A 144,179-nucleotide genomic window follows, 5' to 3' on the forward strand; every position below is an offset into this window, starting at 1 on the left:
GACCCGACTGATAGGGAAATGGAGAGGGGAATGTACCCTTGCCAATGCCATAATGCCATTGCACATCCTCTCAGATCCATTACTTAAGGGGCCGCCCAACCCCCCCCCATGCAACCAAGCACAAACGAAGTGCCCCACAAGGGAGTTTTGACCCCCATGTCTATATAGATGCGATAGGAGTCCCAAGGGGGGTACCCGATGAATTCAAGGCCAGAGACCAGGTGGCCGCGGGATTTGAATCCCTATTCCTCTTCATCACTGAGAACAAGAATGTAGATTGGATAAACTACATCTACTATAATCAACAACGGTTTGTAAACTACACACGAGATGCCCTAAAGGGGATAGCAGAGCAGTTGGAGGCTACTTCTAACATGGTCTTTCAAAATCGTATGACACTCGATATGTTATTAGCTGAAAAAGGGGGGGTCTGTAAAATGATACCAAAGACCATGACCTGCTGTACGTATATCCCAGACAACACAGGCCCAAATGGGAAGGTGACACTGGCCATCAAGAGGTTGGAGGACCTGTCAAATGAACTTAAGGAAAACTCTGGTGTTACACATCCCTGGGATCAGTGCTTTGGATGGCTGAGTGGCTGGCAGAGGGCCCTCGCCCAAGCAGGGGTGGTTATCCTGGGTATTATCATTCTAATGGCAGTCGTCGCCTGCTGTGTGATCCCTTGCATTAAGAGGCTAATGGGGAAAGCTGTGAACGAGATCTCCCCTACATTCCTGAACTATAACAATGTTGAGCTCCCCCGTGAAGAAAGGGAATCCTATACTCCCTTACAGACCATGGCCCCTGATCATCATATTTCAGACTTATAAAAAAAAAGGGAATGCTACAAATTTCCCCCCCCCAACAGACAACTATAAGCAGGGAAAGACAGTGCCTGACTGTGGCCTTCTCAGGACGTATCGAGACTCTAGGGATGGATTAGCCACTCAGTGGCTCTATATGCGTCTTAAAAGAGTTCCAGAGGGAGGGCCACCAGGCAGTTTAAGGGGGGATTGTAGTGGATTGTGATTGACAGTCCACGTTTTATTAGATGATCAGTAAAATGACAATTTTATAGTCTTGCTACTTTGTGTTTCTTGCTCTTTAAATTCCTTACTCTCTTAAGTAAACAATCAGATATAGGTTGACAGAACAATGATGATAATTAAGATGGCGCCTTCATCCGGAGTCTCGCCCTTGGCGACTCATTAGGAGAAAAGTATCTTTTAATGTAAACAACCCCCATAAAAGGGAATGAGTCTCTTTGGGGACAATGATTGGAAGATATCAACACGGATGGACGAACACGCAGAAACCCCGTGGACTTTTCACCCAATCAATGTATATGCTTTGCCTGCATCATAAGTCCTATAAATGATACTGTTAGTTGCTCAAAAAAAAAGAATTTTAGGAAGTTGACAAACTGCGAAGTGTCAGTGTCTTACTTCCACGTGCACGTATTCTCATATTAATTTGGCTCACTGGTAGATCACGGTAAATGGTCTGTAAGTGACCGAGTCCAAGACAAGATCACCTACCTACCCCATATACACCCAGATCCCACAGATCACCTACCTACCCCATATACACCCAGATCCCACAGATCACCTACCTACCCCATATACACCCAGATCCCACAGATCACCTACCTACCCCATATACACCCAGATCCCACAGATCACCTACCTACCCCATATACACCCAGATCCCACAGATCACCTACCTACCCCATATACACCCAGATCACCTATCTCCCCATATACACCCAGATCCCACAGATCACCTATCTCCCCATATACACCCAGATCACCTACCTCTCCCATATACACACAGATCACCTACCTCCCCCATATACACCCAGATCACCTACCTCCCCCATATACACCCAGATCACCTACCTCCCCCATATACACCCAGATCCCACAGATCACCTACCTCCCCCATATACACCAAGATCACCTACCTCCCCCATATACACCCAGATCCCACAGATCACCTACCTCCCCCATATACACCCAGATCACCTACCTCCCCCATATACACCCAGATCCCACAGATCACCTACCTCCCCCATATACACCCAGATCACCTACCTCCCCCATATACACCCAGATCCCACAGATCACCTACCTCCCCCATATACACCCAGATCTCACAGATCACCTACCTCCCCCATATACACCCAGATCTTAGAGATCACCTACCTCCCCCATATCCACCCAGATCTCACAGATCACCTACCTCCCCCATATATACACCCAGATCTCACAGATCACCTACCTCCCCCATATATACACCCAGATCTCACAGATCACCTACCTCCCCCATATATACACCCAGATCTCACAGATCACCTACCTCCCCCATATATACACCCAGATCTCACAGATCACCTACCTCCCCCATATATACACCCAGATCTCACAGATCACCTACCTCCCCCATATACACCCAGATCTCACAGATCACCTACCTCCCCCATATATACACCCAGATCCCACAGATCACCTACCTCCCCCATATATACACCCAGATCCCACAGATCACCTACCTCCCCCATATACACCCAGATCCCACAGATCACCTACCTCCCCCATATATACACCCAGATCCCACAGATTCCTCTGGGTACATTAGGAGAAAAGTATCTTTTAATGTAAACAACCCCCATAAAAGGGAATGAGTCTCTTTGGGGACAATGATTGGAAGATATCAACACGGATGGAAGAACACGCAGAAACCCCGTGGACTTTTCACCCAATCAATGTATATGCTTTGCCTGCATCATAAGCCCTATAAATGATACTGTTAGTTCCTCAATAAAACAGAATTTTAGGAAGTTGGCAAACTGCGAAGTGTCAGTGTCTTACTTCCACGTGCACGTATTCTCACATTAATTTGGCTCACTGGTAGATCACGGTAAATGGTCTGTAAGTGACCGAGTCCAAGACAAGATCACCTACCTACCCCATATACACCCAGATCCCACAGATCACCTACCTACCCCATATACACCCAGATCCCACAGATCACCTACCTACCCCATATACACCCAGATCCCACAGATCACCTACCTACCCCATATACACCCAGATCCCACAGATCACCTACCTACCCCATATACACCCAGATCCCACAGATCACCTACCTACCCCATATACACCCAGATCACCTATCTCCCCATATACACCCAGATCCCACAGATCACCTATCTCCCCATATACACCCAGATCACCTACCTCTCCCATATACACACAGATCACCTACCTCCCCCATATACACCCAGATCACCTACCTCCCCCATATACACCCAGATCACCTACCTCCCCCATATACACCCAGATCCCACAGATCACCTACCTCCCCCATATACACCAAGATCACCTACCTCCCCCATATACACCCAGATCCCACAGATCACCTACCTCCCCCATATACACCCAGATCACCTACCTCCCCCATATACACCCAGATCCCACAGATCACCTACCTCCCCCATATACACCCAGATCACCTACCTCCCCCATATACACCCAGATCCCACAGATCACCTACCTCCCCCATATACACCCAGATCTCACAGATCACCTACCTCCCCCATATACACCCAGATCTTAGAGATCACCTACCTCCCCCATATCCACCCAGATCTCACAGATCACCTACCTCCCCCATATATACACCCAGATCTCACAGATCACCTACCTCCCCCATATATACACCCAGATCTCACAGATCACCTACCTCCCCCATATATACACCCAGATCTCACAGATCACCTACCTCCCCCATATATACACCCAGATCTCACAGATCACCTACCTCCCCCATATATACACCCAGATCTCACAGATCACCTACCTCCCCCATATACACCCAGATCTCACAGATCACCTACCTCCCCCATATATACACCCAGATCCCACAGATCACCTACCTCCCCCATATATACACCCAGATCCCACAGATCACCTACCTCCCCCATATACACCCAGATCCCACAGATCACCTACCTCCCCCATATATACACCCAGATCCCACAGATTCCTCTGGGTACATTAGGAGAAAAGTATCTTTTAATGTAAACAACCCCCATAAAAGGGAATGAGTCTCTTTGGGGACAATGATTGGAAGATATCAACACGGATGGAAGAACACGCAGAAACCCCGTGGACTTTTCACCCAATCAATGTATATGCTTTGCCTGCATCATAAGCCCTATAAATGATACTGTTAGTTCCTCAATAAAACAGAATTTTAGGAAGTTGGCAAACTGCGAAGTGTCAGTGTCTTACTTCCACGTGCACGTATTCTCACATTAATTTGGCTCACTGGTAGATCACGGTAAATGGTCTGTAAGTGACCGAGTCCAAGACAAGATCACCTACCTACCCCATATACACCCAGATCCCACAAATCACCTATCTCCCCATATACACCCAGATCCCACAGATCACCTATCTCCCCATATACACCCAGATCACCTACCTCCCCCATATACACCCAGATCACCTACCTCCCCCATATACACCCAGATCACCTACCTCCCCCATATACACCCAGATCACCTACCTCCTCATATACACCCAGATCACCTACCTCCCCCATACACACCCAGATCACCTACCTCCTCATATACACCCAGATCACCTACCTCCCCCATACACACCCAGATCACCTACCTCCTCATATACACCCAGATCACCTACCTCCCCATATACACCCAGATCACCTACCTCCCCATATACACCCAGATCACCTACCTCCCCATATACACCCAGATCACCTACCTCCCCATATACACCCAGATCCCACAGATCACCTACCTCCCCCATATACACCCAGATCACCTACCTCCCCCATATACACCCAGATCCCACAGATCACCTACCTCCCCATATACACCCAGATCACCTACCTCCCCCATATACACCCAGATCCCACAGATCACCTACCTCCCCCATATACACCCAGATCACCTACCTCCCCCATATACACCCAGATCACCTACCTCCCCCATATACACCCAGATCCCACAGATCACCTACCTCCCCCATATACACCCAGATCACCTACCTCCCCCATATACACCCAGATCCCACAGATCACCTACCTCCCCCATATACACCCAGATCCTACAGATCACCTACCTCCCCCATATACACCCAGATCTCACAGATCACCTACCTCCCCCATATACACCCAGATCTCACAGATCACCTACCTCCCCCATATACACCCAGATCTCACAGATCACCTACCTCCCCCATATATACACCCAGATCTCACAGATCACCTACCTCCCCCATATATACACCCAGATCACCTACCTCCCCCATATATACACCCAGATCTCACAGATCACCTACCTCCCCCATATATACACCCAGATCCCACAGATCACCTACCTCCCCCATATACACCCAGATCACCTACCTCCCCCATATATACACCCAGATCCCACAGATTCCTCTGGGTACTCCGGTTTCCTCCTACACTACAAAGACATGCTGGGAGGTGAATTGTCTCCTAAGTTGTCCCTAGTATGTGTATGTATGAATGTGAGTTAGGGCCCTTAGATTGTACGCTCCTCGGGGGCGGGGACTGATGGGAATGTACACTATAGATGTAAACTGACGGCGCTATATAATTACCTGGAATAAATAATAATAATACACCCAGATCATCGATGACGAGGAGGAAGGTTCGGTCACAGATGATTGGTCCGTCTATAGCAGGGACAGGAGCCGGGACCAGGAATAGGAGATCCACCTGACTTACCCGTGTGCTCTGACATGGAGAAGATCCCATGCTGGCCCTATGGTGGCCGTGTGTTCAGGATAGAGTCCGACAATCACAGGATCTAAAATGGCTGAGAGGAGGAAAGTGTTCCCGGGACAGGAAGTGACACAGACAGGAAGTGACACAGGAAAGGAAGTGACACAGGACAGGAAGTGACATGTACAGGAAGTGACACAGGACAGGAAGTGACACAGGACAGGAAGTGACTCCAGACTGATAATACAGAGGGGGCAGTATGAAGAGCAGACACTAGATGGTGCTGGTCCAATTAGATAAACAAAATATAAAAACAAAAATTGATAAAAGAAGAGAAAAAAGGGGAAATGTGTGAAAAGAACACAGAAAAAGGACAAAGCACAACCCCAGCTGGGACTCCATGCTGTCCGCACTGAACTGTTGGGGAACCAAAACAGTAAAACGATGAAAATGAAAATAACAAAGAAAAATCAATGAGACGACAGAGCGGTGAGCGGGTTGTTGCTTTAGTGACGAGGTGAGCTACGCTGTGTCCCGGATACAACACACGCCCACGGCGACTAGCTATCTCTGAGTGATCCTAAAGGGTCTGGATCAGAACTGGCCAGCAGATCGCCCTGCAGATCCACTTCATCCACTGGCCACCGACTACCTACTGGAAGGGTACAGGCAAACCTGTCATTGTGTGAGGTCATCATCTTCATCCACTGGCCATGGTCACCTGGTGGTTCTCTATTAGTTACCGCACCCAGATGTTTGAGCCTGGCATAAGGTCGTTCCTGGGTGATCGGTCAATGTTCCCCCATCATCCTGCAGACCTTCCTCTGCTGTGCACAGCAATGAATCCTCAATCATGATACTCATAGCTGTGAGGACAAAGGATAAATCCACAGAAGACTTTATTCCACCAGAAGTCATCCTCTGACCCGTCCCACACCCTTCTACTCTGTCCTCCTCAGCAGGATGTCTGTCAACACCACACCTGAGCTCCTCCGGGCCAACATCAAACCTACCAGCCTGGAAGTCCTCAGTGATGTCAGCTGCAGCTCCTGAGGTGGAAGACACTGATTGGGCTGAATTTGCCCCAACATCCTGCAGACACAGAAATGAGTCTGCGATGGCAGCACCCGTGACTGTGGTGACAGAGGGGAAAGAGACAGGAGAAAGGATTCCACCAAGGGTTGCCCTCCGACCCACGTCACACACCAGGGCTTGTCCTCTGACCCACGTCACACACCAGGGGTTGTCCTCTGACCCAGTCAAACACCAGGGGTTGTCCTCTGACCCACGTCACACACCAGGGGTTGTCCTCCGACCCACGTCACACACCAGGGGTTGTCCTCCGACCCACGTCACACACCAGGGGTTGCCCTCCGACCCACGTCACACCCCAGGGGTTGTCCTCCGACCCACGTTGCACACCAGCGGTTGTCCTTCGACCCACGTCACACACCAGGGGTTGTCCTCTGACCCACGTCACACACCAGGGGTTGTCCTCAGACCCAGTCACACACCAGGGGTTGTCCTCTGACCCACGTCACACACCAGGGGTTGTCCTCCGACCCACGTCACACACCAGGGGTTGTCCTCCGACCCACGTCACACACCAGGGGTTGTCCTCTGACCCAGTCACACACCAGGGGTTGTCCTCTGACCCACATCACACACCAGGGGTTGTCCTCCGACCCACGTCACACACCAGGGGTTGTCCTCCGACCCACGTCACACACCAGGGGTTGCCCTCCGACCCACGTCGCACACCAGGGGTTGTCCTCCGACCCACGTCACACACCAGGGGTTGTCCTCCGACCCACGTCACACACCAGGGGTTGTCCTCCGACCCACGTCACACACCAGGGGTTGCCCTCCGACCCACGTCGCACACCAGGGGTTGCCCTCCGACCCACATTGCACACCAGCGGTTGTCCTCCGACCCACGTCACACACCAGGGGTTGTCCTCTGACCCACGTCACACACCAGGGGTTGTCCTCTGACCCAGTCACACACCAGGGGTTGTCCTCTGACCCAGTCACACACCAGGGGTTGTCCTCTGACCCACGTCACACACCAGGGGTTGTCCTCTGACCCACGTCACACACCAGGGGTTGTCCTCCGACCCACGTCACACACCAGGGGTTGTCCTCTGACCCACGTCACACACCAGGGGTTGTCCTCTGACCCAGTCACACACCAGGGGTTGTCCTCTGACCCACGTCACACACCAGGGGTTGTCCTCCGACCCACGTCACACACCAGGGGTTGTCCTCCGACCCACGTCACACACCAGGGGTTGCCCTCCGACCCACGTCGCACACCAGGGGTTGCCCTCCGACCCACGTCACACACCAGGGGTTGCCCTCCGACCCACGTCACACACCAGGGGTTGTCCTCCGACCCACGTCACACACCAGGGGTTGCCCTCCGACCCACGTCACACACCAGGGGTTGTCCTCCGACCCACGTCACACACCAGGGGTTGTCCTCTGACGCACGTCAAGCACCAGGGGTTGTCCTCTGACCCACGTCACACACCAGGGGTTGTCCTCTGACCCACATCACACACCAGGGGTTGTGTTCCGACCCACGTCACACACCAGGGGTTGTCCTCTGACCCAGTCACACACCAGGGGTTGTCCTCTGACCCACGTCACACACCAGGGGTTGTCCTCCGACCCACGTCACACACCAGGGGTTGTCCTCCGACCCACGTCACACCCCAGGGGTTGCCCTCCGACCCACGTCACACCCCAGGGGTTGTCCTCCGACCCACGTTGCACACCAGCGGTTGTCCTCCGACCCACGTCACACACCAGGGGTTGTCCTCTGACCCACGTCACACACCAGGGGTTGTCCTCTGACCCAGTCAAACACCAGGGGTTGTCCTCTGACCCACGTCACACACCAGGGGTTGTCCTCCGACCCACGTCACACACCAGGGGTTGTCCTCCGACCCACGTCACACACCAGGGGTTGCCCTCCGACCCACGTCGCATACCAGGGGTTGCCCTCCGACCCACGTCACACACCAGGGGTTGCCCTCCGACCCACGTCACACACCAGGGGTTGTCCTCCGACCCACGTCACACACCAGGGGTTGTCCTCCGACCCACGTCACACACCAGGGGTTGTCCTCCGACCCACGTCACACACCAGGGGTTGTCCTCCGACCCACGTCACACACCAGGGGTTGTCCTCTGACGCACGTCAAGCACCAGGGGTTGTCCTCTGACCCACGTCACACACCAGGGGTTGTCCTCTGACCCACATCACACACCAGGGGTTGTGTTCCGACCCACGTCACACACCAGGGGTTGTCCTCTGACCCACGTCACACACCAGGGGTTGTCCTCTGACCCACGTCACACACTTCTACCCCGTCCTTAGCCGACCTTCTGTTGGCACAACACCTGAGCTCCTCTGGGCTGGCATCAAATATATCCACCTCTGGAAACTCAGTGCCGTCAGCCGCAGTTGCTGAGGGAGTAGAGTCAGATTTAAACCCTCACCGTGTGGTCCCTCCTCTGTGCTCCTTATCCAGGATCCAAAATGGCAGTACTGGTATCTGTGGTGACAGGGGAGCAGACAAAAGAAAACTTCCTCCCACAAGGAGATAGAGGCACACAATACGGGTCTATACCAGGACTTACTGAAACACAATGTGCCTCTTCACCAGGTACTTCAGAAGAACATTCTATTTCTTTACAAATGGGTAAAAACCAAATTCCTGTTGCCTGTACACCCTCATCCTGCCATCCACTGCTGGTGGTCCTTCAGCCAGAACCCCGAGATCCTTCTCTCCTGCCATCAATTTTTACAGCTTCAAGGAACTCAGAGCTATCTGCCACAGGTGCCAGGTGGACAACATTCTGAGGAGACCTCAGGCTGTCTGGGCCAGGTTCAGAGGGGTCTGACCTGAACTGATCAGCTCCCTCTTCAGACAGTTCCTCTGTAGCAGTGGGCAGGGGCCAGGGTGAGGATGACTGGTGGGCGCTGAGGGTCCTCACTACCAGAGGGAGGGTTTGCACTGCACAGGTCATGATATTTTACATCACACAAACATTGTCAGTTTAAGAGTCTGTTGTGGTTTTAAGTTCTTCCCCAGGCCTTAACTCCAGAGAGCCACTAGGGCCAGGACCTGGTACATGGTCATTCACCCCATGACCCTCCCCAGAATTTTCAATGTGCACTGAATCACTCAACAGTACGTTGCATGAATCCGGGGCCTCAGGTGGAGATGTAGACCTCAGAGGGGCTGACTTTGGCTTGTTTTGGGCTACCAACTCCCCCAGGTCAGTACCCGATAGTATGTTAGTGGCATCTGCTCCACCCACTTCTCTCACTTTGTTTTTGGATCCTAGGGGCAAAGCAACAGAAGCTGTAGGTAGCACAGAAGTGACTCCTCCAACCCCACCCCTGTCATAACTGTGGCTTCCTTTGTGACCACATCCTCACATCTCCCCAATCCTGGAAGAGCTAGGACATCCTCAGGTCCCGTATCTCAGAGTCCAGCTGAAACATTGTTACCTGCTGTAACTGGCTGCATACTATCCACACGGCCTCCTTCATTGGTGGGATCTGCTCCGCCCACTTCTGTCACTTGACTTTCAGATTTTTGGATCAAAGAAACACAAGTCATAGACACAGGAGGGATGGCTCCTCCAACCCGTGTGACAACCATGGCTTCCACTGGGATCACAGCTCAACTACCCTACTCCTACATTTATGTTACACCCCTCCCCCTCTCTGAGCTACAAGAATATGGAGGACACCCCTCCCCCTCTCTGAGCTACAAGAACATGGAGGACACCCCTCCTGCTCTCTGAGCTACAAGAAAATGGAGGACACCCCCTCCCCCTCTCTGAGCTACAAGAACATGGAGGACACCCCTCCCCCTCTCTGAGCTACAAGAAAATAAAGGACACCCCTCCCCCTCTCTGAGCTACAAGAACATGAAGGAAACCCCTCCCCCTCACTGAGCTGCAAGAACATGGAGGACACCCCTCCCCCTCTCTGAGCTACAAGAACAGGAAGCACACCCCCTCCCCCTCCCTGAGCTATAAGAATATGGAGGACACCCCTCCCCCTCTCTGAGCTACAAGAATATGGAGGACACCCCTCCCCCTCTCTGAGCTACAAGAACATGGAGGACACCCCTCCTGCTCTCTGAGCTACAAGAAAATGGAGGACACCCCCTCCCCCTCTCTGAGCTACAAAAACATGGAGGACACCCCTCCCCCTCTCTGAGCTACAAGAAAATAAAGGGCACCCCTCCCCCTCTCTGAGCTACAAGAACGGACACACACAAGAAGCTGAAGGAGAAACTTCTGGAGAGATCAGGAAAGAAGGGGGGCCATGGAGGGGGGGACACTGGGGTGGGAGGAAAGGAACCATGGGGGGCAATGTGGTGTTACTATGGGGGGAGGGGCAGTATAGGGAAGATCAAAAACAATCAGCTGATGGAGAACTTTTCACACAGGACGTCCTAAGAGAGAAACATTATAATCCCCCATACAGTGCAGGAAATGCGTATTTGCTCCCCGGCTGATGCTGAATGTTCGCCCCTCACACAGAAATGATCGTTCTAACAATGGAATGTTCGCCCCTCACACAGAAATGATCGGTCTAACAATGGAATGTTCGCCCCTCACACAGAAATGATCGGTCTAACAATGGAATGTTCGCCCCTCACACAGAAATGATCGGTCTAACAATGGAATGTTCGCCCCTCACACAGAAATGATCGGTCTAACAATGGAATGTTCGGTGTAACACTGAGAGACAGAATACAACAACAAATTCAGCAGAAATGCGTCTAACAAATGATGACGGATCTGCATGTTCATGAGGGAAAGAAGGATTTGATCCCCTATCATTCAGCAGGATTTCTGGCTCCCAGGTGTCTTTCATACAGGTAACAAGCTGAGATTAGAAGCAGTCTCTTAAAGGGAGTGCTGCTAATCTCATTGTGTTACCTGTATAAAAGACACCTGTCCACAGGAGCCATCAAACCATCAGATTCCAAACTCTCCACCATGGCAAAGACCAAAGAGCTGTCCAAGGATGTCAGGGACAAGATGGTAGACCTACACAAGGCTGGACTGGGCTACCAAACTATGGCCAAGCAGCTTGGTGAGAAGGTGACAACAGTTGGTGCAATCATTCACAAATGGAAGAAACACAGAACAAGTGTCAGTCTCCCTAGGTCTGGTGCACCATGCAAGATCTCACCTCGTGGAGTGTCAATGATCATGAGAACAGCGAGGAATCATCCCAGAACTACACGTGAGGATCTTGTCAATGATCTCCAGGCAGCTGGGACCACAGTCACCAAGAAAACAATTGGTAACACACTACGCCGACAAGGACTGAAATCCTGCAGTGCCCGCAAGGTCCCTCTGCTCAAGAAAGCCCATGTCCAGGCCCGTCTGAAGTCTGCCACTGAACATCTGAATGATACAGAGGAGGACTGGTGGGAAGTGTTGTGGTCAGATGAGACCAAAATCCAGCTATTTGGCATCAACTCAACTTGGAGTTTGGAGGAACAGGAATGCTGCCTATGACCCCAAGAACACCATCCCAACTGTGAAACATGGTGGTGGAAACATTCTGCTTTGGGGGTGTTTTTCTGCTAAGGGGACAGGACAACTGCACCGCATCAAAGGGCGATAGACGGGGCAATGTACCATCAAATCTTGGGTGAGAACCTTCTTCCCTCAGCTGGGGCATTGAAAATGGGTGGTGGATGGGTGTGGGGAAGGCAACAAAGGAGCGGCTCAAGAAGAAGCACACTAAGGTCCTGGAGTGGCCTAGCCAGTTTCAAGACCTTTATCCAATTGAAAATCTGTGGAGGGAGATGAAAGTTCGAGTTGCCAAACGTCAGCCACCAAACCCTAATGAATTGGAGAGGATCTGCCAAGAGGAGTGGGCCAAAATCCCTCCTGAGATGTGTGCGAACCTGGGGGCCAACTCCAGGAAACGTCTGACCTCTGTGATGGCCAACAAGGGATTTGCCACCAAATACTAAGTCATGTTTTGTGAAGGGGATCAAATCCTTCTTTCCCTCATGAACATGCAGATCCGTCATCATTTGTTAGACGCATTTCTGCTGAATTTGTTGTTGTGTTCTGTCTCTCAGTGTTACACCGAACATTCCATTGTTAGACCGATTGTTTCTGTGTGAGGGGCGAACATTCAGCATCAGCAGGGGAGCAAATACGCATTTCCTTTACTGTACATTGTATTATCCCTCCAACTGTACTGTATTACTCAGGAGGAGGGAGGGCTGCTGGAGGAACCCCCCACCAAGCCAATACACAAACACATACATCCCATAATAGTTTGCTGCCAAGCCAGACACACTATAGAACAATGGGATGCAATCACATGGCATTAAACAATCAAAAAACCCCCCACCCCAATATTAGGACAGATCACCCTGCACCCCTAACAGGCACAGGGTGACTTACACATAAAAGGGATATGGGGAGCTGAGACAGGGGTCTCCCCACCTCTCCGTGGGCCCCCCACCCAAAGTGACTCCCATCACAAATTGTTTTGTTTCTTTTAATTTCATAACTGTTTTTGTTTATAGCACCAAAAATAAGAAGCGCACAGGAGATCAATACCAAAAAAAAGCTTTATTTGTGTGAAAAAAGTGCATAAATTTCATTTATGTATCGTATTGCACGACCGCGCAATTGTCAGTTAAACTAGTGCAGTGCTGTATAGCAAAAAAAAAGTCATAAATTCCATGATCTCCCCATAGTCTGCAGACGATATAACGGTCACACACAGCAATCAATATCCACTTATTGGGGTCCTTTTCCCATAAACATGGAGCGGGAGACATTTTGGTGAAATTTATAACTAACTTTGAGGTTACTTTATATATTTTATAGCTGAAAGTACAAAATATTGTTTTTCTTAAAAATTTTGGTCTTTTTTTGTTTATGGTGTGAAAAATAAAAAGCGCGCAGGTGATGACATCCCACCGACAGAAAGCTCTATTTGTGTGAAGAAAGGACGGATATTTAGTTTGGGTGCAGCGTTGCACGACCGCACAATTGTCAGTTACATAAAGAGGTGTGGCTATGAAGGGGTGTACATCCTGCGTAGGGGGAGGGGATAAGGACACAAATTGGCGCTTTATTCTCATGGAGATCACATGGTTATTACTAGGAGGAGACGGAAACATTTGCTGGGTATTGGAGCTTTTGTGAGATGGATGGATTGGATGGCGACTGATTTGTATGGAGACATAATATAGAGCGGGAGGAATCCATGGTGTATTGTCACATGTATGAATGCAGGATTGGGGTACTATCCGTGTATTAGGGGGACCAATGACACCTTGGCTAGTATTGTAGATGAATCTGGGGGCGTCGGGGGGCAATCTTCTTATGTTTATGGCCCTTTAGGGCAGATGTGATTTCTATGTATTTTATGGGAGATTTTCTCTGTATATTGGGAGTTTCCATCTTGTTGTATCATGAATGTAGTATGGAAGATGAGTCCTATGTACTAGGAATGGTCATTGGAAGGACAGAATAGGAGCCACATGATTGGCTGGCCAACCCCGTGACAGTATAGACTAGTGGGTGACATTGATTGAGATCTGCCCGCTGTGTGTATACAATCACCCGGCTAATGTCTAATATCAGGGGACAAAATGTGCCAGCATTCATATCAGACTAAGGCAAAATGGCTGCCGGAGGAGGGACAGGCGGGCTACAACAAAATGGAGGAGGGAGATCTAATCCACTGCACTGTAATGTGATAACTGTGCGAACATTGATATCAGACTAAGGGAAAATGGCCACCGGAGGAGGGACAGGCGGGCTACAGCAAAATGAAGGATGATCTAATCCACTGTAATGTGATAACTGTGATAATAGAAGTTTACGAGCCGCCATCATCTTTTGTTTTTCAGTTTTTTTTCTCTGTTGTTTTATGCTATTCAGCTTTTTTTGGACCAGAACCATCTAGTGTCTGCTCTCCATACTGCAGCCTCTGTATAAATCTGTCTAGAGTCACTTCCTATTTGTGTCACTTCCTGTTTGTGTCACTTCCAGTCCCGGGAACACTTTCCTCCTCTCAGCCATTTTAGATCGGCTTCCAGACGATCCTGTGATTGTCGGTCTCCATCCTGAACACACGGCCACCATAGGGCCAGCATGGGATCTTCTCCATGTCAGAGCACACGGGTAAGTCAGGTGGATCTCCTATTCCTGGTCCCGGCTCCTGTCCCTGCTATAGACGGACCAATCATCTGTGACCGAACCTTCCTCCTCGTCATCGATGATCTGGGTGTATTATTATTATTTATTCCAGGTACTTATATAGCGCCGTCAGTTTACATCTATATTGTACATTCCCATCAGTCCCCGCCCCCAAGGAGCGTACAATCTAAGGGCCCTAACTCACATTCATACATACACATACTAGGGACAACTTAGACCGGAGACAATTCACCTCTCAGCATGTCTTTGTAGTGTAGGAGGAAACCTGAGTACCCAGAGGAAACCCACACAGGGAGAACATGCAAACTCCAGGCAGGTGGTGCCATGGTTGGGATTTGAACCAACATCCCGAGTACTGCCAGGTGGAAGTGCTAACCACTCAGCCACTGTGCTGCCCCGTGCTGTATATATCTCAGCATCTACCTCTCAGTGTTGGTTTCCTCCTCATTGCCGGCCATTAAATGGGCCTCAGAATGGCTCCGGTATTCCCTCCTAGGAAGGACATTCAGGCCGATCTCCCACCATGTTCCTCTGATGTGTCCGAGACAGAATAACAGGAGAGACACCAGGAGAACCCGCTGGGACCTGACACTCCGAGAACCAGAGTTATGGTGGAGTATAGACCCTTCCTGAGATACTCCTCCCTGGGAACGGTCATACCTCCGTACTCCTCTCCTGTACATACCCATCATGGTCATACCTCCGTACTCCTCCCCTGTACATACCCATCACTGTCATACCTCCACACTCCTCTCCTGTACATACCCATCACTGTCATACCTCCGTACTCCTCTCCTGTACGTACCCATCACTGTCATACCTCCGTACTCCTCTCCTGTACATACCCATCACTGTCATACCTCCGTACTCCTCTCCTGTACATACCCATCACTGTCATACCTCCGTACTCCTCTCCTGTACATACCCATCACTGTCATACCTCCGTACTCCTCTCCTGTACATACCCATCACTGTCATACCTCCGTACTCCTCTCCTGTACATACCCATCACTGTCATACCTCCGTACTCCTCTCCTGTACATACCCATCACTGTCATACCTCCGTACTCCTCTCCTGTACATACCCATCACTGTCATACCTCCGTACTCCTCTCCTGTACATACCCATCACTGTCATACCTCCGTACTCCTCTCCTGTACATACCCATCACTGTCATACCTCCGTACTCCTCTCCTGTACATACCGATTACTGTCATACCTCCGTACTCCTCTCCTGTACATACCCATCACTGTCATACCTCCGTACTCCTCTCCTGTACATACCCATCACTGTCATACCTCCCACACTCCTCTCCTGTACATACCCATCACTGTCATACCTCCGTACTCCTCTCCTGTACATACCCATCACTGTCATACCTCCGTACTCCTCTCCTGTACATACCCATCACTGTCATACCTCCGCACTCCTCTCCTGTACATACCCATCACTGTCATACCTCCGTACTCCTCTCCTGTACATACCCATCACTGTCATACCTCCGCACTCCTCTCCTGTACATACCGATCACTGTCATATCTCCCCACTCCTCTCCTGTACATACCCATCACTGTCATACCTCCCACACTCCTCTCCTGTACATACCCATCACTGTCATACCTCCGTACTCCTCTCCTGTACATACCCATCACTGTCATACCTCCGTACTCCTCTCCTGTACATACCCATCACTGTCATACCTCCGTAGTCCTCTCCTGTACATACCGATTACTGTCATACCTCCGTACTCCTCTCCTGTACATACCGATCACTGTCATACCTCCACACTCCTCTCCTGTACATACCCATCACTGTCATACCTCCGTACTCCTCTCCTGTACATACCCATCACTGTCATACCTCCCACACTCCTCTCCTGTACATACCCATCACTGTCATACCTCCGCACTCCTCTCCTGTACATACCGATCACTGTCATATCTCCCCACTCCTCTCCTGTACATACCCATCACTGTCATACCTCCCACACTCCTCTCCTGTACATACCCATCACTGTCATTCCTCCCACAAATCCTCTCCTGTACATACCGATCACTGTCATACCTCCCACACTCCTCTCCTGTACATACCCATCACTGTCATACCCCCCACACTCCTCTCCTGTACATACTGCCCACCATCGTATCATCTGCAACTCCTCTCTTACATTTACTACCTGCAGTTATGCTCTTCTTCTTAAATTGGGGAATAACTCGATGACTTACATACTTTTCAGACCTTGTGAAATATTCTTGGTTGTTTTGAAAATAATACACTTTAATTTGTATTTCATGATAAATCCTGCCTCATCTCTGCCTCTCTACCTGCAGCCTAACAATGAGGTGTGCATGCAGCCACTGATCTATTTCTGGCTTTTGTCTCTCAGACACTCTAATGTTCATTTCTCCAAACGTCCTCCAGGACATCCTTCCTGAGACAGAGCTCCTCCCTCTGGGACAGGAAACACATAAGCACAGTACTATAAATGGTGGACCACCAGGCCTCCCTCCTGAGTTTTTAGTGTTTCCTCTGCAAGGATGGGTGCAGTCATCTAGGAACTGATTGTCTGGAAGTCCTGGGCCCTAGAGGTTTCTGTTGGCTCCTGGTCTGGCTTACTTCCTCCTGCCCAACGCAATCCCTTCAGGAAAAGTGGGGCTGCGCTCCTGATGTCCTTCCATGCCTCAGTGGATGATGACCATCGGGGATGTCCTGGGGGGTCCAGGACCTTTGATGCCTGTCGTTCTCCTTCCCGTGCGGGGGGGGGGGGCTCCAGCATCCGATGCACAGTGAGGCCGTGACTGCCAAGCGGGCGTGCGCTTAGCCGCAACTTCTGGGTGCTGTCCAGGTACCGGAAGTTCTGGCTGCAGTGACATGGGCGCCGAAGACTCGTGGTCCCAGTCTCCATAGCGACACTAGCATCTGGGTAGGCAGCCAGTCTGGTGTACAGATCCAGCAGAGCCTGTGGCTCTACACCAAGAGGGATGGATGGAAGGCGCTGGCACTTCTCAGGCAGACCCTGGTCCTTCAGGCACTGGCTCCTCTAAGGTAAGCTTGGGGACTCTGATCCCTCTTGCTGACCCTGGTGGGCACACTTCCTTTTCTTGCTCCCCCAGCATAGTGGTTTTGTATGAGGGGCCCTGGGCTGATTATTTTCTGTATTGTGTTTTTTCTTGCTTATTGTATGTTAAAGTCCAGGACAAGGTGCAGAGTCAGACCCCCAAGAAGAAGTGTGCAGTTTGTGCAGCTAAATTGGGTTCAGCTTGGGAAAAACCCTTATGCTGCAATTGTGTGGCTAGCCTAATTAAGGATAAGTCATTTACAGCCTGCCATGAAGTGCTCACCTCCATTAAGGATGACATATTGTCTACATTTCACTCCTTTAGATCCCTGTTGAAAAATGCAGTTGCCACTGGATCCTTGGACCCAATCGGCGGTTTTGGAGGTAGCAGATGCATTAAGAGGGAGGGAGGACCCGGAGGAGGATCCTAGGTCCCTTGCTTCCTCACGGGTAGATTCAGGCTCATAAGAGGAGGATGGTGAAGTTTGCTCCTCCAGAGGTTCCAGGAACAAATTGCCCCTGGAAGATGTGGACGACCTCCTTAAAGCTATCTACGAAACCTTAGAGATCGAGGAGGAGGATGTTTGCCTATCTAAGCATGACCTCATGTATCAAGGTTTGTATGCTAGAAAGACTAGTGTCTTTCCAGTCCATAGTTCCCTGGTTGATACCATTAAGCAGGAATGGGAAAGCCCTGAGAGGAAACCCTTTTTCTCAAGTAACCTTAAAAGGAGGTTTCCTTTTTAGGATAACAGGTCCCAGCAATGGAACAAGGTTCAGAAATTAGACACCCCCTTATCTAAAGTCTCTAAAAGGACAGACAGCATTTGAAGATATGGGGGCTCTGAAAGACCCTATGGATAAGAGGGATGAAGTCTTACTCCGCAGGGCCTGGGATTCCACTTCCATTAGCCTTAGGCCACCTTTATCGGCTACCTGTGTCACCAGAAATCTGGAATGCTGGCTTACCCAGTTAGTCACATCTCTCGGCAGAAACCTTCAGGCAGCAAATCCTGAAATAATTTCCTTTGCTGTTTAAAGCAGTTGGTTTCCTTGTGGATGCCTCGGCCAAATCAGTTAAGCTAGCGGCTTGAACCTCTGCCCTAGTGAATTCAGCTAAAAGGGCATTTTGGTTAAAAACCTGGACAGGGAACTCAGCATTCAAACTGCACCTTTGTGCCTTACCCTTTATTGGTGATAATCTTTTTGGTCCAGGTCTAGAGGAGGCTCTGGAATGTACAGCCCATAACAAGAGGACATTCCCAGAGAGTAAGAAAAGGTTTTACTCTAGTTGGGTTTTTTGTTGAAAAACACATGCCCAGCAGGCTAAGGAGGTTCAGCCTAAGAAACATTGGACAGGGCACAGGAATAGGGGAAGAGGAGGAATCTTATTCAATCCTCCTCAAGGCCCACCAAGTCTCATCTCAATGAATTGAACGTCCCAATGGAAAGAAGACTGGGGACCTTTCTCCCTCAGTAGGCTTCAATCTTCTCTAAACTGTACATCCTGGACTTGATCAAGAAGGGGTACAGGTTGGAGTTCAACTTCAGTACCCCCACCAGGTATCTGGTAACTCACCTTCCCAAGGATCGGGAAAGGGTGCAGGCCCTGCATGTCCTAATTGGGGACCTGGTAGATCAGCAGATGCTTACCAGTGTTCCCCCGGGACGAGCAGGGCACGGGATGTTATTCCCATGTGTTTGTAGTAAAAAAACCCTCGGGCACGTGACCCTGAGAGCAGATTTATCATTTTTAAAGTCACCCCCTCGGGTCGTGAACTCACGATCACTAATGTCTATGCACCAAATTCTGCACAAGCATCCTTCTTTTCCCGTTTATTTCAAAATTCTTGATAGGTTTCTATCCCCTCGTTTATTGGTGGGAGGTGATTTTATTTGGTGGCTAACCCCCGTTTAGACCAAAGCTCATCCTCACTATCCTCCCAGGCCTTCCCAAAATCCCTTACCAAAAAATTAGACACCCTTCAACTGGTAGACTCCTGGAGGGCACATAATGTAGGAGCTAGAGATTATTCATTTTACTCCCACCCACATGACTCTTATGCTAGACTAGATTATATCTATTGCTCCCCCATTCTGCTGGCTAACTCTAGGAAAGCTTGCATTCATTTAAGCCCCTGGTCAGATCATAATATTATCGTGCTGTCTATCACTTTTATAGGTCTAGCCCCTACTCCCTACTCCTGGAGACTTAACGACTCTATGCTTACGGGTACTAACACCCGCCATGAAGTAGTTACTTCCATTCAAGAATACTTTCAGTCAAACACAACTCCTGATATCTCCCCGGCCATCTTGTGGGTAGCCCATAAGGCAGTCCTGCGAGGCCACCTTATTTCTATGGCTTCTTCTAGAAAAAGAGAGCGATGGAAACAAATTCAGAAACTTACCCGAGAATTAGAATCACATTATAGGGCTCATGATGGCAATCCATCTCTCCTTAACAAACCATGATATCACAAAAGCGTCTAGAACTGAATATTTTACTATCCCAGAAAACTAAAAAAGCTCTACGCTGGTCAAAGGCCTCCTTTTTATTACATAGTAATTCAGGGTCTACTATGTTGGCACAGAAATTAAACCTTTAAATATGACCCCCACATATCTACAAGTTACGTACTAAATCCGGCAGTATCTCCTCTCTTCCTCGTGAAGTCCTGGGTATTTTTGAAAATTTTTATTCCACCCTATAAGTTCCCCCGCAACCAACTTCTGCTTCCTCAAACGGCTCATGGCTTGATTCTATACCCCCCCCCCCCACTCTCACACCCTCTCAGATATCCTCCCTCAATGCCCCATGCACTTTGAAGGAAATATCCTGTGTGATTAGCGCACTCAGAACTTCCACAGCACCGGCCCTGATGGGTTCACGGCCAGTTATTATAAACATTTTGCTCCTACATTGGCTCCCTCTTTGATGTCATTATTCAATGATGTTTTGCAGGACGGTAGGTTTCCTGAGGAGATACTCTTGGCTAACCTGTCTCTATTACCTAAACCCCTGAAAGACCATCATTTACCTCAAAACTATAGACCAATCTCAGTCATGAACAACGATCTGAAAATATTTAGCCGCATTCTGGCGATAGGTTGGCCTCTATTATCTCCTCTTTGGTCTCACTGGACCAATCAGGATTTATCCCAGGCAGAAGTATCACGGACAATATTCCTCTCACATTAAATGTTATTCAGGACGCCAATTTGCATTCTAAAGAAGTTTTGTTGCTGAGCCGGGACATTAACAAGGCCTTTGATGGTGTCCTCTGGCCATACTTGTTTTCATTACTGCAGAAGATGGGCTTTAGTGATGAATTTCTGTCTGGTGTACATGCTTTGTATGACTCCCCCCAAAACAAGAATAAGACATCCAGGCTGCAATTCTGTATTTTGTACACTAGGCGGAGGTACCCGTCAGGGTTGTCCTCTTTCACCCTTATTATTGGCGCTTGTTTTGGAACCCTTGGCAATTGCAATAATCACACTCAGACATTTCTGGTTCCCCATTATTGGTTCACATTTCACAATTTGTATGTATGCAGATGATGTTATGCTTTTCCTTACTAAACTGTTGGTGTCATTGCCTGACTTCTGCTCATTATTGAATGACTTTGTAACAGTATCAGGTCTTACTGTAAATTTTACTAAATCAGTAGTTCTGCCTATTAATGTTCCTGATTCCCTGGGTGCATCTCTCCGCAATTCTTTTCCATTTCGTTGGGCCACAGATCAGATTTCATACCTCGGTATAAACCTCACCCCCAGTTACTCAAAATGATTTGCTGCTAATTGGCCACCATGTGTGTCACGCCTCTCACCTCTATTGAAGATCTGGCATGGATCCCCTATCTCATTCTTGGGCAGAGTCACGGCAGTAACAATGAATGTCTTCCCTAAATTACTTTATTTAGATCACTCCCAATCCCTGTCTCAAAAACGTTCTTAGATCACTTTCAACGGATTATTAATCATTTTATTTGGTGTAACAAACACCCTCGTTTTACTTCATTGGTCCTCTACCGGTCACAATGGGCGGGAGGCCTAGGTCTCCCCAATTTCTGGCTTTACTACCTGTCAGCCCTTTTCGCACAGCTATCACAATGGGTGACTATTACTTCCCAGGTCCCATGGATCAGATTTGAATCTCAGTCTATACATCCATTCTATTTACCAGGTGTATTATGGTCCAAAATTTCCTCCCCCCTCGTTATTGCTCTATAATTCCATTGTTGCCCAATCATTGATGTTTTGGTCCCGTTATAAACTTAAATTGAATCTTGTCTCCTCTGTCTCACCAGGTTCATCATTTTTTGGTGACCCAAATTTTATTACAGCATTCTCATCTTCACAGGTATTCCGTTGGTGGTATGATAGGTCCTTTATTAGGTCATCTGACTTTCAGAGAGGAGGATCTTGTATCACTTTTGAGATGCTACGCATACTTTTTGATATTCCGCTTCGTGAATATTATCATTATCGACAGATTAGACATTTTTTTAATTCACATTTTGGTTTTACACCTTCATCTCCGATTTCATTTTTTTAATGTATTAGCCGTGACTCTCCTAGGGGCTGGGGTCTTATTTCAGATTTGTATCGCCAATTTTTGGTTACTTTCTTTCCCTCACCCCCTCTTTATAGACAGAAATGGGAGGCTGATAGTGATGTCACTTTTTCTGATGAGGATTGGTATTCCATGGTGGATAATGTGTGTAAGAGCTCTAGATCTTTCTGTCTGTGAGACGGCCCTCAAAGTAATAACCAGATGATATCATACCCCATCTAAACTACACGCCATGTATCCAGGGACGTCCCACCTTTGTTTCCGGGGCTGTGGCTTTGCTGGTACTCTAATGCATATATTTTGGGCCTGCCCAAGCCTCTCATTGGTGTGGCACAAAATTTCTGAAGTTGCCTCTGCAGTGGCAGGTGCTCCGGTGCATCTGTCTATGCAGTCCTGCCTACTGGGAGCCCCTATCTCGGGAGTTCAGACTGAGGTTATGAGGCTAATCCATAGCATTTGTATATCCACCCTATGGGCTATTGCCCTACATTGGAAATCCCTCACAGTACCATTGACCACAGTTCTGCAGAGTTGATGCGGTGATGCTCATGGAGAGAATTCATTATACTCTATTGGATAAGATGCATTTATTTGAGTTACTTTGTTGGTCGTTTTATAACTCTGCCTACCTCTCTACCTATATTGCTCATGTACTAAATTTCTTTTCTCTTTTTTTTTCTTTTCTCTTTTTCCCTTTATTCTACATACTTTCACCTTTGAAATGAATACTGCAGTTGTTCCTTGTTTCTCTTGTATATTCTATTTGAAGCTGTAATACCATTTTGAAGTCTATTTCTTAGAAAATAAAAACATTTGTAAACAAAAAAATATATACTTAGTATAATTCTACAATTTTTGCAACTAACAGCTCAATGCTGTTAGCTAAACCTTCTACCAATAGCTGGACAACAAAATAACAAACGGATCACCCTTTCATCCAGCTGTGGTCTAATGCTGTTTAATGCCCATGATACCCAGCCAAGCATAGCCTCTTTGAACAATGCATACACTTACCAACTGCTTATATCTGCAGGCTGACATCTTATTCCCAATAGTCTATCCTTGGCCTGACTCCTCTATACAACAGATGTTTAATATCCTGTTTTTGGCCTCTGTGGCTTCTGAAGATGTTCACTGCTCCCCCACATTTTCCTTGGTAGCCCTGAGTTGGGCCTGCCAAGGACTTTTGTTTTCCATCCATTTATATTCCAGTGACATAGACAGATGGACAACCTACCTGTTTTCACATCATGGCCTTTTGGCCTCCTGACCTGTTTTGTCAGACATTTCTCTCTTTACTAACCTTGCTTCCCCCACTTCTCTCCTCCTTTCTTTCTCTTATTCCTGTCCCAGGGGTGATGATGTCGCCATGATGCAACACCTACAATCAGCTTTGCATCTGTCCTTTATCATGGCTCCAATAAATATACTTACCCTGAATGTTCGGGGAATAAAAAAATTAAGGCCTTCAAATCCTTTGCCCATGCCAAAGCACATGTGGTGTGCCTGCAGGAGACTCATTTCACTGCCAGCCATATGCAGAAATATCTCAGCTCTTCCTACCCACAGGTTTATATGGCTTCTGCCGCAACTAAACACACAGGTGTACTCAAAGCTTTCCACTGCTCTACTCCATTTACACCCAAGGCAGGGATCTGGGACCCAGAGGGCCGTTATATTTTCTAGTGGGTCACCTTGACTCAGAGGTCACTGTAGCTTCATACTATGTCCCAATTGCAGTCTTAACTCCCATTTGCTACAAGTAATAGATTCCCTATGTGGCAATTTCAGCCAGCTAGTTTATCCCTTTCTATACAAATCCCCCATAACCTCTTATCCATCCACATCCTCCTTCCAGCGACAACTCCAACAACACTCTCTCATAGACACATGGCAAGAAGCTAACCCAGCTAGAAGACACTATACATACTACTCATATCCACATAAAACTTTCTCCCACATTGACCATATATTTCTGACTAGAGGTATGTCCCCAGCCCTCCTATCCTGAACCATCATACCTTACCCCTTAACTGGTCACAAAGCTGTCCTCTTCACCCTCTCCTCCTTAGTACCCCAACAAACTAGCACTACATGGAGTCTAAATGGCCCACCCATCCCACAGACTGGACATTGAACTAGCCATCAAAGAATACCTGACACATAACACAACTGATGACCTCTCTCTCCTGACCTTTTGGGAAGCCCATAAGTCTGTAATTAGAGGAGCCTGTATCAGCCAAGCCTCACATCTCAAGAAAGGACAGCGAGCAATCCATCACCGCTTAGAAACCTCATTTCATCAGGCCAACAAAGCCTTCCAATCAGACCCCTCACCTTCTCATAGATTGTCCTGGACAAGACAAGGCTAGAAATAGATGTTTTCTTGACAGAATCAGATGAAAAAGTTCTACGCCAATCCAGACATAAACATTATATGAACGCAAACAAACCTGACACTTTTCTAGCCCTGGGACTGTGAACCTCAGACCACACACACAGATTGTCCATTTAAAGATTACAAAAACTTCACACACCAGCCATCCTAATAAAATATTACAGGTCTTCCACAAACATCTAGCAGAATTATACTCTGAGACCGGCTCCTATGATGAATCGCAGGCCACTGGACTTTTCTCAAGCCTATCTCTACCAACACTCTCAGCTTCTCAATGTTCTTCCCTGGAAACACCTATTACAGAACTTGAGGTCCCGAACTCCATCAAGTCCCTAAAGTCTAATAAGCGGCCTGGCCCAGACAGCTTACAGTCCTATATTCCAAAATATTTACTAACCTCCTTCCACCTTTATTGGTTAATGCATTTAATGCCTTACTCAAAGGTTATTCTTTCTGCTCAGACTCCCTAACTGCAGTCATTTCTATGCTACCTGAACCCCAATCAGATCACACCACATGGCTTCATTACACACCAATCTCCCTTCTTAACTTGGATGATAAAATCCTAGAAAAATCCTATCTGCATGGCTGAACTCCATCATAGGCACCTTGATACACAAGGATCAGATGGGTTTTAACCCCCCTCTGCCAAGCCGAGACCACAGAGTGATTTTGCTAGAACATGCAGCTTGCATACGCCGCATACCCGGCTGTTTCCTTTCCTTAGACATAAAAAAAGCCTTTGACTCCAATGGATATCACCCCTTTACACCTCCCCAAGGGCTTACTTGAGGTACGTGGGTTACAAGTCAGACTTTTTTTCTATACAAAGTGGAATGAGGCAAGGCTGCCCCTCCCCCCCCCCCCCCCTCCTTTTCTAGCGAATGAACCTTTAGCACAGCTGATAAGAACTAACACAAATATTAAAGGATTAGAACTTGGTGGTCATCATCATAAGTTATGCTTTTTCTCTGATGACAATCTCCTCTTCAAATCTTCTCCTTTGATCTCAGCACCCAACCTTCTCCAATGCCTGGACCAATTTGCAGTGATTTTGGACCTGGTTGCGAATCCCAAAAAGTCTACAGCTCTTAATATCTCTTTACCCTCCTTAACTGTGTCACAACTACAACGTCCTCCACCCTTCTCTTGGTCCAGTCAATATATTCCTGATTTAGGACCCAAGCTGATGGCAGACCTCAATATTCTATATTCTGCTAACTACCCTCCTATGTTAACACACCTTACCAATCTTATGACATCCTGGTCCAGACTACCCCTCTCATGGATGGGTTGTATCATGATTGTAAAAAATGACAATTCTGCCCAAAATATTATACTTTTTTTGGGTCCTACCCATATATATACCTTTTTGTTTCCTCTGCATATTAGTGTTGCGGTACCACTTATGTATGGGGCACTATTAAACTGCATCTGCCCAGGTCCATCCGTACCTTACCGAAACTTTGAGTGGTCTGGGGCTTCCGAACTTTGCAAAATATTTCCAAGCTGCACACCTTGCTCAACTCCCTAAATATCACGCAGTAAAAGTGACCCCCCCCCATGGGTTGCTATAGAGTCATTAGATTGTGACCCCTTATCAGTTGCCAATTTACTATGGCTACACTCCAGAGACCATCGCTCACTGCAAGACCTAATTACTCAACACTACCTGTCACAGCTGCCCCCCCTCTCAGCCCCTTCTCTGTCCCTTCTCTCTCTCTGCCATCTCTCATCCATGCCCCTCATCCCCCCCTCCTGCAAATATGAAACTAATTCCTAAGGCAAGCTTGAGCCACCCTAGCTCTGGCCCCCCCCGGTTGCCTAGGTGACTAGGGGGGTCCGACCAGTTTTAATAAGCTCATGCAGCGCTCCCAAGGTATTCACTGCTGGGTAGCTGACGGAAGGAGCCCAAGAGCTGTGGCCGGGACCTTTTGTGGCCAGGCTTGGCAGAGACCCAAGACTGCCTAGGACCCCCCTTCTCCCAGAGCTGGGGGAGACTTTACTTGCTACAGAGACTCTTCCTTGGCTCTCGGTGCTGGACTTTAAGTGTGTTGGTCCTTCCGTGTCATCCTGGACTGGCGTATTCACCCTCCCTGCGAACTCCCCTATTCGGTGACTGCCGTCTGTTTGTCTCAATAAAGCTTTGTGCGTTTGCCATCTACTCTGTGTGTTCTGTCCTGCCTACGCTCCGTCACACTACCCATCTATCTGGGACAGTCTAAAGTTCTGATACACCTTACAGTCACCCCATAACCCACTCATGGCATACCTCCTCAATCCAGGCTTTTATCCGGCATGGTTGCCTCCATCTTCTTTTCATGCTTGTCCTAGAGCTAGTCTAGTTCAAACTTACAATTTCACAGCACCAGACTCCTTTATACCCTTCCAAACCCTATGTGACGCCCACAAAATATCTAGACCTGAACTTTTTAGATATCTTCAGATCAATCACTTTTGTTCCTCCCACTTACACACCAACCCCCTCCCTCCTAGACATGACAAGGTTTGAACACTGTAACGGGGTTCGCTCGGCAGCGGGTGTGTGTGACCCCCTGGATGGGTGCACAACACAAAACACAGGCACAGCACAATAATGGAGGTGAAAAAAACAAAAAGGTGCAGTTTATTTACAATATTTACAGAAAAACGTAAAAAAAAAAAAAAAGAAACATCAAATCCTGGCCAACTTTGATACTTAATGTACAACATAGCTTCCCTAGCTATCCACCAGGTATAGCCTGATGCTATACCTAGCCCCTGTTAGTTGGAGGCTTAGCCACACAGGCTTTTGTCTCACTGCACACAGATAGGATGTTGTCCCCAGTCAGTTCAGGCACAGATCTGGTTCCAGGTTGGAGCAACTCCCTAAGCAGGCTGGGGAGTTTTATAAAGGCCTTAATGAGCCCACTATCTTCAGCTGGGCTCATTACCTCAGTGCTGAAGGACTCAGCACCTCCCCCCTAGTGGAACAAATCCCCATATAGTCTAAACCTTGGACAAATGTATCGTCCATCCAGGACACAACCAGGTGATTTCACCTGCCTACTGTCACATAACATATGTAAATGTGACCCCCATGTCAGAGGTTTGATTTCCACCTTTATATACACAGCTACCAGCTCCACCACCTTACACTTCATACCATATACAATTGTGTTCAAAATAATAGCAGTGTGTTGGAAAAAGTGACTAAAGCTGAAAATCCTTCTAATAGCTTTTATTTCCATCCACACAAATGAATTGGGAACACGACACATTCTATTCCAAATCACAACATGAAGAAAAATACATCAAATTTGTGTTGTTCCTCTAAAAAAATATATAGACTGAGAAATGTTTGAAGATTTTGCTTTCCTTTGAATGACTTCATGAATATTTGGTTGTAGTCGCACTGTTTCTGAGAACTGCTGTACATCTGTGTTGCATGGAGTCACCCAACTTCTGGCCCCTGTGATCAGGTATTCCAGCCCAGGATGATTGGACCACATTCCACAGTTCTTCTCTATTTCTTGGTTTGGCCTCAGAAACTGCATTTTTGATGTCACCCCACAAGTTTTCTATTGGATGAAGATCCGGGGATTGGGCTGACCACTCCATAACGTCCATCTTGTTGGTCTGGAACCAAGAGGTTGCACGTTTACTGGTGTGTTTGGGGTCGTTGTCTTGTTGGAACACCCATTTCAAGGGCATTTCCTCTTCAGCATAAGGCAGCATGACCTCTTCAAGTATTCTGATGTCATCAAACTGATCCATGATCCCTGGTATGCGATAAATAGGCCCAACACTGTAGTAACCGAAATTGACAGGTATCCGCTCCCACTTCTGCTGCAATCACCTAGGTGATCAGAAGTGAAAGTTGTCCTCCCCCCTCCCTCCCTGTAGTCTTCTGGGACACATGAAAGGTCCTAGAAGACTACGGGACCATTCACAAAGCACAGAGATACTCGCACATGCTCAGTGGGCACCCGGATGTGAAGCCGCAAGCTGTCACAGCTGGGTGCCCACACTGAAGATGCCACACTGGAAACACAGGGTGGCCGGTGAAACGGGCTTTTGGGAGGACACCACGAGATCGAGGGACAGGTAAGTGCCCGTCTTTTAAAAGTAAGCAGCTACAGTTTTTGTAGCCGCTGACTTTTATTTTTTTTTTATTTTCACTGGAACTCCACTTTAATGTATGAAGATTTTATTTGTACTGTACAAATTACAACCTGTACGTTACCTCTAAGGGTTGTACCCCTTCTGACTTACTGTTGGTGAGTCCAGCAATCACATTGTTATGAGCTCCTTGTAAAACTATTATCTCTTTCCAATAAAATCTATGAACAAGAGAAGATATGGACCCCACAATTCCTCTATATACTCCACAATTCTCCCATGTGGACACCTCGTAAGTGGTTCTCCAGTATTGACTCCCAGTTTGGGGAGCTCATTTTGTCTTGGAAATTCACTTTGAACAAATTTTTCCTTACCGTGAGTACCCACGGTTGGATGCGCAGAAATCCCCCATAAAGCTGTGCGAACTTCGCTTACTGTGACTGCAGCTTAGCTCCACGATTCCTGCGCCTCCAACTGGGTTAGCTATCTTGAGATGTGGGGAAATGGAGCTCCAGGTACCTAGGAATGATCACACGACACTCTCAGGTTGCTGTTGGAATTCACATAGAGGCTGGCTTCAGACTCAGCCCCTGGTTTTATTACACACACACACAACACACACGCCCCCCACATGAGTCAGGTCAATCCCCTCCCACAGAACAATGCATGGGGAGTGCCTATACACAGGATGTACATTCCAATTGGAGCGTAGCCTTTCCTCTTATCTATCACCAGTCCTCCCCTCCCTCCATGAGCTCTCTGAGGGAAGCAACCTTCCCCCTTTACACCAATCCTCCCCTCCCCCCCATGAACTCTCTGAGGAGAGCAAACTTCCCATCCTATTAGCTCCTAGTGGTATGTAAATTCTCTGTACAAGCATCCCCTAGATTAAACAGTGCCAGTCTGTATCTGAATGGGCCGATACGATCTTTATTAAAACACATCCATCCAGATACAGTTTCAGGTCGGTAATGGCTTGTAAGATTTACATGAGCCTACACACGGAGTTTGCACTGCTTGGCGCCTTGCGGTACGGAGTCCATGTGGTACTATTCTGCTGATATGTGGATACAGGCCCGCAGCCTACCGCCGGCGGCATTCGCATCGAATGCCGTGGTGGTATACACGCCGGTCTATAAGCGCAGATCTGCCATCTCATCCGTTACCGAGCTGAGTACTGTAATACATACATTGTACATGTGCATGGCCCAATTGCAGCCTTCAGAGCTTTAATTAAGCCACACGAGAGACATATGAATAACACGAATATATGACACATTTAAAGTTCAACCTGTAAATACAAAATTTCCATGACAATTTAGAAGAAGCAGCTAGAATCAAACTCACTACTCTACAGTATGGTGAAGACCAAGGAGGCCTAGCAATACCAAATGTTAGACTTTATATTATAGCTGCCCAACTTCAACATCTTACCAGGTGGGACTTAGTAGACACCTTAGATCCCATCCGTTGATTGTTACTTCCATCAGATACAGATTTCACATCACTCTTACACTTGCTAATGGGCTTCAGATGGCACCAGTGGGAAAGGCATGATCTCTCATCTATTTATTCCAGTCTTTTGACTCTTGCCGAAGACCTATTAGAAAGAAATGGGAAACAGAGAAAATGAGAGAGTGGTGGGAGGTGATTGTGACCTCCATACCTCTCATCTCTCTGTCCTCTTCACAGAAACTCAGTCATTTCTTTTGCATAGATCTTTCAGGACTCCAGCTCAATTGTTCAGCTAGGACAGGAGGGATTTCCCCTTATGACCACAATTGTAGTGATGTCGGGGATTTGATACATGTTTTGGAGATATCCAAAATTATTCAAAAAGTGGAACAATGTGACCAGTATTGTAATGTTGGTGTTCAATATTCCTCGGGTGTGCCTCTTGGTGTCAATAGAGGAGGAATTATTTACACCTCCTCCTATTACAAGTCATAGAGCAATAGTGAGGCTGCTTGACCATAAAAAATATCCCGATCTTGGCTATCATCTCAAACTCCCAGCAGACACCAGTGGATTGAGCAGGTGATCTCCACATTAACATCATAGGTTTTTAAAATTTTAGCTTTTTTAGCCCCATAGAAGGAGAACGGCCAGTTGTATCCTACTGAATGGTAACTACATGGGAGACCCATACTTGGGGTATGATCCTGTAAAAGTGACACCATAGACAAAGCAAGTTATTGTTCTGTATGATCTGTAACAGTGCCACAACCGCCTATACGTGAGAATGTATGACTCCATTGTCTGGGCTGAATGTTGGGAATACTGTGCGCACTTATAAACTTTCTTAATAAACTCTATTTGATTAAAAAAAATACTGTAGATAATGCTGTACATATTCTTTCTATTCATAAGATATATTTAGTAATGAACATTAAAAATAGAAAGCAACTTTATGTAGCCCTTTATATAGAATTTTAACTTTTTTTTTTTGGTACAGGTGGATTGATGAACCAAGTTTTCGGTCATGTTGGTCTTCATGAATACAGCTCACATGGAAAACAAGACATATGGGTGTCTTAATTGACTGAAAGTCTTTATTGCAGTTCACTGGAGGATTCACACGGGATACAAGTCATATCTGTGTTCTAAAAGTCATGGTTTGGATCCTCTTCCACATTGATCCAGCCTCAGAGGACAACAGGAGAAAGGGAATTTCAGTGTTTTGGAAGTGACAGTGGCTTTACACTAAAGTCCAAACCACATATACATAAGAGGAGTCATTTCAAACTACTTCTTGTTTGGAGATTTTACAATGGAGAGAAAATATATCACACACCAGAAGGTTCACAAGGGAGAGAAGCCATATCATTGTTCTGAATGTGACAAAACTTTTACACGCAAGAGAGACCTTATAGTACACCAAAGAGTTCACACTGGAGAGAAGCCATATCAGTGTTCTGAATGTGATAAAGCTTTTACAGTGAAGTCACATCTTATCACACACCAGAGGGTTCACACTGGAGAGAAATCATATCAGTGTTCTGAATGTGATAAAGCTTTTACACAGAAGTCAAATCTTATCACACACCGGAGGATTCACACTGGAGAGAAGTCATATCAGTGTTCTGAATGTGATAAAGCTTTTACTCAGAAGTCAAGTCTTATCACACACCAGAGGGTTCACACTGGAGAGATATATCAGTGTTCTGAGTGTGATAAAGCTTTTACTCAGAAGTCAAGTTTTATCAGACACCAGAGGATTCACACTGGAGAGCTATATCAGTGTTCTGAATGTGATAAAGCTTTTACTCAGAAATCACATCTTATCACACACCAGAGGATTCACACTGGAGAGAAGCCATATCAGTGTTCTAAATGTGATAAAGCTTTTACTCATAAGTCACATCTTATCAGACACCAGAGGATTCACACTGGAGAGAAGTCCTTTTAATGCTCTCCATGTGACAAAACGTTTACAGTTAATGCCGGTCTAATCTATCACCGGAGGATTCACAAATTTCAGCATAGATTAAATTCTGGAAGAAAAGAGATATTAAATAAGTTTCAGGTGTCACAAGTTAGTTTCACATCCCCAATGTCATCCCACAAGCTAGAGAAGAAGGGAGAAGATAAAATGTTACCTTAAAAGAAACAAACTAAAATCTGAGCAAACTGGAATGTAATGATTGGATGAACTGAGTTTAGTGCTTATGTCCATCAATACACAACTAGAAGGGATTTGAATATTTTATCTTTGACAATCTTTTTTAAGATAAGCATCAATACCTGAACAGCTTCCCTCATGATTCTCATCCTTATCTTTTTTATGGAGCATTGAATGAACATGTAACGCATTTTCATGATATACCAACTGAGTTGTGTTTCCAAGCATTTTCTTCATTTCTGGATCCTGAGGTAATACATGCCCAACACTGCCTCAGTACCAGAGACTAGGATGGGGTCTATTGTCATCTTACCAAGTCTCTGAAGCCTCAGTGGGAGAGTCCATTCCAGGTTCTTCTGACTATTGATACATCATCAGCCAGGCTTGAGGTCTCCAGCTAAGCCCACCTTGTCCAATCCTCCCATTACATGTTCCATCTCCTCTCCCATTATCAATGCCTTCTTTCCACATTTCATCTCCACTCATTATTATTATTATACAGGATTTATATAGCGCCAACAGTTTGCTCAGCGCTTTACAATATAATGGGAGACAATACAGCAACAATACAGTTAAATACCAGCGGAATAGGAGGACCCTTATCCTCGGAGCTTACAGTCTAGGAGGGAGGGGCTAGTGGTACAGAAGGTAGTAACTGGGGGATGGACTGGTTGGAAGAGTAGAAGATTCCATTGGTGATGTAATTTGGGGCAGAGTTATAAATTACTTTATATGTTATTGTTAATGTTTTGAATTTTCTCCGTTGGGCAATGGGAAGCCAGTGGAGGGATTGGCAGAAGGGGGTGGAGGACACTGAATGGAGACCAGTGGAGGGATTGGCAGCGAGGGGTGGCTGATACAGAATGGTTAGTAAGGTGGATGAGTCTGGCAGAAGCATTCATGATAGACTGAAGAGGGGATAGCCTGCAATGTGGTTGGCCAATGAGGAGAGATATAACAAGGGGATGTGAATAAGTTGCTTAGTGGTTTCCAAGCTTAAGATCGGCCATATCTTGGAGCTGTTGTGGAGGAGAAGTCTACAAGATTTGGACAGTGATTGGATTTGGCAATGAAAAGACAGATGGGAGTCTAGGATTACACCTAGTACCCTGGCATGAGGGGAGGAACTGATGATTTTGTTATTGATCTTGATGGAGAAGTCGGGGAGGGGGCACAGGCTGGAGGGAATACTAAGAGCTCAGTTCTGGAAAGATTGAGTTTGAGGAAGTGGAGTGACATCCATGCCAATATGTCGCTTAGTAGGTTAGTAAAGTGAGAGAAGACTGAAGGGGCGAGGTGAGGAGGAGATTGAAGGGGTGAGGTGAGGGGTAGATAGATTTGTGTGTCATTAGCATAGAGGTGGTACTTAAAGCCATGGGAGTTTATTCAGTGACAAAGGGAGGAGGAGTAGATGGAGAAGAGTAGGGGTCCAAGGACGGAACCTTGAGGGACCCGCTACAGAAAGAGGGAGTAGAGAGGAGGAGGCAGAGTTATAGGTAATGCTGATGGAGCGCTGCGATAGGTAGGAGGAGAACCAGGAGAGAGCAGAGTCTTGGAGGCAAAAAGAGTTGTTTTTTTTTTGAGGAGGGGATAGTCAACTGTATCAAAAGCTGCAGAGAGGTCAAGCAGTAAGAGTACTGAGTAGTGGCCATTGGTTGGGATGAGTACTGAGTAGTGGCCATTGGTTGGGATGAGTACAGAGTAGTGGCCATTGGTTGGGATGAGTACTGAGTAGTGGCCATTGGTTGGGATGAGTACGGAGTAGTGGCCATTGGTTGGGATGAGTACTGAGTAGTGGCCATTGGTTGGGATGAGTGCGGAGCAGTGTCCATTGGTTGGGATGAGTGCGGAGCAGTGGCCATTGGTTGGGATGAGTACGGAGCAGTGGCCATTGGTTGGGATGAGTACGGAGCAGTGACCATTGGTTGGGATGAGTACGGAGCAGTGACCATTGGTTGGGATGAGTACGGAGCAGTGGCCATTGGTTGGGATGAGTACAGAGTAGTGGCCATTGGTTGGGATGAGTACGGAGTAGTGACCATTGGTTGGTATGAGTACGGAGTAGTGACCATTGGTTGGGATGAGTACGCAGTAGTGGCCATTGGTTGGGATGAGTACGGAGCAGTGACCATTGGTTGGGATGAGTACGGAGCAGTGACCATTGGTTGGGATGAGTACGGAGCAGTGGCCATTGGTTGGGATGAGTACGGAGTAGTGGCCATTGGTTTTAGCAGTTAGATTATTAGTGAGTTTTAGTAGGGCAGTGTCAGTGGAGTGTAGTGAGCGAAAGTCAGACTGTAAAGGGTCAAGAAGGTTGTTGTCGGTGAGGTGGGAGCTCAGGCGATTGTAGACTAAGCGTTCTAGGAGTTTAGAGGTAAATGGCAGCAGGGAGATGGGTCTTACGTTGTTCAGGTTGGTGGGGTCCAGGGAGGGCTTTTTAAGTATGGGTGTGACGTGCGCATGCTTTAGAGGGGAGGGGAAGGCACCAGTAGAGAGGGAAAGATTGAAGATGTGAGGGAGCATAGGATGGAAGAAGAGGATGACCGTAGTAGTTGTGAGGGGACAGGATCCAGGGGGCAGGTAGTGAGACGGGCTTCTGAGAAACCTAAATGACCTCTTCAGTGGTAGCAAGGTCAAAAAAGGAAAGTGTTGAGGGAGATTTAGTATAAGGTATGCTAAGTGGGATGGATGTATGTGCAGTGGAGATGCCCCTACGAATTGCATCAATCTTGTTTTTGAAATGATTTGCAATCTCGTGAGCAGTGAGTGAGGTACTGGGTGGAGGTGGAGAAAGTTGAGAGTTAGAAGTAGAGAAGAGACAACAAGGACTGGATGACAAGCTATTGATGAGAGTGACAAAGTAGGCTTGTTTGGCAGCATGGAGGGAGGAATTGTATGTGAAGAAAGCAGATTTATATCAGGTGAATTCTTGGTGAGATTTGGTTTTACGCCACATTCGCTCCAGCGCACAACTATGTCGTTTAAGATTTCTGGTGTTGTCAGTCTGCCAAGGTTGTAATGGGCGGGGCCTGATGCTTCATGTTAGAGGAGCAAGTGAGTCTAATGTGGATGAAAGTGAACTGTTGTAGACAGCAGTGGCCAGGTCAGGGCAGGACAGGGGAGAGATTCTGTCATAGAGTTGGTCAGTTGCAGAGTGGAAGGGAGAAGGGTTCAAGTTGTGAAGGTTTCTGCAGGTGATTGCTGATTGGAGGGATAAGTGTTTGAAGATGAGGAGACTGTGAAGGTGATGAGATTGTGATCATAGAGAGGAAAGGGAGTGTTTGTGAGGTTGTAGGATATCCTCTCATGGGTGACAACCTTTCAGGCAGGTCTGTGTCTGTGACACCAGCTAGAAAGAAGTCTCTGTTCAGTGAGAAAACAACATCCCAAGCTGATGCAGGCCTTCCAATACTGAGTTACTGCTGATTTAGGGGATGTATTCAGCAGTAAAACGTAAGCCCAGCTGGCCACTTGTGTTCCATGTGGTTCTGCCAAATGGGATTCCATCAGGTGAAGATCAGAAATCCTTGTTCCATGTTTTCTCTTTCCAGCTATTACTCCTCTCCATAGACTAATCACACAATACAACTGCCAGAGATCTGAACTTACAAAGTGCTGAGTGTGCGGTCATATTCCTACCACTTCTTCCGGGGGACTGACATTCCTCTGATTGGGGTTCACAATAATCACTCTGAGTGCACACATCTCTTTTTGGTGAAAAGTTTGTAAAGAAAACTTCTTCTCCCTGGAAATATTACAACGTTGGCACCAAAGTGTAACTATGGGCAAAATCACTAATGACATTAATAATGAAATCTGTCATTAGCAGAGCAGGCTTTGTTTTTCCGAGTCTCCTATTATTTTATGTTTTGTTGTCCCTCCAAGTAGATATTTTTTGTCTACTTCCTGTAGAAGGCCAAGTCTTTTGGGAAAAATGGCAGTTGGAGGGGTTGGGGCAAATCCTATAACACTGCTGGGGGTGCTCACAACTGTCAGTTGTCATTCATATGGGGGTTGGACCTTATAGAGAACCTGTTGCTGTAACTGCTGTAGAAGCGTTAGCTGAAGTTGGGCTTTACTTGTTGTGTGTCTTACTTATAATCTATCTAAGACTTCCCTGTACAGGGTGACAACGCTGCTGTGTAATGTTCCTGCAGAATGATCAGGGTTGTCACCCTGTTACAGAAGGTGGGAAAATAACAGATCTACAGACAGGACCAACAGCTGATACAACTATGTTGCAGAGGGAACTCTGGGAATGCTAATGACAGATTGCATTACACATTCAGTTAGCAGACTTCCTGCTGTTGGTCTGATGTTTGAATTGTGTTCTGATATTTACTGTCCTGCTGTAAAAGGTGTAAATGATCGCCCGCATGTTTCCTGTAGTAACAGGGACTACAAACTCATATCAGGAATAGTAGGATGGCTACCTACCCATGGGGGGGTCAACTTTTGGATTTGGGGGAAACATTTCACATGGTTTCTTTCCATTAATGACACCGACAAGGGGAGTCTCACTTCACTAACAATAGGAGAGCCAATCACAGGCCAGTAATATTTCATGGTGTCTCAATGTAATTGCAGAATGTTTAATCCCCATTGGTCCAATGGATTCCTAGTCCTTCCAGATGCATTGCTTCTTGTGTGGAAGGAGCTCCCTAAAATGCCTTCCCTTCAATTCCACCCATAGCTGTACTTTAGGTGATGTTGCCTCTCCCCCATATCTGTAAGGGAAAGCCTCAATTTCTCCCAATACTCCCCTGGCCTTCCAGTGAGAAGAAACATTTTCTCTGGAGTGGAGATGTTTTATGCAGTGAGCCCTTCATAGACGGGATGGGGAATCTAAGTAATCTAAGATAAGTAAGATGAACCGGTGTACTGGAGTCATGGATCAGATAACCAATGACACCATTGATGGTATAGCAGAGCTGACAGCAGAAGTGGCTCCATCACCTAAGGTGGTGTCACAGAACTGCATGGTGGCTGACTATCTCTCAGAAGATCAAGGCAGAGCCTACAAACTGGTGTCAGAGAGTGTTGTACATTTATATTAGATCATGAGGATCTCAGAAGGAGATATCTACACAAGGTAAAGGAGTTCCAACAGTCACCTGGGTGGGGGGAAGTGGGATCCATTTTCTTGGATGGGTTTAGTTGGAACTTGGTTGAGTAATATGGTGGCTTTGCTTCTTAGGCCATTAGTTGCTACTATAGATTTGATGATAATTGTATACATTGCTGCTGTTGTGTGTTTTGCTGCCAGTTGATTTTGCTTGTTTATGCACATGATTACATTCACACTGTTAGGCCAGAAGATTATTTAAAACCCCCAAAACTTTTTCTTATTTTCTGAAATCAGAGACCCTGGAGAATAAAATGGTGGTGGTTTTTATCACACAATATTAGCACAGCTGTCTATGAAATGCATATTTTCAGTAAAAAAAACCCAATACCGATAATTCCAGTGCAGACAAACACAATATATGACCCAATTTGATGAAATATGTAAGATGAGGTTGGCATCAAGTATATAGATACCAAACATGTCAAACTTAAAAAATGTCATGTGCTTGTGTAATGGTGACAAACTTCAGTTCCAGAAATTGTCCATAGGTGACGCTTTAAAAGCCTTTACAGTCATCAGTTTATATAGTGAACCATGAATGATGGCCCTAGAGTTATTCCTCTCCCTCTGGTGTGTGCAGAGATATGTACAATGTGTAGTGTGATTGATGTTTTCCTACATAACCGCACCCAACCCTTGCAATTGCTCATGTATACGGGAACTGGGGGCTTTGAAATGTGTTTTGTGTGTTTTTTCATTTACAGTGTGTTACTTTACACTTTTCTTTCTCTGAACTTTATTATTGCCATATAGGGGGTTAATAGCCTCACATGTGATAACATATTGCTGGTCACAGATCCTCTTTAAAGAAACACAAGAGGTCTATCAGACCCCTAATGTCACCTCTGGTCCCCAAAAAAGATAGTCAAGCACAGATCATGTTTGATCAGCTCCTTGAAGATACTAATGTACATCTGCCAAATCTGTATCTGAGTAGACCATAGAAGCAGCATTAGAAAGAAATGTGAGCATGGCTTCAGTCAGGCGATGGTCCTGGTGGTCATGGTCTTGTTCTCCTTCAGGACCTCTCACCTTGTAGATGGTGACATGGACTTCTTGTGTGGGAATGAGCAGGAGGGGCTCGGGGTTCTCTTGTACCCAATCAGCTTGTTATGGATAAAAGATGAAAGTGTCTTCTGGGAAGTTACAGGGATTTGGATGTTTAGAGGGTTACATAAGTGGGCGGGGTTGGTATTAATGAAGGGCGTGTCATATGTTAATCAGTTTCTTAGCATAGATGATATAAACGGTATAAATAGATCCTTGAAATGTAAACAATCTATCTCTTTTCTTCTGTTGTTAAAGTGTCACATATATATGATGAATAAAGTTGGATGATATTTTCACCGCACAATACCGTGGTCTGGGTTCTTCTACAACACATCCCCCCAAAAATGTCCTCTTCCAGTTCTAGGAGTCTGGTGGAATGGGACACAAGCTGATGGTATCTCTTAGGCCCCTTGTACATGGGGGGTCCGGCCCCTGTGGGTGTAATGCTGGCATTATAATACACCTGGTAGGCACAGGTACAGCGTCCAGCCCCGCTGCCTGCAGCCTGTCAAAGTCTACACTACAGCTGGACGAGGCTCAAAGCTGCACCACGTTTACCTCGTGTTTATGGAGAAATGGCCGCCATCCTGATCAGACAAAGCATAGAGCAGATGTAGGCCGGTGCAGTCTGCTTCTTCCACTGTAGGTGGCTCTCAACCAGAGTGACATCCCAGCCTGGAGAGGAAGTTGGGGGACACTTGGCTTCTCTGTAGTTTCCCGGTTCCTGGAGATGGCGTGGAATGAAGGGGTCCATGGAGTCCTGGGGACATTTTTACATATTTTTTTTATTTCTTGTTTACACCTTTTAAAAATCATTTTATTCCTGAAGATCACTAAACCCCAAATCTGATGTATTCTTTGATAGCAGACACCCTATATAATACAATGTTGGGAGTTGTCATTTTCTATGTTACATGATATTAGCACAACAGTTTATGAAAGGCAACATTTCAGGAACAATATAGTAACGTTTATTTCTGAGCACATAAATGCAATTCATGACCTATTTTCTGGTGAAATATAAAAGATGAGGTTGTGCCGAGGAAATCGGATTCCCAACATGTCAAGCCGTAACACTGTGTGCACTTGGAACGCTTTAATAGCCCCTCCAGGTCATCAGTATAGAGTTACACAGGAGCACTGGTGCTCCAATCATTGCTCTCCCTCCGGCGTGTGCGCTGATATGTAACATGTGTGGAGGCGCCCCAATGTGCGTGTTTTTGTAGGTGTGTGTGGGGGGAGGGGGGGGGGCTCTAACATTTTTGCATTATTAAAAAAATGTGTCTCTTTCTATGCTTCAAACTTTATTTATTTTGTCCATAACTTGTATTGCTATCATGTAGGGGACCAATAGCCTCCTATGTGATGGCATATAGGTGACAGGTTCTCTTTATGGAGACCCCTGGGGTATATTAGACTGTAGATGTCTCCTGTCTACTCCATTGCAGATGATGGAACACAGACCACCTTCCATCAGCTGCTTCCCCCGGCACTGATCCCGGAGATTGACAGCTCCAGTCCAGGAAGTGATGTCATGCATGTCACTTCCTGGTCTGTGTACAGGAGGTCCACTGAGCTCTCTCCACCCTTCCCAGTGACACCCACCATGACAGGACCGGGCTCTTCTGTCCGGTGGCGGGGTCAGGGCACATTGCAGCAATGTTCATGGAAGTAACAGGCGGATTCACAGCCATTTGTATCACTTCCACATGAAATCCGACTTTACTAAAGTCCACACACTCCCGGCTGTATAGTGGTGGGGAATGTGCAAAAAATAACAAATCTGTAGCATTGTTAAAAATCCAAATCACCAGCAAGTGGCTGCAGGTTCATATTTTACCACCCCCTATCCTGGCACCCTAAGATGGTTGCCTAAGCCTCCTTAAGGTGGTCATTGTGGTGTCCTCATACTGGGGAGAAGTAGCAGAATGTGTTTTGGGTGTAATTCCACATCTCCCCATGGCGTGTGCCAGAAATAGCTCATTAAATGACAACTTGGTGTAAATAGATTTTGTTTTTCATTTTCCAATAACTTATAGCAAAAACTGTAAATGTTCCATGGACACAACATGCCTCTCAGCACATACCTTGGGATGTATCCTTCCCATAAAGGGGACATTTGGGGATGTTTGTAAGGTCCGGGCATTTTACTGCCTCAAGAAATGTGATCGGCAGTCAGAAAGTAACAGCGACGTAAAAGCTGCATAAATTCCATTCTATATCCCATAGTTTGTAGACGCCATAACTTCACACAGACCAATCAATATCCACGGATTCAGCTATGCTTCTACCAAAGACACGGAGCAGAATACACGTTGTACTACATGTATGAAGAAATCTGATTTTATGGGATATGTTTTATAACAAATAGAAGATATCATTTAATCCAATCTGAAAATCAGTGTTGCTCTATCTCATACACGCCGTATTCATGTACATATATACATATAAAATATACAATAAAAGTCCTTATAATTGGAACAGTTCATTTAAATATTGTGCTAGAATAAAAGTGTTTGATATAGAATGTGCTCCAGAAAGACTGCAGTGCTCCCCCGTGAAATCTGCACCTCCACCTATGGATGAGGATGGCCGCTCACCTCATAGTATGGACCTATAAACTAATATAGGTCAACCAAGCAAAAGGATTCCATCAAAAATATCATTTGTAATAAAAATAAACCCCCAGTGCTGATCAAATACCACCAAAGAACTCTCTATTTGTGTGCAAAATGATATCAATTTAATTTGTGTGCAGTGTTGCATGACCGCACAATTGCCAGTGCTGAATGGCAAAAAATACCCCGGTCATGAAGGGGGTAAAACTTTCCGGAGCTGAAGTAGAAATAAATAAATCTTGCTTTCATCGTACAGTTTGGTTTCATTTTCTTGTGACATTTCTTGGGCTGCAGTTCTTCTGAGCTCCACAAGGTGGTGATCACACAATTACAGAGACAGGAAATCTCTATGGAAGACAGGAAGTGATGTCGGGCAAAGACAGGAAGTGATGTCGGGCACAGACAGGAAGTGATGTCAGGCACAGGCAGGAAGTGATGTAAGGCACAGTGTTAGAAATAAAAATTATGATTCAGCACTTATATTGATGGCAAGCTTGCAAACTATTTGGTTTTTATGATTAATCATAATTAATATTAATATGTTTGAATAGACGCCTGAAGCCAATAGTATTACAATTCTTCAATTATAGCTGAGACCAAAAGATATATAAGTTAAGCTGAGACAGTAAATATGGGTAAGTTAGCTAGACCAGCTAAACCAGCTGAAGACTATATTTAGGCATAGCTGGTTAGAAGTCTCTAGTATATGTCAAGGGTATTAGGAGGACTCATTATAGATTTACTATTACATTATGTATTTTAATAGTATCTGTGTGTATTTAGTATACGTTTCTAATATTGATACATATATAGATTAGTGATTATACATTGATATGTTGAAAAGATATGTTCTTAAGCTATATTATTCTTTAAATATGAATAGCTGAGGTTACATCATCGGCTTACAATATTATGTACATCGGCATCCATATGTTCCTGTCCATCAAAAACATTATGTGAGTGTCGTCCCCTCCCTTCTATGCCATACAAGGTATTACGAATCTCTCGTTATGACACACTCATTCTACATAAAAAGGTCCATAAGGGACAGAGGAGGGGAGACACTCACACGCTAACACTGACACTCTGACATACACGCACACACACGTATGAGAAGCTGGAACAGGTGCTTACTGAAGACAAGATCATCATTTCCGTCTATTTCTGGTTTCTTCCCAAAAAGACATGAGAAGGACAAGGAGAACATGAAAGACAGAACAGCACATGGCCGGACTTCAATAACTAAAAATGGTGACTTTTTCTTTAAACTTCAGCTCGATATTTCTACAGTAGTTTTATCTACATGGAACTGTTCATGATACGCTTTACATTGTTATTTTACACCATTGTGTGATAGAATAAAATCACACTTCATTTTTTATTTCAACGGCTCTTTCATTCATAATCGCCTCAAGACACTAAAAGAAGTATTGTATGTGTCTAAAATCCAACATTTTGGTGAGCCAGCCTCCGCCAAAGTTTTTTCTCCGGTTTTCCATTCCTTGATAAGGGGGAGAACGCACAATTCTGTGATTGTCAAGTCTGGGAAAAGCGCAGTGAAAAGAACCTAGCAGAAAAGGCGATTAAACAGACGTGGACGAGAGGTCCAGTGACTGAGCCGGGTCAAACGAGAAAATCTTTTGATTTCGGTGAGTAACAATTATGGAATTTATTGATGACTTAGTTAATGAAAGCAAGCTAGAGTTTAAAGATGTTTCTTTATATCCTGAAGACGGTCAGCTATGGCACTATATGTATAATGAATGTTTACAGGCCAATATTCAGATAGATAAATCTAGATTTACTGTGCACAGACAGCGTAAAAAGATATCTAACATCTTAAATTTAGTAAGAATATGCAACAAAATGTTGAATTTTGAATGTTGATTTATCTGTTAAAAAAGCTTGTACATTAAAAGAGACAGAATGTAGTACTGTACAGAATACAGAAATACATGAAAATTTGTCTCAAGATGCTCTTAGTTGCCCAAACTGTGACATTTTTTGTAATTACATAGAAAATCTTGAGGAACAAATTGACTTAAAGACAAATCTTTTGTTAAGACTGCAGAATGACAGTAAACAGGTTGCCATGATAAACACAGATGACAAACAGAGTGATTCAAGATCAGAGCCACAGCTGTCCGATATCTCTGAAGTTCGGATATTGACTCTGATGACGAAACACAAAGTAAACATAAAGAATTGTTATGTAAAACTGCAAAACTTAAGTTGCAAATACATTATATGTGTCTTCAAGATGGCGACGGAGCAACATGCCATCAGAGAGCTCCGTTGCCCCACTGCCTAATCCGCTGCCATCCGGGTGGCAACGGACACTATGAGGGCCCCGACACACCTGCGGCCCCTAGTGAAGCATCCGGGAGGGGTCCCAAGCAGTTTTGCCCCCTCCGAAATCGCGGCCTACTACAACCGGCGAAGCTGCGGCCTCGATTAATTTGCGGGCCGACTTGCGACACCGCCGCCGAATCACGGCGCCGCCGCTCCATCCCTCGGCTCCTGCCCTCTGACACACAGCGGGGTGGTCCTCACCAGGCGGCCCCTGACCCTCTCCACCATCTCCAGGGCCACAGCAGCCTGACGCAAGGCGACAACAACCACCCCACCAAAGATCTGCCTAGCAAGGACCACCAAGCTGACAGCAGTCCAGGACCACCCCAGGATACCTGCACGGCGGCGCCACCAGAACGGGTAAGCTGCCACCACCGATCCCCACCGACCTGCCAGCCTCCGCAGGGCCCTCCTCACTAGCCCTGTGTCCATCCCTGACCACCAGGAACCAGCTCAGGCCCACTGATCGCTGCTCTGCTGCCCAGCCCATACATCGGTTCTGGGCCCACCCCTGGACACCCTGCACCCAGCTACCGGGCACCCAGCTACCACCCCTGGACACCCAGCACCCAGCTACCGGGCACCCAGCTACCACCCCTGGACACCCAGCACCCAGCTACCGGGCACCCAGCTACCACCTCTGGACACCCAACACCCGGACCACCCAGCGAATCAAGACGTTGCCGCACCCCTGGCTCCCGCACCGCGCCTCCCTGCTCCCCTCCGGGGTCCACGCAGCCGGGCACCTACCACCACACAGCCCTGAGCCCTATCCTATCTGATGGAGTCAAGCCTGCCACGCGGCCCTCAGCACCCTGGTCCTAACTCACTCTACCTCCAGACGTCGATCCACACCACCTCTTGACGACGACCCTTCAACACCTCCGGACGCTGCGCCCTTCAGCGCCTTCTGCGCCTCCCAACACCGAGCCCTCAGCACCTGACGCCCGGCCTCAACATCTCCAGTCACCGAGCCGCCAGCATCACCAGACGCCGTGCCTACCAACACCCCCAGACATCGCACCCTACGACCCCTCCACTCGCCGATCCACCGGACCCACTGAAGACCCCTCGGACGCCAGCATACTGCACCCACAGATTGCAGCCAGCCTGCTGCTGCCCTTTACTCCCACTCTCCCCCTACAGAAGGACTCTAGTGGACTCCTCCATGGTGATACAGACTCTCCACATCACCTCGCCCTGACCCGTATCCCTTCACCTCCCCTCACCCGAACAGCACTGCACTCACCCCAGCATGTCACCTGCACTTCTACTCCTCGTTTTCCTCTCCTCCATCCCAAAAATCGCCTCCCTCTACCCACCCACCCCCCCAAAACAGCTCTACATTGCCCCTTCACTTCTGCCCTCTCCCCACTACGGCACTCACCACCTCCTCCTGGTACTCCACTCCTCGGTCGACCCACGTGCCACCACTACCAGACCCACACGCTCCTGCACCTCCCATTCCCATGCCACCCTCCTCACCCTTCTCCTATCCGCTGGGGACATCTCCCCGAACCCTGGCCCCTCACCACCTCACCCCCCCTCCAGGAACCCCCCCTCCAGGGACTCCCCTGCTCCCGCCAGCAGCCGCAACCCCCTCAACCTCATACCTGTGCACCTCCTCCCCGTATCCATCCCCCCTCTCTCGGTTGCACTTCTGAACGCCCGTTCGGTCTGCAACAAACTAACTGCCATCCATGACCTCTTTATCTCCCGCTCCCTCAACCTCCTAGCCATCATCAAAACCTGGGTACAGGCCACTGACTCTACCTCCCCTGCGGCACTCTCCCATGGAGGTCTCGTCTGGTCCCATTCACCAAGACTGAGCAGACACAAAGGTGGTGGTGTCGGCCTGCTCCTATCACCGCTGAGCACCTTCCAAGTCCTCCCTAACCCCCCCTCCCTAACCTTCTCCTTCTTTGAGGCTCACTGCATCCGGCTCTTCTCACCCACCCCCCTAAGGATCGCAGTGATCTACAGGCCCCCCGGATCCATAGCCCGCTTCCCTTCTTCCTCTCCTCTGAGCTACCGACCATCATCCTCGGGGACTTCAACATCCCCATCAACGACAACACCCCAGCTACCTCCCAACTCCTCCACCTAACCTCCTCCTTCGCGCTCACACAATACACTCAATCCTCCACCCACATCAATGGGAACACCCTGGACCTCGTCTTCTCCCACCTCTGTACCCTTAACCACTTCACTAACACCCCCTTCCCTCTCTCCGACCACCACCTCCTCACGTTCACCTCCCCTTCCCCTAACTCCCCCCCCCAGTGTGCCAAACCATCACCAGCCACAACCTCCGCAACCTGCACCAGGCCCCCCTCCACTCGGCTGCCGACCGCTTACACGACAGCATCCTTCCACTGTCATGTTCTTACCTAGCCATCACCGCGTACAACGACTCACTATCAGCTACCCTAGACTCTCTGGCACCCCTAACCACACGCAACATCAAACCCAGACCGCTCCAACCATGGCAGAACGACCTTACTAAATGCCTCAAACATCGCAGTCGTGCATTGGAGAGACTATGGCGCAAAACCAGGTCCCCTCATGCATTCTCCCTCTACAAATCTGCCTCCCCCCCTACACCTCCTCCCTCCACGTCGCCAAGCAGGCCTACTTCGTTAACCTGATCAAAACCCTCTCCACCTGCCCTCGCCGACTCTTCTCCACCTTCAACTCCCTCCTCTCTCCCCCCCCTCCTCCACTCAGTACCTCACTTACCGCCCACGATATTGCCACTCATCTCCACAACAAGATTGATGCAATCCGCAAGGACATAGTCAACTTGCAATCTACCTCCCCATCTAGCCTCCCCCCTTCCATCACCCCCTCATCTCTCCCCTCCTCTGACCTCGCAACGGCACTGCCCCCACCACACCCAAGGCCCTGCCTACCGTAACCCCCCCATCACTGCACTCCTTCAGCCCTACTACCACTGAGGAAGTCACCAGAGTCTTCTCAGAAGCCCGCCTCACTACCTGCCCCCTGGACCCTATCCCCTCTCAACTCCTCCGGTCACCCCCCTCTTCCCTCATCCGCTCCCTTACCCACATCTTAAATCTCTCCCTCTCTACTGGCGTCTTCCCCTCCCCCCTAAAACATGCGCACATCACCCCCATACTCAAAAAGCCCTCCCTGGACCCCACTGACCTCAACAACCTCAGACCAATTTCCCTGCTGCCACTCACTTCCAAGCTCCTTAAGCACTTGGTTTACAATCGCCTAAGCGCCCACCTAACTGACAGCAACCTCCTTGACCCACTACAGTCCGGCTTCTGTCCCCTACACTCCACCGAAACTGCCCTCCTCAAAATCACCAACGATCTACTAACCGCCAAAGCCAAAGGCGACTACTCTGTCCTCCTTCTCCAAGACCTCTCCGCGGCCTTTGACACAGTCGACCACCCCCTCCTCCTTAATAAACTACTCTCCCTTGGCATCAGAGACACCGCTCTCTCTTGGTTCTCGTCCTATCTATCCCAACGCTCCTTCAGCGTTTCCTACAACGGTGCCACCTCCCCTTCCCTCCCCCTCTCTGTTGGGGTCCCCCAGGGCTCTGTCCTTGGACCCCTTCTCTTCTCCATCTACACCTCCTCCCTTGGCAAACTCATACACTCCCACGGCTTCAACTATCAACTACCACCTCTACGCTGATGATACTCAAATCTACCTATCCACCCCTCACCTCACCCCCACATTCTCCACCTGCATCACTCACCTCCTAAACGACATCTCTGACTGGATGTCGCTCCATTTCCTCAAGCTCAACCTCTCCAAAACTGAGCTTCTCATCTTTCCCCCTTTCCCCCCCATCCTTTCCATCACTACCAACAACACCACCATCAATCCCGCCCAGCAAGCCAAGGTCCTTGGCGTCATTCTGGACTCAAACCTTTCCTTTCAACCTCATGTCAAATCACTTACAAACACATGCAGGCTCCACCTCCGGAACATCGCCAAAGATACGCTCCTTCCTTACCCCAGACACCACTAAACTACTCGTACACTCCCTGATTATCTCACGCCTTGACTACTGCAACTCCCTCCTCACCGGCCTACCCCAGTGCAAACTCTCCCCGCTTCAGACCATCCTGAACTCAGCTGCCAGACTCATCCACCTCACCAGCCGCTCCACCTCTGCCACCCCCCTCTGCCTCTCCCTCCACTGGCTCCCCATTGCCCAACGCATTAAATTCAAACTGCTCACTCTGACCTATAAGGCCATTCACAACACTGCCCCTAACTACCTCACCGACCTGATTCCAAGGTACCACCCTACCCGTACCCTTCGCTCTTCACAGGACCTCCTTCTATCTTGCTCCCTGGTTTCCTCCTCCCACGCATGACTACAAGACTTCTCCAGGTCCTCCCCCATCCTCTGGAACTCACTACCCCAATCCATCAGACTGTCACCTTCCCTCCTCACCTTCAGGCGCTCCCTGAAAACCCACCTCTTCAGGGAAGCCTACCCCACCCTCACCTAACAGCCGCTGCCCTTCCCTCCTCCTACCACTCCATCCCCCACAGCCATTTCCTCCTGTACCTCTACCCCCTCCCTCCTAGATTGTAAGCTCAAAAGAGTAGGGCCCTCTTACCCCTTGTGTGCTGTCTGTTGTTACTGTACTGTTTCATGTATTGTCCCCCCCTCTATTGTACAGCGCTGAGCAAACCCTTTGGCGCTATATAAACTCGATAAAATAAATAAATAATCAATTAATGAAAGTTTTAAAAGACATCCCTGCTTATGATTCAGATAAAGATATTTACAGCAACATGGAAATGTATGAAATGAATGTCAAATGCCATCAGCTTCCAAATCATGAAATAAATTATTTATTTCCGTTATGGCTACCAACTAAATTTATGTCTCGAATTAAAAATTCTGTTATTAACGATAAATATCAGAAAAAAAATAGTGACGCGACAGACAGACTGCGACAATTACTGTTATGTTCAACAGGTGAAGACGTACCTTCTGTAGAAATGCTTGACTTACTTCAGACTACTGCAGACGAAGACCCTTTTGAGTTTAAAAATAAGTTTTCCAAAGCATATAAAATTATATTTGGAGTAGAAAATGAGGAAGACTCAGCTATGATCAAAGCTTTTGTAAAGAAATTCAAGTATCTTGACCCAGTAACCGTTGTCATAGCAGAGGAAAAACAAAATCTGAATGACATAGTAAGTTTCATTGACAAAAAATTGAAAAATAGCAATCTCACTTATGGGGTAGCTGTGATTCAAAGTGACAAAAATAGTCAGACAGCAGCCATGCCAGGAACCACAAGTCCCAGTAAGAATGACAACGACAGATGCAAGTGAGTCATAAAGAGCATACCACATGCTTTCACTGTCATAAACAAGGTCATATCAGACGGCATTGTTGGAAGTTTAAACTGGACTCACAAATAAAGAAAATGGAAATAAAAAGTGAAAATGCAGCTTTTGTACAACCTGCTGTGTTGTGTAATGATAAAAGTTTAACTGAATTGCCTTATGCCTCAACAGTTACACAGATTCATACTTTGACTAGAAACAACTGTTCTGACAACATGGTGAGAAGGGCTGTCACTGACACAAATGGTTTATTACCAGTTCCAAAAGTAGAATCACGTCCACATTCATCCCCAATACTGTTAGAATTTGTCCCTCCAATTGTATTGGATGACAATGGAAGACCATTTATACAAGGATTACTAAATGGTAAAAAGATTAAATTTCTGATTGACAGCGGATCTGAGATTAGCCTTACCAGAGAAAACATACCTGTGAAACCAAATTCACCCATGTGTAATATAAAAGGTTTTAATAATACAGGTCATTCCACTGCTAGACAGGTGCCTAATGTAACATTTGAAGTACCTGGGCTAGTGAAAACTAACATTGATATTTGGTATAGTAATGCCACCGAGAATATTCTTGGCATTGATTTTATCAATAAGCAGAAGTGGATTATTGATATTATGACCAAAGTTATTTGGAGGAATCCATCTAGGCCCAAATCAATGTTAATGGATCCTTCTATATACAGTGATGTTGGTTTCAACTCTAAAATGTCTACAGCACAAAAATGGCCTGATACTGATGGTAATTGTGCTTTAAAAGAAATGGTACAACGTTTTCCAAGTTTGTGGTCAAAGTTTAAAAATGACATAGGAACTTTGAAAGATACAGAATTGAATATTGAGGAAAAGATCCTATACCCCTTAATCAGTATGAGTTACCACAAGAATCAATAGGACCACTTTCTGCCATTATTCAAGAGTTTGTACAACTTGGCATTTTAAAGAAAACACAATCAGTGGTAAAAAACTGTATTTGGCCTATCAAAAATGCTGACAATTCATATTCTTTGTCAGTTGACTTCAGGACACTGAATAAACATATCACAAATAACAAAGCAGTTGTTCCGGATCATTCTAATTAGAGATGAGCGAATCGAAGTATCCGAAGTGGAATTCGAGTCGAATATCGGAAAAATTTCGATTCGTGCCGAATCCGAAAAACAGCCTAATTCGGACGCGCGAATCGAAATTTTTCCGAAAATGGCGGCTGACATGTGCGGCGACGGAGCGGGGATGTCGGGGAAGGCGCGCAGACAAGGCGCGCTGCCCCATAATGCATTCCTCAACGACATGTGATCGCATCAGCCAATCAGCAGCCAGCCAGCCAGCACTGTGTAATGGTCGAGGTATATATAGCGGCCATTTTGGAAATCTTCATTTGCCTGCAGTCATTGAACAGAGGCAGACCGCTCTGTACTAGGGACAGGGACAGAGTTAGGGCCACAGAAACGAGAATTGGGGACAGAGAGAAGTTACTTAGGGACAGAGAACCATTACTCAGGGACACAGACTTGTTAATGAGGGCCACAGAATCGTTATTTAGGGACAAAGAAACGCTAGTTAGGGCCACAGAATTCATACTCAGGGACAGACAGAATTGTTACTCAGTGCCAGAGAATTGTTACTTAGGGCCACAGAAACGTTATTAGGGCCACAGAATTTTTACTCAGGGACAGACAGAATTGTTACTGAGTGCCAGAGAATTGTTACTCAGGGACAGACAGAATTGTTACTGAGTGCCAGAGAATTGTTACTCAGGGACAGACAGAATTGTTACTGAGTGCCAGAGAATTGTTACTCAGGGACAGACAGAATTGTTACTGAGTGCCAGAGAATTGTTACTCAGGGACAGACAGAATTGTTACTGAGTGCCAGAGAATTGTTACTCGCACAGACACAAAATTGTTAATTGCACAGACACAGAATTGTTACTCGCACAGACACAGAATTGTTACTCAGGGCCACAGAATTCATACTCAGGGACAGACAGAATTGTTACTGAGTGCCAGAGAATTGTTACTCAGGGACAGACAGAATTGTTACTGAGTGCCAGAGAATTGTTACTCAGGGACAGACAGAATTGTTACTGAGTGCCAGAGAATTGTTACTCGCACAGACACAAAATTGTTACTTGCACAGACACAGAATTGTTACTCGCACAGACACAGAATTGTTACTCAGGGCCACAGAATTCATACTCAGGGACAGACAGAATTGTTACTGAGTGCCAGAGAATTGTTACTCAGGGACAGACAGAATTGTTACTGAGTGCCAGAGAATTGTTACTCAGGGACAGACAGAATTGTTACTGAGTGCCAGAGAATTGTTACTCAGGGACAGACAGAATTGTTACTGAGTGCCAGAGAATTGTTACTCGCACAGACACAAAATTGTTACTTGCACAGACACAGAATTGTTACTCGCACAGACACAGAATTGTTACTCAGGGCCACAGAATTCATAGTCAGGGATAGACAGAATTGTTACTGAGTGCCAGAGAATTGTTACTCAGGGACAGACAGAATTGTTACTGAGTGCCAGAGAATTGTTACTCAGGGACAGACAGAATTGTTACTGAGTGCCAGAGAATTGTTACTCGCACAGACACAAAATTGTTACTTGCACAGACACAGAATTGTTACTCGCACAGACACAGAATTGTTACTCAGGGCCACAGAATTCATACTCAGGGACAGACAGAATTGTTACTGAGTGCCAGAGAATTGTTACTTAGGGACAGACAGAATTGTTACTGAGTGCCAGAGAATTGTTACTCAGGGACAGACAGAATTGTTACTGAGTGCCAGAGAATTGTTACTCGCACAGACACAAAATTGTTACTTGCACAGACACAGAATTGTTACTCGCACAGACACAGAATTGTTACTCAGGGCCACAGAATTCATACTCAGGGACAGACAGAATTGTTACTGAGTGCCAGAGAATTGTTACTCAGGGACAGACAGAATTGTTACTGAGTGCCAGAGAATTGTTACTCAGGGACAGACAGAATTGTTACTGAGTGCCAGAGAATTGTTACTCAGGGACAGACAGAATTGTTACTGAGTGCCAGAGAATTGTTACTCAGGGACAGACAGAATTGTTACTGAGTGCCAGAGAATTGTTACTCGCACAGACACAAAATTGTTACTTGCACAGACACAGAATTGTTACTCGCACAGACACAGAATTGTTACTCAGGGCCACAGAATTCATACTCAGGGACAGACAGAATTGTTACTGAGTGCCAGAGAATTGTTACTCAGGGACAGACAGAATTGTTACTGAGTGCCAGAGAATTGTTACTCAGGGACAGACAGAATTGTTACTGAGTGCCAGAGAATTGTTACTCAGGGACAGACAGAATTGTTACTGAGTGCCAGAGAATTGTTACTCAGGGACAGACAGAATTGTTACTGAGTGCCAGAGAATTGTTACTCGCACAGACACAAAATTGTTACTTGCACAGACACAGAATTGTTACTCGCACAGACACAGAATTGTTACTCAGGGCCACAGAATTCATACTCAGGGACAGACAGAATTGTTACTGAGTGCCAGAGAATTGTTACTCAGGGACAGACAGAATTGTTACTGAGTGCCAGAGAATTGTTACTCAGGGACAGACAGAATTGTTACTGAGTGCCAGAGAATTGTTACTCGCACAGACACAAAATTGTTACTTGCACAGACACAGAATTGTTACTCGCACAGACACAGAATTGTTACTGAGTGCCAGAGAATTGTTACTCAGGGACAGACAGAATTGTTACTGAGTGCCAGAGAATTGTTACTCAGGGACAGACAGAATTGTTACTGAGTGCCAGAGAATTGTTACTCAGGGACAGACAGAATTGTTACTGAGTGCCAGAGAATTGTTACTCGCACAGACACAAAATTGTTACTTGCACAGACACAGAATTGTTACTCGCACAGACACAGAATTGTTACTCAGGGCCACAGAATTCATACTCAGGGACAGACAGAATTGTTACTGAGTGCCAGAGAATTGTTACTCAGGGACAGACAGAATTGTTACTGAGTGCCAGAGAATTGTTACTCGCACAGACACAAAATTGTTACTTGCACAGACACAGAATTGTTACTCGCACAGACACAGAATTGTTACTCAGGGCCACAAAATTCATACTCAGGGACAGACAGAATTGTTACTGAGTGCCAGAGAATTGTTACTCAGGGACAGACAGAATTGTTACTGAGTGCCAGAGAATTGTTACTCAGGGACAGACAGAATTGTTACTGAGTGCCAGAGAATTGTTACTCGCACAGACACAAAATTGTTACTTGCACAGACACAGAATTGTTACTCGCACAGACACAGAATTGTTACTCAGGGCCACAGAATTCATACTCAGGGACAGACAGAATTGTTACTGAGTGCCAGAGAATTGTTACTCAGGGACAGACAGAATTGTTACTGAGTGCCAGAGAATTGTTACTCAGGGACAGACAGAATTGTTACTGAGTGCCAGAGAATTGTTACTCAGGGACAGACAGAATTGTTACTGAGTGCCAGAGAATTGTTACTCGCACAGACACAAAATTGTTACTTGCACAGACACAGAATTGTTACTCGCACAGACACAGAATTGTTACTCAGGGCCACAGAATTCATACTCAGGGATAGACAGAATTGTTACTGAGTGCCAGAGAATTGTTACTCAGGGACAGACAGAATTGTTACTGAGTGCCAGAGAATTGTTACTCAGGGACAGACAGAATTGTTACTGAGTGCCAGAGAATTGTTACTCGCACAGACACAAAATTGTTACTTGCACAGACACAGAATTGTTACTCGCACAGACACAGAATTGTTACTCAGGGCCACAGAATTCATACTCAGGGACAGACAGAATTGTTACTGAGTGCCAGAGAATTGTTACTTAGGGACAGACAGAATTGTTACTGAGTGCCAGAGAATTGTTACTCAGGGACAGACAGAATTGTTACTGAGTGCCAGAGAATTGTTACTCGCACAGACACAAAATTGTTACTTGCACAGACACAGAATTGTTACTCGCACAGACACAGAATTGTTACTCAGGGCCACAGAATTCATACTCAGGGACAGACAGAATTGTTACTGAGTGCCAGAGAATTGTTACTCAGGGACAGACAGAATTGTTACTGAGTGCCAGAGAATTGTTACTCAGGGACAGACAGAATTGTTACTGAGTGCCAGAGAATTGTTACTCAGGGACAGACAGAATTGTTACTGAGTGCCAGAGAATTGTTACTCAGGGACAGACAGAATTGTTACTGAGTGCCAGAGAATTGTTACTCGCACAGACACAAAATTGTTACTTGCACAGACACAGAATTGTTACTCGCACAGACACAGAATTGTTACTCAGGGCCACAGAATTCATACTCAGGGACAGACAGAATTGTTACTGAGTGCCAGAGAATTGTTACTCAGGGACAGACAGAATTGTTACTGAGTGCCAGAGAATTGTTACTCAGGGACAGACAGAATTGTTACTGAGTGCCAGAGAATTGTTACTCAGGGACAGACAGAATTGTTACTGAGTGCCAGAGAATTGTTACTCAGGGACAGACAGAATTGTTACTGAGTGCCAGAGAATTGTTACTCGCACAGACACAAAATTGTTACTTGCACAGACACAGAATTGTTACTCGCACAGACACAGAATTGTTACTCAGGGCCACAGAATTCATACTCAGGGACAGACAGAATTGTTACTGAGTGCCAGAGAATTGTTACTCAGGGACAGACAGAATTGTTACTGAGTGCCAGAGAATTGTTACTCAGGGACAGACAGAATTGTTACTGAGTGCCAGAGAATTGTTACTCGCACAGACACAAAATTGTTACTTGCACAGACACAGAATTGTTACTCGCACAGACACAGAATTGTTACTGAGTGCCAGAGAATTGTTACTCAGGGACAGACAGAATTGTTACTGAGTGCCAGAGAATTGTTACTCAGGGACAGACAGAATTGTTACTGAGTGCCAGAGAATTGTTACTCAGGGACAGACAGAATTGTTACTGAGTGCCAGAGAATTGTTACTCGCACAGACACAAAATTGTTACTTGCACAGACACAGAATTGTTACTCGCACAGACACAGAATTGTTACTCAGGGCCACAGAATTCATACTCAGGGACAGACAGAATTGTTACTGAGTGCCAGAGAATTGTTACTCAGGGACAGACAGAATTGTTACTGAGTGCCAGAGAATTGTTACTCGCACAGACACAAAATTGTTACTTGCACAGACACAGAATTGTTACTCGCACAGACACAGAATTGTTACTCAGGGCCACAAAATTCATACTCAGGGACAGACAGAATTGTTACTGAGTGCCAGAGAATTGTTACTCAGGGACAGACAGAATTGTTACTGAGTGCCAGAGAATTGTTACTCGCACAGACACAAAATTGTTACTTGCACAGACACAGAATTGTTACTCGCACAGACACAGAATTGTTACTCAGGGCCACAGAATTCATACTCAGGGACAGACAGAATTGTTACTGAGTGCCAGAGAATTGTTACTCAGGGACAGACAGAATTGTTACTGAGTGCCAGAGAATTGTTACTCAGGGACAGACAGAATTGTTACTGAGTGCCAGAGAATTGTTACTCGCACAGACACAAAATTGTTACTTGCACAGACACAGAATTGTTACTCGCACAGACACAGAATTGTTACTCGCACAGACACAGAATTGTTACTCAGGGCCACAGAATTCATACTCAGGGACAGACAGAATTGTTACTGAGTGCCAGAGAATTGTTACTCAGGGACACCTAATAGTTGAATTAAATAGTATGTCAGACAACATGCAGAGGAGTGGCAGAGGAGGCAATGTTTTAGGAGCGAGCAGACGTGGCAGCAGAGGAAGGGGTCGAGGCAGCAGTATTCGCAGCCAGAGGCCAGTGCTCCCGGTGTCATCCAGCGGTCGTGTCTCCACCGACAACCCTGCCGTCATTGATTGGTTGGCTCGGTCGTCTTCCTCTTCCCAGGTCACCTCTGACACCTACAGCCAACGGTCGGTGGGTACGTCAGACACAACCGTTAGTTGGCATGGCCCGGGACCAAGCCCACTGAAATCACGTGTCCTCTACCTGCCCCTGTCCTTTGCTGTTCCCTCACCAAGCGAAGTATCGCATGCTGTGGGCTCAGCCCCACTGTACAGTGAGGAAGAGCTAACAGAGGGCGGTCAGGAACGGGGGGAGACATCGGCCTTTTCAGCAGCCAAGCGAACAAGTACTGGCGAGGAGAGTGGCTCGGTAGCCGGTCTAGAGACAGGTCTGTCTCCTGACCCAGACGCAGCCGAGGGGGCTAGTAGTGAGGCGGAGACCCTACTTGATGATGAGGAGGTTGATCGCACTTGGCAGCCTCGTCGTCATCAGGCAATTTCTTCCGCATCATCAGGAGAAGAGGGTGGCAGCTTGGCAGCGAGCAAAACAGTCGGTGGGTTGCCCAGGAGACAGCAGCAGGGTCGCATCAGTGTCAGTGGAGCCAAACGTCCACGGAGTAGAGCACCAGCTCCACTGCAGCCTACCACCACGGCCAGTAGTGGTGCCGGTGCGCACGGAGGAAGTAGCAGTCAGCCAGTGAAGAGTAGCGGGGGCAAAGTTTCCTACTCGGTGGTGTGGCAATTTTTCCTCAAGCCGCCCGAGGAAGTAAACGTAGCCGTATGTCGACTATGTGGCCAGAAATGCAAGCGTGGCCAGGGGGCCCATGTTGGGACTACAGCGTTGCGTCAGCATATGCAGCGTCACCATTCGGTGGCCTGGGAAAACCGTGATAAACATACGGCGGTTCTGCCTGCCCCAGCCCCCGCTCCATCACCCGCTCCGTTACTTGCTCCGTCACCCGACGTCGTCAATCGCCCTCTATCAGCCAGTCAAGGCTCCAACACCTCTGCTGAGGGGAGTTGTCGCTCATTGGCATCTTCCGCTCGTTCAGATGCTCCTTCTCCTGCTACTCCTCTTCTCGGATTCCGTCAACAGTCTTTCTTGGAATCCGTATCCAAGAGACAACAGTTTGCGAGCACGCACCCGACGGTGCAAAAGCTGAACGTCCTCCTGTCCAAGTTGCTGGTGCTGCAGTCCCTCCCTTTCCAACTGGTGGACTCAGCACCTTTCCGAGAAATGATGGCTTGTGCCGCGCCGCGGTGGAGAGTGCCAAGCCGTCATTTCTTTGCCCAAAAGGCAGTGCCAGCCCTGCATTCACATGTAGAAGAGATGGTGGGCCAGTCTTTGAGCATGTCGGTCTCTGCCAAAGTGCACGGCAGCGCCGACGTGTGGAGCTGTAACTACGGTCAGGGACAGTACATGTCATTTACGGCCCACTGGGTGAACGTGGTGCCGGCACAGCCGCACCAGCAACTTGGACAGGTCACGACGCTTTTGCCTCCACGTTTGCACGTCCTTGGTCCAGCAAGCATGTCCGCCTCTACCACCTCTTTTTCCGCCGTGTCCTCAGCCGCCACCCCCGTGCCAAGTCCCATTACCCGACCGGCATATCACATGTGCAGGGCGCAACGGTGTCACGCTGTGCTGCACCTGGTATGCCTTGGCGAACGTAGTCACACAGGGGAGGAACTGCTGAGTGTAATGAACAGAGAAATCGACAGATGGCTGTCTCCGCGCAAACTAAAAATCGGAACCATGTTGACCGACAACGGAAAGAACATGGTGTCTGCTCTGCGTCAAGGAAGGTTGTGCCATGCGCCATGCATGGCTCACGTGTTCAATCTGGTTGTCAAGCGGTTCCTAAAATCCACCATCCCACTGCAAGACATCCTTAAAATGTCACGTAAACTGTGCATGCATTTCAGCCATTCCTACACCGCAAAGAACACCCTCCTTGAGCTGCAGCGGCAGAACGGAATTCCACAGCATCGCCTGATCTGCGACGTTGCAACAAGGTGGAATTCAACCCTACACATGTTAGACCGCCTTTACGAGCAGCGAAAGGCCATCACCGATTTCCTGATGTTACAAGCGGATAAAGGTACTCCCCTGTGTAACTTAGATGTCAGCCATTGGCAGCTCATGCGTGACACCTGCCGCTTGCTCAGGCCCTTTGAGGAGGCCACGCTATTCGTGAGTCGGCAGGACTATGGGATGAACGACGTCATTCCTCTGTTGCACGTCCTGGAACAAATGCTGTTAACAATGGCTGGTCAGGGTGCGGTAGACGTGGCGCACAGATCTCAACGCCACATGACCCCTGTGGGGGCAGGACAGGAAGAAGAGGAGGAGGTAGAGGAGGACATTTGTGCTCAGGAATTATTGAGTGAAATGGGTGGTTTTTCCACTCAGCGGACAGGAGTGGAGGAGCAGGAGCATCTGGTAGAGGAGGAGGAGGAGGAGACAGAGGACCCAGACGCACCGTGGCAGTATGCTGTGGAGATGGAGGCAGGGAGTCCCTCGCATTCCTTGGCACAAATGGCCCATAGCATGCTCGGTTGCTTGCGTAGCGACAGCCGAATAATAACCATCAGACAGAGGGATGACTTTTGGCTGTCCACCTTGTTGGACCCTCGCTACCGGTCCAAAATGGTGGCCTTTTTCACACCTGCTGAGAGGGAGGCCAAAATTACGTACTATAAAAACCACCTATGTAGTCAGTTGGTCTCTGCCTTTGTGCGCCAACGTCCATCCTCAGACACTGTGGGCCCTGTGCGCTCGCGTTCCGCTGGCATGGCAGCAGGGGAGGGGTGGGGTGGTAGGAGCAGTGGCAGCTCCACCAGCAGCGGCTGCCTCAGTCTGCAGTCGATGATGAGTAGCTTTCTTCACCAGCGCAGTGAGGAAACTACTAACCAGCCGCAGCAGCAGCAGCAGCATCAGGTGGACCTGGAGCAGGAGCTCAAACAACAGGCTTGGGCCTACTTGGACAGCACCCTGCCAACCGAGGTAGACAATCCCCTTGACTACTGGGCAACGAAACTTGACCTTTGGCCCCAACTAGCTGAATTTGCCCTTGAAAGGCTGTCATGCCCGGCCAGTAGCGTGGCATCGGAGCGCGTGTTTAGTGCGGCAGGAGGTATTGTAACTCCGCGGAGGACACGACTGTCCACCCAAAGTGTGGAGAGACTCACGTTTGTGAAAATGAATCAGGCGTGGATTAGTCTGGATTTCAAACCACCAGTTCCTGACACAACTGACTAAATCCGCCATGAATCATGCCTCAAACATGTGCCACTTTCAGGCCATGGGCCCCTATATACCGCCTCCTCATGCTGCTGCCAAGTCCAGAGTCTGTCATGGGTCCCTGTACGGCCTCCCATTGCTGCTGTCTCCATCGCCACACTCTGCTGCCATGTGCCACTTTCAGGTCTCTTCACACTGCTGGTGTGTTAAATTTTTTGACATAGGGTGCAGGCAGATTACGGGCCTCACATAGCTGCTGCCAGGCCCCTAATCTGCCATGGGCCCCTATATACCGCCTCCTCATGCTGCTGCCAAGTCCAGAGTCTGTCATGGGTCCCTGTACGGCCTCCCATTGCTGCTGTCTCCATCGCCACACTCTGCTGCCATGTGCCACTTTCAGGTCTCTTCACACTGCTGGTGTGTTTAATTTTTTGACATAGGGTGCAGGCAGATTACGGGCCTCACATAGCTGCTGCCAGGCCCCTAATCTGCCATGGGCCCCTATATACCGCCTCCTCATGCTGCTGCCAAGTCCAGAGTCTGTCATGGGTCCCTGTACGGCCTCCCATTGCTGCTGTCTCCATCGCCACACTCTGCTGCCATGTGCCACTTTCAGGTCTCTTCACACTGCTGGTGTGTTTAATTTTTTGACATAGGGTGCAGGCAGATTACGGGCCTCACATAGCTGCTGCCAGGCCCCTAATCTGCCATGGGCCCCTATATACCGCCTCCTCATGCTGCTGCCAAGTCTAGAGTCTCTCATGGGTCCCTGTACGGCCTCCCATTGCTGCTGTCTCCATCGCCACACTCTGCTGCCATGTGCCACTTTCAGGTCTCTTCACACTGCTGGTGTGTTAAATTTTTTGACATAGGGTGCAGGCAGATTACGGGCCTCACATAGCTGCTGCCAGGCCCCTAATCTGCCATGGGCCCCTATATACCGCCTCCTCATGCTGCTGCCAAGTCCAGAGTCTCTCATGGGTCCCTGTACGGCCTCCCATTGCTGCTGTCTCCATCGCCACACTCTGCCATGTGCCACTTTCAGGTCTCTTCACACTGCTGGTGTGTTTAATTTTTTGACATAGGGTGCAGGCAGATTAGGGGCCTCACATAGCTGCTGCCAGGCCCCTAATCTGCCATGGGCCCCTATATACCGCCTCCTCATGCTGCTGCCAAGTCTAGAGTCTCTCATGGGTCCCTGTACGGCCTCCCATTGCTGCTGTCTCCATCGCCACACTCTGCCATGTGCCACTTTCAGGTCTCTTCACACTGCTGGTGTGTTTAATTTTTTGACATAGGGTGCAGGCAGATTACGGGCCTCACATAGCTGCTGCCAGGCCCCTAATCTGCCATGGGCCCCTATATACCGCCTCCTCATGCTGCTGCCAAGTCCAGAGTCTCTCATGGGTCCCTGTACGGCCTCCCATTGCTGCTGTCTCCATCGCCACACTCTGCTGCCATGTGCCACTTTCAGGTCTCTTCACACTGCTGGTGTGTTTAATTTTTTGACATAGGGTGCAGGCAGATTACGGGCCTCACATAGCTGCTGCCAGGCCCCTAATCTGCCATGGGCCCCTATATACCGCCTCCTCATGCTGCTGCCAAGTCTAGAGTCTCTCATGGGTCCCTGTACGGCCTCCCATTGCTGCTGTCTCCATCGCCACACTCTGCTGCCATGTGCCACTTTCAGGTCTCTTCACACTGCTGGTGTGTTTAATTTTTTGACATAGGGTGCAGGCAGATTACGGGCCTCACATAGCTGCTGCCAGGCCCCTAATCTGCCATGGGCCCCTATATACCGCCTCCTCATGCTGCTGCCAAGTCTAGAGTCTGTCATGGGTCCCTGTACGGCCTCCCATTGCTGCTGTCTCCATCGCCACACTCTGCTGCCATGTGCCACTTTCAGGTCTCTTCACACTGCTGGTGTGTTAAATTTTTTGACATAGGGTGCAGGCAGATTACGGGCCTCACATAGCTGCTGCCAGGCCCCTAATCTGCCATGGGCCCCTATATACCGCCTCCTCATGCTGCTGCCAAGTCTAGAGTCTGTCATGGGTCCCTGTACGGCCTCCCATTGCTGCTGTCTCCATCGCCACACTCTGCTGCCATGTGCCACTTTCAGGTCTCTTCACACTGCTGGTGTGTTTAATTTTTTGACATAGGGTGCAGGCAGATTACGGGCCTCACATAGCTGCTGCCAGGCCCCTAATCTGCCATGGGCCCCTATATACCGCCTCCTCATGCTGCTGCCAAGTCTAGAGTCTCTCATGGGTCCCTGTACGGCCTCCCATTGCTGCTGTCTCCATCGCCACACTCTGCTGCCATGTGCCACTTTCAGGTCTCTTCACACTGCTGGTGTGTTTAATTTTTTGACATAGGGTGCAGGCAGATTACGGGCCTCACATAGCTGCTGCCAGGCCCCTAATCTGCCATGGGCCCCTATATACCGCCTCCTCATGCTGCTGCCAAGTCTAGAGTCTGTCATGGGTCCCTGTACGGCCTCCCATTGCTGCTGTCTCCATCGCCACACTCTGCTGCCATGTGCCACTTTCAGGTCTCTTCACACTGCTGGTGTGTTTAATTTTTTGACATAGGGTGCAGGCAGATTACGGGCCTCACATAGCTGCTGCCAGGCCCCTAATCTGCCATGGGCCCCTATATACCGCCTCCTCATGCTGCTGCCAAGTCCAGAGTCTCTCATGGGTCCCTGTACGGCCTCCCATTGCTGCTGTCTCCATCGCCACACTCTGCCATGTGCCACTTTCAGGTCTCTTCACACTGCTGGTGTGTTTAATTTTTTGACATAGGGTGCAGGCAGATTACGGGCCTCACATAGCTGCTGCCAGGCCCCTAATCTGCCATGGGCCCCTATATACCGCCTCCTCATGCTGCTGCCAAGTCTAGAGTCTCTCATGGGTCCCTGTACGGCCTCCCATTGCTGCTGTCTCCATCGCCACACTCTGCTGCCATGTGCCACTTTCAGGTCTCTTCACACTGCTGGTGTGTTTAATTTTTTGACATAGGGTGCAGGCAGATTACGGGCCTCACATAGCTGCTGCCAGGCCCCTAATCTGCCATGGGCCCCTATATACCGCCTCCTCATGCTGCTGCCAAGTCTAGAGTCTGTCATGGGTCCCTGTACGGCCTCCCATTGCTGCTGTCTCCATCGCCACACTCTGCTGCCATGTGCCACTTTCAGGTCTCTTCACACTGCTGGTGTGTTTAATTTTTTGACATAGGGTGCAGGCAGATTACGGGCCTCACATAGCTGCTGCCAGGCCCCTAATCTGCCATGGGCCCCTATATACCGCCTCCTCATGCTGCTGCCAAGTCCAGAGTCTCTCATGGGTCCCTGTACGGCCTCCCATTGCTGCTGTCTCCATCGCCACACTCTGCTGCCATGTGCCACTTTCAGGTCTCTTCACACTGCTGGTGTGTTTAATTTTTTGACATAGGGTGCAGGCAGATTACGGGCCTCACATAGCTGCTGCCAGGCCCCTAATCTGCCATGGGCCCCTATATACCGCCTCCTCATGCTGCTGCCAAGTCTAGAGTCTCTCATGGGTCCCTGTACGGCCTCCCATTGCTGCTGTCTCCATCGCCACACTCTGCTGCCATGTGCCACTTTCAGGTCTCTTCACACTGCTGGTGTGTTTAATTTTTTGACATAGGGTGCAGGCAGATTACGGGCCTCACATAGCTGCTGCCAGGCCCCTAATCTGCCATGGGCCCCTATATACCGCCTCCTCATGCTGCTGCCAAGTCTAGAGTCTCTCATGGGTCCCTGTACGGCCTCCCATTGCTGCTGTCTCCATCGCCACACTCTGCTGCCATGTGCCACTTTCAGGTCTCTTCACACTGCTGGTGTGTTAAATTTTTTGACATAGGGTGCAGGCAGATTACGGGCCTCACATAGCTGCTGCCAGGCCCCTAATCTGCCATGGGCCCCTATATACCGCCTCCTCATGCTGCTGCCAAGTCTAGAGTCTGTCATGGGTCCCTGTACGGCCTCCCATTGCTGCTGTCTCCATCGCCACACTCTGCTGCCATGTGCCACTTTCAGGTCTCTTCACACTGCTGGTGTGTTTAATTTTTTGACATAGGGTGCAGGCAGATTACGGGCCTCACATAGCTGCTGCCAGGCCCCTAATCTGCCATGGGCCCCTATATACCGCCTCCTCATGCTGCTGCCAAGTCCAGAGTCTCTCATGGGTCCCTGTACGGCCTCCCATTGCTGCTGTCTCCATCGCCACACTCTGCCATGTGCCACTTTCAGGTCTCTTCACACTGCTGGTGTGTTTAATTTTTTGACATAGGGTGCAGGCAGATTACGGGCCTCACATAGCTGCTGCCAGGCCCCTAATCTGCCATGGGCCCCTATATACCGCCTCCTCATGCTGCTGCCAAGTCTAGAGTCTCTCATGGGTCCCTGTACGGCCTCCCATTGCTGCTGTCTCCATCGCCACACTCTGCTGCCATGTGCCACTTTCAGGTCTCTTCACACTGCTGGTGTGTTTAATTTTTTGACATAGGGTGCAGGCAGATTACGGGCCTCACATAGCTGCTGCCAGGCCCCTAATCTGCCATGGGCCCCTATATACCGCCTCCTCATGCTGCTGCCAAGTCTAGAGTCTGTCATGGGTCCCTGTACGGCCTCCCATTGCTGCTGTCTCCATCGCCACACTCTGCTGCCATGTGCCACTTTCAGGTCTCTTCACACTGCTGGTGTGTTTAATTTTTTGACATAGGGTGCAGGCAGATTACGGGCCTCACATAGCTGCTGCCAGGCCCCTAATCTGCCATGGGCCCCTATATACCGCCTCCTCATGCTGCTGCCAAGTCTAGAGTCTCTCATGGGTCCCTGTACGGCCTCCCATTGCTGCTGTCTCCATCGCCACACTCTGCTGCCATGTGCCACTTTCAGGTCTCTTCACACTGCTGGTGTGTTTAATTTTTTGACATAGGGTGCAGGCAGATTACGGGCCTCACATAGCTGCTGCCAGGCCCCTAATCTGCCATGGGCCCCTATATACCGCCTCCTCATGCTGCTGCCAAGTCTAGAGTCTGTCATGGGTCCCTGTACGGCCTCCCATTGCTGCTGTCTCCATCGCCACACTCTGCTGCCATGTGCCACTTTCAGGTCTCTTCACACTGCTGGTGTGTTTAATTTTTTGACATAGGGTGCAGGCAGATTACGGGCCTCACATAGCTGCTGCCAGGCCCCTAATCTGCCATGGGCCCCTATATACCGCCTCCTCATGCTGCTGCCAAGTCTAGAGTCTCTCATGGGTCCCTGTACGGCCTCCCATTGCTGCTGTCTCCATCGCCACACTCTGCCATGTGCCACTTTCAGGTCTCTTCACACTGCTGGTGTGTTTAATTTTTTGACATAGGGTGCAGGCAGATTACGGGCCTCACATAGCTGCTGCCAGGCCCCTAATCTGCCATGGGCCCCTATATACCGCCTCCTCATGCTGCTGCCAAGTCTAGAGTCTGTCATGGGTCCCTGTACGGCCTCCCATTGCTGCTGTCTCCATCGCCACACTCTGCTGCCATGTGCCACTTTCAGGTCTCTTCACACTGCTGGTGTGTTTAATTTTTTGACATAGGGTGCAGGCAGATTACGGGCCTCACATAGCTGCTGCCAGGCCCCTAATCTGCCATGGGCCCCTATATACCGCCTCCTCATGCTGCTGCCAAGTCTAGAGTCTCTCATGGGTCCCTGTACGGCCTCCCATTGCTGCTGTCTCCATCGCCACACTCTGCTGCCATGTGCCACTTTCAGGTCTCTTCACACTGCTGGTGTGTTTAATTTTTTGACATAGGGTGCAGGCAGATTACGGGCCTCACATAGCTGCTGCCAGGCCCCTAATCTGCCATGGGCCCCTATATACCGCCTCCTCATGCTGCTGCCAAGTCTAGAGTCTGTCATGGGTCCCTGTACGGCCTCCCATTGCTGCTGTCTCCATCGCCACACTCTGCTGCCATGTGCCACTTTCAGGTCTCTTCACACTGCTGGTGTGTTTAATTTTTTGACATAGGGTGCAGGCAGATTACGGGCCTCACATAGCTGCTGCCAGGCCCCTAATCTGCCATGGGCCCCTATATACCGCCTCCTCATGCTGCTGCCAAGTCCAGAGTCTCTCATGGGTCCCTGTACGGCCTCCCATTGCTGCTGTCTCCATCGCCACACTCTGCTGCCATGTGCCACTTTCAGGTCTCTTCACACTGCTGGTGTGTTAAATTTTTTGACATAGGGTGCAGGCAGATTACGGGCCTCACATAGCTGCTGCCAGGCCCCTAATCTGCCATGGGCCCCTATATACCGCCTACTCATGCTGCTGCCAAGTCTAGAGTCTCTCATGGGTCCCTGTACGGCCTCCCATTGCTGCTGTCTCCATCGCCACACTCTGCCATGTGCCACTTTCAGGTCTCTTCACACTGCTGGTGTGTTTAATTTTTTGACATAGGGTGCAGGCAGATTACGGGCCTCACATAGCTGCTGCCAGGCCCCTAATCTGCCATGGGCCCCTATATACCGCCTCCTCATGCTGCTGCCAAGTCTAGAGTCTGTCATGGGTCCCTGTACGGCCTCCCATTGCTGCTGTCTCCATCGCCACACTCTGCTGCCATGTGCCACTTTCAGGTCTCTTCACACTGCTGGTGTGTTTAATTTTTTGACATAGGGTGCAGGCAGATTACGGGCCTCACATAGCTGCTGCCAGGCCCCTAATCTGCCATGGGCCCCTATATACCGCCTCCTCATGCTGCTGCCAAGTCCAGAGTCTCTCATGGGTCCCTGTACGGCCTCCCATTGCTGCTGTCTCCATCGCCACACTCTGCTGCCATGTGCCACTTTCAGGTCTCTTCACACTGCTGGTGTGTTAAATTTTTTGACATAGGGTGCTGGCAGATTACGGGCCTCCCATAGCTGCTGCCAGACATGTAATCTGCCATGGGCCCCCTTTACCGACTCCTCATGCTGTGACGTTGCAACAAGGTGTAATTCAACCCTACATATGTTAGACCGCCTTTACGAACAGCTAAAGGCCATCACAGATTTCCTGATGTTAAAAGCGGATAAAGGTACTCCCTGTGTAATTTAGATGTCAGCCATTGTCAGCTCATGTGTGACACCTGCGCTTGCTCAGGCCCTTTGAGGAGGCCACGCTATTCGTGAGTCGGCAGGACTATGGGATGAATGAGGTCAAATCGGCCATGGGCCCCCGTACCGCCTGTTCACGCTGATGCTGGTCCCACAGTGTGACCTGGGTCCCTGTACGGCCTCCCATTGCTTCCACTCTGCCATGTGCCACTTTGAAATCTCCTCACACTCCTGCGGTTGTCCATTTTGTCATAGGTTGCTGGCAGATTACAGGCCTTCCATAGGTGCCACCAAGCCCCATATCGGCCATGGGCCCCCGTACCGCCTGGTCACGCTGCTGCTGGGCCCACAGTGTGACCTGGGTCCCTGTACCGCCTCCCATTGCTCCCACTCTGCCATGTGCCACTTTCAGGTCTCCTCACGCTCCTGCTGGTTTCCATTTTGTCATAGGTTGCTGTATGGCCTCCCATTGCTGCTGCCTCCACCGCCACACTGTGGCTCCAAACACTGGTTTTGGCCCCGTGACTGGCCAAAGGAGTGAAGTGTGCAGTGATTCTAAGATCGACGGCACTCATCTGCATGTCATACTGACAGACAGTATTATTTCTCTTCCCCAGCAGACTCCAAGGGCATTTAAATTAAAGGTACAGTGTTCTGCACTAATATTAAGTCTCTCTGAAGCCTAGAAACACCCTTTTTTAAGTTAAATTCACAGCGAATTTATTCGACTCGAATCGAATATTGTCCACGAATTCGCCGAATCAGTCGAATCGAATTTTTCATTTCTTCGCTCATCTCTAATTCTAATATCAAGTTACATTTAAAGGCCGAATCCAAAGTGTTTTCTGTTTTGGAAATCGATAACAGTCATTTTTCGATCCCCTTAGCTAAAAGTTGTCAATACAAGTTAGCTTTCAAGTTTCAGAAAGAGACCTATGCATTCACTCGATTAGTAGCTGGTTTAGACATCAGTGATGGTGTAGTCCATGAATCCATAGCAAAAATTCTATCAACATTTTCAAGGCCAGAATGCATTTTTCAGCATGTAAATACAATTATGCGAAGTACGCAGAATGTTAACGAACATATTACTCTTTTGTCTGAGTTATTTATGTTGTTACAGGATGCAGGCCTAAAATTAAACCCGGAAAGAGTTCAGCTGATGAAAAGTCAGGTGAAATGCTTTCACATGCAGATTAGTCAAGGAAAGAGACAATTATTGCAAGAAACAGTCAGAGCTATCACTGCCTTTCCAGTTCCTACAACTCATAAAGCATTGCAACAATTTTTGAAAAACATAAATCATTGTAAAGAGTTTATACATGGTTTCGCAGAGAAAGTTAAGCCATTACATCATCTTTTGAAGAGTAAAAATAACTTAGTTGACCAATGGGGTCCAAATGAGAATAATGCTTTAAAAGTGTTGAAAAAGGATTTGCAGAATGCGCCAGCATTAGGTACAATTGAGGTTTGTTCCAATGCTCCTTTTGTTGTGAAAACTCATGTATCTGATAATGCAATTTCAGTAACTTTGTCTCAATTAAAAGAAGGTAATGAGAGACTAATTAGTTACTTTTCCAGAGATTTATCACCATTGGAAAGAACTTTTACATCAGAGGCACAACAACTGTTGAGTTTCTTTTATGCAATCAAAGCTTCAGAAAGCACAGTGAAGTCACACAGTATCATATTACAGTCTCCTGACAGTTCACTAAGAAGAATTCTTGAGGAAGATACATTCAGAGAATGTGGTGAAAGGTATCCTCAGTGGATAAGAGCACTGTTAGCCAAACACATTGTGATAGGTACAGCTGTATCAGACAAGTCTCTACCTCACATTCACAGCAACACATGTATTACTGAAGAACACTCTAACACCAGAATAATGACATCAGCACAGAAAACAGCTACGCATATTTCTAATATTATAGGGATGAGAACAAAGGCATAATCCTTTGTCATCTCTGGGGTGATACAAAACCTTTCTTTGTTTAGTAAAACAGGGTTTTGCGGTCATGACCTATGATGAAATATTGCGTCCTGTCATACCTAAATATCACACTACTTTTGTATTCTAGTTTAGGTAATTTTAGACAGGATTAGGACAGTATTTTGATTGATATATAGAAGTTTTCTGTAAAAGGAAATAGGAAGTAATGATACTTCACAATATGTGTTTCAAACTCATACACTGATTGTTCCATAATCTTTCATATTTGTTGAAAAAAGGTGTAAGAATAATGTAATGTTTGTGCCAAAGTAATGATACTGCATTTCTTTACAGAAATGGCATCTAAAATCAAATATGAAGCGTAACAATCTCCTACAAGCCAACGTGAAGGAATTTGGACGTTAAAGAAGAGATCTTCATATGGGAAGAAGATTGAACAGGAGCTTAATACTTCACACTTGTGACTGATTTATCACGTTCAACAAAAATGTTCCTACTTTACAGAACTTAAAGAAGATATTTTATAGACATTGCATGAAGAAAAGATTCATCAAGAGAAAATCTATTTATTATTAGTGATAACATCATTTATTATTGAAAATATTGTTATAGGTCACATATACATTTTAATCATCCTTTTATTCTGATACTTACATCCATATTAGGATAATAATATTATTATTATTTTTTATTTTTTACATATTCATATACTGAATATTTTTTAGCTAATACTTCACAGACTTATTCCAGTTAATAGAATATCTTTTGTTAAAAGGTTAAGAAACATATTACTCTTGTATGAGCAATAGAAACTTATGACACATTTTAGATTGGAAAGTATATTTCCGGAGAGTTAAAATATTATTCAAATATGGAAATATACTACATTAATTATTATTACATCATTTAATTATTATTATTATATTATTATTATTATCATATATCATTTCAAATTAACATTATGATTAAGAATTTTTATAGTAAGAAAAACTGAAGATAAGGTATAGAGTTTTGAAGGAAAGTTATTTTTGGTTGGTCCAGTTATGAAGAATATGTACGATCATTTGGAATAAGGCAGTGTGTATGGGCCATGAATGAAGTGTGCATTGGTTAAAAATTAATGATGGACTAATCATAATAAGGAGGATTTATTAGAAATCAAAATTATGATTCGGCACTTATATTGATGGCAAGCTTGCAAAATATTTGGTTTTTATGATTAATCATAATTAATATTAATATGTGTGAATGGTCTTTTGACAAATGGTAGTATTACAATTCTTCAGACATAACTGAGACTGAAAAATAAGAATAAGTTAAGCTGAGACAGTAAATATGGGTAAGTTAGCTGAGACAGTAAATATGGGTAAGTTAAGCTGAGACAGTAAATATGGGTAAGTTAGCTGAGACAGTAAATATGGGTAAGTTAGCTGAGACAGTAAATATGGGTAAGTTAAGCTGAGACAGTAAATATGGGTAAGTTAGCTGAGACAGTAAATATGGGTAAGTTAGCTGAGACAGTAAATATGGGTAAGTTAGCTGAGACAGTAAATATGAATAAGTTAGCTGAGACAGTAAATATGGGTAAGTTAGCTAGACCAGCTAAACCAGCTGAAGACTATATTTAGGCATAGCTGGTTAGAAGTCTCTAGTATATATCAAGGGTATTAGGAGGACTCATTATAGATGTACTATTACATTATGTATTTTAATAGTATCTGTGTGTATTTAGTATACGTTTCTAATATTGATACATATATAGATTAGTGATTATACATTGAAGTTATATTATCATTTAAATATGAATAGCTGAGGTTACATCATCGGTAGAGATGAGCGAATTATTCAAAAATTCGATTCGGCTGATTCGCCGAATTCGCGGAATAAATTTGATTCGAGTCGAATATATTCGCTGCAAATTTAACGTATAAAAAGGGTTTCTAGGCTTCAGAGAGCCTTTATATTAGTGCAGAACACTGTACCTTTAATTTAAATGTCCTTGGAGTCTGCTGGGGAAGAGAAATAATACTGTCAGTCAGTATGACATGCAGATGAGTGCCGTCGATCTTAGAATCACCGCACACTTCACTCATTTGGCCAGTCACGGGGCCAAAACCAGAGTGTGGAGCCACAGTGTGGCGGTGGAGGCAGCAGCAATGGGAGGCCATACAGCACCCGCGGCAATAGTGGGCAAATGGGACGATTTTTTGCCGATAAAAAATCTGCGCATGAGCAGTGACCTGCAAGAGGAAGACAAAAAGAAGAAGAGGAAGAGGATGAAGAAGAGGATGAAGAAGAAGAAGAGGAAGAAGAGGATGCAAAAGAAGAGGATGAGAAAGAGGAAGAAGAAGAAGAAGAAGAGGATGAGGATGAAGAAGAAGAAGAGGATGAGGATGAAGAAGAAGAGGAGGATGAGGATGAAGAAGAGGATGAGGATGATGAAGAAGAAGAGGATGATGATGAGGATGAAGAAGAAGAAGATGAGGATGATGAAGAAGAAGTAGGATGAGGATGAAGAAGAAGAAGTAGGATGAGGAAGAAGAAGAAGAAGAAGGATGAGGATGAAGAAGAAGAAGAAGTAGGATGAGGATGAAGAAGAAGAAGAAGTAGGATGAGGATGAAGAAGAAGAAGAAGTAGGATGAGGATGAAGAAGAGGAAGTAGGATGAGGATGAAGAAGAAGAAGAAGAAGAAGAAGTAGGATGAGGATGAAGAAGAAGAAGAAGAAGAGGATGAAGAAGAAGTAGGATGAGGAATAAGAAGAAGAAGAAGTAGGATGAGGAAGAAGAAGAAGAAGAAGTAGGATGAGGAAGAAGAAGAAGAAGAAGTAGGATGAGGAAGAAGAAGAAGAAGAAGAAGAAGAGCATGAAGAAGAAGAAGTTGAAGAGGATGAAGAAGAAGAAGAAGAAGAAGAAGAGGATGAAGAAGAAGAAGAAGAGGATGAAGAAGAAGAAGAAGAAGAGGATGAAGAAGAAGAAGAAGTAGGATGAGGATGAAGAAGAAGAAGAAGAAGAAGTAGGATGAGGAAGAAGAAGAAGAAGAAGAAGTAGGATGAGGATGAAGAAGAAGTAGGATGAGGATGAAGAAGAAGAAGAAGAAGAAGAAGAGGATGAAGAAGAAGAAGAAGAAGAAGAAGAGGATGAAGAAGAAGAAGAAGAAGAAGAGGATGAAGAAGAAGAAGAAGAAGAGGATGAAGAAGAAGAAGAAGAAGAAGAAGAAGAAGAAGAAGAAGTAGGATGAGGATGAAGAAGAAGAAGAAGAAGTAGGATGAGGATGAAGAAGAAGAAGAAGTAGGATGAGGATGAAGAAGAAGAAGAAGAGGAAGTAGGATGAAGAAGAAGAAGAAGAAGTAGGATGAGGATGAAGAAGAAGAAGAAGAAGAAGTAGGATGAGGATGAAGAAGAAGAAGAAGAAGAAGAAGAAGAAGAAGTAGGATGAGGATGAAGAAGTAGAAGAAGAAGAAGAAGAAGAAGTAGGATGAGGATGAAGAAGAAGAAGAAGAAGAAGAAGTAGGATGAGGATGAAGAAGAAGAAGTAGGATGAGGATGAAGAAGAAGAAGAAGTAGGATGAGGATGAAGAAGAAGAAGAAGAAGAAGAAGTAGGATGAGGATGAAGAAGAAGAAGAAGAAGAAGAAGTAGGATGAGGAAGAAGAAGAAGAAGAAGTAGGATGAGGAAGAAGAAGAAGAAGAAGAAGAAGAAGAAGAAGAAAAAGAAGTAGGATGAGGAAGAAGAGGAAGAAGAAGAAGAAGAAGAAGTAGGATGAGGAAGAAGAAGAAGAAGAAGAAGAAGTAGGATGAGGAAGAAGAAGAAGAAGTAGGATGAGGATGAAGAAGAAGAAGAAGTAGGATGAGGATGAAGAAGAAGAAGAAGAAGAAGAAGTAGGATGAGGATGAAGAAGAAGAAGAAGAAGTAGGATGAGGATGATGAAGAAGAAGAAGTAGGATGAGGATGAAGAAGAAGAAGTAGGATGAGGATGAAGAAGAAGAAGAAGGATGAAGAAGAAGAAGAAGAAGAAGAAGAAGGATGAGGATGAAGAAGAATTCCATTCCAGCAAAAAGTGTATCTGCAGAGAGCTCCGCTATTTCTGACAGTTCTCTGACAGTTCCTTCACATTTACAGCGGTTGAAACATTGTATCTATTTGTTTCCGAATAAAAACATCTGTATCCTAAATGAAAACAAATAGATACAATGTTTCAACTGCTGTAAATGTGAAGGAACTGTCAGAGAACTGTCAGAAATAGCGGAGCTCTCTGCAGGGACACTTTTTGCCGGCTGTAGAAGGGATGAAAATCGGCCGATCGGGGAAAATTCGATTTGTGCATCCGAAGTTTGCTAATATTCGGATTCGACGCAAATCAAATTTTTCCTAATATTCGAAACGAATTCCACTTCGCCATGTTCGATTCGCTCATCTCTAATCATCGGCTTACAATATTATGTACATCAGCATCCATATGTTCCTGTCCATCAAAGACATTATGTGAGTGTCGTCCCCTCCCTTCTATGCCATACAAGGTATTACGAATCTCTCGCTATGACACACTCATTCTGCATATAAGGGACAGAGGACGGGATCTCACACACACGCTAACACCGACACTCTGACACATACACATACATGTCTAGGACGTTCTGAGAAAACAACAGGTGCGTGCTGCAAGACAAATATCGTCACTTCCATCTATTTCCGGCTTCTTCACAAAGTCTGGAAGGACAAGTAGAGCATGAGAAGGACAAGAACATGAAAGACAGAACAGCACATGGCCGGACTTCAATAACTAAAAATGGTGACTTTTTCTTTAAACTTCAGCTTGATATTTCTACAGTAGTTTTATCTACATGGAACTGTTCATGATACGCTTTACATTGTTATTTCTACAGTAGTTTTATCTACATGGAACTGTTCATGATACGCTTTACATTGTTATTTTACACCATTGTGTGATAGAATAAAATCACACTTTATTTTTATTTCAACGGCTCTTTCATTCATAATCGCCTCAAGACACTAAAAGTTATTATATGTGTCTAAAATCCAACAGGGGGTGGTAAAATATGAACCTGCAGCCACTTGCTGGGGATTTGGATTTTTAACAATGCTACAGATTTGTTATTTTTTGCACATTCCCCACCGCTATACAGCCGGGAGTGTGAGGACTTTAGTAAAGTCTGATTTCATGTGGAAGTGATACAAATGGCTGTGAATCCGCCTGTTACTTCCATGAACATTGCTGCAATGTGCCCTGACCCCGCCACCGGACAGCAGAGCATGGTCCTGTCATGGTGGGTGTCACTGGGAAGGGTGGCGGGAACTCAGTGGACCTCCTGTACACAGACCAGGAAGTGACATGTATGACGTGGATGACATCACTTCCTGGACTGGAGCTGTCATTCTCCGGGATCAGTGCCGGGGGAAGCAGCTGATGGAAGGTGGTCTGTGTTCCATCATCTGCAGTGGAGTAGACAGGAGACATCTACAGTCTAATATACCCCAGGGGTCTCCATAAAGAGAACCTGTCACCTATATGCCATCACATAGGAGGCTATTGGTCCCCTACATGATAGCAATACAAGTTATGGACAAAATAAATAAAGTTTTAAGCATAGAAAGAGACACATTTTTTTTAATAATGTAAAAATGTTATAGCCCCCCCCCCCTCCCCCCACACACACCTACAAAAACACGCACATTGGGGTGTATACATAGGAACACAGTGATCCCCACACATGTTACATATCAGCGCACACGCCGGAGGGAGAGCAATGATTGGAGCACCAGTGCTCCTGTGTAACTCTATACTGATGACCTGGAGGGGCTATTAAAGCGTTCCAAGTGCACACAGTGTTACGGCTTGACATGTTGGGAATCCCATTTCCTCGGCACAACCTCATCTTTTATATTTCACCAGAAAATAGGTCATGAATTGCATTTATGTGCTCAGAAATAAACGTTACTATATTGTTCCTGAAATGTTGCCTTTCATAAACTGTTGTGCTAATATCATGTAACATAGAAAATGACAACTCCCAACATTGTATTATATAAGGTGTCTGCTATCAAAGAATACATCAGATTTGGGGTTTAGTGATCTTCAGGAATAAAATGATTTTAAAATGTGTAAACAAAGAACAAAAAATGTCCCCAGGACTCCATGGACCCCTTCATTCCACACCATCTCCAGGAACCGGGAAACCCCAGAGAAGCCAAGTGTCCCCCGACTTCCTCTCCAGGCTGGGATGTCACTCTGGTTGGGCGCCACCTACAGGGGAAGAAGCAGACTGCACCGGCCTACATCTGCTCTATGCTTTGTCTGATCAGGATGGCGGCCATTTCTCCCTGAACACAGAGCGCCCTAAACACGAGGTAAACGTGGTGCAGCATTGAGCCCCGTCCAGCTGTAATATAGACTTTGACAGGCTGCAGGCAGCAGGGCTGGACGCTGTACCTGTGCCTACCAGGTGTATTATAATGCCAGCATTGCACCCACAGGGGCCGGACCCCCCCATGTACAAGGGGCCTAAGAGATACCATCAGCTTGTGTCTAATTCCACCAGACTCCTAGAACTGGAAGAGGACATTTTTGGGGGGGTGTGTTGTAGAAGAACCCAGACCACGGTATTGTGCGGTGAAAATATCATCCAACTTTATTCATCATATATATGTGACACTTTAACAACAGAAGTAAAGAGATAGATTGTTTACATTTCAAGGATCTATTTATACCGTTTATATCATCTATGCTAAGAAACTGATTAACATATGACACGCCCCTCATTAATACCAGCCCCACCCACTTATGTAACCCTCTAAACCTCCAAATCCCTGTAACTTCCCAGAAGACACTTTCATCTTTTATCCATAACAAGCTGATTGGGTACAAGAGAACCCCGAGCCCCTCCTGCTCATTCCCACACAACAAGTCCATGTCACCATCTACAAGGTGAGAGGACCTGAAGGAGAACAAGACCATGACCACCAGGACCATCGCCTGACTGAAGCCATGCTCACATTTCTTTCTAATGCTGCTTCTATGGTCTACGCAGATACAGATTTGGCAGATGTACATTCGTGTCTTCAAGGAGCTGATCAAACATGATCTGTGCTTGACTATCTTTTTTGGGGACCAGAGGTGACATTAGGGGTCTGATAGACCTCTTGTGTTTCTTTAAAGAGGATCTGTGACCAGCAATATGTTATCACATGCGAGGCTATTAACCCCCTATATGGCAATAATAAAGTTCAGAAAAGAAAAGTGTAAATAACACACTGTAAATGAAAAAACACACAAAACACATTTTAAAGCCTCCAGTTCCCGTATACATGAGCAATTGCAAGGGTTGGGTGCGGTTATGTAGGAAAACATCAATCACACTACACATTGTACATATCTCTGCACACACCATTGCCGATGACGTACTACTTTTTCTAACAGACCCACATATCACGTTACCTTATTTGCTACACGATTTCAAATTATTTCAGTATTTGGCCAACTTGAAAATCAACTTTTCTAAATCCCAAGCACTTAATGTCTCATTAACTCCAGACATGATTAGACAAGCAAAATCAAATTTTCCTTATACCTGGCAGTCTGAGGCTATCACTTATTTGGGAATCCAATTGCCAACCCACCTTACGGAACTCTATGCCAAAAATTTTTGCCCCTCTTACGTGACATCACCAAAGACCTTCAGACATGGAATAAACCTTGGTTCTCCTGGTTTGGTAGAGCAGCTATACTTAAGATGAACGTGCTCCCTAGAATACTATATCTACTGCAGATTATACCAATTCAATTACCAAACTTCTTCTTTAAATCATATAGAACACTCTGTACCTCCTTTCTTTGGTATAATAAATGCCCAAGAATTAGCTTTACCCAACTTACTATGCCCAAGAAGAGTGGAGGTATTGGATTGCCGGATATTACCCGTTACTACAGGTCTCGTCACCTAGCTAGAATAGTAGATTGGACCACGAACCACATTCGTAAGGTTTGGGTTGGTGTGGAGGCTGATTTCTCAAAGATACCGCTTGCCACCTCCCCTTGGCTGAAAACCTCTCACATTCCTTCTGAGTTTCGGGAACACCCTCTTATAGGTCCCACTTTATGCTGTAGCTCTCAGTTGTTCCAGAAAAAAAAAACTTTCGTCCTCTCCGAACCCTCTAACTCCGATCAAAACGAATCCGGACTTTCTACCAGGGATGTCTCCGACCTTTCTCGCCGGATATAACCGTGAAGATAATCTAACAGTACGTCAATTCTTCAAAGATACTAAGCTCTTATCTAGAGAAGACATTACAAAGGCGTGGCCATCCCTTACACTAACGCCTTGGATGTATAGACAAATCCACCACTTTTTACGAAGCTCCCCACATCTAAAGGATTATTCAAGGCCACTTACTCCATTTGAGAAACTCTGCTTTACAGACTTCCCCCATAGGCATGTGATATCCAAGCTTTATTCCTATCTTGAAAGTGCCAATACATCTCAATCTCGGAAGACCTGTGAGGCCTGGATGCGTGATCTACAACTTCCAATGTCACCAGAGGACTGGGACCACATTTATGATCACATGCATAAAGGTTCCATATGTGTCTCTACACAAGAAAGCAACTATAAATTATTTTCCAGATGGTACAGAGTTCCGTCTGTGATTCATAGATTTGATCCTAACGTTCCGGATTTATGCTGGAGATGTTACCAGGCAACAGGTACACTTCTACATATATGGTGGGAATGTCCGCTGCTGCAGCCCTTCTGGAGAAAAGTTCTGGACATAATCGCACAAGTAACTACATACACCCTAGACTTTACCCCGGCACAATTCTTACTCCATCACTCCTCACTTCCTGTAAGGACTTATCGTAAGTTGCTTGCCTTACATATGATAAACGCGGCAAAGCAGTGTATTCCTGTTCATTGGCGATCAGACCATGTTCTCACCGTGCGAGAGTGGCTTCTTAGGATCGTCAGGATCGCGGAAATGGAGGAGCTGATCTCAGTGGCAAAGGAACACCCCGAGAGATTCAGGAAGACTTGGGCTTGTTGGACTCACTTCCAAACTACTAATACTTATCGTGGTTTAATGAAGGAATGAACAAGAAGAGATTTGGAGATGCGGAAAACCTTGAAAGCTTTCACCTCAGGAATAGCTCCATAGATGGAGTCTAACCGAACCGTATCCTAAATTAAAGATAGAATCTGTGTCAGTTTGGTCATTGCTTATTGATGTGACTGGTTTGGTTGCACTTACTTAATCATAAACCTCATCCTTCCCCCCCTTTTTTTTTTTTTCTCTTCCTTCCCCTCTTCCCTATCTATTTGTTTTTTGTGCTCCCCCCTCACCCCATTATGATATTACTTTTCATATTCCTCTTCCATTTACGTGCTCTTTTCTTTCTTTCTCTCACACCTTTTTCATACTCTATTTAATCATATATTTCATAAGGAACAGAGTATTCATACATGTACAGGTGTGACGGTTATCTACAAAACTAACCTACATTTTTCGGATACGGATACATTGGACGTATATACCTTGAAATGACACTTTTGTCTTACTCTTCACAGTCCTGTTATCCGAGATCTCCCTACACAGTGGACTAGTGTGCAGCGTACTTCTCTAAATCACATACTGTTATCATTATTTCTACTGTTACATAATATGCATCTGCTTTATTGTAGGACTTTGTTTCAGGATGATCTACAATTTAATTACATGTCTTGGTCCCGTCTGCAATACGGGAGAACATGTAAGAGGTACATTCGCGGACTGTGATCCGTATCTGTATATGATTTGTTAACCCTTTCATATTTCAATAAAACTTTTTTGGAATAATAAAAAAAAAAATTCAAAACATTAACAATAACATATAAAGTCATTTATAACTCTGCCCCAAATTACATCACCAATATTGTCTCCAAATATCACCCAAACCGTACTCTCCGCTCCTCACACAACCTCCTGCTCTCTAGCTCCCTTGTCTCCTCCTCCCATGCTCATCTCCAGGACTTCTCTAGAGCTTCCCCCATCCTCTGGAACTCTCTACCCCAATTTATCAGACTATCGCCTACTCTGCTCACTTTTAGGCAATCTCTGAAATCCTCTCTCTTCAGGGAAGCATATCCTGCCCTCAGCTAATAATGCAATCTTCTACTCTTCCAACCAGTCCATCCCCCACAGTTAGTACCTTTTTTGTACCACTAGCCCCTCCCTCCTAGATTGTAAGCTCCAAGGATCAGGGCCCTTCTATCCCTCTTGTATTTAACTGTATTGTTGCTGTATTGTCTCCCATTATATTGTAAAGCGCTGAGCAAACTGTTGGCGCTATATAAATCCTGTATAATAATAATAATAATGAGAGGAGATGAAATGTGGAAAGAAGGCATTGATAATGGGAGAGGAGATGGAACATGTATTAGGAGGAGTGGACATAGTGGGCTTAGCTGGAGACCTCAAGCCTGGCTGATGATGTATCAATAGTCAGAAGAACCTGGAATGGACTCTCCCAATGAGGCTTCAGACTTGGTAAGATGACAATAGACCCCATCCTAGTCTCTGGTACTGAGGCAGTGTTTGTCATGTATTACCTCAGGATCCAGAAATGAGGAAAATGCTTGGAAACACAACTCAGTTGGTGAATCATGAAAATGCATTACATGTTCATTCAAAGCTCCATAAAATAAGCTAAAGAATGACAATCATGAGGGAAGCTGTTCAGTTATTGATGATTATCTTAAACAAATTGTCAAAAGATAAAATATTTAAATCCCTTCTAGTTGTGTATTGATGGACATAAGCACTAAACTCAGTTCATCCAATCATTACATTCCAGTTTGCTCAGATTTTAGTTTGTTTCTTTTAAGGTAACATTTTATCTTCTCCCTTCTTCTCTAGGTTGTGGGATGACATTGGGGATGTGAAACTAACTTGTGACACCTGAAACTTATTAAATATCTCTTTTCGTCCAGTATTTAATCTATGCTGAAATTTGTGAATCCTCTGGTGATAGATTAGACCGGCATTAACTGTAAAAGTTTTGTCATATTGATAGCATTAAAATGGCTTCTCTCCAGTGTGACTCCTCTGGTGTGTGATAAGATGTGACTTCTGTGTAAAAGCTTTATCACATTCAGAACACTGATATGACTTCTCTCCAGTGTGAACCCTCTGGTGTCTGATAAGATCTGACTTCTGTGTAAAAGCTTTATCACATTCAGAACAGTGATATGGCTTCTCTCCAGTGTGAATCCTCTGGTGTGTGATAAGATCTGACTTCTGAGTAAAAGCTTTATCACATTCAGAACACTGATATGGCTTCTCTCCAATGTGAATCCTCTGGTGTGTGATAAGATTTGACTTCAGAGTAAAAGCTTTATCACATTCAGAACACTGATATGACTTCTCTCCAGTGTGAATCCTCTGGTGTGTGATAAGATCTGACTTCTGAGTAAAAGCTTTATCACATTCAGAACACTGATATGGCTTCTCTCCAGTGTGAACACTCTGGTGTGTGATAAGATTTGACTTCAGAGTAAAAGCTTTATCACATTCAGAACACTGATATGACTTCTCTCCAGTGTGAATCCTCTGGTGTGCGATAAGATCTGACTTCTGAGTAAAAGCTTTATCACATTCAGAACACTGATATGACTTCTCTCCAGTGTGAATCATCTGGTGTGTGATAAGATCTGACTTCTGAGTAAAAGCTTTATCACATTCAGAACACTGATATGGCTTCTCTCCAGTGTGAATCCTCTGGTGTCTGATAAGATCTGACTTATGTGTAAAAGCTTTGCCACATTCAGAACACTGATATGACTTCTCTCCAGTGTGAATCCTCTGGTGTATGATAAGATTTGACTTCACTGTAAAAGCTTTATCACATTCAGAACACTGATATAGCTTCTCTCCAGTGTGAACCCTCTGGTGTCTGATAAGATTTGACGTTACTGTAAAAGCTTTATCACATTCAGAACAGTGATATGGCTTCTCTCCAGTGTGAATCCTCTGGTGTGTGATAAGATTTGACTTCCGTGTAAAAGCTTTATCACATTCAGAACACTGATATGACTTCTCTCCAGTGTGAACAATCTGGTGTGTGATAAGATTTGACTTCTGTGTAAAAGCTTTATCACATTCAGAACACTGATATGGCTTCTCTCCAGTGTGAACTCTTTGGTGTACTATAAGGTCTCTCTCACGTGTAAAAGTTTTGCCACATTCAGAACAATGATATGACTTCCCTCCATTGTGAACCTTCTGGTGTGTGATATATTTTCTCTCCATTGTAAAATCTCCAAACAAGAAGTAGTATGAAATGACTCCTCTTATGTATACTTGGGTTGGACTTTAGTGTAAAGTAATTGTCACTTCCAGAACACTGAAATTCCTTTTTTCCTGTTGTCCTCTGAGGCTGGATCAATGTGGAAGAGGATCCAAACCATGACTTTTAGAACACAGATATGACTTGTATCCCGTGTGAATCCTCCAGTGAGCTGCAATAAAGACTTTCAGTCAATTAAGACACCCATATGTCTTGTTTTCCATGTGACTCAGCTGTATTCATGAAGATCAACATGACCGAAAACTTGGCTCATCAATCCACCTGTACAGAACAAAAAAAAATTAAAATTCTATATAAAGGGCTACATAAAGTTGCTTTCTATTTTTAATGTTCATTACTAAATATATCTTATGAATAGAAAGAATATGTACAGCATTATCTACAGTATTTTTTTAAATCAAATAGATTTTATTAATAAAGTTTATAAGTGCGCACAGTATTCCCAACATTCAGCCCAGACAATGGAGTCATACATTCTCACGTATAGGCGGTTGTGGCACTGTTACAGATCATACAGAACAATAACTTGCTTTGTCTATGGTGTCACTTTTACCTTTTATAAACAAATGAACAGAGAAAAGAAGAAACAACCTAGAACAATTCAGCTGTACACGGCAAGTAACTCTGTGTGTTCTGTGTATTGTGTAACCTTAAATAAATTATATTACTTTTACACCATCCTTGAGCCTGCGTTTCCCTGTGTCAGTCCACACATCTCTGGTCATACCTGGAGCCCTGACAGAGAGTGATGTGAAATCTGTATCTGATGGAAGTAGCAACCGATGGATGGGATCTAATGTGTCTACTAAGTCCCACCTGGTAAGATGTTGAAGTTGGGCAGCTATAATATAAAGTCTAACATTTGGTATTGCTAGGCCTCCTTGGTCTTCACCATACTGTAGAGTAGTGAGTTTGATTCTAGCTGACGGCTTCTTCTATATGAGTTCCCCAAACTGGGAGTCTATACTGGAGAACCACTTACGAGGTGTCCACATGGGAGAATTGTGGAGTATATAGAGGAATTGTGGGGTCCATATCTTCTCTTGTTCATAGATTTTATTGGAAAGAGATAATAGTTTTACAAGGAGCTCATAACAATGTGATTGCAGGACTCACCAACAGTAAGTCAGAAGGGGTACAACCCTTAGAGGTAACGTACAGGTTGTAATTTGTACACTACAAATAATATCTTCATACATTAAAGTGGAGTTCCAGTGAAAATAAAAAAAAATAAAAGTCAGCAGCTACAAAAACTGTAGCTGCTGACTTTTAAAAGACGGGCACTTACCTGTCCCTCGATCTCGTGGTGTCCTCCCCGCAGGCCATTTCACCGGCCGCCCTGTGTTTCCAGTGCCGGCATCTTCAGTGTGGGCACCCAGCTGTGACAGCTTGCGGCTTCACATCCGGGTGCCCACTGAGCATCTCTGTGCTTTGTGAATGGTCCTGTAGTCTTCTAAGACCTTTCATGTGTCCCAGAAGACTACAGGGAGGGAGGGGGAGGACAACTTCCACTTCTGATCACCTAGGTGATTGCAGCAGAAGTGGGAGCGGGTACCTGTCAATTTTGGTTACCCCCTACAAAAGGTGCCAGTGGGGTCCTTAACCACTTGCCTACCAGGCACTTATACCCCCTTCCTTACCGAGCCAATTTTCAACTTTCAACGTTGCCACACTTTAAATGACAATTGCGCGGTCATGCAACATTGTACTCATTTTTATCATTTTTTTTTTACAAAAAAATAGAGCTTTCTTTTGGTGGTCTTTACTCCCCGCTGGGTGTTTTATTTTTTGTGCTATAAACAAAAAAAGAGCAAAAAATTAAAAAAAAAAAAAAAGTTTCTTTGTTTCTATTATAACATTTTGCAAACAGGTAATTTTTCTCCTTCACTGATGTGCACTGATATGTGGCACTGATAGGCAGCACTGATGAGGCGGCACTGATAGGTGCCAGTGGGGTCCTTAACCACTTGCCTACCAGACACTTATACCCCCTTCCTTACTAGGCCAATTTTCAGCATTGTCGCACTTTAAATGACAATTGAGCAGTCATGCAACATTGTACTCAATTGAAATTTTTATCTTTTTTTTACACAAATAGAACTTTCTTTTGGTGGTATTTACTCCCTGCTGGCTGTTTTATTTTTTACGCTATAAACAAAAAAAAAGCAAAAAATTTGAAAAAAAAGTTTCTTTGTTTCTATTAAAATATTTTGCAAACAGGTAATTTTTCTCCTTCACTGATGTGCTTTGCTGAGGCTGCACTGATAGGCAGCACTGATGGGCACTGATAGGCAGCACTAATGAGGCGGCACTGATAGGTGGCACTGATGATGGGTACTGATAGTTGTCACTGATTGGCAGCACTGCTGGGCACTGACTGGCGGCACTGCTGGGCGGCACTGGTGGGCAAAGGTGGGTGGCACTGCTGGGCACTTGTGGGCGGAACTGGTGGGTGGCGCTGCTGGGCACCGATCCTCAGGTCACTGATCATAAGTGCCCTGATGATCCCTCCTCTGACAACTGCTGGCAGTACCTTCCTCATGCTCTGACAGCGTGAGGAAAGTGCAGCTGAGCACCGGCAACTGCAATTCCCGATGACCAGCGTGTCATAGGACACAGCGATCATGGAGATCGCCAGGTTCATGCCCCCGGGGGCATGCAGGAGAGCGCATTCTGGGAGGACATCATATGAGATTTCTACATGGCAGATAATTTCCTAGCAGGTGTAGTAGAGTCATAGAAATCCAACAGACCCAACAGTCATGACATGCATGCTGCTGATTCTGTGTCATTGAATCACTCATTGAAAGGGGCGTGTTCACAATAATAGCAGTGCAGAGTTCTATTAGTGAGGTCATTCATTCTTTGATAAACAGGTGGCAATTATTGCCCTTATTTAAGGAAGGAAGGCAGCAAATGTTGGACATGCTGGTTACAGTGCATTTCTCTGAAATTCTGAGGAAAATGGGTGGTTCCAGACATTGTTCAGAAGAACAGCGTACCTTGATTAAAAAGTTGATTGGAGGGGAAAACATATAAAGAAGTGCAGAAAATGATCGGCTGCTCAGCTAAAATGATCGCAAATGCTTTAAAATGGCAACCAAAACCTGAAAGAAGTGGAAGAAAGCGAAAAACTACCATTGGAATGGATAGAAGAATAGCCAAAATGGCGCGGACTCAGCCAACAATCAGCTCCAGGAAGATGAAAGAAGGTGTGACGTTCCCTGTGAGGACTCAGCCAACAATCAGCTCCAGGAAGATGAAAGAAGGTGTGACGTTCCCTGTGAGGACTGTTACAATTAGAAGACGCCTATGTGAAGCCAAGCTATCTGCAAGAAGTCCCCGCAAAGTCCCACTGTTGGAAAAAAGATGCGCTGAAGAGGTTACAATCTGCCAAAGAGCACATTGACCGGCCTAAAGAGAAATGGGGCAACATTTTGTGGACTGATGAAAGTAAGATTGTTCTTTTTGGGTCTAGTGGGCGGAGACAGTTTGTCAGACGACCCCCAAACACTGAATTCAAGCCACAGGACACTGTGAAGACAGTGAAGCATGGTGGTGCAAGCATCATGATATGGGGATGTTTCTCATACTACTGTGTTGGGCCTATTTATCACATACCAGGGATCATGGATCAGTTTGAATCCATCAGAATACTTGAAGAGGTCATGCTGCCTTATGCTGAAGAGGAAATGCCCTTGAAATGGGTGTTCCAACAAGACAACGACCCCAAACACACCAGTAAACGTGCAACATCTTGGTTCCAGACCAACAAGATGGACATTATGGAGTGGCCAGCCCAATCCCCGGATCTTCATCCAATAGAAAACTTGTGGGGTGACATCAAAAATGCCGTTTCTGAGGCAAAACCAAGAAATAGAGAAGAACTGTGGAATGTCGTCCAATCATCCTGGGCTGGAATACCTGATCACAGGGGCCAGAAGTTGGGTGACTCCATGCAACACAGATGTACAGCAGTTCTCAGAAACAGTGCGACTACAACCAAATATTCATGAAGTCATTCAAAGGAAAGCAAAATCTTCAAACATTTTTCAGTCTATATATTTTTTTAGAGGAACAACACAAATTTGATGTATTTTTCTTCATGTTGTGATTTGGAATAGAATGTGTCGTGTTCCCAATGCATTTGTGTGGATGGAAATAAAAGCTATTAGAAGGATTTTCAGCTTTAGTCACTTTTTCCAACACACTGCTATTATTTTGAACACAACTGTATATGGTATGAAGTGTAAGGTGGTGGAGCTGGTAGCTGTGTATATAAAGGTGGAAATCAAACCTCTGACATGGGGGTCACATTTACATATGTTATGTGACAGTAGGCAGGTGAAATCACCTGGTTGCGATAGGAGTCCCAGAGTGGCTGGTCCAGCCCCATAGTGTTGGTGCCCAAACCGGATGGGAGCTGGCGATTTTGTAATGACTTCTGACAGTTAAATAAAGTTACAAAGTTTGACACCTACTCCATGCCAAGGATAGATGAATTAATCGACCGTCTGGGAGAAGCCCGGTACATGACGACGCTCGATTTGACCAAAGGATATTGGCAGATACCCCTAGCTGAGTCAGCAAAGGAGAAGACTGCATTTGTAACCCCAGAAGGTTATTCCAGTATAGAAGAATGCCGTTCGGGTTACAGAATGCACCGGCTACCTTTCAGCGCAAAATGGATCAAATTCTTCGCCCCCATCAGAAGTATGCTGCAGCTTACCTGGACGATGTGATTGTCCATAGCGCAGATTGGGCCTCACATTTGCCAAAAGTTCAGGCTGTACTAGACTCAATACGGAAAGCTGGGTTTACGGCCAACCCAAAGAAGTGTATGATTGGACAGGAAGAGGCCAGGTACACCATTGGGAGAGGAGTAATAAAACTTGACATAAAGGAAGGAGTCGGTTGTGGTTAAGTGGTCCCCGGAGGCTGAAGCAGCATTTCAGTCTTTAAAAAGGGCCTTATGTAGCCAGCCAGTTCTATACTCACCAGACTTCTCAAAAGACTTTGTGGTCCAGACGGATGCATCCGATGTTGGCTTAGGAGCAGTGTTGTCCCAGGTTTGGAAGGGGGAGGAGCACCCGGTAATCTACCTGAGCAGAAAGCTTAAGTCTCACAAGGAAAATTACACCACAATTGAGAAGAAGTGTTTAGCAGTAAAGTGGGCTCTAGATTCCCTGCGGTACAATCTGCTAAGCAGACATTTTGACCAAGTCACTGATCACGCTCCCTTGAAATGGATGGCTCAAAATAAAGAGACCAATAGAAGGGTAAATAGGTGGTTCCTGGCCCTACAAGAATTTAACTTCACGGTAAAGCATCGCCCTGGAGTTCAGATGGGAAATGTGGATGCTTTAGCCCGGGTTCATGCCTGCCTGGCTACTGGTGTTACAACCCCAAGGTTGAAACAAGAGGGGGGGTATGTGACAGTAGGCAGGTGAAATCACCTGGTTGGGTCCTGGATGGACGATACATTTGTCCAAGGTTTAGGCTATATGGGGATTTGTTCCACTGGGGGGAAGTGCTGAGTCCTTCAGCACTGAGGTGATGAGCCCAGCTGAAGATAGTGGGCTCATTAAGGCCTTTATAAAACTTCCCAGCCTGCTTAGGGAGTTGCTCCAACCTGGAACCAGATCTGTGCCTGAACTGACTGGGGACAACATCCTATCTGTGTGCAGTGAGACAAAAGCCTGTGTGGCTAAGCCTCCAACTAACAGGGGCTAGGTATAGCATCAGGCTATACCTGGTGGGTAGCTAGGGAAGCTATGTTGTACAGTAAGTATCCAAGTTGGCCAGGATTTGATGTTTCTTATTTTTTTTTACGTTTTTCTGTAAATATTGTAAATAAACTGCACCTTTTTGTTTTTTTCACCTCCACTATTGTGCTGTGCCTGTGTTTTGTGTTGTGCACCCATCCAGGGGGTCACACACACCCGCTGCCGAGCGAAACCCGTTACAGTGTTCAAACCTGGTCATGTCTCGGAGGGAGGGGGTTGGTGTGTAAGTGGGAGGAACAAAAGTGATTGACCTGAAGATATCTAAAAAGTTCAGGTCTAGATATTTTGTGGGAGTCACTTAGGGTTTGGAAGGGTATAAAGGAGTCTGGTGCTGTGAAATTGTAAGTTTGAACTAGACTAGCTCTAGGACAATCATGAAAAGAAGATGGAGGCAACCATGCCGGATAAAAGCCTGGAATGAGGAGGTATGCCATGAGTGGGTTATGGGGTGACTGTAAGGTGTATCAGAACTTTAGACTGTCCCAGATAGATGGGTAGTGTGCCGGAGTGTAGGCAGCACGGAACACACAGAGTAGATGGCAAACGCACAAAGCTTTATTGAGACAAACAGACGGCAGTCACCGAATAGGGGAGTTTGCAGGGAGGGTGAATACGCCAGTCCAGGATGACACGGAAGGACCAACACACTTAAAGTCCAGCACCGAGAGCCAAGGAAGAGTCTCTGTAGCCAGTAAAGTCTTCCCCAGCTCTGGGAGAAGGGGGGTCCTAGGCAGCCTTGGGTCTCTGCCAAGCCTGGCCACAAAAGGTCCCGGCCACAGCTCTCGGGCTCCTTCCATCAGCTACCCAGCGATGAATACTTTGGGAGCTCTGCATCAGCTTCTTAAAACTGGAAGGGGCACGGATGAGAGACGGCAGCGAGAAAGCAGGGACAGAGAAGGGGTGTCATGGAAATTTTGTATTGTTGGTTGAACTTTAAATGTGTCATATATTAGTGTTATTCATATGTCTCTCGTGTGGCTTAATTAAAGCTCTGAAGGCTGCAATTGGGCCATGCGCATGTACAATGTATGTATTACAGTACTCAGCTCGGTAATGGATGAGATGGCGGATCTGCGCTTATAGACCGGCGTGTATACCACCACGGCATTCAATGCGAATGCCGCTGGCAGTAGACCGCGGGCCTGTATCCACATATCAGCAGCATAGTACCACATGGGCTCCGTGCCGCAAGGCGCCAAGCAGTACGAACTCCGCATGTAGGCTTATGCATATCTTACAACCCATTACCAATCTAAACTGTATCATGGATGGATGTGTTTTAATAAAGATCGTATCGGGCCCATCCAGGTACAGACTGATATTTCTAGGGAATGCTTGTACAGAGAATGAACATACTGCTAGGAGCTGGAACAAGAGATCTCCATAGAGGGCTCATGGGAGGAAGGGGAGGAGATATGCTCTCCACAGAGGGCTCATGGGGGGGAAGGGGAGGAAGTCTGCTGACCTCAGAAGGCTCATGGGGGAGGACCAGTGACAGATAATAGGAAAGGCTATGCTCCAATCGGAATGTACATCCTGTGTATAGGCACTCCCCATTGCATTGTTCTGTGGGAGGGATTTGACCTTATTCATGTGGGGGGGCGTGTGTGTATTTGTAATAAAACCAGAGGGGAGAATGAAAACTTTCCTTATGTGAATTCAACCATCAACCTGAAGGTGTCGTGTGGTCATTTCCAGATATAAGGAGCTCCAATCACCCACATTTCAACAGAAGCTAAAGTAGTTGGATGGGCAGGAATCGTGTAGTTTAGCTGCAGTCGTGGTAAGCGAGATTCGCACAGCTTTATGGGGGATTTCTGCGCATCCAACTGCGAGTACTCACGGTAAGGAGAAATTCGTTAAAGCGAATTTCCAAGACGGGGGGGGGGGGCAGCTGTGACAGGTAGTGTTGAGTAATTGGGTTTTGGAGTGAGCGATGGTCTCTGGAGTGTAGCCATAGTAAATTGGCAACTGATAAGGGGTCACAATCTACTGACTCTATAGCGACCCATTGTGGGGGGGGTCACTTTTACTGCGTGATATTTAGGGAGTTGAGCAAGATGTGCAGCTTGGAAATATCTTGCAAAGTTCAGAAGCCCCAGACCACTCTAAGTTTCGGTAAGGTACGGATGGACCTGGGCAGATGCAGTTTAATAGTGCCCCATACATAAGTGGTGCCGCGACACTAATATACAGAGGAAACAAAAAGGTATATATATGGGTAGGACCCAATAAAGGTATAATATTTTGGACAGAATTGTCATTTTTTACAACCGTGATACAACCCATCCATGAGAGGGGTAGTTTGGACCAGGATGTCATAAGATTGGTAAGGTGTGTTAACATAGGAGGGTAGTTAGAATATAGAATATTGAGGTCTGCCATCAGCTTGGGTCCTAAATCAGGAATATATTGACTGGACCAAGAGAAGGGTGGAGGACGTTGTAGTTGTGACACAGTTAAGGAGGGTAGAGAGATATTAAGAGCTGTAGACTTTTTGGGATTCACAACCAGGTCCAAAATCACTGCAAATTGGTCCAGGCATTGGAGAAGGTTGGGTGCTGAGATCAAAGGAGAAGATATGAAGAGGAGATTGTCATCAGAGAAAAAGCATAACTTATGATGATGACCGCCAAGTTCTAATCCTTTAATATTTGTGTTAGTTCTTATCAGCTGTGCTAAAGGTTCATTCGCTAGAAAAGGAGGGGGGGGGGGGCAGTCTTGCCTCATTCCCCTTTGTATGGAAAAAAAGTCTGACTTGTAACCCACATGTCTCAAGTAAGCCCTTGGGGAGGTGTAAAGGGGTGATATCCATTGGAGTCAAAGGCTTTTTTTATGTCTAAGGAAAGGAAACAGCCGGGTATGCGGCGTATGCAAGCTGCATGTTCTAGCAAAATCACTCTGTGGTCTCGGCTTGGCAGAGGGGGGTTAAAACCCATCTGATCCTTGTGTATCAAGGTGCCTATGATGGAGTTCAGCCATGCAGAGAGGATTTTTCTAGGATTTTAACATCCAAGTTAAGAAGGGAGATTGGTGTGTAATTAAGCCATGTGGTGTGATCTGATTGGGGTTCAGGTAGCATAGAAATGACTGCTGTTAGGGAGTCTGAGCAGAAAGAATAACCTTTGAGTAAGGAATTAAATGCATTAACCAATAAAGGTGGAAGGAGGTTAGTAAATATTTGGAATATAGGGCTGTAAGCTGTCTGGGCCAGGCCGCTTATTAGACTTTAGGGACTTGATGGAGTTCGGGACCTCAAGTTCTGTAATAGGTGTTTCCAGGGAAGAACATTGAGAAGCTGAGAGTGTTGGTAGAGATAGGCTTGAGAAAAGTCCAGTGGCCTGCGATTCATCATAGGAGCCGGTCTCAGAGTATAATTCTGCTAGATGTTTGTGGAAGACCTGTAATATTTTATTAGGATGGCTGGTGTGTGAAGTTTTTGTAATCTTTAAATGGACAAGTCTGTGTGTGTGTGGTCTGAGGTTCGCAGTCCCAGGGCTAGAAAAGTGTCAGGTTTGTTTGCGTTCATATAATGTTTATGCCTGGATTGGCGTAGAACTTTCTGATTCTGATTCTGTCAAGAAAACATCTATTTCTAGCCTGGTCTTGTCCAGGACAATCTATGAGAAGGTGAGGGGTTTGATTGGAAGGCTTTGTTGGCCTGATGAAATGAGGTTTCTAAGCGGTGATGGATTGCTCGCTGTCCTTTCTTGAGATGTGAGGCTTGGCTGATACAGGCTCCTCTAATTACAGACTTATGGGCTTCCCAAAAGGTCAGGAGAGAGATGTCATCAGTTGTGTTATGTGTCAGGTATTCTTTGATGGCTAGTTCAATGTCCAGTCTGTGGGATGGGTGGGCCATTTAGACTCCATGTAGTGCTAGTTTGTTGGGGTACTAAGGAGGAGAGGGTCAAGAGGACAGCTTTGTGACCAGTCCAGAGGTAAGGTATGATGGTTCAGGATAGGAGGGCTGGGGACATACCTCTAGTCAGAAATATATGGTCAATGTGGGAGAAAGTTTTATGTGGATATGAGTAGTATGTATAGTGTCTTCTAGCTCGGTTAGCTGCTTGCCATGTGTCTATGAGAGAGCGTTGTTGGAGTTGTTGCTGGAAGGAGGATGTGGATGGATAAGAGGTTATGGGGGATTTGTCTAAAAAGGGATAAACTAGCTGATTGGAATTGCCACATAGTAAAAGTGTACCTAATTTATGGGAATCTATTACTTGTAGCAAATGGGAGTTAGGATTGGGATTGGGGCATAGTATGAAGCTATAGTGACCTCCGAGTCAAGGAGGTGACCCACTAGAAAATATAACGGCTCTCTGGGTCCCAGATCCCTGCCTTGGGTGTAAAGGGAGTAGAGCAGTGGAAAGCTTTGAGTACACCTGTGTGTTTAGTTGCGGCAGAAGCCATATAAACCTGTGGGTAGGAAGAGCTGAGATATTTCGGCATATGGCTGGCAGTGAAATGAGTCTCCTGCAGGCACACCACATGTGCTTTGGCAGAGGCAAAGGATTTGAAGGCCTTAACTTTTTTATTCCCCGAACATTCAGGGTAAGTATATTTATTGGAGCCATGATAAAGGACAGATGCAAAGCTGATTGTAGGTGTTGCATCATGGTGACATCATCACTCCTGGGACAGGAATAAGAGAAAGAAAGGAGAGAAGTGGGGGAAGCAAGGTTAGTAAAGAGAGAAATGTCTGACAAAACAGGTCAGGAGGCCAAAAGGCCATGATGTGAAAACAGGTAGGTTGTCCATCTGTCTATGTCACTGGGATATAAATGGATGAAAATAAACAGTCCTGGGCAGGCCCAACTCAGGGCTACCAAGGAAAATGTGGGGGAGCAGTGAACATCTTCAGAAGCCACAGAGGCCAAAAAACAAGATATTAAACATCTGTTGTATAGAGGAGTCAGGCCAAGGATAGACTATTGGGAATAAGATGTCAGGCTGCAGATATAAGCAGTTGGTAAGTGTATGCATTGTTCAAAGAGGCTATGCTTGGCTGGGTATCATGGGCATTACACAGCATTAGACCACAGCTGGATGAAAGGGTGATCCGTTTGTTATTTTGTTGTCCAGCTATTGGTAGAAGGTTTAGCTAACAGCATTGAGCTGTTAGTTGCAAAAATTGTAGAATTATACTAAATATATATTTTTTGTTTACAAACATTTTTATTTTTTAAGAAATAGACTTCAAAATGGTATTACAGCTTCAAATAGAATATACAAGAGAAACAAGGAACAACTGCAGTATTCATTTCAAAGGTGAAATTATGTAGAATAAAGGGAAAAAGAGAAAAGAAATGAAGTACATGAGCAATATAGGTAGAGAGGGAGGCAGAGTTATAAAACGACCAACAAAGTAAATCAATCAATCAAAGCATAAATGGTCCTTATTGATCTAGTAAATGCCTGTGAGTTATCCAAAGTTCCCATTTTCTGTCAAATAAATGCATCTTATCCAATAGAGTATAATGAATTCTCTCCATGAGCATCACCGCATCAACTCTGCAGAACTGTGGTCAATGGAACTGTGAGGGATTTCCAATGTAGGGCAATAGCCCATAGGGTGGATATACAAATGCTATGGATTAGCCTCATAACCTCAGTCTGAACTCCCGAGATAGGGGCTCCCAGTAGGCAGGACTGCATAGACAGATGCACCGGAGCACCTGCCACTGCAGAGGCAACTTCAGAAATTTTGTGCTACACCAATGAGAGGCTTGGGCAGGCCCAAAATATATGCACTAGAGTACCAGCAAGGCCACAGCCCCAGAAACAAAGGTGGGACGTCCCTGGATACATGGCGTGTAGTCTAGATGGGGTATGATACCATCTGGTTATTACTTTGAGGGCCGTCTCATGGACAGAAAGATCTAGAGCTCTTACACACATTATCCACCATGGAATCCCAATCCTCATCAGAAAAAGTGACATCACTATCAGCCTCCCATTTCTGTCTATAAAGAGGGCATAAGGGAAAGAAAGTAACCAAAAATTGGCGATACAAATCTGAAATAAGACCCCTGCCCCTAGGAGAGTCACGGCTAATACGTTCAAAAAATGAAATCAGAGATGAAGGCGTAAGACCAAAATGTGAATTAAAAAAATGTCTAATCTGTCAATAATGATAATATTCACGAAGCGGAATATCAAAAAGTATGCGTAGCATCTCAAAAGTGATACAAGATCCTCCTCTCTGAAAGTCAGATGACCTAATAAAGGACCTATCATACCACCAACGGAATACCTGTGAAGATGAGAATGCTGTAATAAAATTTGGGTCACCAAAAAATGATGAACCTGCTGAGACAGAGGAGACAAGATTCAATTTAAGTTTATAACGGGACCAAAACATCAATGATTGGGCAACAATGGAATTATAGAGCAATAACGAGCGGGGGGGGGGATTTTGGACCATAATACATCTGGTAAATAGAACGGATGTATAGACTGAGATTCAAATCTGATCCATGGGACCTGGGAAGTAATAGTCACCCATTGTGATAGCTGTGCGAAACGGGCTGACAAGTAGTAAAGTCAGAAATTGGGGAGACCTAGGCCTCCCACCCATTGTGACCGGTAGAGGACCGATGAAGTAAAATGAGGGCGTTTGTTACGCCAAATAAAATGATTAATAATCCATTGAAAGCGATCTAAGAACGTTTTTGAGACAGGGATTGGGAGTGATCTACATAAAGTAATTTAGGGAAGACATTCATTGTTACTGCCGTGACTCTGCCCAAGAATGAGATAGGGGATCCATGCCAGATCTTCAATAGAGGTGAGAGGCGTGACACACATGGTGGCCAATTAGCAGCAAATAATTTTGAGTATCTGGGGGTGAGGTTTATACCTAGGTATGAAATCTGATCTGTGGCCCAACGAAATGGAAAAGAATTGCGGAGAGATGCACCCAGGGAATCAGGAACATTAATAGGCAGAACTACGGATTTAGTAAAATTTACAGTAAGACCTGATACTGTTACAAAGTCATTCAATAATGAGCAGAAGTCAGGCAATGACACCAACAGTTTAGTAAGGAAAAGCATAACATCATCTGCATACATACAAATTGTGAAATGTGAACCAATAACGGGGAACCAGAAATGTCTGAGTGTGATTATTGCAATTGCCAAGGGTTCCAAAACAAGCGCCAATAATAAGGGTGAAAGAGGACAACCCTGATGGGTACCTCCGCCTAGTGTACAAAATACAGAATTGCAGCCTGGATGTCTTATTCTTGTTTTGGGGGGAGTCATACAAAGCATGTACACCAGACAGAAATTCATCACTAAAGCCCATCTTCTGCAGTAATGAAAACAAGTATGGCCAGAGGACACCATCAAAGGCCTTGTTAATGTCCCGGCTCAGCAACAAAACTTCTTTAGAATGCAAATTGACGTCCTAAATAACATTTAATGTGAGAGGAATATTGTCCGTGATAAGTCTGCCTGGGATAAATCCTGATTGGTCCGGTGAGACCAAAGAGGAGATAATGGGGCCAACCTATCTGCCAGAATGCGGCTAAATATTTTCAGATCATTGTTCATCACTGAGATTGGTCTATAGTTTTGAGGTAAATGATGGTCTTTCAGGGGTTTAGGTAATAGAGACAGGTTAGCCAAGAGTATCTCCTCAGGAAACCTACCGCCCTGCAAAACATCATTGAATAATGACATCAAAGAGGGAGCCAATGTAGGGGCAAAATGTTTATAATAACTGGCCGTGAACCCATCAGGGCCGGTGCTGTGGAAGTTCTGAGTGCGCTAATCACACAGGATATTTCCTTCAAAGTGCATGGGGCATTGGGAGAGGATATCTGAGAGGGTGAGAGAACAGGGAGGGGTATAGAATCAAGCCATGAGCCATTTGAGGAAGCGGAAGTTGGTTGTAGGGGAGCTAATAGGGTGGAATAAAAATTTTCAAAAATACCCAGGACTTCACGAGGAAGAGAGGAGATACTGCCGGATTTAGTATGTAACTTGTAGATATGTGGGGGTCGTATTGAATGGTTTAATTTCTGTGCCAACATAGTAGACGCTGAATTTCTATGTAATAAAAAGGAGGCTTTTAGCCAGCGTAGAGCTTTTTCAGTTTTCTGGGAAAGTAAAGTATTCAGTTCTAGACACTTTTGCGATATCATGGTTTGTTAAGGAGAGATGGATTGCCATCATGAGCCCTATAATGTGATTCTAATTCTCGGGTAAGTTTCTCAATTTGTTTCCATCGCTCTCTATTTCTAGAAGAAGCCATAGAAATAAGGTGGCCTCGCAGGACTGCCTTATGGACTACCCACAAGATGGCCGGGGAGATATCAGGAGTTGTGTTTGACTGAAAGTATTCTTGAATGGAAGTAACTACTTCATGGCGGGTGTTAGTATCCGTAAGCATAGAGTCGTTAAGTCTCCAGGAGTAGGGAGTAGGGGCTAGACCTATAAAAGTGATAGACAGAGCGATAATATTATGATCTGACCAGGGGCTTAAATGAATGCAAGCTTTCCTAGAGTTAGCCAGCAGAATGGGGGAGCAATAGATATAATCTAGTCTAGCATAAGAGTCATGTGGGTGGGAGTAAAATGAATAATCTCTAGCGCCTACATTATGTGCCCTCCAGGAGTCTACCAGTTGAAGTGTGTCTAATTTTTAAGTAAGGGATTTTGGGAAGGCCTGGGAGGATGGTGAGAATGAGCTTTGGTCTAAAAGGGGGTTAGCCACCAAATAAAATCACCTCCCACCAATAAATGAGGGGATAGAAACCTATCAAGAATTTTGAAATAAATGGGAAAATAAGGATGCTTGCGCCAAATTTGGTGCATAGATATTAGCGATAGTGAGTTCACGACCCGAGAGGATGCCTTTAATAATGTCAAAGCTGCCCTCAGGGTCGCGTGCCTGAGGGTTTTTTTGCTACAAACACATGGGAATAACATGCCCTGCCCTGCTCGTCCCTGGGAACTCTGGTACGGATCTGCTGATCTACCAGGTCCCCAATTAGGACACGCAGGGCCTGCACCCTTTCCCGATCCTTGGGAAGGTAGGTTACCAGAAATCTGGCAGGGGGATTGAAGTTGAAATCCAACCTGTACCCCTTCTTGATCAAGTCCAGGATGTACAGATTTGAGAAGATTGAAGCCTACTGAGGGAGAAAGGTCCCCAGTCTTCTTACCATTGGGACATTCAATTCATTGAGATGAGACTTGGTGGGCCTTGAGGAGGATTGAATAAGATTCCTCCTCTTCCCCTATTTTTGTGCCCTGTCCAATGTTTCTTAGGCTGAACCTCATTAGCCTGCTGGGCCATGTGTTTTTCGACAAAAAACCCAACTAGAGTAAAACCTTTTCCTACTCTCTGGGAATGTCCTCTTGTTATGGGCCGTACATTCCAGAGCCTCCTCGAGACCTGGACCAAAAAGATTATCGCCAATAAAGGGTAAGGCACAAAGGTGCAGTTTGAATGCTGAGTTCCCTGTCCAGGTTTTTAACCAAAATGCCCTTTTTGCAAATTCACTAGGGCAGAGGTTCAAGCCGCTAGCTTAACTGATTTGGCCGAGGCATCCACAAGGAAACCAACTGCTTTAAACAGCAAAAAAAATTATTTTAGGATTTGCTGCCTGGAGGGGCCCTGCTGAGAGATGCGACTATAACTGGGTGAGCCAGCATTCCAGATTTCTGGTGACACAGGTAGCCGATAAAGCTGGCCTAAAGCTGATGGAAGTGGAATCCCAGGCCCTGCGGAGTAAGACTTCATCCCTTTTATCCATAGGGTCTTTCAGAGCCCCCATATCTTCAAATGCTAAGTCTGTCCTTTTAGAGACTTTAGATAAGGGGGTGTCTAATTTCTGAACCTTGTTCCATTGCTGGGACCTGTTATCCTAAAAAGGAAACCTCCTATTAAGATTACTTGAGAAAAAGGGTTTCCTCTCAGGGCTTTCCCATTCATGCTTAATGGTATCAACCAGGGAACTATGGACTGGAAAGACACTAGTCTTTCTAGCATACAAACCTTGATACATGAGGTCATGCTCAGATAGGCAAACATCCTCCTCCTCGATCTCTAAGGTTTCATAGATAGCTTAAAGGAGGTTGTCCACATCTTCCAGGGGCAATTTGTTCCTGGAACCTCTGGAGGAGCAAACTTCACCATCCTCCTCTTATGAGCCTGAATCTACACGGGTCCTAGGATCCTCCTCCGGGTCCTCCTCATCTCTTAATGCATCTGCTACCTACAAACCAGCCAATTGGGTCCAAAGATCCAGTGGCGACTGCATTTTTCCAACAGGGATCAAAAGGATTGAAATGTAGACATGTCATCCTTAATGGAGGTGAGCACTTTATGGCAGGCTGTAAATGACTTATTCTTAATTAGGCTAGCCACACAATTGCAGCATAAGGGTTTTTCCCAAGCTGAACCCAATTTAGCTGCACAAACTGCACACTTCTTCTTGGGGGTCTGACTCTGCACCTTGTCCTGGACTTTAACCTACAATAAGCAAGAAAAAACACAATACAGAAAATAATCAGCCCAGGGCCCCTCATACAAAAAGCGCTGTGCTGGGGGAGCAAGAAAAGGAAGTGTGCTCACCAGGGTCAGCAAGAGGGATCAGAGTCCCCAAGCTTACCTTAGAGGAGCCAGTGCCTGAAGGACCAGGGTCTGCCTGAGAAGTGCCAGCGCCTTCCATCCATCCCTCTTGGTGTAGAGCCACAGGCTCTGCTGGGTCTGTACACCAGACTGGCTGCTTGACCAGATGCCTGTGCTGCTATGGAGACTGGAACCACGAGTCTCCAGCATCCCTCGATGACGTCACTGCAGCCGAAACTTCCGGTTCCTGGACAGCACCCAGAAGTTGCGGCTACTCGCACACCTGCTTGGCAGTCATTCTGCCCCACTGTGCATCGGATGCTGGAGCCCCCCCGCACGGGAAGGAATGCAATAGGCATCAAAGGTCCTGGACAACCCAGGACACCCCCAATGGTCATCATCCACTGAGGCATGGAAAGATATCAGGAGTGCAGCCCCACTCCCCCGTACGCAATCGCGTCAGGCAGCAGGAAGTAAGCCAGACCAGGAGCCAACAGAAACCTCTAGGGCCCAGGACTTCGACAATCAGTTCCTTGATGACTGCACCCATATTTGCAGAGGAAACACTAAAAATTCAGGAGGGAGGCCTGGTGGTCCACCTTTTATAGTACTGTGCTTACGTGTTTCCTGTCCCAGAGGGAGGAGCTCTGTCTCAGGAAGGATGTCCTGGAGGACGTTTGGAGAAATGAACATTAGAATGTCTGAGAGACAAAAGCCAGAAATAGATCAGTGGCTGCATGCACACCTCATTGTTAGGCTGCAGGTAGAGAGGCAGAGATGAGGCAGGATTTATCATGAAATACAAATTAAAGTGTATTATTTTCAAAACAGCCAAGAATATTTCACAAGGTCTGAAAAGTATGTAAGTCATCGAGTTATTCCCCAATTTAAGAAGAAGAGCATAACTGCAGGTAGTAAATGTAAGAGAGGAGTTGCAGATGATACGATGGTGGGTAGTATGTACAGGAGAGGAGTGTGTGGGGTATGACAGTGATGGGTACGTACAGGAGAGGAGTGTGGAGGTATGACAGTGATCGGTACGTACAGGAGAGGAGTACGGAGGTATGACAGTGATCGGTATGTACAGGAGAGGAGTACGGAGGTATGACAGTGATGGGTATGTACAGGAGAGGAGTACGGAGGTATGACAGTGATCGGTATGTACAGGAGAGGAGTGTGGGGGGTATGACAGTGATGGGTATGTACAGGAGAGGAGTACGGAGGTATGACAGTGATCGGTACGTACAGGAGAGGAGTACGGAGGTATGACAGTGATCGGTGTGTACAGGAGAGGAGTACGGAGCTATGACAGTGATCGGTACGTACAGGAGAGGAGTACGGAGGTATGACAGTGATCTGTATGTACAGGAGAGGAGTACAGAGGTATGACAGTGATCGGTATGTACAGGAGAGGAGTTCGGAGGTATGACAGTGATGGGTATGTACAGGAGAGGAGTGTGGAGGTATGACAGTGATTGGTGTGTACAGTTGAGGAGTGTGGAGGTATGACAGTGATCGGTATGTACAGGAGAGGAGTACGAAGGTATGACAGTGATCGGTATGTACAGGAGAGGAGTACGGAGGTATGACAGTGATCGGTATGTACAGGAAAGGAGTACGGAGGTATGACAGTGATCGGTATGTACAGGAGAGGAGTGTGGGGGGTATGACAGTGATGGGTATGTACAGGAGAGGAGTGTGGAGGTATGACAGTGATCGGTATGTACAGGAGAGAAGTGTGGAGGGTATAAAAGTGATCGGTATGTACAGGAGAGGAGTGTGGGGGTATGACAGTGATGGCTATGTACAGGAGAGGCGTGCGGAGGTATGACAGTGATCGGTATGTACAGGAGAGGAGTGTGGGAGGTAAGACAGTGGTCGGTATGTACAGGAGAGGAGTGTGGGAGGTATGACAGTGATGACTATGTACAGGAGAGGAGTACGGAGGGTATGACAGTGATGGGTATGTACAGGAGAGGAGTGTGGGGGGTATGACACTGATGGGTACGTACAGGAGAGGAGTGTGGAGGTATGACAGTGATCGGTATGTACAGGAGAGGAGTGTGGAGGTATGACAGTGATGGGTATGTACAGGAGAGGAGTGTGGAGGTATGACAGTGATCGGTACGTACAGGAGAGGAGTACGGAGGTATGACAGTGATCGGTGTGTACAGGAGAGGAGTACGGAGCTATGACAGTGATCGGTACGTACAGGAGAGGAGTACGGAGGAATGACAGTGATCGGTATGTACAGGAGAGGAGTACAGAGGTATGACAGTGATCGGTATGTACAGGAGAGGAGTTCGGAGGTATGACAGTGATGGGTATGTACAGGAGAGGAGTGTGGAGGTATGACAGTGATTGGTGTGTACAGGAGAGGAGTGTGGAGGTATGACAGTGATCGGTATGTACAGGAGAGGAGTACGGAGGTATGACAGTGATCGGTATGTACAGGAGAGGAGTACGAAGGTATGACAGTGATCGGTATGTACAGGAGAGGAGTACGGAGGTATGACAGTGATGGGTATGTACAGGAGAGGAGTACGGAGGTATGACAGTGATTGGTATGTACAGGAGAGGAGTACGGAGGTATGACAGTGATCGGTATGTACAGGAGAGGAGTACGGAGGTATGACAGTGATCGGTATGTACAGGAGAGGAGTGTGGGGGGTATGACAGTGATGGGTATGTACAGGAGAGGAGTGTGGAGGTATGACAGTGATCGGTATGTACAGGAGAGGAGTGTGGGGGGTATGACAGTGATGGGTATGTACAGGAGAGGAGTACGGAGGTATGACAGTGATCGGTATGTACAGGAGAGGAGTGTGGAGGGTATAAAAGTGATCGGTATGTACAGGAGAGGAGTGTGGGGGGGTATAACAGTGATTGGTATGTACAGGAGAGGAGTGTGGGGGGGTATAACAGTGATTGGTATGTACAGGAGAGGAGTGTGGAGGTATGACAGTGATGGGTATGTACAGGAGAGGAGTGTGGAGGTATGACAGTGATCGGTACGTACAGGAGAGGAGTGTGGAGGGTATGACAGTGATCGGTACGTACAGGAGAGGAGTACGGAGGTATGACAGTGATCGGTGTGTACAGGAGAGGAGTACGGAGCTATGACAGTGATCGGTACGTACAGGAGAGGAGTGTGGGGGGTATGACAGTGATGGGTATGTACAGGAGAGGAGTACGTAGGTATGACAGTGATCGGTATGTACAGGAGAGGAGTACGGAGGTATGACAGTGATGGGTATGTACAGGAGAGGAGTACGGAGGTATGACAGTGATGGGTATGTACAGGAGAGGAGTATGGAGGTATGACAGTGATGGGTATGTACAGGAGAGGAGTACGGAGGTATGACAGTGATGGGTATGTACAGGAGAGGAGTACGGAGGTATGACAGTGATGGGTACGTACAGGAGAGGAGTACGGAGGTATGACGTTCCCAGGGAGGAGTATCTCAGGAAGGGTCTATACTCCACCATAACTCTGGTTCTCGGAGTGTCAGGTCCCAGCGGGTTCTCCTGGTGTCTCTCCTGTTATTCTGTCTCGGACACATCAGAGGAACATGGTGGGAGATCGGCCTGAATGTCCTTCCTAGGAGGGAATACCGGAGCCATTCTGAGGCCCATTTAATGGCCGGCAATGAGGAGGAAACCAACACTGAGAAGTAGATGCTGAGATATATACAGCACGGGGCAGCACAGTGCCTGAGTGGTTAGCACTTCCACCTGGCAGTACTCGGGTTGTTGGTTCAAATCCCAACCATGGCACCACCTGCCTGGAGTTTGCATGTTCTCCCTGTGTGGGTTTCCTCTGGGTACTCTGGTTTCCTCCCACACTACAAAGACATGCAGGGAGGTGAATTGTCTCCTAAGCTGTCCCTAGTATGTGTATGTATGAATGTGAGTTAGGGCCCTTAGACTGTACGCTCCTCGGGGGCGGGGACTGATGGGAACGTACAATATAGATGTAAACTGACGGCGCTATATAAGTACCTGGAATAAATAATAATAATACACCCAGATCATCGATGACGAGGAGGAAGGTTCGGTCACAGATGATTGGTCCGTCTATAGCAGGGACAGGAGCCGGGACCAGGAATAGGAGATCCACCTGACTTACCCGTGTGCTCTGACATGGAGAAGATCCCATGCTGGCCCTATGGTGGCCGTGTGTTCAGGATGGAGACCGATTCTGTTGGACCTTCTTGAAGCTGATCTAAAATGGCTGAGAGGTAGAAAGTGTTCTCAGGACAGGAAGTGACACCAGATAGGAAGTGACACCAGACAGGAAATGACTCCAGACAAATTTATCCAGAGGCTGCATTATGGAGAGCAGACACTAGATGGTGATGGTACAAAAAAAGCTGAATAGCATGAAATAACAGGGAAAAAAAAACCTAAAAAGCAAAAGACGATGGCGGCTCGTAAAATTCCTATTTACTTCCACGTGACTTCCTCAGGAGTTGGCCATCGGACGTACAGCTGCCTATATATACCATTATAATCCTTAATAGACTAATTGGGCGCCATTATGTTGTAGCCTGTCTGTCCCTTATTTGGCGGCCATTTTCCCTTGGTCTAATATAGTGTTTTTACATTACAGTGCAGTGGATTAGATCTTCCTCCTCCATTTTGTTGTAGCCCACCTTTCCCTCCTCCGGCGGCCATTTTCCCTTAGTCTGATATGAATGCTGGCACATTTTGTCCCCTGATATTAGACATTAGCCGGGTGATTGTATACACACAGCGGGCAGATCTCAATCAATGTCACCCACTAGTCTATACTGTCACGGGGTTGGTCAGCCAATCATGTGGCTCCTATTCTGTCCTTCCAATGACCATTCCTAGTACATAGGACTCATCTTCCATACTACATTCATGATACAACAAGATGGAAACTCCCAATATACAGAGAAAATCTCCCATAAAATACATAGAAATCACATATGCCCTAAAGGGCCATAAACATACGAAGATTGCCCCCGACGCCCCCAGATTCATCTACAATACTAGCCAAGGTGTCATTGGTCCCCTAATACACGGACAGTACCTGTTTCATGTACAGGAATGAAGACAACACAAGCTGCTGGTGTGAGGAATCATGTTGTACAACAGAACTGCATCCAGGTCAGCATAGAACAGGAAGCAGGAAGTATAAGGCCATGAAATATTCCCGGATACAAGTCGGGTCACAGGATTTGTAGAATGACTCTATAACGTCTCCCTTTTTTACATTCCATTCAAACCTTGTAAACAATGAAACTAAAACAGATCCTGAACAGTCTTGAACATGGCATGCTGTGTGACTGGTAGATACACTACAGATTGAGTCTATCTGGTGGTCTGGAAACTCGACCACTACGCAAGGCCACAGGGATTTTCCTGGGGAAATCCGTTCAGCTCCAGAAGGTGTTGATAAGGAGCGACCCTCTTTCCTGGCTGGTGTGTTTGGCAGAGAAGAACTTGTCGGGATATGTGGCTGCATTATGTCATTCTCATTGTATCCCGATATGACAGCGGAGTTCTCTCTGCTTTGAGTATATGGTCCAGTAGGACTCGGGGCATTGAGCGCCTCAGGAGGATCACGTGCAGGATGCTCATAGGCTTGTGTGGTGAATCGTTCTGCCCTTCGCAGGTCCACTCAATTGCGGCGGTAAAGACTGCCTTCTACATCCACAAGATATGATCGAGGAGCAACCCTCTGAACACAGGAACCCAGTCTCCAGAGACCGGTCCTGTCACCTGGAAGCGACTTTATGCGGATAAGTAAGCCCTGCGCCCTTTGAAAACGTGCATCGCACGAAACGCGTCAGAGGGCTACAGCTCATGGACATCTAGCCACTATATGTGGCCAACATTTATGGTCAGTAGAATTTTTGTTACTTGCTTTGACTATAATAAATTTAAGTCAAACAGCATTACACTATGTGGCGTCCTTTATTGGGCTCTCCTTGAGAGCACCATCTCCCACAGTGCCTTTTTGGACTAAGGAGTATCTTTGACGCCTTTACCATTTGGTGAATCCGGGTTACTGCTCTTCGCGGTGCCAAAGAGGATGGTGTGGAGTGCGATCTGACCAGAGCCTGGATGCCAGAGACATACTGAAGAGTTTATCTCTCTACATGCGTATTTTATACGCACTTCTGGTGAGTGCGCACTCTATTCGCTCCTAGGATTCTCTTTACCCTTCCTACCACCATTGATTTGGGATGTGGACTGTGTGTGTGCTTTAAACACTTCTATTGATTAGCGCACTGTCTATTATTGTACCTATATTCATATATATATATACATATATACCTTTAGAGCATTCCTTTTACACTGATCCAAAGCGCTGCACCTATCCTTCTCCCTTTATTGATTACTGAAAGGTTTTTTGGTTACCTTTGTTTGGTGTTTCAGCTGCTTACATTAACTTACTTGTAGCGCTCGCTATACTTTTGTTACAATCTGTTTCCTCCGCTGCAGTTTTGCCGGGACACCTGTAACCATACAAGGATCAAGTAATTTGTTGGCCACAGGCAATGAAGTCTTCAGTCTCCTAGACATCAATCGCTGTGCAGGACTACTGTCCATGCCTTCAGATGGGGTGTTCCTCCAATGTAGAATGGCCTTCCATGGATCAGTACCATCAAACTTGGCCTTCTTACAAAGATTCTTCACTATCTTGACAGCCGATTCCGCTTTGCCATTGGCTTGCAGGTGCCTCGGGATGAGGTAACATGCTCAAATCCCCAATCTGTAGAGAACCGTCTGAATTGCTCACATGCATATTGAGGTCCATTATCCGAGATGACTCTATCCGGTTGGCCATAAGATGCAAACTGTGCTTTCCAACGCTTGATGGTAGTATCAGCAGACAGGTCAGGAAGTAGCTCAATCTCCCAAAAGTCAGAATAGTGATCAACAATTAGTAGAAAATCCTGCCCAGCATAATTCAGTAAGTCCATGCTTACAATTTTCCAAGGCCGGGTGGGCAGCACAGGCGACATCATAGGTTCTTTCTGTTGTGCCTGCGCATATTCATTGCATGCCGAGCAACAGCTAACAAAGTCTCTAATCTCGTTCTGCATGTTGGGCCAGTATAGGGTATCACGTGCTTGCCTATAGCATGCTTCTCCTCCAATGTGACTGGCATGAATACGAGTCAGCATCTCCCATCTTAAAGATTTAGGAATGATGACCCTTGGCCTCTTGTACAGTATACCATCTTGGATGGCGATTTCATCTCTGAAAGTCCAATATTCTCTCACAAGTAATGGGGCTTCCAACTTGGAATCAGGCCAACCGTTCAGAACAACATATTTAAGAGCCTGCAAACTCTCATCGGTGTCAGTGTGCTGTTTTATCTGAAGCAATCGTTGGTCCATGACGTATAAATAGTCTGAATGATTAATCTGTGACAGGACCTCCAGGTCCCGCTGAACATTGCAAACTGTGTGTTGTGCATACTCAGGTGTACCACCTGCTGCTGTAGCTCTGCTAAGAGTGTCACTAATGTACATTTCAGGACCAGGTTTATAGACAACATTTAGGCAATAGTTTTGTAACGTGACAACTGTCAAGGTCCTACCTTTTCCCTGAGGTTATGTTACTCCATGTGCTGGCGTCCATCTTGGATTCTGCTGTGCATGGTGGGAATCCTTTTATGCCTTCAGGTCTCTGTGGTCCATCCCCCAGAGGGGTGTGGCTGATGACATATAAGCCTGTGGCCCGCACATGCTCTTTGCACTTGTGTCTTGTGTCTTTGTGTTGCTATTACTCTGTTCTGACTCTCGTGACTCTCCTGGTATCTGATTCGGCTTGTGACTTGACTATTCTTTGTATTCTCCTTTGATCTGACCCTCTGTTGCTGAACCCAGCTCGTGACCTGTGATTCTCGTCTGCTGTCCTGTAATTTTTTGTCCTGTTGTTGTTGACCCGGCTTGTCTGACTACTCTTTTGTCTCTTCCACCAGCTACACGCCATTGGCGGCGGCCATTACCGCAGCTGAGGTGTCTTGGGGGCCGCGACCTGGTTCCTGGCTGCGTCAAGTCCATCCCCACCATCAGGGGCCCTGGTGAAGGGCAGCCTGGGACTTAGACTCCGCGCCCTGAGGGACTTCGGTCTGTGGGTGGTGGTTGTCGTCAGCCAGTGCATTACATTGTTAGGCCTGCCTGTCCGTTCCTCGGCCCCTGCCCTGACAACAACATGCTCTGTAGACGTTTGGGTGCACACAAAAGTGGTTTCTGGAAAATAGAAATCAGAGGTTTATGGTGAGTTTCTGCCGTGATCTCGTTGCCCCCATAGAGGTAGTGGTGAAAGCGCTGGCAGGCAAACACTATACTCAGACATTCCTCTTCTATTTGTGCGTAGTTTTGTTTGGTAAGAGTCAGTGCCCTTGAAGCAAAAGCGATAGGCTGGCCAGCTTGTAATAGACAACACCCAAGATCAGTTTTGCTTGCATCACTTTGAATAGTTACAGGTTTTGTAACGTCATAGTACTTCAGGACAGGTGTGTCCGTGACCAAGCGTTTGATGTCCTGCACTGCATTATCATGCTTAGGAAGCCAATGCCAAACAGCGTCCTTGTCCAGAAGCCTTCTCAATGGCTCACAGACCTCTGAGAGGTGTGGTAGGAATTTTGCTAGATAGGTAACAAATACAATGAAGCGCTGCAGGGATTTCACATTTGCTGGCTGCGGCATATCCAGTATGGCTCTGATTTTTTCTGGGTCAGCCTTCAAACCCTCCCAGGTTAGAATGTGTCCATGAAAGCGGACCTCTTTGACCTTGAATTGCAGCTTTTTCATGCCAAGTCTCAATTTTACCTGCCTACAACGATTCATCAGTTCCAGCAGTTTGCCATCATGATCTTACTCTGCTTCCTCATCTGTGTCCCCAGAGCCAACCACAAGGATGTCATCAGCTATTGGTTCAATACCACTGAGTCCAGCCAATAGTTCATATTGTTTACGTTGATACACCTTTGGTGCAACTGATACTCCAAAAGGCAGTTTGCGCCATCTTTTCCTGCCCCACGGAGTCCAGAAGGTTGTCATGTAACTACTTGCATCATCCAACTTACACTGTAAAAATGCATCCCGGGCATCAACAAGTGTGAACAGACGTGCCTTAGGCAACTTGTACAAAACATCCTCGAGAGTTGGCATGATGTAGTGAGATCGTCTCAGTGCCATATTTAAGAATTTGAGATCTATGCATATTCATAGCTTATTTGGCTTCCCTACAATCACCATGTTACTTATTAGTCAGTTGGGTCAGTCACTGGTGCCAAGTGTCCATTGGCCTCATACTGGTCAAGCTGTGCCTTAACTGCCTGTTTTAATGCCACCGGCACATTGCGTGGTGCACATTGGACTGGAGGGACACTCACATCAAGGTGGAAATGAACTTCCCCTGGTACAGATTCTACTGGCCCAGTAAACACATCACTAAATTCCTTTATCAGCAGTTGTTTTGTCAAGGGCCCCTTGGATAGATTGTCCATCACATTGCACTCTGCAGGGACGGAGAAACGTCTCAGCCCTAGACGCTCACAGGATGAGCCAGACAACAGTGGCTTTTGGCTGCTTCCACAATTTCACACTCCAGCTTGTGTGTTAGTCCACGTATGGCACATTCTGTCTTGAAGAGCCCCAGAGATTTCATCATCGCACCGGAGTATAACTTTAATCTGGTGTCACTTGGCAGTAGACGTGCTTCTGGTGCTGACACCATTTTGTCTCTGAAGCACATTACATCCCACGTTGTTCCTGAATGGAGGTGACAGGATTGGGGCTTATTATTTACATGTAAAGTGACAAACCATTTCTTTCCTCTGGATTGCACAGCACCCATCAATTCACTGCTGTCTATAACTTCAGTGGTGTGTGTGTGGGGGGAGGTAGGTGATCTGTGTGGGGGGAGGTAGGTGATCTGTGTGGGGGGAGGTAGGTGATCTCTGTGGGGGGAGGTAGGTGATCTGTGTGGGGGGAGGTAGGTGATCTGTGTGGGGGGAGGTAGGCCCATCAATTCACTGCTGTCTATAACTTCAGTGGTGTGTCTCTTCCTCATATGCGGATGTGTTCTCCACGTTGTGTCATTTGCCTATTGATGGCCGTCGTTTACTTGACAAACAAACGTTAGTAAAATGGTTTGTTCTTCCACAAGACTTCCAAGACTCCCCATAAGCTGGACACGGCTCTTTAATTCTTTCATGCACAGTCCCACAGTATCTGCAGGCTGTAGGGTTGGCAGTATTTGTGCTCATCAGGGGGCGTTGCTGCAGTTTGTTCCTGTTGCCATGCTGCATTGCAATGTTTATGCTGTCGGTCTGCTGTCTGTCCTGTTCCATAACTTTCAGACGTCTGTCAGTGAGCTCTGCTGTACGGCACGTCTCAATGGCTGTGTGTAGAGTGAAGTCATGTTCTCTTAGGAGGCGCCTGCGTGTGCTCTCTCGCTAGCTATACCAACAACAATTGTGTCCCTTATCAATTGGTCTCCGAGTGCCATATTCACAAGTTGCTGCCTTTTCTCTCCAGTGTGTAACAAAGTGATCCAAAGATTGTCCCTCTTCTTGTTTGCAGCATCCAAACACATCCCTTTCATAAATGACATTTGTAGCAGGTATGAGATCATCTTCCAGTACATTTACAATGGCTGTAACATTGTGTTGCTGATCTGCTGTGAGGGTCACATTGTGTTTATACACATGCCTGCATTCACTGCCCATGACTCTTCTCAGAGTTGCTGCCGGCACTCCTGCACATTTCTCATTCCAGCCTGTAGCCAGACAATAATCTTCACATTCAGCTCTGAAAGATTCCCAATTGCTGCTCCAATCCCCACTCATTGTCATCCCCTCTGGGGGAGGTATGCCATTCATGGCAGCCATATTGTCAGGAAGCCTCTGAGCTATCAAATCTCAGACAATCCTCAGTCTCAGGCTGTAGTTCACAAACCTGTGTTTCCCAAAGCTGCTGCGCTCCAAACAAGAGGCTCAGTCCTGATTCCAGTCACTTCTGACACCATGTTTCATGTACAGGAATGAAGACAACACAAGCTGCTGGTGTGAGGAATCATGTTGTACAACAGAACTGCATCCAGGTCAGCATAGAACAGGAAGCAGGAAGTAGAAGGCCATGCAATATTCCCGGATACAAGTCGGGTCACAGGATTTGTACAATGACTCTATAACAGTTTCCATCTTGTTGTATCATGAATGTAGTATGGAAGATGAGTCCTATGTACTAGGAATGGTCATTGGAAGGACAGAATAGGAGCCACATGATTGGCTGGCCAACCCCGTGACAGTATAGACTAGTGGGTGACATTGATTGAGATCTGCCCGCTGTGTGTATACAATCACCCGGCTAATGTCTAATATCAGGGGACAAAATGTGCCGGTTGCATGATAATGTGTCTCCCGTGAGGATCTGCCCCCCTTGATGTATCTGCGCATGTGCCAGTTTCAGGCATAAGCAGACGATCAGCGATCTCGCTCTGAGAAAGTGTTAACTCCTTTCATGCTGGATTGCAATTACAGGAGTGATCTTGCTGGGGGGTATGACAAGGGGGGCAGATCTTCACGGGGGACTGATTTTGCTGGGGGATAATGACAAGGGGGGCACATCTTCACGGGGGAATGATCTTGGGGGGGGGAATGACAAGGGGGGCAGATCTTCACGGGGGACTGATCTTGCTGGGGGGGAATGACAAGGGGGCAGATCTTCACAGGGGACTGATCTTGCTGGGGAATAATGACAAGGGGGGCAGATCTTCACGGCGCATTGATCTTGCAGGGGGGGAATGACAAGGGGGGCAGATCTTCACGGGGGACTGATCTTGGGGGGGATGAAAAGGGGGGGCAGATCTTCAAGGGGGACTGATCTTGCTGGGGGGGAATGACAAGTGGGGCACATCTTCACGGGGGACTGATCTTGCTGGGGAATAATGACAAGGGGGGCAGATCTTCACGGGGGACTGATCTTGCTGGGGGGGGAATGACAAGGGGGCAGATCTTCACAGGGGACTGATCTTGCTGGGGAATAATGACAAGGGGGGCAGATCTTCACGGCGCATTGATCTTGCAGGGGGGGAATGACAAGGGGGGCAGATCTTCACGGGGGACTGATCTTGGGGGGGGGATGAAAAGGGGGGGCAGATCTTCAAGGGGGACTGATCTTGCTGGGGGGGAATGACAAGGGGGGCACATCTTCACGGGGGACTGATCTTGCTGGGGAATAATGACAAGGGGGGCAGATCTTCACGGGGTACTGATCTTGGGGGGGTAATGACAAGGGGGGCAGATCTTCACGGGGTACTGATCTTGGGGTGGTAATGACAAGGGGGGCAGATCTTCACGGCGGACTGATTTTGCTGGGGGGATTGACAAGGGGGGCAGATCTTCATGGGGGACTGATCTAGCTGTGGTTAGGGACAAGGGGGGCACATTATTGGTATCAGTTGGGGGAGGAATAGTGCCCCATCATTGGTGTTAGTGGGATGAATAGTGCCCCATCATTAGTATCAGTGACACCAATGATGGGGCACTATTCCTCCCACTTACACCAAAGACACTTAACATGCTGACCCCTGCGCCAGGGTAGGTGCTGTTGCAGGCAGCATACCTGGTTGCAGCAGCACCATCTGCACGGCACACTTACCGGGCGGTCAGCTGTCCTCTTTCATTCACTCTGGCTGCTCCCTCACTCGATGTTGTGGGTCCATTTGGCTCTGGCTCCTTGCATGTGATTGGCCGCCTGTATGCCTTTCCTGAGCTACAGTTCTGTTGCCCAATCACCGGTGAGGAGGCGGAGGCGAGCAGCAGCGTGAACATGGAGTGAGGGAGCGGGTGGAGTGAATGAAGGAGCAGCGCTTCCTGAACTGCATCATCGTGAGACTGGGACACGGAACCAGGTAAGACACAGCAGACCCCTTCCCGCTCCGGTACACAGTGTCCTTTCCATTGGAAGGGGTGGCGGCAGCACCGCGCCAACCCCCTAAAATGTTCCACCCTAGGTAAACGCCTTGTTTGCCTCGCAACAAATTCGCCCCTGGGTACAGTGACATGGTAGGGGGAGAGTTCAAATTTGAGTGGGGCAATGATATGGGGGTTGGCAGTGATATGGGGGGGCATTAAATATGAGGCACATTGACATGTGGGGGCAGTGACATGGTGGGGCTTGACATGGGGAGGACAGTGACATATGGTGTTGCCTGACATGGGGAGGACAGTGACATGTGAGGGGGCAGTGACATGGTAGGTCCTGACATGGTGAGGAAAGTGACATATGGGCGGACAGTGACATGGTGGGTCCTGACATGGGGAGGACAGTGACATTGGGGGGTCAGTGACATGGGGAGGACAATTACAATGACATGGGGAGGACAGTGACATTGGGAGGTCAGTGACATGGGGAGGACAATTACAATGACATGGGGAGGACAGTGACATTGGGGGGTCAGTGACATGGGGAGGACAATTACAATGACATGGGGAGGACAGTGACATTGGGGGCTCAGTGACATGGGGAGGACAATTACAGTGACATAGGGAGGACAGTGACATTGGGGGGTCAGTGACATGGGGAGGACAATTACAATGACATGGGGAGGACAGTGACATTGGGGGGTCAGTGACATGGGGAGGACAATTACAATGACATGGGGAGGACAGTGACATTGGGGGGTCAGTGATATGGGGAGGACAATTACAATGACATGGGGAGGACAGTGACATTGGGGGGTCCTGACATGGGGAGGACAGTGACATTGGGGGGTCAGTGACATGGGGAGGACAATTACAATGACATGGGGAGGACAGTGACATTGGGGGGTCAGTGACATGGGAAGGACAATTACAATGACATGGGGAGGACAGTGACATTGGGGGGTCAGTGACATGGGGAGGACAGTGATATTGGGGGGTCAGTGACATGGGGAGGACAATTACAATGACATGGGGAGGACAGTGACATTGGGGGGTCAGTGACATGGGGAGGACAGTGACATTGGGGGGTCAGTGACATGGGGAGGACAATTACAATGACATCGGGAGGACAGTGACATTGGGGGGTCAGTGACATGGGGAGGACAATTACAATGACATGGGGAGGACAGTGACATTGGGGGGTCAGTGACATGGGGAGGACAATTACAGTGACATAGGGAGGACAGTGACATTGGGGGGTCAGTGACATGGGGAGGACAGTGACATTGGGGGGTCAGTGACATGGGGAGGACAATTACAATGACATAGGGAGGACAGTGACATTGGGGGGTCAGTGACATGGGGAGGACAGTGACATTGGGGGGTCAGTGACATGGGGAGGACAATTACAATGACATGGGGAGGACAGTGACATTGGGGGGTCAGTGACATGGGGAGGACAATTACAATGACATAGGGAGGACAGTGACATTGGGGGGTCAGTGACATGGGGAGGACAGTGACATTGGGGGGTCAGTGACATGGGGAGGACAATTACAATAACATGGGGAGGACAGTGACATTGGGGGGTCAGTGACATGGGGAGGACAATTACAATGACATGGGGAGGACAGTGACATTGGGGGGTCAGTGACATGGGGAGGACAATTACAATGACATGGGGAGGACAGTGACATTGGGGGGTCAGTGACATGGGGAGGACAATTACAATGACATGGGGAGGACAGTGACATTGGGGGGTCAGTGACATGGGGAGGACAATTACAATGACATGGGGAGGACAGTGACATTGGGGGGTCAGTGACATGGGGAGGACAATTACAATGACATGGGGAGGACAGTGACATTGGGGGGTCAGTGACATGGGGAGGACAATTACAGTGACATGGGGAGGACAGTGACATTGGGGGGTCCGGACATGGGGAGGACAATTACAATGACATGGGGAGGACAGTGACATTGGGGGGTCAGTGACATGGGGAGGACAATTACAATGACATGGGGAGGACAGTGACATTGGGGGGTCAGTGACATGGGGAGGACAATTACAATGACATGGGGAGGACAGTGACATTGGGGGGTCCTGACATGGGGAGGACAGTGACATTGGGGGGTCCGGACATGGGGAGGACAATTACAATGACATGGGGAGGACAGTGACATTGGGGGGACAGTGACATGGGGAGGACAATTACAATGACATGGGGAGGACAGTGACATTGGGGGGTCAGTGACATGGGGAGGACAATTACAATGACATGGGGAGGACAGTGTGGTTGAGTTGTAGTCTGGATGTCGGTCAGTCTGTGTTGTCAGTTGCTTGTGCCCATGTTTTATGATCAGTTGTGGAGTGTTGCTCGTGTTTTATGATCAGTTGTGGAGTGTTGCTCGTGTTTGCTAGGAGTCTGTGTCTTTGTTTGGGGTGCAGGAAATGTTTCATTTTGTCCTGTAATCAGGTTGAGGTGACGTGTGTCAGGTTGTCAGTCTGTTGTTTCTGTTCTGTTGGATTGGGATCATCCTTGGACTTCTGTAGGTAGATATGGGGGGGTGTCAGGCTGCTTGCGGTGTTGCTCTGTAATTCTTGGGTGTCATGGCCGGTGTGTTTAGTCTTCATGCTGTTGTATGTTACATTGTTCATGTATGTCTGTTATCCTGTGAAATATCATTGTTCTATGTGTTGGTTTCTAACTCTTCTCTTTGTTTTCTGTTTTAGGTCCAGGCTTTGTTCGCTGTATACGGCATTGTTGTTGCTATTGGGTGTGCCCTTGCAGATCTTCAATGGTCACATCAACCTGTGACGGGACGTGTACTTATCCATGTGGATAGAGAACTTGGCTGATAATGGTGTATCCAGATCACCTTTCCAGAATTCTGCTCCTGTGACTTCTGGATAATTCATCTCCTTCATCTGTTTTCAGGCATCAATGTCTCACCTTGCAATAGTGTAGCCTACTTCCTCTGGTCAATAGCAGGAATAGACTCACCATTTTTAAACTCGGGCACTGCCCCAGGGCCAGGGGACAGTAGGGGGCCCCATGAGATGCCCCTGGTACCTTTTCCATAGGCTTTTTTGTTTGGGCAAGGACACAGGGGCCCCATGAGTGGTTAGTCCACCCCTGGCCAACAGTGAGAAGAAATAAATGAATGGACTATTGTTGTTATAGCAGTATTCAAGCATTCATTTATTGTTTAATGTGTTTTTTTTTATCTTTTATATGATTTAAAATATATTTTCTAACATTTTTTGAAATAAAATGTTTTTTGTTTCACCAATAAAAGGGCCATGGCCTATTGTATCCTACTATCTAGTCATGTTTTGTATGTATCAAGATTGTTATGGCTGATATTTAGATTTATGTTGTGCTTATCCACTTGTTGTCTGCAAGGTTTTACCTCCATGACGACAGCCTTTCTAGCTATTCATTACAGCGCTACTTTAACTGGCCGTTGCAGGGTCATGTAATGTAATAACATTGAATTTGATTACCAATATATATAGAAATATTATTGTTATTATTTATTTACTTTGTATTATTTTGCATCACCACTGTTTATTCTCCATGATAAATTGATTTTAAAGGCTTAAGTTCTTTCAGCTTCATGCATTGTATGCATGCATTACAAAAACATGTATGCTGCAGCACACCCATCCCCGCCAACCCCCCCCCACAATATTTACTTGATCCCCATTGATATCAATGAATGGCCACAACAGCCTTGGCTGTCCCTTTTCTCTGCCTTGTCATTGGCTCCCACTGCTGTAAATCACAGGCAGTCATGTAATGAAGTAAGAGGAGGCGTGGCCAAGCCGTGGCCTGTGTGTGAATGGACACATGGACCATCATCTTGCCAAGGCACCTGCTTGGGTGTCTCCATAGGAAGTTAACTATCATTTTTTTTCTTAGTTTCAAAAGAAAATTAAACTTTCATATAGATTTTGAAAAGACTGGAAATATGTAAAATTAAAAAATACTTTCTACTCCAATAAAATCCTATTTCTTTAGATGAATGTAGGCAATAATGGATCATCCGACATGTCTTTTCTATGTGTTATTAATTGGTTGGGGGGAACAATACAGTCTATAAACTATGTTCTATACAATATATCTGATCATTCTTCAGTCATGATGAACTCTTGTCTTCTTTTTCTCGAGGCTCTAAAATGCCCAAATGATATCTGTATGGAAATTAGAATCTTTTTTTTTTTTTGTGAAAATTGTTTGATTAACTAATTGCCAACAGCAGATAGCCGAATGACGGCTACACTGCGTCCGGCCAGTTCTGGGTGGACATCATATGACGTCCTCCCAGAACGCGCACTCCTGGGCGCCCCCTGGTCCGCACACCCGGCGATCTCCGTGATCGCTGTGTTCTATGTACACGGCTGATCATGTAATGTGTTAAAAGGCCAATTATGCCTGGATTTCAGCACCTGATCAGCCGTGTCCAATGACACACTGATCACCGGGAAATGCCATTGCAGGTTCTTTTTCCTCACGCTGTCAGAGCACCAGGAAAGTACTGACGAGAACCGGCAGTTGTCAGAGCGGGGATCGGCACCGATCATTAGGCCAGTGATGATCAGTGCCCAGCAGTGCCACCCACCAGTTACGCCCACCTGTGCCTAGCACTGCACCAATCTGTACACCCACCTGTGCCACCCACCTGTGTCCACCAGTGCCACCCACCTGTGCCCACCAGTGCCACCCACCTGTGCCCACCAGTGCCACCCACCTGTGTCCACCAGTGCCACCCACCTGTGCCCATCAGTGCAGCCCAGCGGTTGCACCAGTCAGCACCCAACAGTGATGCCAGTCAGTGCCACCTATCAGTGCTGTCTATCAGTACCCATTATCAGTGCTGCCTATCTGTGCTACCTCATTAATGCTGCTTATCAGTGCCATTGAGTGCTGCTTATCAGTGCCCATCACTGCTGCCTATCAGTGCCCAGCAGTGCTGCCTATCAGTGCTCAGCAGTGCTGCCTATCAGTGCCCATCAGTGCTGTCTATCAGTGCTGTCTATCAGTGCCCAGCAGTGCTGCCTATCAGTGCTGTCTATGAGTGCCCATCAGTGCTGTCTATCAGTGCTGTCTATCAGTGCCCAGCAGTGCTGCCTATCAGTGCTGTCTATCAGTGCCCAGCAGTGCTGCCTATCAGTGCTGTCTATGAGTGCCCAGCAGTGCTGTCTATCAGTGCTGTCTATCAGTGCCCAGCAGTGCTGCCTATCAGTGCTGTCTATCAGTGCCCAGCAGTGCTGCCTATCAGTGCTGTCTATCAGTGCCCAGCAGTGCTGCCGATCAGTGCTGCCTCATCAACGTACATCATTGACGGAGAAAATTTACCTTTTTTAAAAAATTGTATAATAGAAACAAAGCAAGTTTTTTTTTTTTTTTTTTTTTTTCACTTTCTTTTTTTATATTGCAAAAAGTAAAGTGCCCAGCAGTGCTTAAATACCACCAAAAGAAAGCTCTATTTGTGAGAAAAAGATAACCATTTCATATGGGTACAATCTTGCATGACCGCGCAATTGTCATTCAAAGTGCAACAGCGCTGAAAGCTGAAAATTGCCCGGTAAAGAAGGAGGTACAAGTGCCGGTAGGGAAGGAGGTATAAGTGCCGGTAGGGAAGGAGGTACAAGTGCCCGGTAGGGAAGGAGGTATAAGTGCCGGTAGGGAAGGAGGTACAAGTGCCCGGTAGGGAAGGAGGTACAAGTGCCCGGTAGGGAAGGAGGTATAAGTGCCCGGTAGGGAAGGAGGTATAAGTGCCCGGTAGGGAAGGAGGTACAAGTGCCGGTAGGGAAGGAGGTATAAGTGCCCGGTAGGGAAGGAGGTATAAGTGCCGGTAGGGAAGGGGGTACAAGTGCCGGTAGGGAAGGAGGTATAAGTGCCGGTAGGGAAGGAGGTACAAGTGCCGGTAGGGAAGGAGGTATAAGTGCCCGGTAGGGAAGGAGGTATAAGTGCCCGGTAGGGAAGGAGGTATAAGTGCCGGTAGGGAAGGAGGTACAAGTGCCGGTAGGGAAGGAGGTATAAGTGCCCGGTAGGGAAGGAGGTATAAGTGCCGGTAGGGAAGGAGGTATAAGTGCCGGTAGGGAAGGGGGTACAAGTGCCGGTAGGGAAGGAGGTATAAGTGCCGGTAGGGAAGGAGGTACAAGTGCCGGTCCCCCGTGTAGTACAGGGTCATCCTCTGACTGGTGGAGTCTGATCTTGTGTGCTGACTCTTGTCATTATCTTTTCATTTAAATTGAACTCATTTTTTTGCAACATTTAAACATGTAACATGTTAGGAACGTTGTGCTCACCCTTCAATGTTGTCCTACAAGACCATCAATTCCATCTGTATCTGTTATCCTGTGTAATTCTTTATCCCCTCACTGACATGTCCTGTTTTATGTCATGCATTTAGGGTGCAGGCTGCCGTGGCAACCAAACATTGGCTCAAACACCCCTCCCCCCACAACCAGAGAGACACTGACCCCCCCCCCCCCCTTCAACCACAAAGAGAGCCTGACATTGAACAACAAGACCCCACCCCTACCCGAGAGAGCCCTCCACTACCACCACTCCCCATACACTGGGAACACCCCTCCCCCCACAACCAGAGAGACACTGACCCCCCCCCCTTCAACCACAAAGAGAGCCTGACATTGAACAACAAGACCCCACCCCTACCCGAGAGAGCCCTCCACTACCACCACTCCCCATACACTGGGAACACCCCTCCCCCCACAACCAGAGAGACACTGACCCCCCCCCCTTCAACCACAAAGAGAGCCTGACATTGAACAACAAGACCCCACCCCTACCCGAGAGAGCCCTCCACTACCACCACTCCCCATACACTGGCAACACCCCTCCCCCCACAACCAGAGAGACACTGACCCCCCTAGAGAGATGATGTCATGAAGATGAGGTAACACTAGGGGAAAGGCTGCTGATGAGGTCATTATCATACATATGTCTGCAGAAAGCAACACCTTGTCATAAGATCAACAGCTGCCATCTGCTAATTTCACCTCTTCAAAAACAAGACAAAATGTTTTTCTATCAGAATACTTCTCATTGCAATCCCAAGTAAACATTTCTCTTTACATTGTGTCATTTATAAACTACATTCATGTCACATGCAGGGGCCAAATCACCATTTGGAAACTCGGCCAGTGCCCGAGGGCCCGGGGTCAGTATGGGGTCCCATGAGATGCCCCTGGTACCTTTTTCATAGTCTATTTTGGAGTTTGGCCAAGGACACAATGGCCCCATGGTCCCCTATTGCCCAGGGGCCCCATGAGTTGTCAGTTTGCCCCTGGTAACATAGTACTATATGAAATTAACATTGATGAGACAATGCCACCCACCTTTGTCACCAACCTGTGCCCATCAGTGCCACCCACCAATGCTCATCAGTGCAGCCCAGTAGTTCTGCCACTCCTTGCCCAGCAGTAGCCCCAGTCAGTGACACCAGTCAATGCCGCCTAGCAGTGCCGCCTATCCGCGCCATCTCATTAGTGCTGTCTATGAGTGCCCTTCAGTGCTGACTATCAGTGCCGCCTATCATTGCCCATAAGTGATGCCTATCAGTGCCGCATCATCAACACACATCAGTGAAGGAGAAAAATTACCAGTTTCACAATGTTTTAATAGAAACATAGAAATGTTTCGGGGGCACTATTATTGATTATAGAGCAAACAGTTAAACACACAGTGGAGAGTACATACCACGAAAAGAAAGTTGTATTTGGGACAAAAAATGATAAAACTTCAGATGGGTACAGTTCTGCATGAACAACCAATTGTAATTGAAAGTGCGACAGCGCATAAAGCTGAAAATTGTCGGGGGCAGGAAGGGGGTAGAAGTACCCGGTAGGCAGGAAGGGGGTAGAAGTGCCCTGTAGGCAGGAAGGGGGTAGAAGTGCCCTGTAGGCAGGAAGGGGGTAGAAGTGCCCTGTGGGCAGGAAGGGGGTAGAAGTGTCCTGTAGGCAGGAAGGGGGTAGAAGTGTCCTGTAGGCAGGAAGGGGGTAGAAGTGTCCTGTAGGCAGGAAGGGGGTAGAAGTGTCCTGTAGGCAGGAAGGAGGTAGAAGTGCCCGGTAAGCAGGAAGGGGGTAGAAGTGTCCTGTAGGCAGGAAGGAGGTAGAAGTGTCCTGTAGGCAGGAAGGGGGTAGAAGTGTCCTGTAGGCAGGAAGGGGGTAGAAGTGCCCTGTAGGCAGGAAGGGGGTAGAAGTGTCCTGTAGGCAGGAAGGGGGTAGAAGTGTCCTGTAGGCAGGAAGGGGGTAGAAGTGTCCCTGTAGGCAGGAAGGGAGTAGAAGTGCCCTATAGGCAGGAAGGGGGTAGAAGTGCCCTGTAGGCAGGGAGGGGGTAGAAGTGACCTGTAGGCAGGAAGGGGGTAGAAGTGCCCGGTGGGCAGGGAGGGGGTAGAAGTGTCCTGTAGGCACGGAGGGGGTAGAAGTGCCCGGTAGGCAGGAAGGGGGTAGAAGTGTCCTGTAGGCAGGGAGGGGGTAGAAGTGCCCAGTGGGCAGGGAGGGGGTAGAAGTGTCCTGTAGGCACGGATGGGGGTAGAAGTGCCCGGTAGGCAGGAAGGGGGTAGAAGTGTCCTGTAGGCAGGGAGGGGTAGAAGTGTCTGGTAGACAGGAAGGGGGTAGAAGTGCCTTGTAGGCAGGAAGGGGGTAGAAGTGCCCGGTAGGCAGGAAGGGGGTAGAAGCTGAAAATTGTCGGGGGCAGGAGGGGGGTAGAAGTGTCCGGTGGGCAGGAAAGGGATAGAAGTGTCCTGTAGGCAGGAAGGGAGTAGAAGTGCCCGGTGGGCAGGAAGGGGGTAGAAGTGTCCTGTAGGAAAAAAGGGGGTAGAAGTGTCCTGTGGGCAGGAAGGGGTAGAAGTGCCCTGAAGGCAGGAAGGGAGTAGAAGTGCCCTGTAGGCAGGAAGGGGGTAGAAGTGTCCTGTAGGCAGGAAGGGGGTAGAAGTGTCCTGTAGGCAGGAAGGGAGTAGAAGTGTCCTGTAGGCAGGAAGGGGGTAGAAGTGTCCTGTAGGCAGGAAGGGGGTAGAAGTGCCCTGTAGGCAGGAAGGGGGTAGAAGCGCCCGGTAGGCGGGAAGGGGGTAGAAGTGCCCAGTAGGCAGGAAGGGGGTAGAAGTGCCCTGTAGGCGGGAAGGGGGTAGAAGTGCCCTGTAGGCGGGAAGGGGGTAGAAGTGCCCTGCAGGCAGGAAGGGGGTAGAAGTGCCCGGTGGGCAGGAAGGGGGTAGAAGTGCCCTGTAGGCAGGAAGGGGGTAGAAGTGCCCTGTAGGCAGGAAGGGGGTAGAAGTGCCCGGTAGTTAGGAAGGGGGTAGAAGTGCCCGGTAGTTAGGAAGGGGGTAGAAGCGCCCTGTAGGCAGGAAGGGGGTAGAAGCGCCCGGTAGGCAGGAAGGGGGTAGAAGCGCCCGGTAGGCAGGAAGGGGGTAGAAGCGTCCTGTAGGCAGGAAGGGGGTAGAAGTGCCCGGTAGGCAGGAAGGGGGTAGAAGTGCCCGGTAAGTGAGGGGTTAATGGAATTAGGTATCCATTCAATGTATCCTCTGATAATCATAGAGGCCATGAAATAATGTATCACTTTAATTCATGATACTGCAGAATGTGAAATTGTAGCCACTGAAATATCGGGGTGCCAATTGTGACCCCTAAATTGCTGTAACACGACCTACCAACCACAGACATCCACAACAAAACTACCACAAACAATTATTGACAGACTTCCGCCCCTTCTGCCATAAACAGCACCCCTACCAAAGTAACACCATCAAGTGACAGAACTGCAACTGCACTGACATCCGTGTACCCATATGAATGGCGTAGCGTGCAAAGGGTTATATATTGTGTACATGTGCCCCCCTTGTCATCCCCCCCAGCAAGATCAGTCCGCCGTGAAGATGTGCCCCCCTTGTCACTCCCTCCAGCAAGATCAGTCCCCCGTGAAGATCTGCCCCCCTTGTCATTCCCCCCCAGAAGATCAGTCCCCCATGAAGATCTGCACCCCTTGTCATTACCCCCCCCTCACCCAAGGATCAGTACCCCGTGAAGATCTGCCCCCCATTGATGCAAACATCCCCCCTTAGCAATAAGCTCAGTCTCCCTTGCTGCAAATCCCCACCCCCATGTGACTGGCACCCACGTGTAACTGCACCACCAAAACATGTTATGGCCCCCCAATATCACTGATCCCCCCACATGTGACTGTACTTGCCATGTCACCCCCCAAGCAGCTTGGCGACATCAGGATCGTCAGCAGCAGTGATCCGAGGGATGTGACTCCTGTAATATCAGGATCGTCAGCAGCAGTGATCCGAGGGATGTGACTCCTGTAATATCAGGATCGTCAGCAGCAGTGATCCGAGGGATGTGACTCCTGTAATATCGGGATCGTCAGCAGCAGTGATCCGAGGGATGTGACTCCTGTAATATCGGGATCGTCAGCAGCAGTGATCCGAGGGATGTGACTCCTGTAATATCAGGATCGTCAGCAGCAGTGATCCGAGGGATGTGACTCCTGTAATATCGGGATCGTCAGCAGCAGTGATCCGAGGGATGTGACTCCTGTAATATCAGGATCGTCAGCAGCAGTGATCCGAGGGATGTGACTCCTGTAACATCGGGATCGTCAGCAGCAGTGATCCGAGGGATGTGACTCCTGTAATATCGGGATCGTCAGCAGCAGTGATCCGAGGGATGTGACTCCTGTAATATCAGGATCGTCAGCAGCAGTGATCCGAGGGATGCGACTCCTGTAATATCGGGATCGTCAGCAGCAGTGATCCGAGGGATGTGACTCCTGTAATATCGGGATCGTCAGCAGCAGTGATCCGAGGGATGTGACTCCTGTAATATCGGGATCGTCAGCAGCAGTGATCCGAGGGACGTGACTCCTGTAATATCGGGATCGCCAGCAGCAGTGATCCGAGGGACGTGACTCCTGTAACATCGGGATCGTCAGCAGCAGTGATCCGAGGGATGCGACTCCTGTAATATCGGGATCGTCAGCAGCAGTGATCCGAGGGATGCGACTCCTGTAATATCGGGATCGTCAGCAGCAGTGATCCGAGGGATGTGACTCCTGTAATATCGGGATCGTCAGCAGCAGTGATCCGAGGGATGTGACTCCTGTAATATCGGGATCGTCAGCAGCAGTGATCCGAGGGACGTGACTCCTGTAATATCGGGATCGCCAGCAGCAGTGATCCGAGGGATGTGACTCCTGTAATATCAGGATCGTCAGCAGCAGTGATCCGAGGGATGTGACTCCTGTAACATCAGGATCGTCAGCAGCAGTGATCCGAGGGATGCGACTCCTGTAATTGCAATCCAGCATGAAAGGAGTTAACACTTTCTCAGAGCGAGATCGCTGATCGTCTGCTTATGCCTGAAACTGGCACATGCGCAGATACATCAAGGGGGGCAGATCCTCAGCTTCCATATCAGACTAAGGGAAAATGGCCGCTGGAGGAGGGACAGGCAGGCTACAACAAAATGGAGGAGGGAGATCTAACCCACTGCACTGTAATGTGATAACTGTGTTTCATTGATAATAGACCAGGAAAAAATGGCCACCAAAGGAGGTACAGGTGGTCTACAAGAAAATGTAGGAGGGAGATCTAATCCACTGCACTGTAATGTGATAAATGAGATATAAATGAAATTAGACCAATGGAAAATGGCCACCAAATAAAGGACAGACAAGCTACAACATAATGGCGCCCGATTAGTCTATTAAGGATTATAATGGTATATATAGGCAGCTGTACGTCAGATGGCCAACTCCTGAGGAAGTCACGTGATGTGATGTAACATGTAGAGTGGGACAATGACGTCAAGCTGTTAAATGAGAAGATTACGAGCCGCCATCATCTTTTGCTTTTCAGGTTTTTTCCCTGTTGTTTTATTCTATTCAGCTTTTTTTGTACCAGCACCATCTAGTGTCTGCTCTCCATACTGCACCCTCTGTATAAATCTGTCTGCAGTCACTTCCTGTCTGGTGTCACTTCCTGTCCTGAGAACACTTTCTTCCTCTCAGCCATTTTAGATCAGCTTCAAGAAGGTCCAACAGAATCGGTCTCCATCCTGAACACACGGCCACCATAGGGCCAGCATGGGATCTTCTCCATGTCAGAGCACACGGGTAAGTCAGGTGGATCTCCTATTCCTGGTCCCGGCTCCTGTCCCTGCTATAGACGGACCAATCATCTGTGACTGAACCTTCCTCCTCGTCATCGATGATCTGGGTGTATTATTATTATTTATTCCAGGTACTTATATAGCGCCGTCAGTTTACATCTATATTGTACATTCCCATCAGTCCCCGCCCCCGAGGAGTGTACAATCTAGGGGCCCTAACTCACATTCATACATACACATACTAGGGACAACATAGGAGACAATTCACCTCCCAGCATGTCTTTGTAGTGTGGGAGGAAACTATAGTACTTGGAGAAAACCCACAAAGGCACAGGGAGAACATGCAAACTGCAGGCAGGTGGTGCCATGGTTGGGATTTGAACCAACAACCCGAGTACTGCCAGGAGGAAGTGCTAACCACTCAGCCATTGTGCTGCCCCGTGCTGTATATATCTCAGCATCTACTTCTCAGTGTTGGTTTCCTCCTCATTGCCGGCCATTAAATGGGCCTCAGAATGGCTCCGGTATTCCCTCCTAGGAAGGACATTCAGGCCGATCTCCCACCATGTTCCTCTGATGTGTCCGAGACAGAATAACAGGAGAGACACCAGGAGAACCCGCTGGGACCTGACACTCCGAGAACCAGAGTTATGGTGGAGTATAGACCCTTCCTGAGATACTCCTCCCTGGGAACGGTCATACCTCCGTACTCCTCTCCTGTACATACCCATCACTGTCATACCTCCGTACTCCTCTCTTGTACATACCCATCACTGTCATACCTCCGTACTCCTCTCTTGTACATACCCATCACTGTCATACCTCTGTACTCCTCTCCTGTACATACCCATCACTGTCATACCTCTGTACTCCTCTCCTGTACATACCCATCACTGTCATACCTCCGTACTCCTCTCCTGTACATACCGATCACTGTCATACCTCCGTACTCCTCTCCTGTATGTACCCATCACTGTCATACCTCCGTACTCCTCTCCTGTACATACCCATCACTGTCATACCTCCGTACTCCTCTCCTGTACATACCCATCACTGTCATACCTCCGTACTCCTCTCCTGTACATACCCATCACTGTCATACCTCCGTACTCCTCTCCTGTACATACCCATCACTGTCATACCTCCGTACTCCTCTCCTGTACGTACCCATCACTGTCATACCCCCCACACTCCTCTCCTGTACATACCCATCACTGTCATACCTCCGTACTCCTCTCCTGTACATACCCATCACTGTCATACCTCCGTACTCCTCTCCTGTACATACCCATCACTGTCATACCTCCGTACTCCTCTCCTGTACATACCCATCACTGTCATACCTCCGTACTCCTCTCCTGTACATACCCATCACTGTCTTACCTCCACACTCCTCTCCTGTACATACCGATCACTGTCATACCCCCCCACACTCCTCTCCTGTACATACCGATCACTGTCATACCTCCGTACTCCTTTCCTGTACATACTACTCACCATCGTATCATCTGCAACTCCTCTCTAACATTTACTACCTGCAGTTATGCTCTTCTTCTTAAATTGGGGAATAACTCGATGACTTACATACTTTTCAGACCTTGTGAAATATTCTTGGCTGTTTTGATAATAATACACTTTAATTTGTATTTCATGATAAATCCTGCCTCATCTCTGCCTCTCTACCTGCAGCCTAACAATGAGGCGTGCATGCAGCCACTGATCTATTTCTGGCTTTTGTCTCTCAGACATTCTAATGTTCATTTCTCCAAACGTCCTCCAGGACATCCTTCCTGAGACAGAGCTCCTCCCTCTCGGACAGGAAACACGTAAGCACAGTACTATAAAAGGCGGACCACCAGGCCTCCCTCCTGAGTTTTTAGTGTTTCCTCTGCAAGGATGGGTGCAGTCATCAAGGAACTGATTGTCGAAGCCCTGGGCCCTAGAGCTTGCTGGTGGCTCCTGGTCTGTCTTACTTCCTCCTGCCCGATGTGATCCCTTCAGGGGAAGTGGGGCTGCGCTCCTGATATTTTTCCATGCCTCAGTGGATGATGACCATCGGGTGTGTCCTGGGGGATCCAGGACATTTGATGCCTGTCATTCTCCTTCCGGGGGGGGGCTCCAGCATCCGATGCACAGTGGGGCAGAGTGACTGCCAATCTGGCGTGCGAGTAGCTGCAACTTCTGGGTGCTGTCCAGGTACCAGAAGTTCCTGCTGCGGTGATGTCGTCAACGGGCGCCTGAGACTCTTGGTTCCAGTCTCCATAGCAGCACTAGCATCTGGTTAGGCAGCCAGTCTGGTGTACAGACCCAGCAGAGCCTGTGGCGCCACCACAAGAGGGATGGATGGAAGGCACTGACAGTACTCAGGCATATCCTGGTCATTCAGGCACTGGCTCCTCTAAGGTAAGCTTGGGGACTCTGATCCCTCTTACTGACCCTGGTGGGCACACTTCCTTTTCTTGCTCCCCCAGCATAGTGGTTTTGTATGAGGGGCCCTGGGCTGATTATTTTCTGTACTGTTTTTTTTTCTTGCTTATTGTAGGTTAAAGTCCAGGACAAGGTGCAGAGTCAGACCCCCAAGAAGAGGTGTGCAGTTTGTGCAGCTAAATTGGGTTCAGCTTGGGAAAAACCCTTATGCTGCAATTGTGTGGCTAGCCTAATTAAGGATAAGTCATTTACAGCCTGCCATAAAGTGCTCACCTCCATTAAGGATGACATGTTGTCTACATTTCAATCCTTTAGATCCCTATTGGAAAAATGCAGCCACCACTGGATCCTTGGACCCAATCGGTGGGTTTGGAGGTAGCAGATGCATTAAAAGGGGAGGAGGACCCGGAGGAGGATCCTAGGTCCTGGGTAGATTCAGGCTCATAAGAGGAGGACGGTGATGTTTGCTCCTCCAGAGGTTCCAGGAACAAATTGCCCCTGGAAGATGTGGACAACCCCCTTAAAGCTATCTACGAAACCTTAGAAATCAAGGAGGAGGATGTTTGCCTATCTAAGCATGACCTCATGTATCAAGGTTTGTATGCTAGAAAGACTAGTGTCTTTCCAGTCCATAGTTCCCTGGTTGATACCATTAGGCAGGAATGGGAAAGCCCTGAGAGGAAACCCTTTTTCTCAAGTAATCTTAATAGGAGGTTTCCATTTGAGGATAACGGGTCCCAGCAATGGGACAAGGTTCAGAAATTAGACACCCCCTTATCTAAAGTCTCTAAAAGGACAGACTTAACATTTGAAGATTTGGGGGCTCTGAAAGACCCTATGGATAAGAGGGATGAAGTCTTACTCCGCAGGGCCTGGGATTCCACTTCCATCAGCTTTAGGCCAGCTTTATCGGCTACCTGTGTCACCAGATATCTGGAATGCTGGCTTACACAGTCACTTCTCTCGGCAGGAACCTCCAGGCAGCAAATCCTGAAATAATTTCCTTTGCTGTTTAAAGCAGTTGGTTTCCTTGTGGATGCCTCGGCCAAGTCAGTTAATCTAGCGGCTTGAACCTCTGCCTAGTGAATTCAGCTAAAAGGGCATTTTGGTTAAAAACCTGGGCAGGAAACTCCGCATTCAAACTGCACCTTTGTGCCTTACCCTTTATTGGCGATAATTTTTTGGTCCAGGTCTTGAGGAGGTTCTGGAATGTACAGCCCATAACAAGAGGACATTCCCAGAGAGTAGGAAAAGGTCCAAAATGACTCCAGATCGTTGTGCAGGTCTGATCTGCAACTACAGGAAACGTTTGGTTGAGGGTATTGCTGCCAAAGGAGGGTCAACCAGTTATTAAGTCCAAAGGTACACATACTTTTTCCTCCCTGCACTGTGAATGTTTACATGTTATGTGCCAACAAACCATGGCAACATCTAATGTTTGTGTAGTATTATGTTCAGCAGACTGTGTTCTTCTATTGTTGTGATTTAGATGACGTTCAGAGCACATTTTATGCCCAATTCATGCAAAACTCCACGTATTCCCAAGGGGTTCACATACTTTTTCTTGCAACTGTATAATGTCACAATATAGGTGCTGCCAGGGTGCCCAAATCTGTTATATCTCCCTCCCAAATATAGTACATTTCAGCCCCTCAAATAAAGTGCATTCCAGTCCCAATTTCATTAGCCAGTTTCCCCCAATTCCCTTAGCACATTGTAATTTAATTAATAAAGCTCAGCTCCCATTTCAGAAGTTGTTTCCCCCCTGTCAGGATGACCTTCCCCCCTTGCTGCCTCTCGTCCTGCCGCGGCTTTTTGAAGCCGAACCACGCAGGACAAGAGGTGTGGCTCCTCTCACCTCCGCCACTATCTTCTCCCCATCCTGCGAGGCATTAGGGGAAAAGATAGTGAGGTTTACACCTGTCTGCGGAGAGGAACGAACCTCCTGCGGAGAGGTTCTGGACCGCGGTGTCAGAATGACGCCGCATGGTCCCGACATCTGCACTGCATGCACAGGGAGTTCCCGCTCTTGCGGATGCCACCGGACAAAGGCTGCGCTCCGTGTCCAGGGGGGCGTGCCTCTTTGCCGAGCAACGAGGCTCACTGCCCACGGCCCGCCCGCCATTGCCAGGACGACCAAGAAGCGTCCTGCATCGGTTTAAGAGACCGATGACAGGCTCTTCCCGGTCATCCATTTCACTGCCAAGCCACCGAGGGATCCCAGATGAGACGGGACTCTTGTGGCCACTCTGCATACACCCCCCCAACGGATAAGGGGAGCTGCCACTCTGCACACCCCAAAGCTAAGGGGGAGAACCATGCCAGCTGCCCACCGCAAGCCTCAGAGAAGGGGGAGACCTCCACCAGCTGCCACTCTGCAAGCCCCAAGGATAGGGGGAGAACTACACCAGCTGCCTTCTGCAGGCATCTAGGACTCGGGGGGGATTATTACCATGGACTATGCCACGCATACTCTGGTTTCAGGGCAAGTACTTGATGTCATACTGCCTTGCTCCCCTGTGGACCCGGGCACCCCTGTCGGATCTGTGAGTGAATGCTCCCCTGTTTTCCCTGAACTGTTCTTGTACTCCCTCTCCACCTCCCTGTTTGGATTACAAACTGCTGTAGAGATTTTAACTTTGCCCCTGGGGCTGGACTACAATTATTTTGGGTCCTCTCCTTGTTATTTCCCATACTGGGCACTGCCACCCCCTTGCAATCCCCCATTGAGTGACTGCCATTTGTATTAATAAAGCTTTGTGTGTTTGCCATCCACCTTGCGTGTTCTGTCCTGCCTACCCTCCGTCACAATATACCTTCCTGTTTCCTCTGCATATTACAGTGTCATGCCACCACTTATGTATGGGGCACTGTTAAACTGCATCTACCCCAGTCCATCCGTATCTTACCGAAACTTAGAGTGGTCTGGGGCTTCCTAACTTTGCTAAATGTTTCCAAGTTGCACATCTTGCTCAACTCCCTAAATATCATGCAGTAAAAGTGACCCCCTCCTATGGGTCACTATAGAATCAGTAGATTGTATCCCCTCATCAGTTGCAAATTTACTATGGCTACACCCAAGAGACCGTCGCTCACTCCAACACCCAGTTACTAAACACTACCCATCTATCTTGGACAGTCTAAAGTTCTGATACACCTTTCAGTCACCCCATAACCCACTCATGGCATACCTCCTCAATCCAGGCTTTTATCCGGCATGGATGCCTCCATCTTCTTTTCATGCTTGTCCTAGAGCTAGTCTAGTTCAACACCAGACTCCTTTATACCCTTCCAAACCCTATGTGACTTCAACAAAATCTCTACCTCTGAAATGTTTAGATATCTTCAGATCAAACACTTGTATTGCTCCCACTTACACATGAACACCTCTGTCCTAGACATGACTAGGTTTGGACACATATGTAAATGTGACCCCCATGCCAGACTTTTGATTTCCACCTTATATGCACAGTTACCAGCTCCACCACCTTACACTTCCATACCATATACATCCAAGTGGGAATGAGATTTAAATCTTCATTTGAAAGCGATTGGGCAGACATATGGTCTGCTGCAAAATCCTCCTCCCAAAATATAGTTGCTATGGAGACTAACCACAGCACTCTCATGTACTGGTACCTGGTCCCTGCCCGGATCGCTAAATCCATCCCTAATCCCTGACTTGTTTATGTGACTGCTCTGAGGCAGGTATCCACATTTGGTGGACCTGCCCAGTTGTTCAAATGTATTGGTGCAAAATATTCCATATGCCTACAGTTCTTTATGAAGAAGTTACAGTATATATATCCATCCGGCCACTGCCTCATTTAATAACAAGCCCCAAGAAGTATACCTTATGGCGTGTCTCCAAGCTATGGATGGAAGGAAAGGGATCACCCCACCGGCAAGTGAGAAGAGGGGAGCATGAGTCAGAGCGATTCCAGTGTCAGCCAATACAAGTAAAGGATGGATGCAGTGTGACCAAGCCCTAGTGGGTGGGGTGAAATGCATCAGAGGGCGTGGCTAGAATGGCAGCTGAGGCCATTCCTCAACACTGGACTGGGGTCGGTTGACCAGCGTCCATTCCTTTACTTGCATAAGGCCCAAGAAGTGACACACTGGCAATTCAAACTACTCCTGTAGGTCACCACCACGGCTTAGCAAACCATAGCGAAGGCCTGGAAATCCCCCCACCTCAATACCACTGAAACTAAGAATAGTGTCACTCGAGCCACGATACATGTCAAAGTAGAAGCCGTCCTATTAGACAGAGTGCATAAAAATGAACAACTATGGCAACCATGGGTTGACCATTTCCTACCCTCAAACTCTGATGAAACCTTACTCTCTTTGTAGTCCTGAGTCCATTAGGTAACCCACTACTCAGTTGCTGCTCTATACAGGCACACACCCTCCCCCCTGGGGACCTCCTCTCCTCCCCCCTTATCTGTACCCCTTTCTTCACTACTCTTGCTCTTATCTCTCCATTGCTCTCTTCCTTTTCACCTTTCCTCTCATTAGCTCTTTATCCCTTATGGGGGTTTTCCCAATTGGGGCAACCTACACTATCAGTTTGAATTTTCAGTGAGGCGGACAGGTCGTCTGCCACTGGTATCTGCATACAGGTTGAAGTACTAAATCTATACTCCCACTGTGAGAGTACCAGAAATGATATTATAGAGTATATAACATGTTTCAGTCCCTACATTCACTCCTCCCTTGATACTATAGCACTGTTATCTCTTGCTGAAGTTAAAGCAGAGCTCCACCCAAAAGGGGAAGTGCTGCTTTAACTAGTTGATGACCGCAGGTAGCCAAATGACAGCTGCACTGCAGCCGGCCAGTTCTGAGAAGCCGTCATATGATGTCCTCCCAGAACGCGCTCTCCTGCATGCCCCTGGCGATCTCTGTGATTGCTGTGTCCTTTGACACTGGTCACCGGGAAATGTAATTGCCGGTTCTTGACTGCACTTTCCTCACGCTGTCAGGGCATGAGGAACGTACTGCAGGCAGTTGTCAGAGGAGGGATTGGCACCAATCATCAGGACACTGATGATCAGTGCCCGGAGGATCGGTGCCCAGCAGCGCCACCCACCAGTTCTGCCCACAAGTGCCCAGCAGTGCCACGCACCTTTGCCCAGCAGTGTCTCAGTCAGTGCCCAGCAGTGCTGCCAGTAAGAGCCCACCAGTGACACCCAGCAGTGCTTCCAGTCAGTGCCCAGCAGTTCTGCCAGTCAGTGCCAGCAGTGCTGCCTATCAGTGCCTACTATCAGTGCCAGCTCATCAGTGTCACCTATCAGTGCCGTCTCATTAGTGCCGCCCATCAGTGCTGCCTATCAGTGCCCATCAGTGCCGCCTATCAGTGCAGCCTCATCAACGCACATCAGTGAAGGAGAAAAATTACCTGTTTGCAAAATTTTATAATAGAAACAAAGAAACTTTTTTTTTCAAGTTTTTTTACTCTTTTTTTATTTATAGCGCAAAAAATAAAACACTCAGCGGGGAGTAAATACCACCAAAAGAAAGCTCCATTTGTGTCAAAAAAATTATAAAAATTTCATATGAGTGCAATGTTGCATGAACGCGCAATTGTCATTTAAACTGCTACAATGCTGAAAGCTGAAAATTGGCCTAGTAAGGAAGGGGGTATAAGTGCCTGGTAGGCAAGTGATTAAGGACCCCACTGGCACCTTTTGGGAGGATAATCGAAATTGACAGGTACCCGCTCCCACTTCTGCTGCAATCACCTAGGTGATCAGACGCGGAAGTTGTCCTCCCCCCTCCCTCCCTGTAGTCTTCTGGGACACATGAAAGGTCCTAGAAGACTACAGGACCATTCACAAAGCACAGAGATACTCGCACATGCTCAGTGGGCACCCGGATATGAAGCCGCAAGCTGTCACAGCTGGGTGCCCACACTGAAGATGCCGGCACTGGAAACACAGGGTGGCCAGTGAAACGGGCTGTGGGGAGGACACCACGAGATCGAGGGACAGGAAAGTGCTCGTCTTTTAAAAGTCAGCAGCTACAGTTTTTGTAGCTGATGACTTTTATTTTTTTTTATTTTCACTGGAACTCCACTTTAATGTATGAAGATATTATTTGTAGTGTACAAATTACAACCTGTACGTTACCTCTAAGGGTTGTACCCCTTCTGACTTACTGTTGGTGAGTCCTGCAATCACATTGTTATGAGCTCCTTGTAAAACTATTATCTCTTTCCAATAAAATCTATGAACAAGAGAAGATATGGACCCCACAATTCCTCTATATACTCCACAAGTCTCCCATGTGGACACCTCGTAAGTGGTTCTCCAGTATAGACTCCCAGTTTGGGGAACTCATTTAGAAGAAGCCGTCAGCTAGAATCAAACTCACTACTCTACAGTATGGTGAAGACCAAGGAGGCCTAGCAATACCAAATGTTAGACTTTATTTTATAGCTGCCCAACTTCAACATCTTACCAGGTGGGACTTAGTAGACACATTAGATCCCATCCATCGGTTGCTACTTCCATCAGATACAGATTTCACATCACTCTCACACTTGTTAATGGGCTTCAGATGGCACCAGTGGGAAAGGCATGATCTCTCATATATTTATTCCCATCTTTTGACTCTTACCGAAGACTTATAGAAAGAAATGGGAAACAGAGAAAATAAGAGAGAGTGGTGGGAGGTGATTGTGACCTCCATACCTCTCATCTCTCTGTCCTCTTCACAGAAACTCAGTCATTTCTTTTGCATAGAGCTTTCAGGACTCCAGCTCAATTGTTCAGCTAGGACAGGAGGGATTTCCCCTTATGACCCCAAATGTGGTGATGTCGGGGATTTGATACACATTTTGGAGATGTCCAAAATTATTCAAAAAGTGGAACAATATGACCAGTATTGTAATGTTGGTGTTCAATATTCCTCGGGTGTGCCTCTTGGTGTCAATAGAGGAGGAATTATTTACACCTCCTCCTATTACAAGTCATATAGCAATAGTGAGGCTGCTTGACCATAAAAAATATCCCGATCTTGGCTATCATCTCAAACTCCCAGCAGACAACAGTGGATTGAGCAGGTGAACTCCACATTAACATGTGAAAAATGAACTCTCCAACATTGTAATTCCCCCAGGAGATGTATGTCTGGCAGAACTGGCTGGATACTCCTCACTCCTAGTTAGTTCTTCATAGGCTTTTAAAATCTTATCTCTTTTAGCCCCATAGAAGGAGAATGGCCAGTTGTATCCTACTGAATGGTGACTACATTGGAGACCCATACTTGGGGTATGATCCTGGAGACACAGGCCTCATTGATTGGTGTCAGCTATCTATGTATGTACTGGGGGGAGTTACTTGCCGTGTACAGCTGAATTGTTCTAGGTTGTTTCTTCTTTTCTCTGTTCATTTGTTTATAAAAGGTAAAAGTGACACCATAGACAAAGCAAGTTATTGTTCTGTATGATCTGTAATAGAGATGAGCGAATCGAACCAGGCGAAGTGGAATTCGTTTCGAATTTCAGGAAAAATTCGATTTGCGTCGAATCCGAATATTTGCCTACTTCGGGTGCGCAAATCGGATTTTTCCCGATCAGCAGGCAAAAGTGTCCCTGCAGAGAGCTCCGCTATTTCTGACAGTTCTCTGACAGTTCCTTCACATGTACAGCGGTTGAAACATTGTATCTATTTGTTTCCATTTAGGATACAGATGTTTTTATCCGGAAATAAATTGATACAATGTTTCAACCGCTGTACATGTGAAGGAACTGTCAGAGAACTGTCAGAAATAGCGGAGCTCTCTGCAGATACACTTTTTGCTGTACTGGAATACTTCTTCTTCTCATTCTTCTTTTCATTCTTCTTCTTTTCATTCTTTTCATTCTTCTCATTTTTCTTTTCTTCTTCATGAAAAGAAGAATGAGAAGAAGAATGAAAAGAAGAATGAAAAGAAGAATGAAAAGAAGAAGAATGAAAAGAAGAAGAAGAATGAAAAGAAGAATGAAAAGAAGAAGAATCTTTTCATTCTTCTCATTCTTCTTTTCATTCTTCTTCTTCTCATTCTTCTTTTCATTCTTCTTCTTTTCATTCTTCTTTTCATTCTTCTTCTTTTCATTCTTCTTTTCATTCTTCTTCTTCTTCTTTTCATTATTCTTCTTTTCATTCTTCTTTTCATTCTTCTTCTTCTTTTCATTCTTCTCATTCTTCTTTTCATTCTTCTTCTTCTTCTTTTCATTCTTCTTCTTCTTCTTCTTTTCATTCTTCTTCTTTCCATTCTTCTTTTCATTCTTCTTCTTCTTCTTTTCATTCTTCGTTTCATTCTTCTTCTTTTCATTCTTCTCATTCTTCTTCTCATTCTTCTTTTCATTCTTCTCATTCTTCTTTTCATTCTTCTTCTCATTCTTCTTTTCATTCTTCTTTTCATTCTTCTTTTCTTCTTCATGAAAAGAAGAATGAGAAGAAGAATGAAAAGAAGAATGAAGAGAAGAATGAAGAGAAGAATGAAAAGAATGAAAAGAAGAATGAAAAGAAGAAGAAGAAGAATGAAAAGAAGAAGAATCTTTTCATTCTACTCATTCTTCTTTTCATTCTTCTTTTCATTCTTCTTCTTTTCATTCTTCTTCTTCTTCTTTTCATTCTTCTTCTTTTCATTCTTCTTCTTCTTTTCATTCTTCTTTTCATTCTTCTTCTTCTTCTTCTTTTCATTCTTCTTTTCATTCTTCTTCTTCTTTTCGTTCTTCTTCTTCTTCTTTTCATTCTTCTTTTCATTCTTCTTTTCATTCTTCTTCTCATTCTTCTTTTCATTCTTCTTTTCATTCTTCTTCTTCTTTTCATTCTTCTTCTTCTTTTCATTCTTCTTTTCTTCTTCATGAAAAGAAGAATGAGAAGAAGAATGAAAAGAAGAATGAGAAGAAGAATGAGAAGAAGAATGGGAAGAATGAGAAAAAGAATGAGAAGAATGAAAAGAAGAATGAAAAGAATGAGAAGAATGAAAAGAAGAATGAAAAGAATGAAAAGAAGAATGAAAAGAAGAAGAAGAATGAAAAGAAGAATGAGAAGAAGGAGAAGAATGAAAAGAAGAATGAAAAGAAGAATGAAAAGAAGAAGAATGAAAAGAAGAAGAAGAATGAAAGGAAGAATGAAAAGAAGAAGAAGAATCTTTTCATTCTTCTTCTTCTTCTTTTCATTCTTCTTCTTTTCATTCTTCTTCTTCTTTTCATTCTTCTTTTCATTCTTCTTCTTCTTTTCATTCTTCTTCTTCTGAGGATGAGGATGAAGAAGAAGAAGTAGGATGAAAATAAGAAGAATTCCAAGCTGGCAAAAAGTGTATCTGCAGAGCTCAGCGGTTGAAACATTGTATCTATTTGTTTCCATTTATGGAAACAAATAGATACAATGTTTCAACCGCTGTAAATGTGAATGTCAGAGAACTGTCAGAAATAGAGGAGCTCTGCAGATACACTTTTTGCCGGCTTGGAATTCTTCTTATTTTCATCCTACTTCTTCTTCTTCTTCTTCTTTCATCCTCATCCTCAGAAGAAGAAGAAGAGGATGAGGAAGAAGAAGAAGAAGAAGTAGGATGAAAATAAGAAGAATTCCAAGCCGGCAAATAGTGTATCTGCAGAGCTCCACTAAGTGTATCTGCAGAGCTCCGCTAAGAAAGAGCGGAGCTCTGCAGATACACTTTTTGCCGGCTTGGAATTCTCCTTCTTCTCATCCTTCTTCTTCTTCTCATTCTTCTCCTTCTTCTCATCCTTCTCCTTCTTCTCATCCTTCTTCTTCTTATCCTTCTCCTTCTTATCATCCTTCTTCTTCTTCTCATCCTTCTTCTTCTTCTCATCCTTCTTCTTCTTCTCATCCTTCTCCTTCTTCTCATCCTTCTCCTTCTTCTCATCCTTCTCCTTCTCCTTCTTCTCATCCTTCTCCTTCTTCTCATCCTTCTCCTTCTCCTTCTTCTCATCCTTCTCCTTCCTCATCTCCAAGGGCATTTAAATTAAAGGTACAGTGTTCTGCACTAATTTAAAGGCTCTCTGAAGCCTAGAAACCCTTTTTATAAGTTAAATTCGTAGCGAATAAATTTGCATCGAATCAAATTTCTTCCTCAAATTCGGCGAATCAGCCAAATCAAATTTTTGAATAATTCGCTCATCTCTAATCTGTAACAGTGCCACAACCACCTATACGTGAGAATGTATGACTCCATTGTCTGGGCTGAATGTTGGGAATACTGTGCGCACTTAGAAACTTTCTTAATAAAATCTATTTGATTAAAAAATTACTGTAGATAATGCTGTACATATTCTTTCTATTCATAAGATATATTTAGTAATGAGCATTAAAAATAGAAAGAAACTTTATGTAGCCCTTTATATAGAATTCTACCTTTTTTTCTTTCTCTACAGGTAGATTTATGAACCAAGTTTTCGGTCATGTTGATCTTCATGAATACAGCTGAGTCACATGGAAAACAAGACATATGGGTGTCTTAATTGACTGAAAGTCTTTACTGCAGTTCACTGGAGGATTCACACGGGATACAAGTCATATCTGTGTTCTAAAAGTCATGGTTTGGATCCTCTTCCACATTGATCCAGCCTCAGAGGACAGCAGGAGAAAAGGAATTTCAGTGTTCTGGAAGTGACAATGACTTTACACTAAAGTCCAACCCAAGTATACATAAGAGGAGTCATTTCATACTACTTCTTGTTTGGAGATTTTACAATGGAGAGAAAATATATCACACACCAGAAGGTTCACAAGGGAGAGAAGTCATATCAGTGTTCTGAATGTGACAAAACTTTTACACACAAGAGCGAGCTTACAGTACACCAAAGAGTTAATACTGGAGAGAAGCCATATCAGTGTTCTGAATGTGATAAAGCTTTTACAGTGAAGTCAAATCTTATCTCACACCAGAGGATTCACACTGGAGAGAAGTCATATCAGTGTTCTGAATGCGATAAAGCTTTTACACGGAAGTCACATCTTATCACACACCAGATTGTTCACACTGGAGAGAAGCCATATCAGTGTTCTGAATGTGATAAAGCTTTTACTCAGAAGTCACATCTTATCAGACACCAGAGGATTCACACTGGAGAGAAGTCATATCAGTGTTCTGAATGTGATAAAGCTTTTACTCAAAAGTCTTATCTTATCACACACGAGATTGTTCACACTGGAGAGAAGCCATATCAGTGTTCTGAATGTGATAAAGCTTTTACTCAGAAGTCAAATCTTCTCAAACACCAGATTGTTCACACTGGAGAGAAGCCAAATCAGTGTTCTGAATGTGATAAAGCTTTTACACAGAAGTCAGATCTTATCATACACCAGAGGATTCACACTGGAGAGAAGTCATATAAGTGTTCTGAATGTGATAAAGCTTTTACAGTGAAGTCAAGTCTTATCAAACACCAGAGTGTTCACACTGGAGAGATATATCAGTGTTCTGAATGTGATAAATCTTTTACACGGAAGTCAGATCTTATCACACACCAGAGGATTCACACTGGAGAGATATATCAGTGTTCTGAATGTGATAAAGCTTTTACAGTGAAGTCATATTTTATCAGACACCAGAGGATTCACACTGGAGAGAAGTCATATCAGTGTTCTGAATGTGATAAAGCTTTTACAGAGAAGTCAGATCTTATCAGACACCAGAGGATTCACACTGGAGAGAAGTCATATCAGTGTTCTGAATGTGATAAAGCTTTTACAGTGAAGTCAGATCTTATCACACACCAGAGGATTCACACTGGAGAGAAGTCATATCAGTGTTCTGAATGTGATAAAGCTTTTACAGTGAAGTCAAATCTTATCAGACACCAGAGGATTCACACTGGAGAGAAGCCATATCAGTGTTCTGAATGTGATAAAGCTTTTACAGAGAAGTCAGATCTTATCACACACCAGAGGATTCACACTGGAGAGAAGTCCTATCAGTGTTCTGAATGTGATAAAGCTTTTACACAGAAGTCAAATCTTATCACACACCAGAGGATTCACACTGGAGAGAAGTCATATCAGTGTTCTGAATGTGATAAAGCTTTTACTCAAAATTCACATCTTATCACACACCAGATTGTTCACACTGGAGAGAAGTCATATCAGTGTTCTGAATGTGATAAAGCTTTTACACGGAAGTCACATCTTATCACACACCAGAGGATTCACACTGGAGAGAAGTCATTTTAATGCTCTCAATGTGACAAAACTTTTACAGTTAATGCCGGTCTAATCTATCACCGGAGGATTCACAAATTTCAGCATAGATTAAATTCTGGAAGAAAAGAGATATTAAAGAAGTTTCAGGTGTCACAAGTTATTTTCACATCCCCAATGTCATCCCACAAGCTAGAGAAGAAGGGAGAAGATAGAATGTTACCTTAAAAGAAACAAACTAAAATCTGAGCAAACTGGAATGTAATGATCGGATGAACTGAGTTTAGTGCTTATGTCCATCAATACACAACTAGAAGGGATTTGAATATTTTGTCTTTTGACATTTTTTTTAAGATAAGCATCAATAACTGAACAGCTTCCCTCATGATTCTCATCTTTATCTTTTTTATGGAGCTTTGACTGAACATGTAATGCATTTTCATAATTCACCAACTGAGTTGTGTTTCCAAGCATTTTCTTCATTTCTGGATCCTGAGGTAATACATGACCAACATTGCCTCAGTACCAGAGACTAGGATGGGGTCTATTGTCATCTTACCAAGTCTCTGAAGCCTCAGTGGGAGAGTCCATTCCAGGTTCTTCTGACTATTGATACATGATCAGCCAGCCTTGAGGTCTCCAGCTAAGCCCACCTTGTCCATTCCTCCCATTACCTGTTCCATCTCCTCTCCCATTATCAATGCTTTCTTTCCACATTTCATCTCCTCTCATTATTATTATTATACAGGATTTATATAGCGCCAACAGTTTGCTCAGCGCTTTACAATATAACGGGAGACAATACAGCAACAATAAAGTTAAATACAAGAGGGATAGGAGGGCCCTGCTCCTTGGAGCTTACAATCTAGGAGGGAGGGGCTAGTGGTACAAAAGGTAGTAACTGTGGGGGATGGACTGGTTGGAAGAGTAGAAGATTCCATTATTAGCTGAGGGCAGAATAGGCTTCCCTAAAGAGATAGGTTTTCAGAGATCACCTAAAAGTGAGCAGAGTAGGCGATAGTCTGATAAATTGGGGTAGAGCATTCCAGAGGATGGGGGAAGCTCTGGAGAAGTCCTGGAGATGAGCATGGGAGGAGACAAGGGAGCTAGAGAGCAGGAGGTCATGCGAGGAGCGGAGAGTACGGTTTGGGTGATATTTGGAGACAATATTGGTGATGTAATTTGAGGCGGAGTTATAAATGACTTTATATGTTATTGTTAATGTTTTGAATTTTATCTGTTGGGCAATGGGAAGCCAGTGGAGGGATTGGCAGAGAGGGGTGGAGGACACTGAATGGAGGCCAGTGGGGGGATTGACAGAGAGGGGTGGAGGACACTGAGTGAAGGCCAGTGGAGGGATTGGCAGCGAGGGGTGGCTGATACAGAATGGTTAGTAAGGTGGATGAGTCTGGCAGCAGCATTCATGATAGACTGAAGAGGGGATAGCCTGCAATGTGGTCTGCCAATGAGGAGGGAGTTACAATAGTCAAGGCAAAATATAACAAGGGAGTGAATAAGTTGCTTAGTGGTTTCCGAGGTTAGGAACGGGCATATCTTGGAACTGTTGTGGAGGTGAAGTCTGCAAGATTTGGACAGTGGATTTGGGACTGAAAAGACAGATGGGAGTCTAGGATTACACCTAGTACCCTGGCATGAGGGGAGGGACTCATGATTTTGTTATTGATCTTGATGGAGAAGTCGGGGGAGGGGGCACAGGCTGGATGGAATACTAAGAGCTCAGTTTTGGAAAGATTGAGTTTGAGGAGGTGGAGTGACATCCATACCGATATGTCACTAAGTAGGTTAGTAATGTGAGAGGAGACTGAAGAGATGAGGGGTAGAAAGATAGTTTTGTGTGTCATTAGCATAGAGGTGGTACTTAAAGCCATGGGAGTTTATCAAGTGACCAAGGGAGGAGGTGTAGATGGAGAAGAGTAGGGGTCCAAGGACAGAACCTTGAGGAACCCCTACAGAAATAGGGAGAGGAGAGGAGGAGGCAGAGTTATAGGTAACTCTGATGGAGCGCTGCGATAGGTAGGAGGAGAACCAGAACAGAGCAGAGTCTTGGAGGCCAAAAGAGTTGAGGTTTTTGAGGAGGAGGGGATGGTCAACTGTATCAAAAGCTGCAGAGAGGTCAAGCAGTAAGAGTACTGAGTAGTGGCCATTGGTTGGGATGAGTATGGAGTAGTGGCCATTGGTTGGGATGAGTATGGAGTAGTGGCCATTGGTTGGGATGAGTACGGAGCAGTGGCCATTGGTTGGGATGAGTACGGAGCAGTGGCCATTGGTTGGGATGAGTACGGAGCAGTGGCCATTGGTTGGGATGAGTACGGAGCAGTGGCCATTGGTTGGGATGAGTACGGAGCAGTGGCCATTGGTTGGGATGAGTACGGAGCAGTGGCCATTGGTTGGGATGAGTACGGAGTAGTGACCAATGGTTGGGATGAGTACGGAGTAGTGGCCATTGGTTGGGATGAGTACGGAGTAGTGGCCATTGGTTGGGATGAGTACGGAGTAGTGACCATTGGTTGGGATGAGTACGGAGTAGTGACCATTGGTTGGGATGAGTACGGAGTAGTAGCCATTGGTTGGGATGGGTACGGAGTAGTGGCCATTGGTTGGGATGAGTACGGAGTAGTAGCCATTGGTTGGGATGGGTACGGAGTAGTAGCCATTGGTTGGGATGAGTGCGGAGCAGTGGCCATTGGTTGGGATGAGTACGGAGTAGTGGCCATTGGTTTTAGCAGTTAGTAGATCATTAGTGAGTTTTAGTAGGGCAGTGTCAGTGGAGTGTAGTGAGCGAAAGCCAGACTGTAAAGGGTCAAGAAGGTTGTTGTCAGTGAGGTGGGAGCTCAGGCGATTGTAGACTAAGCGTTCTAGGAGTTTAGTGGTAAATGGCAGCAGGGAGATGGGTCTTAAGTTGTTCAGGTTGGTGGTGTCCAGCGAGAGCTTTTTATATTCAAATAGTTTTTATTAAAGTTTAAACATACATAAGTAATATTAGATAGTCGAACATTTTGGTTCACGTCGAGAATAACATTATATGAAAAATATTGACAAACGGAAAGTGAAGATTCCCCACCAAGTGGCCGGGGAACTTGTATTTCTGTAATTCAGTTACATGAGAGGTATGCTCCGTATGTTGTGAACCATTCTAAGAAACTAGTGGGGCATAAGAGTGGGGAGAACATGAGGGTAGTGGAGGAACAGGAAAGGAAGTGGGAGGAAGGGAGGGTAAGCACCAATTCAGTATGGGCAGAGAGTATTGTATTCCTTTCGAATAGTAGTCATTTTATTGAGCAACTGGGATTATTTAACCATCGTGACCAATGGGTTTTAAATTTATGGTAGGAGGAATTATAAAGTGCGGTTCTTCTTTCCATCTCGCATTGGAGATTGAGATCGGAAATGAGGCGGGATAATAAAGGGGTTGTGGTGGATCTCCATAGTTTGGTGACGTTAATTTTTGCAACTGCTAGAATGTGGATGATAATAGTGCGTACACTTGCAGGGAATATGTCTATTCCGACGTGGAGAAGAGCTAGGGCGGGATTTGGAGTAATTGAAGTTCCTGTGAGTGATGAGATGATCTGGAAAACCTTGTTCCAATAAGATTTAAGGGATTTACAGTCCCAAAGTATGTGAAGGAGAGATCCCTTTTCTCCACAGTGTCTCCAGCAGAGTTGTGAATGTTGAGGGTAAAATTGGGATAATTTAGTTGGTGTCAGATACCATTGGTGCAGGATTTTCAGGTAAGTCTCCCAATGGGAGCTACATTTAGAAGCTTTAAAGGTGATAGTGAATGTTTTTTCCCAAGTGTTTAGAGTGATTGGTTGGGAGAGATTCTTTTCTCAACTGAGTAAGGAAGAATTGTGTGTAGTGAACTGTATTTCGGTTATGAGTGAATAGAAAGTCGAGATTCCTTTCTTAGGGTATTGTGTCTTTTGGAAGAATTGTCGTGCAGTTGCAGGAATTTCTATTTCAAGTGGTATTTGTGTTTTGTGAAGAGAGTGGGTTATTCGTATATAGGTATATTGTTCTTTGTCGGGAAGATGAAATTTCTTTTGGAGGACGGAGAATGAGTCTAGTTTGTGTTTTGTGTAGAGATCTTGGATATGGATTATACCAAGGCTGCTCCATGTTGATATGTTTAAGTGAGGAGTGAGGAAGTGTAGAGATGAAAAGGGGGTGGGAATTTTCACATTACTCTTGTTTGCTTGATTGTGGGCTGAAAAGTCAAACCAAGCATTTAAAGAAGCCTGGATACATGGGTGTGTTTGTAGATTTTTAGGTAGGGCTGTTCTGGGTATGTACAGTATGTCTGTTATCGTGTGTGGTGAGCATAAGGAGTTTTCTAATTTGGTCCAGATCTTCTCGTCGGTTGGGTGCCACCAAAAGAAAAGTTGGTCCAAGAGGACTGCTTGGTAATATGATTTTAGGTGGGGGAGACCTGTCCCACCTCTGGAGGGTGGGCGTAATAATAAGTTCGTGGAACATCTGGGTCTTTTATAATTCCATAAAAATTTATTTAGCGTAGCTTGAACTCTAGAGAAGAAGGTATGAGGGACTGGTATAGGAAGCGTCCGAAAAATATATAGTATTTTAGGTAATATACACATTTTCATGGTTGCTACTCTACTTAAAGTTGATAGTGTGGTTGTGCGTAGATTTTTTATTTCTTGGGGGATGGTTTCCAATAATGATATGTAATTAGTTGCGTAAAGTTGGCTAGTGATTGCGGTAAGTTTGATCCCTAGATAGGGTATGCTATGTGATTCCCAAGTAAAGGGGAAATGTTTGGAAATTAGAGTTTTAGTATCAATAGGTGTATGCAGGTTGAGTATAGATGATTTGGGTTCATTGAGTTTGTAATACGAAACATCCGCATAACTACGGATATGTGTACGTATCGAATGAATTGATTTATAGGGGTTTGTAATCATAAGAATAATATCGTCTGCGAAGAGACTAAGTTTGTGCTCATGTTGATACATTTTAATTCCCGTAAAGTTTGATTCATTTCTAAGATTGGTTTCTAATGGCTCGATGAGTAAGGCAAAAATTATGGGGGATAGCGGGCATCCCTGTCTGGTACCATTCGTTATACAGAAAGGTTGTGAAAGTGTGCCGTTGGTCAGTACTCTGGCGGTGGGCTTGGAGTAAAGGGATAGTATTGCTGAAAGCATCCAGTCTGTTATTCCAAATTTTTGTAATGTAAGGTTCATGAATTGCCAATGAATTCGATCGAATGCTTTTTCCGCATCTAAAGACAGGAGAAGGGAGGGTTGTTTTTTGGTCTCGAGGTGATGTAGTATGGATATAATTCATCTTGTAGCGTCTGGGGCCTGTCTACCGGGTATAAATCCCACTTGATCTGGGTGGACTAATGTAGGTAGATATGGGAGTAGTCTTAGGGCGATTATTTTGGCATATATTTTTATGTCTGTATTGAGTAATGAAATCGGTCTATAGTTTTGTACTAATTGGGGATCTTTGCCCGGTTTTGGGATGGTGGTGATTATGGACTGTAGCATGTCCGGGGGAAATTCCCCACAGGTTGCGACATGATTATATAAGGTCGCTAGGTGGGAAGTAAGATTGGGTGCTAGTGATTTGTAAAATTCGTTAATAAAGCCATCGTTTCCTGGTGATTTGTTTAAGGGGAGAGTATTTATAGTTTTTTTAATCTCTAAGGGTGTTATCGGTGTAGAGAGAGATTCTAGTTGATGAGGAGTGATACAAGGAAGATTTGTGTTCTGTAGAAAGTTTCCAATGGAGAGAGTTGTTGGTTGGATTGTGTTTGGGTCATCCTTTATATTATACAGATCTTGGTAGTATGTCGCAAACGCATTAGCTATGTCTTGTGGGTTTGTTAATATGGTGCGAGTGTTAGGGTGTTGAATTGTGGAGATTTTAGCTTTAAGTCGTTTTTGTTTGACAATTTTGGCAAAGAGTGAGTTTGCTTTATTTCCTAGTGCGTAAAATTTTTTTTTGAAGATTGTTATCATAATTGTGGAGTAGGATGGTTCGTAGTTTGTTTCTGTCTAGGGATAGGGCCGCGGACGTGGAAGGATTTGGGTTCTTTTTGTTTATCTCTTCATGTGCGTGGATGGAGGTCAGTAATTGGTCAATTTGTTGGGATCTGTGTCTATTTGTGCGGGAATTCAATTGTATGAGGATACCTCTGATGTAGGCTTTGTATGTTTGCCAAAGTATAGTAATAGAGATATCAGGAGTAGAGTTCATTTAAAAAAAAAGGTCGTGGGCTTCCAGGATATGTTTCAGGTTTTCTGGGTTTCTCAGTAGTGAAGCGTTCAATCTCCAGATGGGTGGTATTGCTGAGCGTGGATTGTCATCTAAGGATATACTAATTGGAGCGTGATCTGACCAAGTTATGGTACCGATGTTAGATGAACTCACATGCTGTAATGTCCATTTGTCAGTGATGAACTTGTCGATTCTTGAATAAGAAAGATGAGGAGGGGAGAAGTAGGTGTAATCTCTCTCAGTGCTGTGCTGACATCTCCAGATGTCATATAAGTCATTGTCATGTAAAAAATGGTTAAAGACAGGCTTGGTGGATCTTTTAGTGGAAGACGAATCTAAGAGTGGATTGCCCATAATGTTAAGATCTCCTCCGATGATAAGTCTGCCTTGTTTGTGTTGTGATATGAGTTTGTGGAGTTTGCGGAAAAAAGACAGTTGTTTGCTGTTTGGGCCGTATACATTCACTAGCGTGTAGATGATATCGTCTATTTGGCACACTAAGATATGATAACGACCATGCGGGTCGGCTATGTTTGAGATAGTTCGGAATGTGGTAGAGTCTTTAATGGCGGTGAGAACTCCATTCTTCTTTTTAGTATCAGTTGCCATAAATACTTGGGAGAATCGGTGTAGCTGTAGTTTGGGAATTTTTCCTGTGGCAAAGTGGGATTCTTGTATAAAAAAAATGTCGGCTTGGGATTTCCGGAATTCTTTGGAGAGCATCGATCTCTTGAAGGGAGAATTAAGGCCTCGTACATTAAGGGATGTGATTTTAATCATTTAATGGTCCTTTCTTGAGGTGTATATTTAAATGGCGTGTTGTTTGAGAGAATCGTGGCTCAGTGTATGGCCATATGCAAGAGGAGAGGTTTCTGGCAGTGTTATGCGGAGTAGGTTCAATTGGTGGATTAGAATTGGTCTTCCATATATATTCAAGGTAAGTAGGTCTTAAGTTCAAGTTGAATACTTGGTGGTGCCACATTAGGGGAAGGTAACGGACAGATAGAACAATAATAAAAAAAAAC

The 144,179-nt window shown here is 46.4% G+C and overlaps 1 long non-coding RNA gene across 1 annotated transcript; it reads left to right on the forward strand.

The window, feature by feature from the left end:
* Positions 1-14,884: 14,884 nt before the first annotated feature.
* Positions 14,885-113,485, forward strand: LOC149443251 (uncharacterized). Its single transcript, XR_016306682.1, has 2 exons — positions 14,885-14,985; positions 112,898-113,485. It is a non-coding gene; the product is annotated as an uncharacterized LOC149443251 (long non-coding RNA).
* The last annotated feature ends 30,694 nt before the right edge of the window (positions 113,486-144,179 follow it).

Source organism: Staurois parvus, unplaced genomic scaffold, assembly GCF_062004578.1.
Source record: "Staurois parvus isolate SC_StPar_1 unplaced genomic scaffold, SC_StPar_1.0 ptg000864l, whole genome shotgun sequence".
Classification (NCBI taxonomy): Eukaryota; Metazoa; Chordata; class Amphibia; order Anura; family Ranidae; genus Staurois; species Staurois parvus.